The 122,196-nt window shown below is 55.4% G+C and overlaps 5 protein-coding genes across 11 annotated transcripts; 2 read left to right on the forward strand and 3 right to left on the reverse strand.

Moving 5' to 3' along the window:
• Nucleotides 1-26,176: 26,176 nt before the first annotated feature.
• LOC135178584 (glycerol-3-phosphate acyltransferase 3) lies at nt 26,177-52,153 on the reverse strand. Of its 2 annotated transcripts, XM_064149541.1 has the most exons (12): nt 51,937-52,146; nt 42,079-42,151; nt 37,518-37,788; nt 36,651-36,725; nt 35,564-35,653; nt 35,345-35,438; nt 33,614-33,729; nt 31,387-31,442; nt 30,427-30,512; nt 29,389-29,517; nt 28,472-28,551; nt 27,015-27,231 (listed from the first exon to the last, which is right to left on the reverse strand). In XM_064149541.1, the coding sequence occupies exons 1-12, from the start codon at nt 52,078-52,080 to the stop codon at nt 27,105-27,107; spliced, it is 1,341 nt and encodes a 446-aa protein (XP_064005611.1). In that variant the 5' UTR covers nt 52,081-52,146; the 3' UTR covers nt 27,015-27,104. The 2 variants fall into 2 exon arrangements, with proteins under 2 accessions (XP_064005610.1, XP_064005611.1); XM_064149540.1 differs by lacking the exon at nt 28,472-28,551 and having other exon boundaries at nt 26,177-27,231; nt 51,937-52,153.
• A 5,030-nt stretch (nt 52,154-57,183) lies between these two features.
• On the reverse strand, nt 57,184-76,918 carry LOC135178951 (glycerol-3-phosphate acyltransferase 3-like). 2 transcript variants are annotated; one of them, XM_064150373.1, is made up of 12 exons: nt 76,763-76,918; nt 69,732-69,804; nt 68,008-68,278; nt 66,339-66,413; nt 64,831-64,920; nt 63,849-63,942; nt 62,658-62,773; nt 61,536-61,591; nt 60,012-60,097; nt 58,940-59,068; nt 57,703-57,782; nt 57,184-57,406 (listed from the first exon to the last, which is right to left on the reverse strand). In XM_064150373.1, the coding sequence occupies exons 1-12, from the start codon at nt 76,916-76,918 to the stop codon at nt 57,292-57,294; spliced, it is 1,341 nt and encodes a 446-aa protein (XP_064006443.1). In that variant the 3' UTR covers nt 57,184-57,291. The 2 variants fall into 2 exon arrangements, with proteins under 2 accessions (XP_064006443.1, XP_064006444.1); XM_064150374.1 differs by having other exon boundaries at nt 68,008-68,295; nt 69,731-69,804.
• Nucleotides 76,919-83,012: 6,094 nt separating this feature from the next.
• On the forward strand, nt 83,013-92,236 carry ABRAXAS1 (abraxas 1, BRCA1 A complex subunit). 5 transcript variants are annotated; one of them, XM_064149542.1, is made up of 9 exons: nt 83,013-83,125; nt 84,454-84,544; nt 85,908-85,944; nt 86,333-86,399; nt 87,764-87,957; nt 88,657-88,776; nt 89,531-89,615; nt 90,526-90,634; nt 91,175-92,236. In XM_064149542.1, the coding sequence occupies exons 1-9, from the start codon at nt 83,039-83,041 to the stop codon at nt 91,600-91,602; spliced, it is 1,218 nt and encodes a 405-aa protein (XP_064005612.1). In that variant the 5' UTR covers nt 83,013-83,038; the 3' UTR covers nt 91,603-92,236. The 5 variants fall into 5 exon arrangements, with proteins under 5 accessions (XP_064005612.1, XP_064005614.1, XP_064005613.1 ...); XM_064149543.1 differs by having other exon boundaries at nt 83,105-83,125; nt 84,458-84,544; XM_064149544.1 differs by lacking the exons at nt 85,908-85,944; nt 86,333-86,399 and having other exon boundaries at nt 83,037-83,125.
• MRPS18C (mitochondrial ribosomal protein S18C) lies at nt 92,220-95,514 on the reverse strand. The gene is made up of 6 exons (XM_064149548.1): nt 95,431-95,514; nt 95,164-95,222; nt 94,193-94,276; nt 93,430-93,487; nt 92,438-92,497; nt 92,220-92,343 (listed from the first exon to the last, which is right to left on the reverse strand). The coding sequence occupies exons 1-6, from the start codon at nt 95,480-95,482 to the stop codon at nt 92,267-92,269; spliced, it is 390 nt and encodes a 129-aa protein (XP_064005618.1). The 5' UTR covers nt 95,483-95,514; the 3' UTR covers nt 92,220-92,266.
• A 194-nt stretch (nt 95,515-95,708) lies between these two features.
• HELQ (helicase, POLQ like) lies at nt 95,709-120,798 on the forward strand. The gene is made up of 18 exons (XM_064149549.1): nt 95,709-95,973; nt 98,070-98,796; nt 99,914-100,092; nt 101,644-101,844; nt 103,183-103,255; nt 104,155-104,252; nt 104,968-105,066; nt 106,166-106,311; nt 107,601-107,840; nt 108,868-109,009; nt 110,747-110,851; nt 113,014-113,236; nt 114,309-114,466; nt 115,057-115,155; nt 116,507-116,680; nt 118,596-118,709; nt 118,953-119,087; nt 120,602-120,798. Exons 1-18 carry the CDS (start codon nt 95,821-95,823, stop codon nt 120,704-120,706), a joined length of 3,171 nt encoding a protein of 1,056 aa, XP_064005619.1. The 5' UTR covers nt 95,709-95,820; the 3' UTR covers nt 120,707-120,798.
• Nucleotides 120,799-122,196: the final 1,398 nt, after the last annotated feature.

A 122,196-nucleotide genomic window follows, 5' to 3' on the forward strand; every position in this document is an offset into this window, starting at 1 on the left:
CTCTGCAAGGCTCACCCTAAACCATATCCCCAAGCACCACATCCAGTATGCCAAAAGAGGTTCTCCTCTCCCTTTACTCTGCCCTGCTGAGGCCACATCTGTAATACTGTGCCCAGTTCTGGGCCCCTCAGTTCCAGAAGGAGCTCAGGGAACTGTTTGAGAGTCCAACACAGAGCCACAAAGATGCTGCAGGCAGTGGAACATCTCCTGCCAGGCCAGGCTGAGGGAGCTGGTACTTGGAGCAGAGGAGCCTGAGAGCTGCCCTCATTGCTGCTGATAAAGATGTGCAGGGATGGAGCAAGGCTCTGCTCAGGGATGGCCAAGGGCAGAACAAGGGGCAGTGAGTGCCAGCTGGAGCAGAGGAGGTGCCATAGGAACAGATGGGAAAACTTCATCACTGGAGGCTGGAGGCCTGGAGCAGGCTGCCCAGAGAGGCTTTGGAGTCTCCTCTGGAGACTCTCCAGCCCCACCTGGATGTGTTCCTGTGTGCCCTGCCCTGGGTGACTCTGCTCTGGCAGTGGGGTTTGGACTGGATGATCTCCAGGGGTCCCTTCCAACTCCTACTGTTCTCTGATTCTGTCATATGGCTTAAAATAGAAGCAGTGCTGGTTGTGTTTGCCCAGGTGTTCACAAGGCTTAAGCTGGTAGGAAAAGATCCCATGGCAGATTCCTCATAGGGCTCAAAGATTACAGGGAAAGAGAATCAGAGAAAGCACAGAATTGGCACAGCTGGGGGAAAAAAACTAAGATCATTGAGCTGACACCACCATGCCCACTAAACAATGTCCCCAGGTGGAAGAAACTGAACTGAGATGAAACATGAGGGAGCAATTCTTCCTCATGAGGGTGGTGAGGCACTGGCACAGCCTGCCCAGGGAGGATGTGGCTGCCTCCTGCCTGGAGGTGTTGAAGACCAGGTTGGATGAGGCCTTGAGCAAGCTGAGCTGGTGGGAGGTGTCCCTGCCCATGGCAGGAGGCTGGAAATGGGTGATCTTGGAGGTCCTTTCCAACTCAATCCATTCTATGATGGTCTTGCCCAACCTCTCTGCTGTGAGCAGGAACATCTTCAACTAGAATAGGTTGCTCAGAGCCCCTTCCCTGGGGCACAACCCAGGAGTTACAAAGAGCAAACAATCAGGAGAACATCTGCAGCTTATCCATCAGTCCAACTTCAGTGGATTTCAAGCAGCAGAAAACCTGGCCCCAGACCCTCTAGAGAAGGTGTCTGAATAATTCCTCTTCTTAGTCATAGAATCAGTCAGGGTTGGAAGGTACAACAAGGATCATCCAGTTCCAAACCCCCTGCAGGGACACCTCACATTAAATCAGGCTGTCTAGAGCCTTAAACACCTCCAGGGATGAGGCTTCCACCACCTCCCTGGACAACCTGTTCCAGGGTCTCATCACCCTCATGGTGAAGAGCCTCTTCCTGACATCCAGTCTGAATCTCCCCATTTCTAGCTTTGTTCCATCCCCCCTAGTCCTATCACTACCTGACAGCCTAAAAAAGTCCCTCCCCAGCTTTCTTGTAGCCCCCTTAAGATACTGAAAGGCCAAAATAAGATCACCTCAGAGCCTTCACCTCTCCAGACTGAACGGCCCCAGGGGTTCTCTGGGGACCTTCGACCATCTTTGTACCTCTTTCAGCGTGCACAATGACAAATTCCTACCCTCAAAGAAGCCCCCAGGGCAGGGGAGGGGACACACACAAAAATCCTCCTGTCTGTGGCTTGGAGCAGCACTCGGATCTGCTGCTTTCTATCAAACAATAATGAATGTGGAGGGATCGCTGAGCTCTGAATCAATCACAGCCTTCTGATGTTATTATTAACTGCACAGACTCCATCCCCCTGCTTTATGGGCCCATCAGAACCCCCCTGGTGATTTATGCCCTGGTGGATCGAGTTGTCTCGATTCATTATCCAGGATTTAATTAATATATGCCTCAGAAGGAGTTGTCAAAAGATAAAAGTTAATTAGAGCAGGAGGGATTGGGGGGGGAAGGGAAGAAAAGGAACATTGAGTTGAGATCAGATGTCATATTTTACCTTAATGACAGCCCTCACAAAAGAGCAGTTGAGATGCTCCTGTGGTTTTCTTGCTGAATAAAGACCTGTCTCTGCTCTTTCCAAGCCACTTGGACCACCAAAGCCTTTCCTGCAGAGTTGAGACCAAACTGGGAGGCTTGGCTGAGACACATGAAGGCTGTGAGATCATTCAGAGAGACTTGAGTAGAGAGGAGAGCTGGGCAGAGAGGAACCTGATGAGGTTCAATCAGGATCAGTGCAGAGTTCTGCACCTGGGAAGGAAGAATGGACTGCAGCAGTAGAGGCTGGGAGGTGATGTGCTGGAGAGCAGCCCTGTGGAGAGGGACCTGGGGGTGCTGCATGGACAGCAATGTGCCCTGGTGGCCAAGAAAGGATCCTGGGCTGCATGCAGAAGAGTGTGGCCAGCAGATCCAGGGAGGTTCTCCTATCCCTCTACCCAGCCCTGGCCACACTTTCCTTGCTGCACCCCAGGATGCCCTTGGCTCTCCTGACCACAAGGGCACGTTGCTGGTCCATGCAGAACTTGCTGCCCACCAGCACTCCCAGGTCTTTATCCATGGAGCTGCTTTCCAGCAGGACAAGCTCCAGCCTGTGCTGCCAGCTGGTGTTACTACTCCCCAAGCTGCAGGACCCTGCGTGGTGCTTGTTGGAAAGGTGTTTCTAGAGCTAACAAACCTGATGTGACCCCATGGTGCTGACTCCTAGCCAAACACTGATGCCACAATTCAATGCACAACCAAGTGTAGCTGTGGCTGCAGTATCAAACACAAACATTTACACACCAAAGGAGAATTGCAAGTAACAAACCCTGAGTGGGCTCAGAGAGAGGAGGAAACAGGCAGACAGAAATGATCCAAGGAATAAAGGCAGCTCCAGGAGGGAACACAGAGGGACTGAGCTGCAGCTGTGTGGACAGCAGAGGGCAGCTGGTGTTCACTGGGCTGCTTTGTGGAGTGAGAAAGAGCACAGCCAAGGAGGCAGAGCCATCACAGAAGGGCTCAGGTGAGAAGGGACCTCAGAGTTCATCTCCTCCAACCTTCCTGCCATCAGCAGGGACACCTCTCAACTCGACTCAGCTGCTCAAGGGCTCAGCCAAGCTGGCCTTGAACAACCCCAGCAGGAGGCATCCACAGCCTCCCTGGGCAGCCTGTGCCACAGTCTCACCACTCTCCTACTGAAGAACTTCTTCCAGTCTGAGCCTGCACTGCCTCAGCTTCAAACCATTCCCCCTTGGCCTGTCTCTAGACACTCTCAGGAACAGTCTCTCTGCAGCCTTCCTGCAGGATCCCTTCATGTGCTGGAAAGCTGCTCTAAGGTTCCCCCCTGAAGCTTTCTCTTCTCCAGGCTGAACACCCTCAGCTCTCTCAGCCAAGATGTTGTGGTGCTGCTCATCTGAAGTGACACTCAGATAGTTGCTGGCACTGGGATACAGGAATAACATGTCCAGGATGAAGGAAGAAGGCAAACGCCTCTGGGCAGGGCAGGGTAGGGCAGAGGGCAGCAACATTAGGATTGGACACTGGGAAAAAGGTTTTTATGGAGAGAGTGGTCAGGGACTGGCATGAGCTGCCCAGGGAGGTGGTGGAGTCGCCCACCCTGGCTGTGTTTAAGGGTGGTTTGGCTGTGGTGCTTAGGGCTATGGTTTAAGGTGAATCTTGTAGAGCAGGGTTCTAGGTTGGACTTGGTGCTCCTGAGGAGCTTTGCCAACCTGCATGTTCCTGTGATTTTATGACCTTCCTCCATCACCACGAGGAGACCCAGAACACATTTCAGAAGGCTCCCCCAGGCCACCTGTGTGCATTGCTGCCACAAAGCCCCTCTGCCCTCTGTGAATTCCAGAGGAGCCTCCTAAGCAAACAGCTCTGCTGCAGCCAAACTGGGAGAGAATCATAAAATCACAGAGCCCCAGAATCAGGCAGGGTTGGAAGGGACCTCAAGGACCAGCCAGTTCCAACCCCCCTGCCATGGCCAGGGACACCTCACACTAGATCATGCTGCCCACAGCCTCATCCAGCCTGCTATTAAACACCTTCAGGGAAGAAGCAGCAAGGCTTTGAGTATCACAGTATCATCAGGGTTGGAAGAGACCTCACAGATCATCAAGTCCAACCCTTTACCACAGAGCTCAGGGCTAGACCATGGCACCAAGTGCCACGTCCAATCCTGCCTTGAACAGCCCCAGGGATGGCGACTCCACCACCTCCCCGGGCAGCCCATTCCAGTGTCCAATGACTCTCTCAGGGAAGAACTTTCTCCTCGCCTCCAGCCTAAATCTCCCCTGGTGCAGCCTGAGGCTGTGTCCTCTCATTCTGGTGCTGGCCACCTGAGAGAAGAGAGCAACCTCCTCCTGGCCACAATCACCCCTCAGGTAGTTGTAGACAAAGTACCTGCTGGGGAGTCCATCCAAGCTCCATCCCAGGCATCGTCCCACACCTGCAGCAGGGCAGCCCTTCTCTCTTGCCCATTTCCTCTCCATATCGACTGAAGGGCTGCCCAGCAAGGTCAAACTCCCCTTATTGATGAGGCATCGCTGGGGCTTTGTCTCATTAGGGCACTCAGAGCTCTGCATTTACTGCAATTTGCAGCACTTAATAGAGAAAGGTCAGAGCAGGTTACCTTCAATTTCCACTTGGCAGAGGGAGGGAAAATGGAAGCGATTCATTTGCACAAATTTGAATAATTCTTCTCAGTCTCCTTTCCCTTTCTCTCTGTGGGGATAACTCCTGCACCTCAGCCCTCTCACAGTACCCACCCACACACACACAGACCTGCCAGCAGCCAGCTCTCCATGCAAGGCTGTAATGGAGCTGACAGATTCTATGAATCCAGGTGTCAAAATAAAGCCATTCAGCTGCCCCCCCTCCTCGTCCCTTACACGCACTCCCTTCTCACAACAGGGAATAGGAGCTGCCTCTAGTGAGCTCTTAAACTTATCATAAACGTATCAAGATTGCTGTGGGCCATGAAACAGCTGTAGACAATTAATCTCCCCACAATGCCTCACCATCAGGATGCCAACATCTGCCACGTTGGGAGGGGGGGAAAGGATTATTCATGGGCAACGGGCGCCGCCAGAGTTTTTATGCAGAGAAGCCATCAGTGGCAATGAAGCAAAATTTATAGTTTTGCCTGCTTCAGTTGAAAAAAAAAGAGAGGGCAAAACATTTCAGCTGCATTAAAATGTCATCTATCAGCATTGTCCCAGAGCACAGAGCCCTCCCCAGCTCAGCCAGAGGAATTAGAAAGGCAGCTCGCAAGGCTTCGCAGGGATGTTGCTGCTTCTCCCTTTTTCTTCCCCCCCTAGCCCTCCTCCTCCTCCTCTTTTTATTGTAAGCAATATTGAGGAGGAGGGCTGAAAGAAAAGGTTAGGTGGTGCAGCAGAGCTGAGGATTAAATGTGCTGCTAGGCAGTAATGATATCCCAATTACTGGGCTGCTGCTTCTTATTTATTCATAAGCCCTGCGAAACGCTTAATCAAAAAATCCTTGAATCAAATGGAACAACCCAAGAAGGGGAAAGTTATTTCACACTGATAATGTCATCCTTCAACTTAAAAGAGAGAGAGAGAGAGAGAGAGGCAAGCAAGAGTGCCAAATGGATGTAAAGGCTGAAAGCTGTGGCTCTTGCCACAGTCTTTTAAAACACTGACTTCAAGGAGCGGAGGAATTGAAGGCGGAAACATAAAGGCTGTAATTCACAAGTGAGCTTCTGTCCTGACTCCCTGGGCAGCCTGTGCCAGAGTCTCACTCCCCTCACACTGAAGAGCTTCTTCCTCACTTCAGTCCAACCCTGATCTGTCAGTCTAACCCTGCTCTGTCTCAGCTTCAAACCATTTCCCCTTGGCCTGTCTCTAGACATCCTCAGCAAAAGCCCCTCTGCAGCCTTCCTGCAGGATCCATTCAGGTACTGGAAGACTGCTCAAAGGTCCCCTCCTGGAGGCCTCTCTTCTCCAAGCTGAACACCCTCAGCTGCCTCAGCCTGTCCTGATAGCAGAGATCACAGTATCACCAAGGTTGGAGAAGACCTCATAGATCATCAAGCCCAACCTGTTACCACAGAGCTCAAGGCTAGACCATGCTCCAGCCCTTGGCTCATCTTTGTGGCTGCTTTAAGGTTTCCCTGGAGCCTTCTCTTCTCCAAGCTGAACACCCTCAGCTGCCTCAGCCTGTCCTGATAGCAGAGATCACAGTATCACCAAGGTTGGAGAAGACCTCATAGATCATCAAGCCCAACCTGTTACCACAGAGCTCAAGGTTAGACCATGCTCCAGCCCTTGGCTCATCTTTGTGGCTGCTTTAAGGTTTCCCTGGAGCCTTCTCTTCTCCAGGCTGAACAGCCCCAACTCTCTCAGTCAAGATTTCCTGGGGTGAAGCTGTCAATGTGTGCTCTGGCAGCCTGCTCCAGGCAGAGGAGTGTGCAAAAACTTACTCTGTGAGTTTGAACTGCTCTGTGCTGTTTGTGTCTCACGGGTAGAATGGACTGCTCAGGTAGCAGCTTGCTTTGGCTCAAGCCAAGGAGCTGAGATGTTATTGCCAGACACAAAGAAAATCCTTTTCCCAGCTAAAAATAGTTCCTGTTCAGCTGCTGCTGCTGGCAGCTGAGTTCATAGAACCAGAGAATAAGGCATAGGCTTGGAAGAGCCTCTGTGGCTCAGGTTCTCCCACCAGTCACACATCTGCCATTCACCAGACAAGCTCCATCCTACCTCTAGGGAAGAGCTGGCAGGAGAAATGTCCTCATTATCCCACAGACTGATTCACAGGTTGCACTGGATTGAAAGGGACCCTCTGAGGTCATCTTGGCCAACCCCCTGCAGGCAGCAGGGATACCTCCAATTACAGCAGGCTGCTCAGGGACACATCAAGTCCGACCTTGAGTGTGTCCAGGGATGGAGCCTCAATCACATCCCAGGACAGCCTGTTCCAGTGTCTCACCATGCAGAACTCCCTCCTGATGTCCAACCTAATTCCGCTCTGCTCCAGTGTCAAACCATTGCCCATCAGAGTGTATGGAAGAGAACATCCTAACAGAGCTGGTGAGTGAGCCAGCGAGGGAGAGCTCTCTGCTGGACCTGCTGCCTGTAAGCAAAGAAGGACTGGCAGAAGATGTAAAGGCTGGTGGCTGTCTTGGGCAAAGTGCCCATCAGATGAAGGAAGTTTCAATCCTCAGTGAGGTCAGGAGGGGAGACAACAGAACCACAGCCTTGGACTTCCAGAGGGCAGTGTTTGACTTGTTCAGGAGGGTGGTGGATGGCATCCCACAGGAGGTGATCTCAGGTGATTGGAGAAGGATCAGGTTGGAGAGGAAGAAAAAAATCCTCACTGCAAGAGTGGTCAGGGATTGGCACAGGCTGCCAAGGGAGGTGGTGGAGTTCCCATCCCTGGAGGTGTTCCAGAAAGGTGTGGCCATGGCACTGGGGGCCATGGTGGGCTTGGGTTGCTGGTTGGGCTGGATGACCTTGGAAGACTTTTCCAGCCCAAATAATTCTGTTATTCTATGGCTGAGAGAAGCTGAGGGGCAGTGAATGACAACCAACTGTGTGATAAACTCTTACCTAAAACGTTTGCCTTTAGCTTCACTCTTCTGTCTCCTGTGCACTGGAGCACTGATTCATGACCCACATTAAGAATGGAGGAGGCTTGAGCTGATCTCTGCTGGATCCCACACTTTTAACTCCTCTGGAAAAGAAAGCAAAAGCCTGATGAGGCTGTGAAACCTCTCCCTGAGATGGGAACACCTGGGATCATTGTGACACTTTGCATAAAGCCTTCCAACCCCACTGCTGATTCATTGGAGAGGACAGGTTCAGCTCTTGGGTCCTGACTGACCTCACTTGAATTATGAGGGGCCTTGCCTGGAAGAAATATTACTGCTGGCAAGAGCAGGAAGGAGCAGCAGTGCCTGCCAGCCCCTCTTGAGCCGTCAGCGATCAGCTTAAGTGGCACAGTGAAGGACACCAGGCTCAAGAGCAAAGGAAATACCCAAGGAGAATTGCAAGTAACAAACCCTGAGTGGGCTCAGAGAGAGGAGGAAACAGGCAGACAGAAATGATCCAAGGAATAAAGGCAGCTCCAGGAGGGAACACAGAGGGATTGGGCTGTAGCTGTGTGGACAGCAGAGGGCAGCTGGTGTTCACTGGGCTGCTTTGTGGAGTGAGAAAGAGCACAGCCAAGGAGGCAGAACCATCACAGAAGGGCTCAGCTGAGAAGGGACCTCAGAGTTCATCTCCTCCAACCTTCCTGCCATCAGCAGGGACACCTCTCAACTCGACTCAGCTGCTCAAGGGCTCAGCCAAGCTGGCCTTGAACAACCCCAGCAGGAGGCATCCACAGCCTCCCTAGGCAGCCTGTGCCACAGTCTCACCACTCTCCTACTGAAGAACTTCCAGTCTGAGCCTGCTCTGCCTCAGCTTCAAACCATTCCCCCTTGGCCTGTCTCTAGACACTCTCAGGAACAGTCTCTGCAGCCTTCCTGCAGGATCCCTTCAGGTGCTGGAAGGCTGCTCTAAAGATCCCCTGGAGCCTTCTCTTCTCCAGGTTGAACACCCCCAGCTCTCTCAGCCTGTCCTCATAGCAGAGCTGCTCCAGCCTTTGGATCATCCTTGTGCCCTCCCCTCCTCACCTTGAGAAGAAGCTAGGGAATGAAAGCATAGAGAGAAGCTGTTGGAAATTTGGGAAAGGAAAAGCTGTGGGAAAGGAAGCAGAAAAAATTCAAATCCCAAACCAAGCAACAAACCCAAACTAAACCAAACCAACCTCCACAACAAGCCTCAAAAGAAACAAAACTGATGTGAAGAAGGAGAAAAAAAGTAGGAGAAGAAAGCAAAGAGTTGAGATGATGAATTTCCATCAGTTGAGTCCCCACCATGTGCAGCTTTCAGTTATCCTCTGGAACTCCACCTTGGGAACCTCCTCCTGCTCAGATCCCTCCTGCTGTCCACCAGCAACCTGAACTTTGCTGGCTTCAGCCTCTGCCCAGCAAGAGCAACCTTTGAGTGCTGCTGCAGCTGAGGCAGCAATGCAGAGAAAGCTCACCCTTGGCTTTTCTCACAGAGCTTTTGCTTCCACCTCACCTTGGGCTGCCCTCAAGAATCCTAAATTTAACTCTTTCATGCAGCTCTTCATGACCAAGAAACAAAAAACCCTCAACCTCAAACCAACAAACTCCAACAAGCCCAAAACCAACCAACAAGCCCCCAAAAACTCAACCAGCCCCCAACTAAAAAAATCAATCAATAAATGCCATCAACCCAAAAAACAGCCAACCCAAACAACCCAAAACCCATCCAACAAGATCCCAGCAACCCAAAACCCATCCAACAAGAGCCCAACAACTCAAAATCCAACCAACAACATCCCAAACCACCACCAAGACCCCAATAACTCAAACCCAACCACCACCAAGACTCCAACAACTGAAACCACCACCAAGACCCCAACAACTCAAACTCAAACTACCACCAAGACCCCAACAACTCAAACCACCACCAAGACCCCAATAACTCAAACCCAAACTACCACCAAGACCCCACAACCCAAACCATCACCAAGACTACAACCCAAAATCCAGCCAAAAAAACCCACAATAACACAAAAAGCAATCAACAAACCCCAACAACCCAAAACCCAACCAACAAGATCCCAGCAACTCAAAATCCTATCAACAAAACCTCAACCCAAAACTCACCCAACCAACAAGATCCAGGCAACCCAAAACCCTATCAATAAAACCTCAACCCAAAACTCACCCAACCAACATGATCCCAACAACTCAAACCAACCAACAAGATCCCAGCAACCCAAAACCCTATCAATAAAATCTAAACTCAAAACCCATCCAACCAACAAGACCCCAACAACCCAAAACCCATCCAACCCACAAGACCCCAACAACTCAAACCAACCAACAAGACAACCCCAAACTCTACCAATAAAACCTCAACTCAAAACTCATCCAACAAGACTCCAACAACTCAAACCAACAAGACAAATAACCCCAAACCCTACCAATAAAACCTCAATTCAAAACCCATCCAACCAACAAGACTCCAACAACCCAAACCCCAACCCACAAGATCCCAACAACCCAAAACCCATCCAACCTACAAGACCCCAACAACCCAAACCACCACCAAGACCCCAACAACCCAAACCCCAACCCACAAGATCCCAACAACCCAAAACCCATCCAACCCACAAGACCCCAACAACTCAAACCAACCAACAAGACAAATAACCCAAAACCCTACCAATAGAACCTCAACCCAAAACCCATCCAACCAACGAGACTCCAACAACCCAAACTCCATCCAACCCACGAGACCCCAACAACCCAAACCCCAACCCACAAGATCCCAACAACGCAAAACCCATCCAACCCACAAGACCCCAACAACCCAAACCCAAATCACCAACAAGACCCCAACAACCCAAACCTCAACCCACAAGATCCCAACAACCCAAAACCCATCCAACCCACAAGACCCCAACAACCCAAACCCAAATCACCAACAAGACCCCAACAACCCAAACCACTGTCAAGACCCCAACAACCCAATCCCCAACCAACAAGATCCCAGCAACCCAAAACCAAAGAACCAACAAGACCCCAACAACCCAAGACCAAATCAATCCACAAAACCCAACCAGCCAAGATGTTTCTCCTCACATTGAGCTGAAATCTCTGTTCCAGTTTGCATCCATTGCTCCTTGTCCTATTGCTTCTGGTCATCCAAAAGAGATTGGCCCCAGCCACTTGACACCCACCCCTCAGATATTTGTGTACTTTGATCAGATCTCCTCTCAACCTTCTCTTCTCCAGACTAAGCAGCCCCAGGACTCTCAGCCTCACCAGGTAGCTGTTGGACAGTGCCAACAGCCCAGGCAGAAGAGCACTGTATGAAGGGCTCACAGAGAGCCTTTCTTGGCTGCAAACCATCCCAAGCTGTGCAGCTCTTCCAGACTCCAGGGTATTTTGTCTCTCTAGGTCTCTTGAGCATTCAGAGGGGTGACAGAACTCCTTCACATGACCTCTTTGGGTCTCCAGAGGGAGAACTGGCTGAGGTCTTTTCTGGAAGCCAGCAACACAAGCAGGACTTGGCTTTCGGTTTCAAACTGTTTGGAGTCAGATGGTGAGCCACAAGGCTTTTAAAATTTGGCTCTCTTTTTTAAGCTGCACAATTACCTTTCCCAGGGAACATTAGCACAAGACAATTAACCAGGTTATTGATTGACTGAGAGAGAGCAATCTCAGGGTGACTTCATCAGGAAATCTGCTGATGCTGGGGCCATAACTGCACTCCTTGGCCAGGCCAAGCCATCTTTTCTAACTGGGAAGGTCTCTCTCACCTTGAAGCTGCCTGAGTGTTCCCCATGGCACAGGTGGGATGCTTGGAGGGATTCACAAGGAGCTCCTAGCAGCCATTTCTCGTGGGAGGCACAGAAACCCCAATGACAGCTGAAGCTCATAATGCACAGCACCATGCAACATCCCTGGGCTGCCTTCCTCTAACAGCAGCAAAAGGCAGGGCAGGGCACATCTCAGCAGCTCCATTATATCCCAACAGCCTGAGCATGTCCCAAGGGCCCCCAGGGGACGTGCATCAGGTTTGCAGATGAAAGTCCAGCCAGAGGAGCTACCTAGAGGCCAAAAAGCAGAGGAGAACCCTGTGAGGTAAGTCACTTGCTAGGTGAGGTGATGAGGAGACTGCAGATCACACAGTGTTAAGGGTTAGAAGGGACCTCTGGAGAGCATTCAGCCCAACCTCCCTGCCAGAGCAGGTTCACCCAGAACAGGTCACCCAGGAACACACCCAGGGATGTGTCTTGGAGGAGCGAGAGGTCTAGGCTGGATGCTAGGAGGAAGTTCTCAGCAGAGAGTGATTGGCATTGGAATGGGCTGCCCAGGGAGGTGGTGGAGTTGCTGTCTGTGCTAGTTTGAGGCTCAATGAATTACTTTAATTTGAAAAAAATAGATTACAAGCTGTGAAAAGAAAACAATGGTGCTGCCTACTTCACTCATGAGTTCACTGAGACATAGGGAAACAAGGACACAAGCACAGATAAGACAGTTCTATCTGTTAGGGTCGATATCTGTGTTTTTCTCCCTGGGCTTCTGCTCAATCTGTGTAACCCAACTAATCATTCTGCTTCTAACCCTCTTTGCCAATCCTCACAACCCACCTTACACATAAGGCAGACTCTGGGATAAGGTAGAGGGGTGGGAAGAAGGTGGAAGGGTGGTTGGGAGTCCCTCCTGGGCACTCTGATTTCTGAGAGGGCTGCTGTGTTTCTGTAGTATATTTAACCTGTATATTTCTGTAGAGAGCTGTAGATATCTGTAATATATTGTAAATACCTGCTTGTATATTGTGCAAGCTCTGAATAGAAAGCTTCATTTCTTAACTTCCAGATGACTGAGTCTAGTTTGGGTGATTTCATGGAGGGAGGCAGGTAACTCCCAAACTCCTATTCTCCAAGCTAAAGAGCACCAGATCCCTCAGGCTCACCTCCTAAGATGTTCCATTCCCTCTCTCTTTCCCTGTCCTGTTCAGTTTATCCTTTAATGAAGAGCCACACTCATACCTGGCCTCATTTGTGCCTTCATTTCACAGCACAGCAACATTTAATAAGAACTAAATCTCTCTCCACCTTCTGCACAGAGCCAAGGAGCCAGCAAGTGGCTGAAAGGAGGCTGCAGCCAGGTGGGGTTGGGCTCTTCTCCCAGGCACCCAGTGACAGAACAAGAGGACACAGCCTCAAGCTGTGCCAGGGCAGGTTCAGGCTGGATGTTAGGAAGAAGCTCTTCACAAAGAGAGTGATTGGCATTGGAATGGGCTGCCCAGGGAGGTGATGGAGTCCCCATCCCTGAAGGTGTTTAAAAGGAGGCTGGATGAGGCACTTAGTGCCATGGTTTGGTTAATTAGAAGGGTTAGGTGCTAGGTTGGACTGGATGAGCCCAGAGGTCTCTTCCAACCTGGCTAATTCTGTGATTCTATGAAACCTTTCCTCTTGTCTTCTCCCAGAGCCAAGCACCTTTTTCTTCCTGATATACACAAACATAGTTATTTACTACAACTTCACTTCATTAGTGCTAGAGCCATTATTTCATGCTCAATACAGCAAGGAGACAGTGGGCTGAGAGGGAGGGATAGAAGAGAGAGTGCTGCTTTATCCACCACATGACAGCCTGTTTCCATCTGGTTGGAAGGAATGGTGAAGCACAAATTACTTAGCACTCAATGTCTCTTCCCCTGCCCATAAAGTCAACAGTTATGGTGTTAAAGTTTAATCAAGCCCATAAAATGTTACTCAGAGAGTGACCCCTGGGTGCTGTGGCTGGAGTACAGCTCCTGCATTAAAAACCACTTTCGTGGAAGCCAGAGCAGGGGCAGGGAAAGAGAGCTGAGGTGTCTAGGTAGGGCTCAGGAAAGGAGGTGGAAGGGAAGGAGGGGGTTGGGAAAGGCAAGGAAAGAAGGAATCATGGATTCAGTCGGGGTTGGAAGGGACAACAAGGATCATTTACTTTCAACCCCCCTTGCCATGGGCAGGGACACCTCACACTAGATCAGGCTGGCCAGAGCCACATCCAGCCTGGCATTAAACACCTCCAGGGATAAGGTTTCCACCACCTGCCTGAGCAAACCATTCCAGGGTCTCACAATCCTCAAGCTGATGAACTTCTTCCTAACATCCAGTCTGTATCTCCCCATTTCGAGCTTTGCTCCATTCCCCCCAGTCCTATCACTACCTGATAGCCTAAAAAGTCCCTCCCCAGCTGTCTTGTAGCCCTCTTAAGATACTGAAAGGAAAGAGGGAACTCGGCTAGGGAGGAGCAGCTGAGAGATCTGGGGGTGTTTAGAGTGGAGGAAAGGGGGCTGAGGGGAGACCTCATTGCTCTCCACAGCTCCCTGAGAGGAGGCTGGCAGCAAGTGGAGGTGCTGTGGTATGGAGAGTCCAGGCATGGCAACAGTGACCACAGAACACTGCTCATTAATAACCATCATTGTTATGGGGGGGGGGAGGGGGGGCTGGGCTCTTCTGCCTAGGAACAGGTGAGAGAAGGAGAGGAAATGTCCTGAAACTGTGCCAAGGGAGGGTTAGGTTGGAGAGGAGGAAAAAGAGTGTTCAGGGATTGGCAGAGGCTGCCCAGGGAGGTGGTGGAGTCCCATCCCTGGAGGTGTTCCAGAAATGTGTGGCCATGGCACTTAGGGACATGTTTTGGTGGCCGTGGTGGTGGTGGTGGTGGGTTGATTTTATGACTTGCACTAAAACAAAGCTCTTCAATCCTCATCTTCACCAGGGACACACAGTCAATGTACACAGATCTCCTCTTCACTGGGAGGAAGGTCTCTATATAGCAGAGGTGCAATGAAGGATGGATAAATAAACACAGCTCTGCCTTCAGCAGAACATCTACAGACAATGAGAGAGCAACCATGGAATGTTTTAGGTTGGAAAAGCTCTCCAAGATCATCCAGTCCAACCTGCAGCTCAACACCACCATGGCCACTAAACCATGGCCCCAAGTGCCACAGCCACAGGCTTCCTAAACACCTCCCTGGGCAGCCTCTGCCAATCCCTGACTGCTCTGGCAACAGAGAAATTTTTGCTCATCTCCAACCTAACCCTCCCCTAGCACAATTCAGGTCATTTCCTCTCCTTCTCTCACCTGTGTTGTGGAGGCAGGTGAACCAAGGAATGCTGGTAAAAAGGTCTCCTAAACCCAGATGCTCATTCTGAGGGTGTCTGTGCCAAACTCTGCAGAGATGTTCACAGCAATCAGTTGATAATCTGCAAACCTAACCAAGGGCTGCTGTGGGAGTGCCTGCAGCTACTCGTTGGAGATCTGTGCTGAGCACTCTTGGGAAGACCCAGGCCTGCAGTGACTAAGGAGAGCAGGAGGAGGTAAAGGAGAAGCAGGGACATCCTGACATCAGCAACAAAGAAGGGCCTGCTTGAGCAGAGAGGAGAAAGACCCTGGGAGGAAGACTGTGTGGGATGTTTATGGCAGATGAACATCATCTGGAACATCATTCCAGACAGGCAGGGTTGGAGTTGGGGTGGAGAATGGGGAAATACCTATGTTAATGAGCTCCAGAGAAGTAATTGTAGTAGCCCTCCCTCCTACGATGAATTTGCCTGCTCTGGTGGCATCAACTGCGGCTTGTGCCAGCAGGGGGTGGGCAGGACTGATGGAGCCCTCCTGCCTGCACCCAGCGCTGTAACAAAACATAACCTGCTGCAGAGCTCTGCTCTGCCTGCAGAGCGTTGGGCTTCGTTGTGCAGGTCACAGGGAATTAATGTGGCCAAATCAGGAATATATATACATAAATAGAATTGTTTCTCCTTTCCTGAAGCCCTCCCCCCAAAACTACATACAGAAATTAATCTGGTTTAATTAGCAGACTCCCTTCACAGGCTCACAGGATGTCAGGGCTTGGAAGGGACCCAAGGACATCATCCAGTCCAACTCCCCCCCCCGCCAGAGCAGGACAATGCTACCTAACACAGAACACAGAGGAACACATCCAGACAGGTCTTGAAAGGCTCCATAGGAGGAGACCCCCACAACCTCTGTGGGGAGCCTGTTCCAGTGCTCTGGGACCCTCACAGTAAAGAAGTTCCCCCTGGTGCTCAGTTAACTGAGAGTATCTTTAGTGCTCTGGGACCCTCACAGTCAAGAAGTTCCCCCTGGTGTTGAGTTAACTGAGAGCCTCTTTAGTGCTCTTGGACCCTCACAGTCAAGAAGTTCCCCCTGGTGTCAACTGAGAGCATCTTTAGTGCTCTTGGACCCTCACAGTCAAGAAGTTCCTCCTGGTGTCAACTGAGAGCATCTTTAGTGCTCTTGGACCCTCACAGTCAAGAAGTTCCTCCTGGTGTTAACTGAGAGCATCTTTAGTGCTCTGGGACCCTCACAGTCAAGAAGTTCCTCCTGGTGTCAACTGAGAGCATCTTTAGTGCTCTTGGACCCTCACAGTCAAGAAGTTCCCCCTGGTGTTAACTGAGAGCATCTTTACAAAGGATGCCACAGATGAATTTGGCTATGTCAGAAGCTGGGAAATGGGACAGTCTAAGCTACAAGCAGAGCTTTGCAGCCTCGGTCAGGCTGAGCAGAGCACTTACTCACAGGTGAGCCAGGCCGGCTGCGGGGAAGGGCAGTCCAGACGCTCCTCAGCTCTCACAGCACATCCGAGGCTCCTTAGGCCGCAGCAAGCTTGCACGAAGGGCGCTTAGCGTGGGGAGCAGTCCTGCGCAGGGCCGGGCCGGTGCTGCAGGAGCTTGTGCTTCGCAGCGCCAGGGGGGCTCGCCGCAGGCCCTGCCCAGGCGGGGGAGCACCCCGCGGCCGGCAGCACCCCGCGGCCGGCAGCACCCCGCGGCCGGCAGCACCAGGGCGGGCAGCACCGGGGCCGGCAGCACCCCGCGGCCGGCAGCACCCCGCGGCGGGCAGCACCCCGCGGCCGGCAGCACCCCGCGGCGGGCAGCACCCCGCGGCCGGCAGCACCGGGGCGGGCAGCGCCCCGCGGCGCTCAGCCCCGCGCCAGCCCCAGCGCCGTTACCGCTCCCAGGCGCGAAGCCCGCGGCCGCCTGCCGCGTGAGGCCGCGCGGGCGCGCCGCGCGCCGGAAGGGCCCTTTGCCGCCCCCGCCCTTCCCGGCGGGACAGGAGGTCGCTGGCGCCTGGCCTCTGCCCTTCGAACCGCCGAGGGAGAGGCTCCCGGGGGGCTCCAGGGCAGCCTGAGGCTAGGGAGCAGAGCCCAGCCCCACCCCACGGCAGCCTCCTCTCGGGCAGCTGCAGAGGGCAGCGAGCTCTGCCCTCACACTCCTCCGCACTGCGCACCCCAGCTCCCTCAGCTGCTGCTCCCCAGAGCCTTCCACACCTCCCCAGTGCCCTTCTCCTGGCTGCAGCCTCCTCTCGGGCAGCTGCGGAGCGCAATGAGCTCTGCCCTCACACTCCTCCGCACTAAATACAGCTCCCTCAGCTGCTCCTCCCCAGAGCCTTCCACACCTCCCTTGCCCCTCTCTGCACCCGCTCCAGCCCCTCAGTGTCCTCCTTGCAGTGAGGAACTGAGCCCAGCACCCAAGCTGTGACCTCCCCAGTGCCCTTGCCCCTCTCTGCACTTGCTCCAGCCCTTCAGTGTCCTCCTTGCAGTGAGGAACTGAGCCCAGCACCCAAGCTGTGGCCTCCCCAGTGCCCTTGCCCCTCTCTGCACCTGCTCCAGCCCCTCAGTGTCCTCCTTGCAGTGAGGACCCCAAAACTGAGCCCAGCACTCAAGCTGTGGCCTCCCCAGAGCTGAGCTCAGGGGCACAATCCCTGCCCTGCTCCTGCTGCCCACACCACTGCTGATGCAGGCCAGGCTGCTGCTGCCCTTCCTGCCCACCTGGGCACCCCCTGGCTCACCTCCAGCTGCTGTCACCCAGCACCCCCAGGCCTTTCTCTGCTCCGAGCCTGGAGTGCTCCTGAGGTTGTTGTGACCCAATGCCTCATACAGCTGAGCTCAGCCCATGGCTGCAGCCTGGCCAGGTGCCTCTGCAGAGCCTCCCTGCCCTCCAGCAGCCCCACACTGCTGCCCAGTCCGTTGTTCCCCCTGGAGCTACACCATCGTGGGCACCTTGGAGTCTCCCCAGCACTGAGGCAGGGCTCTCCTCACCACTCCCTCTACACGAGGAGCTAACAAGGGCTTATTTTCTTTTGCCCATCTCAATACCTGATTAGTTAAAAGGCTGTGAATTAACTCAAATGAATGTTCAATTCATAGAGTAGAGTCACCATCATCATTATTACAGGAAGCTCTCATCATTATGCAGCCACTAAGATCAGCCCTGCTGCTGCCTTGCCTTTAATGAACATGACTCACAGCTCACTTTAACGATCCCTACACCCCTGGCTCCTCTCTGCCTTCCCCTGGGGGGAAGGGTGGCCTACATACCTCTCTAAATCCTCTCTCCTAAGGGGTCACTTCCAATACCTCTGTCTCATAGCAGCTCAAGCTTTAAAGCCTTGGAGCAGTCCAACCCTGGCTGCAGAGGTGGTTGAGAAGTGCAGTGAATGAGCCTCCAATCTCAGCACAAACCCACAGCACAGAGGTGGACTCCTCTCACCCTGCCCCACCATGGGAACACAGACTGAGAGCTGGGCACAGAGGAACCAGATGAGGTTCAGCAAGGACAGGTACAGAGTCCTGCATCAGGAGAGGAATAATAAACTGCAGCAGTACAGGCTGGGAGGTGACTGCTGGAGAGCAGCCCTGAGGAGAAGGACCTGGGGGTGCTGCTGGAGAACATCCATGGCACAGCAATGTGCCCTTGTGGCCAAGAGGACCAGTGAGACCTTGGGGTGCATTAGGAAGAGTGTGTCCAGCAGATCAAGGGAGGTTCTGCTCCCCCTCTACTCTGCCCTGTTGAAACCTTGAGTACTGTGTTCAGTTTTGGGCTCCCCAGATGAAGAGGGACAGGGATCTGCTGGAGAGGGTCCAGTGGAGGGCTGTGAGGATGATGAGGAGACTGGAGGGCATGGCTGATGAGGAGAGGCTGAGGGACCTGGGGCTGCTTAGTCTGGAGAAGAGAAGACTGAGAGGGGATCTAATAAATGTCTGTAACTGTCTGAGGGCTGAGTAGGAGAGGTGGGGACAGGCTCTGCTCACTGCTCCCTGGGACAGGACAAGGAGCAATGGATGGAAGCTGCAGCACAGGAGGTTCCAGCTCAATACAAGGAGGAACTTCTTGACTGTAAGGGTCACAGAGCCCTGGCACAGACTGCCCAGAGAGGTTGTGGAGTCTCCTTCCCTAGAGACTTCCAAGGCCTGTCTGGATGTGTTCCTGTGTGCCCTGAGCTAGCTTGTGTGGTCCTGCTCGGGCAGGGGGTTGGACTGGATAATCTGTTTGGGTCCCTTCCAACCCCTGACATGATCCTGTAAGCCTGTGAAACACAACCTGCTGGCTTCTGAGAGGCACCCAGTAATGCCAACTGCACCACAAGGGACCAACTCTCAGTCTTTCCCCAAGAGGACAATTCACAGAATGACAGAAATGCAGGCTGGCAAAGCCCCTCAGGAGCACCCAGCCCAACCTAGAACCCTGCTCTACAAGATTCACCTTAAACCATAGCCCCAAGCACCACAGCCAAACCACCCTTAAACACAGCCAGGGTGGGTGAGTGCACCACCTCCCTGGGCAGCTCATGCCAGTCCCTGACCAAAATGTGAAAAACATTTTCTTGCTGTCCAGTCTAAACCTCCCCAGCCTCAGCTTGAGGCCATTCCCCCTTGTTCTGGCTCCAAGGACCTGTGAGAAGAGCCCAGCAGCAGCCTCTCCACAATGTCCTATTCATTATGGTCTACAAAGAAAAAAGACCTGGGCAAGAAGGGCAGCAGCAGCAGCCTGGCCTGCAGCAGCAGCCTGGCCTGCAGCAGCAGTGGTGTGGGCAGCAGGAGCAGGGCAGGGATTGTGCCCCTGGGCTCAGCACTGGGGAGGCCACAGCTTGAGTGCTGGGCTCAGTTTTGGGGCCCTCACTGCAAAAAGGACATTGAGGGGCTGGAGCAGGTGCAGAGAAGGACAAAAGAGGAGGGGAAGGGTCTGGAGAAGAGGGCTGGGGAGGAGCAGCTGAAGGATCCTACTGCCCAGACACCTCTCTCCTAACTTTCTTCTCAGAGACAGCCAAGAGCCTGCACTGGGAGCACTTTGTCTAGTGCTGGAGCTCCTATTACAGGAGAGATCTGGAGGTGCTGGAAGATGTCCAGAGCAGGGCCAGGAGGATGCTCAGAGGGCTGCAGCTCCTCTGCTACAAGGACAGACAGAGAATTGGGGCTGCTCAGTCTGGAGAGAAGGCTCCAAGGTGATCTTTTTGTGGCCTTCCCGTATCTGAAGGGGGCTAGAAGAAAGCTGGGGAGGAACACAAACCCTATGAGGAGAGGCTGAGGGAGCTGGGGGTGTGCAGCCTGCAGCAGAGGAGGCTCAGGGCAGAGCTCATTGCTGTCTACAACTTCCTGAAGGGAGGCTGTAGCCAGGTGGGGTTGGGCTCTGCTGCCAGGCACCCAGCAACAGAACAAGGGGACAGAGTCTCAAGCCATGGCAGGGGAGGTCTAGGCTGGATGTCAGGAGGAAGTTGTTGTCAGAGAGAGTGATTGGCATTGGAATGGGCTGCCCAGGGAGGTGGTGGAGTGGCTGTGCCTGGAGGTGTTGAAGCCAAGCCTGGCTGGGGCACTTAGTGCCATGGTCTGGTTGCTTGGCCAGGGCTGGGTGCTAGGTTGGACTGGATGAGCTTGGAGGTCTCTTCCAATCTGCTTGATTCTGTGATTCTATGACTTGGTAAGGTGTCAGGAAGTGACAGGGCTGGGGGGTGGAAGGGATCCAAGCTAGAGAAGGGGAGACTTAGATTAGATGTTAGGAAGAAGTTCTTCACCATGATAGTGGTAAGACCCTGGCACAGCTTGCCCAGGGAGGTGGTGGAAGCCTCATCCCTGGGAGTTTTTAAGGCCAGGCTGGATGTGGCTGGGGGCAACCTGATCTAGTGTGAAGTGTCCCTGCCCACGGCAGGGGAGTTGGAACTGGCTGATCCTTGAGGTCCTTTCCAGCCCTGATAGTTCTGTGGCTCTGCGATCGCAGCTGCAGGGAGAGGTAGATGATGAACTGTGGAGGCTCCTGCAAGGCAAAGCTCAGGTGCCCTACCCTCAGCTGCCTGGCAGTGGGCAGGAGGAGCTGTGCCCGTGGTGGGGGCCAGGCTTGGGCTGCAGGAGGTGACATGCTCCATTTATCACTGGTTATGAAGTGCAAACGGATGAATACACATTCAATTTAGTTCAGCTGCTTTCTCCATTCATCACCCCCTTTCACCATCCATCATTCTCCCCCCTCCCCAACACCTCCCCCCCCACACTTTTGAGCTGAACAAATACCACACTTGCAGAAGTTTAATCTAATTAATCATAATTGGGAGGGAATGTGCCCTTAATGAAGCATGCAGGGGGGGTGGGGGAGAGAGAGGCTTCAGTTGGGGTCGGGGACACAGCTTTAATAAGCTCTGCTGCAGATAAAGATCTACACAAGGCTTTGCAAGGCAGCCCAAGCCCAGCCCTATCTCTCTGCCACTCCTTGCTGAGGTTGATGATGATGATGATGATGATGAGACTGAAATGCTACATCTATAACAGGACCAATAAATTGCCAAGTGTTCATCATCAAGGGAGACAAGAGAAGGAGCTCACAGAAGAGTTAATTGAAGGAGAAAACTCATTAGAACACCAGCCCCAGAGATTTTTCCACCCCTTATTGCCAGGAAGCAGGCAGCCCCTGGCTAGCTGCTGAGGGCAGCTCCCAGGCCAAAGCTGCTCCTCGGCAGCAGAAGCACTGCAAAGACCCACGGAACTTTGAGTCAGCTCTCCAGCTCAGACTGGAGATCAGGAGGTCTCCACCAGGAGGGTGCTGAAGCACTGGAGCAGGTTACCCAGAGAGGTTGTGGGCAGCTCCTAGCTGCAAAAGGACCTGGGGGTGCTGGGTGACAGCAGCTGGAGGTGAGCCAGGGGGTGCCCAGGTGGGCAGGAAGGGCAGCAGCAGCCTGGCCTGCATCAGCAGTGGTGTGGGCAGCAGGAGCAGGGCAGGGATTGTGCCCCTGGGCTCAGCTCTGGGGAGGCCACAGCTTGAGTGCTGGGTTCAGTTTTGGAGTCCTCACTGCAAGAAGGACATTGAGACTGGAAAACAGCTCTGAGATCGAGTCCAGTCACTGGCCCAACACCGACAGGTCCTTGTCTAAGCCACATCCCTCAGCACCACATCTCCATGACCCTAAAACACCTCCAGGGATGGGGACTCCAGCACCTCCCTGGGCAGCCTCTGCCAATGCCTGACAACCCTTTCAGGGAAGAAAGTCTTTCCATTATCCAACCTGAACCTCCCTTGGTGCAGCTTCAGGCCATTTCCTCTCATCCTCTCACTTATTAATTGGTTGAACAGCCCAACCCCACCTCACTGCAGCCTCCTCTCAGGTTGCTGCAGAAAGCAATGAGGTCTGCCCTCAGCCTCCTCTTCTGCACACCAAACACCCCCACAGCTGCTCCTTCCCAGCCCTCTTCTTCAGACTTCAGCAGCAGGTAATGGAATCCTGGAAGAGTTTTGGTTGGGAAGTACCTTTTAAGATCCACAGTCCAACCACTAACCCAGCACTGCCAACTCCTCTGCTGGACCCCGGCAGAAGGGAGCAGAGCCCAACCCCACCTCACTGCAGCCTCAGAGGGCAGTGAGCTTTGCTCTCAGCCTGCTCTTCTCCACACTAAACACCCCCAGCTCCCTCAGCTGCTCCTTCCCAGCCCTCTTCTCCAGACCCTTCCTCACCTTTCTTGCCCTTCTCTTCACCTGCTGCAACCCCTCAATGTCCTTCTTGAAGTGAGGGTCCCAAAGCTGACCCCAGCAGCTGAGATGCCCAACTACACAGGCCAGAGAGGTGACATTTTCTGTTCCTCAGCCCTTCCCTCTCTTGGGCTCAGGAAGAGTTTATCCTCTAAGGCTACACTGCTCCAGCAGCCAGCGTGGCCAAAACACTGCTACCAATTAAGTTAAGTACAAAGTATGAGCTCAATGAATCATTCATTATCTTCACACTGAAGCTCCAGCACAGCCAGGGCAATAATCCTTACAGCCCCCCAGGTGCTCATTTCCTCCTGAGCTGGGCATCCACTACCCAGGCCACAGCAAGATAACCAAATCCTTCATTTTGATGGGGATGAGCCCAGGAAACAAGCCAAGGCTTTGAGGTCCAGGCTCACCTTCAACAAGTCACCACCAAGGGGAGGCTGGTAGCAGAGATCATCTCTTAAACAGGTTGAAGATCTCAGCCTGCCATTAGGGAGAGCAACAGGGAAGCTCTTAGGGAGCACCTGGAGCCCAGGTTCATTTCACATCACCAAAACCAGGCAGCCCCCTGCAAATGCCCTGCCCTGAGTGCTGTACCAAGGCAGAGACACAGAAGAACCCAGCCCAAAAGCTGCAGCTACAGCAAAAAGCTGTCTGCAGTCAGCCCCACACAGGTGGGAAGTGCCTGCAGGCTGCTGGGTGCCAGGGTTAGGGTAGAGAGGAACAAAAGTACCCTTTGCTGACAGAGTGGGCAGGGACTGGCACAGGCTGCCCAGGGAGGTGGGGGAGTCCCCAGCCCTGGGGGTGTTCAGGAAACCTGGGGCCATGGCTGGACTGGATGCTCTTGGAGGGCTTCTCCAACCCACACTGGGTTGCTGCTTGGACTGGATGATCTTGGAGAGCTTCTCCAACCCAGATTGGGTTGCTGCTTGGACTGAACAATCTTGGAGAGCTTCTCCAACCCAGATTGGGTTGCTGCTTGGACTGAACAATCTTGGAGGGCTTCTCCAACCCACATTGGGTTGCTCGTTGGGCTGGATGATCTTGGAGGGCTTCCCCAGGACAAACAACTCTGTGATTCATCAGAACAGCTCAAGGAAGGGGAGAAGCAGCTGCCAGGCTCAGCAAGACCACCACTCACTCACAAACACCTCCACTTTTTCAAGCTTATGAGCCAAGCACCACAGCTCCTGTGCAGGTGGATTTGTTCTGCACCCAGGCCAGCAGAAGGAAGCAGAGCACACAACCCATGTTACCTCTGGCCACCAGCTTGGCATAGCAGGACAGAAACCTTCACAGCACAGCATCACAGAGTGGCCTGCTTGGAAAAAGCCTTAAGATCACTGAGCACAACCACAGGCTCACAGGATCATGTCAGGGGTTGGAAGGGACCCAAAGAGATCATCCAGTCCAACCCCCCTGCCAGAGAAGGGCCACACAATCTAGCTCAGGGCACACAGGAACACATCCAGACAGGCCTTGAAAGGCTCCAGAGAAGGAGGCTCCACAGCCTCTCTGGGCAGCCTGTGCCAGTGCTCTGGGACCCTTACAGTCAAGAAGTTTCCCCTTGTGCTGAGCTGGAACCTCCTGTGCTGCAGCTCCCATCCATTGCTCCTTGTCCTATCCCAGGGAGCAGTGAGCAGAGCCTGTCCCCCCCTCCTGACCCCCAGCCCTCAGACAGTTATAGACATTTATTAGATCCTCTTTCAGTCTTCTCTTCTCCAGACTAAGCAGCCCCAACCCCAACCAACCAACCACCTCCTGCACACACCTGTTAAAACACATCCCTGAGCTCCTCCTCCCAATGGCTTTTAATCACCTCCAGGGATGGGGACTCCACCACCTCCCTGGGGAGCCTGTGCCAGTGATGAGCATTTTGGAGAAGACATTTTCCATAATATCCAATCTAAACCTCCCCTAGGACAGCCTGAGGCCATTTCACCTCATTCTACGACTGGGTGAAGCATTTGGTCCTCACCCAGCTCCAGCCTCCTCTCTGGGAGCTGCAGAGAGCAATGAGCTCTGCCCTCAGCCTCCTCTTCTCCACACTAAACGCCCCCAGCCCCCTTCTCCAGACCCTTCCTCACCTTTCTTGCCCTTCTCTGCACCTGCTGCAGCTCCTCAATGTCCTTCCTGGAGTGAGGGCCCCAGAGCTGAAGCCAACACTCCAGGTGTGGCCTCCCCAGTGCTGCACATCACCATCGAAGTGTTCTTAAGCAAGCAATTATTATTTCTTCTCTCCTCTCCTCCACTTTTTTTGGTATAGACAGGGATTTTCTTGGAACTGCTGAGAAGAAAACTGCCAGAGCATGGAGCTGATCGATCCAGAGCAGGGGAGGGAAAAAAAGAAGGGCATGAATATGGATCAGCAGAGAGGAAGTGCAGGGAGAAAAAGCAGTGGGAACAAAAGGACAGAGAAGGGAACAAGTGGAGCCTTCCCTGGGAAGTGTCTGCTGTAGCCTGGCACCTTACCCAGCTTCTAGAGGGACACAGCCCAGGGAGCAAAGCCCTCAGTGCCTGCTTGAAGGGAGGAGTCCACCTGGAAGCTGACAATGGCTAAACAAGAAGATAATTATTTCTTCAGCTGCAGAGGCCTGAAGCCTACCACGAATCAATCATCTCTTTTTGCCTAAGAAGCTCTGACTCTATCTTAGCTCAATGAAAACAAAATCAATGCAGGCCAATTAAAGCCTATCTCGTTAGGGCATGCAGGGAGTACAGTGGAGCTGGAGCTGCTGCTGCCTGGGGCTCTGCAGAGGACTTCCCTGCTCAGGCCAGGCACAAACGTGAGCTGCTGCTGGCCTCTAGCTGCCTCTGCTGCAAAACAGCAGCTCCCTGCAGGTTTGGAGGGGCTGCAAAGGCAGCAGGGACCACAAAGGAGCCCCAGAGTTGGCCTTCAGCAGCTTCCAGCCCTGGTAGTGCAGGTGCAGAGCCCACAGTGAGGCTCAGAGAACAGCTGCAAGAAGTGATACAGGCAAAGCTGGCTCCAGCCTCCTGTCAGGCAGCTGCAGAGAAGCAGGAGGTCTCCCCTCAACCTTCTCTTCTCCAGGTTAAACAATACTTAGGTGCCTTTCATAGCGTAGTAGGGGTTGGAAGGGACCTCTGGGGAGTGAGCCCAAGCCTCCTGCCAGAGCAGGGGCACCCAGGGCAGGGCACACAGGAATGCACCCAGATAGAGGCTGAAAGTATTCAAAGGAGGAGGCTCTACAGCCTCTCTGGGCAGCCTGCTCCAGCCCTCCAGCAGCCTCACACCAAACAAGTTTCTCCTCATGCTGAGGTGGAACTTCCTGGCTTCCAGTTTGTGGCCATTGCTCCTTGTCCTGTCACAGGACAGCACTGAGCAGAGCCTGGCCCCTGCTTCTTGCCCCCTACCCTTCAGCTATTGATAGGCATTGCTCAGATCTCCTCTCAGCCTTCTCCTCTGCAGGCTAACCAGCCCCAGGGCTCTCAGCCCTTCCTCATCACACTGATATTCTGAGCCCTTCATCATCCTCATAGCCTCAATGGGACTCTCTCCCATCTATTCTTGCTCCTCTTGAGCTGTGGAGCCCAGAGCAAGGCACTCCTACTCCAGGAAAGATGAGCACAAAGCCCTAGAGATGCTCCTCAGACTGAGGAGGGGAAAGGGGGCGCTGGAAACCAGGCGAGAGCTCAAGTAAAATTGGTTCTCTAGGGCCACAGTGCTCGGAGCCCCCCTCTGGGGGCGCAGTGCTGGTTCCAGCAGGCTCCTGAAACCCTCAGGAAGCGCAGCTCTGGTTCACACACAGCACAAAAGCCACAGCAGCCCCCTTAGAAATATAGAATTTATTTCTCTGGCATTGCAGGCTGGGACCTGCCACACGTCCCAAGGGAGCCATGGGTCCTGTGCTGCTGGCTGTGAGAGCTGCTGCTAGCCCAGCCCAACGCAAGGTGCTCCTGGAGCAGCTCTCTTCAGAGCTCCAGCAGCAGCAGAAGGGCAGTCCTGAAACCTCCCACCTGGTAAACTCCTCTGTCACAGCCTACAGGATCCAGCTGCTGACTGCCCCTTACCTCTACAGCTCCAGCTCAAGAAAGGGAAATCTGAGAGCAGCAGTGGGCAGGGAGCTGAAGGGCTTCCCCCTTCTTCTTCCCTCAGGCCACCAATGGTACAAAGGCCACCAAAATCCCTCAGGGTCCATCAAGTGTCCTTTTGGCAGGGCAGTTTCTTGGCCATGCTTTTAGGGTCTGCAGCCCTTGCTTCCCCCTTCCTGCCTTGCAGATGTGCAGGCTCAGTCCTGACAGCAGCCTGCAACAGGTGAGACCATCCACAGCTGAGGTCTGTGAGCAGCAGGGGAGAGAGGAGGTTTGGTTACCTTCCAAAGAGCACGCAGGAGATGGCACCTCCACAGCCACCTGCTCAGCGGCCCTGCCCTTCGGCCTCACCGCTCCAGCAGTGCTGCTGCTTCTCTTCTGCCTCTTCACTCCTTCGGCTCCGCAGGACCAGGAGCTGCAGAGCATCACCTCACCAAGAGAGGGAGGGCAGGAGAGTGAGAGGAGTGAAGAGAGGGCAGAGCCACTGCCCTCGGCAGGCTCTGCAGCAGCCACACAACCTCCAGGGGATGCTCCACGGGGTTTGGGGTTTGGTTTTGCAAGTTTTATGTGGTGTGGGGTCATTTCCCCCCACACACTCTTAAATTCCAAGCCATTATCCCTGCTCGGGCTGGCTCTGTGCAAAAAGCAGTTTTCAAGGTGCACCCCTTCAGTCTGACTCTGCTCCTGCAGCTGGGCCTCCTACTGATCCTCTCTTCACCAGCATCTTGCTGTAGTTCTTCTGCTGCTCCTCTTTGAAGGTGTCCTTGACTTTGGCTCGTTTCAGCCCTCCATCCCTGCAAGAGAAAGGTAACTCTCTCATGGCTGTTACCACTGGCCTTAAGCACCTTAGTCAAGGCCTGGCTCTTCACCTAGAAGCTTATTAAGGCTTCTCTTCAGAACTTCTAGAACATTCCAGCTCAAGCTTCTCCATTACAGTAGATACACCTGAAGCCTCAGACAGCCCACATATGTTTAGCCCATGACAGTCTTCTCCTGCTGGGATCTCTCAGAAGGCTTTGCCAGTCTGGGATGGTGTTTCCCTGCACTGCAGAAACCACTGCCTGCTGCCCCACAAAGGGCCTCTCAGACCTGAAGCTGATTGTGTGTTCTCTTCAGCAGCAGCAGCAGCACAGAATGGCTCGGAAGAGACCTTAAAGATCATCCAGTGCCAACCCCCAGCCATGGGCAGAGACACCTCCCACTAGCTCAGCTTGCTCAAGGTCCCAACCTGACTTGCAACACTTCCAGGCTTGGAGCCTCCACAACTTCTCTGGGCAACTTGTGCTAGTGTCTCCCCACCCTCACTCTCAACAATATCTTCCTCACGTCTCATCTCAACCAGCTTCTTCCAGGCTGAAGCCATCACTCCTGATCCTGGCACTCCCAGCCTTTGGAGCCCCATCAGGTACTGGAAGGCTGCTCTAAGGTCTCCCTGGAGCCTTCTCCAGGTCAAGCAGCCCCAACTATCCCAGCCTGTCCCCAGCAGAGCTTCTCCAGCCCTTGGGTCATCTCTGTTGGCTCCTCTGGACCTGCTCCAACAGTTCCATGTCCTTCTTGTGCTGAGGGCTCCAGAGCTGGCCCCATCACTGCAGATGTGATCTCAGCAGAGCAGAGGGGCAGAATCCCCTCCCTGCCCCTGCTGCCCACACTGCTGTGGGCTCAGCCCAGCACAGGCTTGGTTTCTGGGCTGCCAGCTCATGTTGAACTTCTTGCTCTTCATTTATCCATGCAGCCCTACAAAAGCTGGGCACTGTGCTGCTACTGAGCCAGACAGCAGATGAGAAAGAGCAGAAAGCCTCAAGCTCTGTGTCTGTTTGCTTTTGTTGCTAAGGAGCTTCCTCTCTGCTTACTCTCAGGAAGAAACTCCAAGAGGAGGAGCAGCAGCTCTAAAGGGGACCTATCCCCCAGCATCAAGCCTGCAAGGGGGAATTCACTGCCACCACAGCTCCAGGGCTCCAAAGACTCCACAGCAGCCTGCTAAGGGAGGAAGCAGCTCCTCTAGGGGAGGTTTACAGCAGGCAAGGCAGCACTCACCAGGGCAGCTCAGTCAGGCCTCCCTGGCGAGCAATGGCTGACCTCACTCTGTTGGCAAACTGGACAGCATCTTCCCCTTCCTTCAAGGATCAGCAATGCAGCAGAACCAAACAGGAGAGAAGAAGTGAATTGAAACCCACAGAACACTTGGAATCTGCTGCCCCAGGAGCTTGGCTCACTCCTAAACCATCCCTCCCCTCCGAAACCATCCCCTCTTTCCCCATGCCAACACAATCTGAGGTTACAACAGGCATTTTATCTTGTTTCCATTAGAGGGTTGAAATCAGGGGAACATTTGTGCTCCCACAAGGAGAAACACCCCAAAAAAGCAGACTCTGATGATCTCAGGGGGACATTTGTGCTCCCACAAGGACAAACACCCCAAAAAAGCAGACCAGGATGATCTCAGGGGGACATTTGTGCTCCCACAAGGAGAAACACCCCCAAAAAAGCAGACTCTGATGATCTCACGGGGACATTTATGCTCCCACAAGGAGAAACACCCCAAAAAAGCAGACCTGGATGACCTCAGGGGGACATTTGTGTTCCCACAAGGAGAAACACCCCAAAAAAGCAGACTCTGATGATCTCAGGGGGACATTTGTGCTCCCACAAGGAGAAACACCCCAAAAAAGCAGACCTGGATGACCTCAGGGGGACATTTGTGCTCCCACAAGGAGAAACACCCCAAAAAAGCAGACTTTGATGAACTCAGGGGGACATTTGTGCTCCCACAAGGAGAAACATTAACAAAGTAGACCTGGATGATCTCCGAGGTGTGTGCCAGGCGCAGTAATTCCACGAGAGTGAAAATGAAGCAGAGCAGAGCTCAAAACTGTGGTTTGCAGAGCAGGTGGGCAGGGGTTTGGGGCATAAGAGGCACTCTGCAGACAGAGGCAGGCTCAGGAGCAGGTTACCTCTCTGACCATGGGTGGCATGTACCAGACGTTGCAGACGATGGCCCAGCTGGTCATGATGCGCAGCAGGTAGCTGACGATGTTGTATTTGCTGCTGTTCCAGAAGGCATCTCCAAACTGAGGGTCGTACTGCAAGGGGTCACCAAACACAGCAGCTTTTCAAACCCCTTCCCCAGAGGCCTTCCCAGCCTGGCTCAGCTCTCAGCTGCACGTTTGCAGCTGCAAGGCAGGGGAAGAACATCCACAGCTCACAGAATGCCAGTGTGCCAACCTGTCCCCTGCTCCAACCTATCCCCTGCTCCAACCTGTCTAGGTCACAGTGCAGGTGCCCAGCAGCCTGGCAAGCCGAGTGCCAAACTGTCCCATGGAGGGGACTTCTCTGCTTCCCTTGGGAGATGATTCCAGTGTCTGGCTGTGCTCATGGGCAAACCTTTTCTTCTGGAGCCCAGCAGGAACTTGTCCTCATCACCCCTTGTCTGTGCCATGGGGCTCCTTGCCCAAAGGGAGGCTCCATGCTGCTGGCAGCCACCCTTAATGTGCTGCTCCATGGACAGAAGGTCTGCCCTAAGCCTTCTCCCCCTCCCCAGGCTGATCAAACCCAGCTCTCTAAGCCCTTCCCCACGTGGCAGGGCTCTCACCATTCTCCACACAGGTTTGCTCAGATTGAGGCTTTAGAAAAAGGAGCCTGAGCTTATCAGTGCTGCTTGTGAGGACAGGAAAGGCCTAGGAGCAGATGTCACCCAAGTGCCCAAACAACCCCAAAGCTAAGCCTGCTGCATGCTTCTCTTCCCTTCAGCTCTGGGAAGGACTTGCTGCATCTCCTCTCCTCCCAGCTTTCCAGAAGCAGACCCCACCAGGTCCTACCTGGTTCCCCCCAGCTGTATGACTCTCTCCTTTCAGCCCCTCACACTCAGGAGCTACCCACAGCACACAGCCCACTGTGCCTGCAGCAGCAGCTCTGCTGAGACAGCCTCCTAGCAGCTGAGCAAAAGCAGAGCCCAGCAGCTGGGAAGCCAGCAGACAGCTCCCTCCACTCACTTTGATGGCCACAGGGTAGATTGTCCCCCCGATTTCAAAGCTCCCCTTCTTGAACATCATCACAGAGGTGTTGTTTATGCAGGTGCCTGCCCAGAGGAGAAAGTGAAGTCAACACTCACGCAACTAAGCACATCTCAGTGCCACCAGCCAGGTCTCACCCTGGCTGAGGAGCAAAGGCAGGCCCCTGAAGTTAAGCATCTGTGCCCTGCTTGCCTTCACTTTTGTCTTATGGTGTCTTCTGTCACCAGTGGTGCTCCCCAGGGGCAGTGCTGCAGCCAGTTCCCTCTAACAGCTTTAGCAATGATCTGTAGAGGTGATCGAGGGACTCTCACTAACTCTGCAGGTGACACTAAGCTGGGGGGCAGTGGTGATCTGCTGGAGGGCAGGAAGGCTCTGCAGAGGGACCTGGCCAGGCTGCAGGCATGGGCTGAGCTCAGCTGTATGAGGTTCAGCAGAACCAAGGGCTGGATCCTGCACTTGGCTCACAACAGCCCCAGGAATGCTGCAGGCTTGGGGCAGAGTGGCTGGAAAGTGCCCAGCAGAGAAAGGCCTGGGGGTGCTGGGTGACAGCAGCTGGAGGTGAGCCAGGGGGTGCCCAGGTGGGCAGGAAGGGCAGCAGCAGCCTGGCCTGCATCAGCAGTGGTGTGGGCAGCAGGAGCAGGGCAGGGATTGTGCCCCTGGACTCAGCACTGGGGAGGCCACAGCTTGAGTGCTGGGCTCAGTTTTGGGTTCCTCACTGCAAGGAGGACGTTGAGGGGCTGGAGCAGGTCCAGAGAAGGGCAAGGAAGGTGAGGAAGGATCTGGACAACAGGGCTAGGGAGGAGCAGCTGAGGGGTTGTTCAGTGCGGAGGAGACTGAGGGGAGACCTCACTGCTCTCTACCACTCCCTAAGAGGAGGAGCACCAGAAGGACAGGGCTGCTATCCACACGGGATGGAGACAGAGTGGTTCAGCTTCTTACCTTCAGGAAAAATCAAGATTGGCAGCTTGCTTTTATCAGCCACATGTTCCCTGAGCCTGGGGGGGCACAAAGCAAGCTTAGAAGACATCTGGGACCCTTACAGTAAGGAAAGTTTTCCTCATGTTGAGGTGCAACTTCCTGTGCTGCAGTTTCCATCCCTTGCCCTTGTCCTGTGCCAGGGCACAAGTGAGCAGAGGCTGTCCCTGTCCCTCCCTTCCTGACCCCCAGCCCTCAGACAATTACAGACACTGATCAGATCCCCTCTCAGCCTTCTCCTCTGCAGACTAAGCAGCCCCAGGGCTCTCAGCCTCTCCTCACCAGGCAGTGCTGCAGTCCCTCCAGAATCCTTGCAGCCCTCCCTTGGACTCTCTCCCTAACCCTGTCCCTCTTGAACTGGGCAGCCCAGAAGGGCAAGAGTCTGCTGTGTTGGGCTCCTTTAGAGAGGATTCCCAAGTGCCTACAGCTTGCACTACTTAGAATCAGAATCACCATGGAAGGGAAGGGATCTCAAAGATCACCCAGTTCCAAGCCCCTGCCATGGGCAAGGATATCCCAGTGTTAACAAGACAAGCTTCAACAAGGCCAAGTGCCAGGTCCTGCACTTGGGTCACAACAAGCCCAAGCAGTGCTGCAGGCTTGGGGCAGTGTGGCTGGAGAGCTGCTGGCAGGAAGGGACCTGGGGGTCTGATGGACAAGCAGCCCAATGTGAGCCAGCAGTGTGCCAGGGGGCCAAGGGAGCCAAAGGCATCCTGGCTGGGATCAGAAGTGCTGTGCCCAGGGGGAGCAGGGAGGTTACTGTCCCCTGGTACTCAGCTCTGCTGAGGCCACACCTCGAGTGCTGCCTTCAGTTTTGGGCACCTCAATACAAGAGAGATGTGGAGGTGCTGGAGCCAGTGCAGAGGAGGGCAGGGAAGCTGCTAAGGGCCTGGAGAGTGAATCTTGGGAGGAGCAACTGAAGGAGCTGGGGATGGTTGGTGTGAAACAGAGGAAGCTGAGGGCAGACCTCATGGCTCTCTGCAGCTACCTGAAAGGAGGCTGTGGAGAGGTTGGTGCTGGTCTCTTCTCACAAGTGATTGGTGATAGAATAAGAGGGAATGGCCTCAAGCTGCACCAGGGCAGGGTTAGGTTGGCTGTTAGGGAGAACTTCTTCCCAGCAAGAGTGGTCAGGCACTGGCACAGGCTGCCCAGGGAGCTGGTGGAGTCACCAAGCCTGGGTGTGTTTAAAGGTGGTTTGGATGTGGTGCTTTGGGATATGGTTTAGAGGTGAAGCTTGCAGAGCAGGATTGGACTCGATGATCCTGGTTCATTCTGTGACCCCAAAGGTCTTTTCCAGCCTGAACATTTCTGTCACTCTGTGACCTCCTGCCAGCCCAGCTTGGCTCATTCACAGCATGAACCAGGTTGGAAGAGACCTCTAGGATTACAGAGTCCAACTTATCACCTAACCTATCTAATCAATAACCCATGGCACTAAGTGCCTCATCCAGCCTCCTTTTAAACACCTCCAGGGAGGAGGACTCCTCCACCTCCCTGGGCAGCCCATTCCAATGCCAATCACTCTCTCTGGGAAGAATCTTTTTCCAATGTCCAGCCTAAACCTCTCCTGACACAGCTTCAGACTCTGTCCCCTCATTCTGTCACTGGGTGCTTGGGAGAAGAGCCCAACCCCACCTGGCCACAGCCTCCCTGCAGGCAGCTGCAGACAGCAATGAGCTCTGCCCTGAGCCTCCTCTGCTGCAGGCTGCACACCCCCAGCTCCCTCAGCCTCTCCTCACAGGGCTCTGCTCCAGGCCCCTCACCAGCTTTGGTGCCCTCCTGTGGACACCTTCCAGCACTGCAACATCTCTCTGCAATGGAGGAGCCCATAACTGGACACAGCACTCAAGGGGTGGCCTGAGCAGTGCTGAGCACAGGGGCACAAGAACCTCCCTTGTCCTGCTGCCCACACTGCTCCTGAGCCAGCCCAGGATGCCACTTGCCTTTGTGGCCACCTGGGCACACTGCTGCCTCATGTCCACGCACTGTCGACCAGCACCCCCAGCTCCCTCTGTGCCTGGCTGCTCTCAGCCACTCTGTCCCCAGCCTGTAGCGCTGCAGGGGGTTATACCAAGGCCCCATCCAGCCTGGCTTTCAACGCTGCCAGGCTTGGAGGCTCCCTAACCGCCGCGGGCACCGCGCTGCGGCGCCTCTGCTCCCGCCGGTGCGGAGCCCCAGGGCTGCAGCTCACCGCTTGGTCACCAGGTGGCGATCTTTCATCTCGGAGCGCTCGAACCAGACATGCGGGCAGGCCTTGACCGTGGCCCTCTGGATCACCCCCATGAGGCCGCCGTGAACCTGCCCCACCTGCAGGCGCCAGGAGGAACAGCAGCAGCTCAGACACAGCAGCAGCGCAGCTCCGGCCGCACCCCCCCCAGAAAACACCCACCCAACACACACACACCCTGCAGGGGGACACAGAAACAAAGCAGATCCATCCACTTAGAGCAGGGTGGGTTGGAAGAGACCTTAAAAGCCATAGGATCGAGCAGGTTGGAAGAGAGCTCCAAGCTCAGCCAGCCCAGCCTAGTACCCAGCCCTGCCCAACCAACCAGACCATGGCACTAAGTGCCCCAGCCAGGCTTGGCTTCAACACCTCCAGCCACAGCGACTCCACCACCTCCCTGGGCAGCCCATTCCAATGCCAATCACTCTCTCTGCCAACAACTTCCTAACAACATCCAGCCTAGACCTCCCCGACACAACTTGAGACTGTGTCCCCTTGCTCTGCTGCTGCTTGCCTGGCAGCAGAGCCCAACCCCACCTGGCTACAGCCTCCCTTCAGGGAGTTGCAGACAGCAATGAGCTCTGCCCTGAGCCTCTTCATGTCATCTAGTTCAAATCCCCTGGCACGGGCAGGGACACGCTAGCCCAGCTTGTTCCAAGTGCTTCCATTCAAGCATCTTCAGCCTGGAGAAGCAAAGGCTTTAAGGAGGCCTTAGAGTGGCCTTCCAGTATCTGAAGCACCCAACACAAGGGCATGGAACTGTTTGAGCCAGTCCAGAGGAGGCCACCAAGATGCTCAGAGGGTTGCAGCAGCTCTGCTGTGAGGACAGGCTACAAGAGTTGGGGCTGTGCAGCCTGGAGAGGAGAAGGCTTTGAGGAGAGTGGCCTTGAAGGAGGCTACAGGAGAGGTGGGGAGGAACTACTGACAAGGTCTTGTAGTGACAGGATGAGGAGGAATGGGTTTAAAGTGGCAGAGAGGAGATTCAAACTGGATGTTAGGAAGAAGCTCTTTGCAGTGAGGGTGGTGAGACAGTGGCACAGGTTGCCCAGAGAGGTTGTGGAGCACAGAATCACCCAATGTGATCAAAGATCATATTGGGTGATTCTGTGCTCCACAACCTCCCTGGAGGTGTTCAAGGCCAGGTTGGATGAGGCTTTGAGCAACCTGTTCTGGTGGGAGGTGTCCCTGCCTATGGCCCAGGAGGGTTGGAACTGGCTGAGCTTTGAGGTCCCTTCCAACCCAAAGCATTCATTGATTCCATGACCTACATGGTTTCACCAGCCTGGCATTGACACTGCCAAGACAACTTCAGCAGCACAAAACTTGTAAATCAACTTGAACAATTTCTGCTGGCACCCTACAATGAGTACTGAAACCAGAGCAGATCTGGACTGTGGATAAGGAAGGAATTCTTGAGGGTGGGGAGACACCCAGGGAGTTTGTGGATTTCCCCTGCCTGGAGGTGTTGAAGGCCAGGCTGGATGAAGCCTTGAGCAAGCTGGGCTGGTGGCAGGTGTCCCTGCCCATGCAATAAGGGGTTGGAGCTGGATGATCCTTAAGGCCCAGCTGAAGCCATTCTATGAAATCAGCATCTCCACTGTGGAAGTTCAACACTGGACTTCACAACCAACACTCCACAAGCTTTGTCTTGGCCTCTCTCCCCCTCTGCTGTGGTCAGCATGGATCTCCCCCTACCATTGCATAGCACCCATCGTTGGTCAGGATGATGGCGTCTATGGGCGAGGTGTGGTTGGCAACACAAATCCCTCCTTTCTGAGGTCTGTTCTCCCTGCAAGGACACCCAGTTTTGGTTAGACCGAGCAGACAGAGCTGTCAGGTCAGGCAGCAGCTGCCCTGACATCCAGCTGCAGGTCAGGAGCCAGCTGCCCCATCTCCAGCTGGGGGCACACTCACTTGTTGTGGTAATGGATGGTACCAGAGAGGGCTCTGACCAGGATGCGGGAGCAGGTCAGGTGGACCACTTCACTCAGGTAGTTTTTCACCCTGGAACAAAAATCACAGGCACCTGGAGCCCCCCTGGGCTGCACCCTGGACCCCTCCTGCCCCCCCAAGCCACACCTGGAGCCCCCCCGGGCAGCATTTTTCAGTCAACTCAAAAGGACCCAAAGCTCAACTTTTCCTGCTGCCCTAGAGCACAGAAGGGCATTCCCACCTCCATCACTTGCTACAGCAGCTCAGCCAAGCCCTAGCACAGCCCTGGTCTCACCTAAGTGGTCAGTAGGAGCAGGGAAGGGATCATGGCCCCTGCTGAGAGCACAGCCTGAGTGCTGTTGGGGTCCTCATAGCAAGGAAAACATTGAGGGGCTGGAGCAGGTCCAGAGAAGGGTAACAAAGCTGGGGAAGGATCTGGAGAAGAGGGCTGGGGAGGAGCAGCTGAGTTGGGGGTGTGCAAGTGTGGAGAAGAGGAGGCTGAGGGCAGAGCTCATTGCTCTCTGCAGCTCCCTGAGAGGAGGCTGCAGTCAGGTGGGGTTGGGCTCTTCTCCATAGTCTCAGGTGACAGGAGGAGATCAAATGGCTTGAAATTGTGCCAGGGGAGGATCAGGTTGGAGCTGAGGAAGAATTTCTTTGCTGCCAGAGTGGTCAGAGATTGGCACAGGCTGCCCAGGGAGGTGGTGGAGTTGCTATCCCTGGAGCTGTCCCAGTAAAGTGTAGCCATGGCACTTGGGGCCATGGTTTAGTGGCCGTGGTGGGGTTGAGTTGCTGGCTGGACGCCAGAGGTCTCCTCTAACCCAAACAGTTCTGTGATTCCAAGGCTGCCAGCACTCTTCTCTCCCCTAGCAGGCTCCTCTCAAGTCCTTCCCAGCAGCAAAAGCAGCCCACCAGAGCCAAGCTGGCAGGCAGCCACCCTCAGCCCAGGTTCAAAATGCCACACATTCACGTGGAGTGAGCAACCACCACTCCAAGCACATTTGCCCAGTCCTAACCTTGAGCTGCCTGCAGCCATGCCCCTTGGCAAGCTCACCCCACAGGCAGTACCCACCTGCTGCTTGGCAGCTGTCCTACCAGAGTTGTCCCCACGATCATTGAGGTGACCCCAATGAAAGCAAGGGTAAAGCTACAAGCAAAAACAAGAGAGCAGAATTAAACCCAAAGCTGTCATTTTGCTCCTTTTGATGCCACTTTGCCCTCTGGAATGGGAAGGGACCACGGGAGACACCTGCTGGCTCAGCTGGCTGGCACCCCATGCTCACCAACACACTGCCCCAAGTCTTGGTCTAGGTAAAGATTCAGACACCCCCAAATGTAAGCTGGGCCAAGTGCCTGGTACATCTGCCTGCTGGGGAGGCCACAATGATGGTCAGAGGTCTGGAGCACCTCTGCTGTGGGGAAAGGCTGGGAGAATTGGGGCTGTTCAGTCTGGAGAAAGCTCCAGAGAGACCTTAGTGCAGCATTCCAGTACCTGAAGGGGGCTATAGGAAAACTGGGCAAGGACTTTTGGGAAGGGCTGGGGGTGAGAGGACGAGGGACAATGGCTCTGAGCTGGGAGAGGAGGAAGAAATTGTTGAGAGTGAGGAGAAACTGGCACAGACTGCCCAGGGAGGTTGTGGCTGCTCCCTCCCCAGAGGTGTTGTAAGGCCAGGCTGGATGAAAGGCCTTGATCAAGCTGATGGGAGGTATCCCTGCCCATGGCAGAGGGGTTGGCACTGCCTGAGCCCAGTCCATGCCAAGATGCCCATCAACCTACATCTGCTCCCCACAGCGAAGGACAAGGTCAAAGTGTGCTGAACAGCTTCTTGACCATCCCACTGGAGGAGAGTTTAACCATGCTCAGCTGCTGGTGTAGCTGTGGGGAGCTGAGGCCCTGAAGCCCCCACCCTGAGGGGCAGAGGCTGGCAGCAGCACTCACCGCAGGGGCAGCAGGAGGCAGTAGCGCACCAGCACCCCCAGCCCCCACAGCACGCTCAGCCGCAGGCTGACGTAGTGGAAGTTGACGTTGGTCCTGGTGAGGAGGTTCCAGGAGACCAGCTCTTCAGAGGAGAACCTCTGGGTGACCTCATCCTCCACGATGGCCTCGAAGCCCTTTCTGCAGAAGTAGAAGATGTCAGAGAACTCGAAGTCCGTCTGCCGCAGCCGCGCGATCTCCTGCTCCATCGGCGTCTGGTCCCGCTCGATGATGCCTGCCGAAGCAGAGGGGGAGCAGGCTCAGCAAGGCCTCCTGCACAGGAGCTCACCCTCCCAGCCACCCCTCTGGGCATGGCCTGCTGCCTGGAGAACTGTGTGGGTTGCAATCATAGAATCATGCAGGTTGGAAGAGAGCTCCAAGCTCAGCCAGGCCAACCTAGCACCCAGCCCTGGCCAACCAACCAGACCATGGCACTAAGTGCCCCAGCCAGGCTTGGCTTCAACACCTCCAGGTACAGCAACTCCATCACCTCCCTGGGCAGCCCATTCCAATGCCAATCACTCTCTCTGCCAACAACTTCCTCCTAACATCCAGCCTAGACCTCCCCTGGCACAACTTGAGACTCTGTCCCCTTGTTCTGTTGCTGCTTGCCTGGCAGCAGAGCCCAACCCCACCTGGCTACAGCCTCCCTGCAGGGAGTTGTAGAAGAGCCTTCTGAGAGCCTCCAGTCCAACCTCCAACCCAGCACCACTAAGGCCACTAAACCATGGCCATAACTTTCTGAAACAGCTCCTGGCATGGGGACTCCACCACCTCCCTGGGCAGCCTCTGCCAATCCCTGTCCACTCTGGCAGCAAAGCAATGTTTGCTCATCTCCAATCTAACTCTCCCCTGGCACAATTTCCTCTCTTTCTATCACCTGAGACTAGGGAGCAGAGCCCAACCTCCACCTGACTGCAGCCTCCTCTCAGGGAGCTGCAGAGAACAATGAGCTCTGCCCTCAGCCTCCTCTTCTCCACACTGCACACCCCCAGCTGCTCCTCCCCAGGCTTCCACACTGGAGTGGGCAGCACAAAGGTGCTGTCTCCTGAGCCTCTCATCTTTCAGACACTGGACATTAAGGTCTTTGGGGACCAATTTTGCTCTGCCTAGGAAGAGAGACTTTTTGCCTTGCCATGTTTCTGCCATGCTCCCTCCCAGCCTAACCCAGCTGTGGGGTGCTCAGGGAAGGTGGCAGAGGTGCTGCACATTCCTGCAGGCCTCCACAGACAGTGACCTTTACCCTGCTGGCATCACCTGCTCTGTGCTTCCTTATCAGTGGCAACTTCTCCTCCCTCAGCAAACATTGTGTCATGCAGCTGGGCCTCTGCCAGCTCCTGCTCTGTCACCTCAGGGGATGCCAACTCATCCTGCACTGTTACACCTGCACTTGCCCTGCTCCTCCACAACTTCCACCTCCATGCCAAGTCCCAGTCCTCTGCTGAAGATGCTTCCAGGAACAACAGAGCACAGCTTGGCACAGCAGCCCCCACAGCTCCTTCAGTAAAGGACATTTTGGACCTCTCACTGCACTGAGAGCCTCCTGCAGCAGGGAAAGGATTGTACTGGAACTTAAAACATAACAACAGAGGTTACAGAAGTGGGCTTCAGGCCAACACTGCTTGTGTCCCCTCCCATCCCAGCAGTGAAACACAGCCTGCAAAGTCCTGAACAGTGGTTTGGCTTGGATGGGACCTTAGAATCACAGAATCAAGCAGGTTGGAAGAGACCTCCAAGCTCATCCAGCCCAGCCTAGCACCCAGCCCTGCCCAACCAACCAGACCATGGCACTAAGTGCCCCAGCCAGGCTTGGCTTCAACACCTCCAGCCACAGCCACTCCACCACCTCCCTGGGCAGCCCATTCCAATGCCAATCACTCTCTCTGCCAGGAACTTCCTCCTAACATCCAGCCTAGACCTCCCCTGACACAGCTTCAGAATGTGTCCTCTCGTTCTGTTGCTGCTTGCCTGGCAGCAGAGCCCAACCCCACCTGGCTACAGCCTCCCTTCAGGTAGCTGCAGACAGCAATGAGCTCTGCCCTGAGCCTCCTCTGCTGCAGGCTGCACACCCCCAGCTCCCTCAGCCTCTCCTCACAGGGCTCTGCTCCAGGCCCCTCACCAGCTTTGGCGCCCTCCTGTGGACACCTTCCAGCACTGCAACATCTCTCTTGAATTGAGGAGCCCAGAACTAGGCACAGCACTCAAGGGGTGGCCTGAGCAGTGCTGAGCACAGGGGCACAAGAACCTCCCTTGTCCTGCTGCCCACACTGCTCCCGAGCCAAGCCAGGATGCCATTGGCTCTGCTGCCCACCTGGGCACACTGCTGGCTTCAAGATGATCCAGTCCAAACTTCTCTGTAGTGGGCAGGGACACTTCCTACTCAGACCAGGTAGGTCACTTCCTTGGGCAACTTGGTTCAGTGCCTCACCACCCTCATGGGCAAACATTTCTTCCTTGTGTCTCATCAAACATTTCTTCCTTGTGTCTCATCTCAATGCAGCTTTTTCCCATCTGAGACCATCACCCTCATCCTGGCACTCCCAGCTCTTATCCAAGGTCCCTCCCCAGCTCTCCTGGAGCCCCTTTAGGCACTAGAAGGCTGCTCTGAGGTCCTGAACCTACAGCCCTCAGTCACACAAGGGGGGACAGGTACAAGAAGCTCACAGAACATGAGCTGCCAGCCAGATCCTCTCTTTACCTTTCTTTTCTAGAGAAGAAACAACATGCCCATGAGTTCAGCTGTCTGGACAGATGAGCTCCTACTGCACAGCTACAGCAGCCCAGCTCAGAGTCTTGTCCTCTCACTGTGCCCTGGTGGGACAGCATCACCTTCACAAGCAGAAAGAGGATCTCTTGCTGCATCATCACTGATAAGCTTGGGAAATAGAGCTAGCAGGGCACTGCCATCTGCAGGACTGGCTCACCTTGCCTTCCCCCACCCCAAAAAACCCACCCCACGCCTTCCAGGACGCTGCTGAGTGACACAGGAAGGGCTTTTGCTCAGCCACTTCAATCAGCAAAGCAAATCTCAGCCCATTCTAAGAGCTCCAGTTGAGTGTGTCAGGAGCTGGCAGCTGGATCTGCTACCAGCAGAGCATCTTTCATGCATGGTCCAGAGAAGGGCAATGAAGGTGCTGAAGGGCCTGGAGAACAGGGCTGGGGAGGAGCAGCTTAGAGAAATGGAGAAGAGGCTGAGTGGAGACCTCATTGCCCTCTACAACCTCCTGAAAGGAGGCTGGAGCCAGGTGGGGGTTGGTCTCCTCTCTCAAGTAACATGTGGCAAGATGAGAGGAAATGGCCTCAGGTTGCCCCAGGGAATGTTTAGGTTGGACATGAGCTGAAACTTCTTCCCTGAAAGGGCTCTCAAAGGCTGGCACAGGCTGCCCAGGGAGGTGGCTGAATGCCCATCCCCAGAGGTTTCCAAGAGGCAAAGCTGTGGTGCTGAGGGCCATGGCTTAGCCCCAGCCTTGGCAGAGCTGGAGAATGCTTGGAGTGGATGAGCTTCGAGAGCTTTGCCACCCAAACCCACTCTGTGATTCCCTCACACACCACCAGTGCTTAGGCTGTGGCTAAGGATGCTCCTCTGGAGATGAAACACAACCAGCTCAGCCCCCAGCACCTTCCCAGGAGCCAACTGCTGCAGTCAGCTCACAGCTGCCTTGTCTGCTTGCTTGGCAGCTGCTCCTCTTTCCAGCTGTGCTGCCTGCTGAGGGAGCACACAAAATGCTGGCACTGCTCTCAGAGCCCAGCCAACTGCAACAGACCAGCCCTGAGCCATCAGCAGCCCCAGCCCAGCCTTCTCCTCTCTCCTGGGCACACTCTCAGGCTGCTTCCAAGCCTCAGAGCCAACTCTGACCTAGAGGAGGCCTCCAGGGTACACACAGGACAAGTTAAGAGACAGTATCAGATTTCATTTCCAAACTGGGCAAAAAGGAAGAAGGATGAAGCAACTCTGCAAGTGCCTTCTGCAGACATGGGGCAAGAAGTTCACCTGGCAAGCAGCCAGCCCATGCCAGGGGGGCAAAGGGTGACTGGCAGCAGAGCCAGCAAAGGGAGGGAGGAGGACACCACACACTTGCACCCAGAGTCCTCCAGGTGGAGACGGAGAAGGGGAAATGCTCACTGAACACTCAGGTCCCCTCAGAGACCACCAGGTGGACTCCGATGCTGTCAGGACAGAAGCAGTTGGGCAGCAGCCCTGTGAGCAGTGACCTAAAGGTCAAGGCCAAAAAAATCAAGCTCCTCCTGTGACTTCACCTCCCTCCACCTCCATCCCCACCTCGTGGCTGCCATCCCAGCCCCCTCAGCCTCCATCCCCACCTCTGTGGCTGCCATCCCAGCCCCCCCAAATCCCCTGAGCTTCCAGCCAGCTGCAGCAGCAGTGCACAGTGGCTGATGCAAGAGTGAGCTGCCAAGCACCACACCTCTGCTGCAGCTCTCTCACACATGGCCACAAGCCCTCAGTTCTGCTTTACAACATTGGGGTTTAGCAACCTGACTTCCCCTCCCCATCCCAGGCTCTTACCATTAGGAGCAGGACTCTTTGGCTTCTGTGGGGGTGGCCTTTGGTTCCCTTTCTCTATCCTGATGGTGGCCCACTGGTGGGAGAGAAAGGAAAGGTGAGCTCCAGGAGGTGGGACCCAGCTGCAGAGTCACCTGCAGCAGCACTCCTGCACAGACAGCTTGGGGAGGCTGCACAGGGGCCCTCCACCCTCCCTTCTCACATCAGGGAAGCAAACAGAATGGGACCTCAGAGCTCATCTACTCTGCCTGCTCCCCCTCTCCCCCCCCACATGCAGGGACACCTCTCAACTAGACTCATCCAACCTGCCCTCGAACACCTCCAAACAGGAGGCAGCCACAGCCTCCCTGGGCAACCTGTGCCAGGGTCTCCTCATCTCAACAATTTCTTCCTCATCTCCACTCTCAGTCTCCCCTCTCCCAGCTCAAAGCCACTGTCCCTCATCCTGGCACTCCCAGCCCTTGTCAGAAGTTCTTCCCCAGCTCTCCTGGAGCCCTTTCAGGCACTGGCAGGCTGCTCTGAGGTCTCCCTGCAGCCTTCTCTTCTCCAGGCTGCGCAGCCTCAACTCTCCCAGCCTGTCCCCACAGCAGAGGTTCTCCAGCCCTATGACCACCTTCATTGCCTCCTCTGGACCCTCTCCAGGTCCTTCTTGAGCTGGGGACCCCAGAACTGGAGGCAGTGCTGCAGGTGTGGTGCACACCCCAGGCAGGATGCCCCCAGCTGTCACAGGCAATGCCACAAGGCAGGGGAGGATGCTGGATGTGTGCAAGCACTCTGCTGGGACACACAGAGCAGATCAGAGGCCAAGAACTTCCCCCTCCTCACGGTGGTGGTGAGGCTGAGCCCAGACTGAGCTCCAGGGTGTGTGGTTTAGGGCTGGAGGCTGAAGACCCTGAGCAGCCCCAACCCTCCCAGCCTGGCCCCACTGCAGAGGTGCTCCAGCCCAGGTTGCTGACTCCAGTGCCCAGCTGCAGAGAAGCCCTTGCCCTGCCCATGGGGAATGCCAGCAGCTCCCTGGGGTTTCCCTGCTCTTCACTGCTGAGCAGGCAGGGAGGAGGAGACTCAAACACCTGCTGAATGCAGCTCTGCTCTCCAGCCAGCCACAGAGCTTCCCTTCAGAGCCCCAGTGGCAGCAGGAGACTTCCCTTCCTTTCCAGTTTAACCTGTTCTCAAGCCCCAAAGGCTTCTTTGACCTTCAGCTCAGTTCCCCACAGCCCTGCTGCTATCTCCTGCCCCAGGCCTCTTGTTCACTGGGTTAATGATTACTCCACTCCACAGCCTGCCTCAGGACACAGCAGCCCTTCTGGCCTGGAGCTTCCCTTCCCCTACAGGGCAGCTTTGCCAAGAGACAGAAAGCTGAGTCCCAGAGGGCTGGTTTTGGAGGTCCCCATGATGCACATGAGCTGCTCCCCAGCAGACCCAGAGCTGGTTGTGGGCATGGTGCTACAATGGGCACCTGAAGGCACAGGAGAGCTGGCAGCAATGAGCTGCTGGCAGCAGAGCAGGGCATCCTGCTGTTCAAACCTCAACAACTTAGGCAGTCATGGAATTGTTTGGGTAGGGAAAGCCCTCCAAGATCCTCCAGTCCAAGCAGCACCCCAGCACCACCGTGGCCACCCAACCATGCCCCCAAGGGCCATGGCCACACCTTGCTGGAACAGCTCCAGGGATAGCAACTCCACCACCTCCTTGGGCAGCCTGTGACAATGCCTGACCACTCTGCCAGCAAAGACATATTCCCTCCTCTCCAAACTAACCCTCCCCTGGCACATTTCAGGACATTTCCTCTCCTTCTACCACCTGAGACTAGGCAGAAGAGACCAACCCTCAACTGGCTCCAACCTGCTCTCAGGGAGCTGCAGAGAGCAATGAGCTCTGCCCTCAGTCTCCTCTTCTCCACACTAAACACCCTCAGCTGCCTCAGCTGCTCCTCCCCAGCTCTCTTTTCCAGACCCTTCCCCACCTTTCTTGCCCTTCTCTGCATCTGCTCCAACCCCTCAATGTCCTCCTTAGAGTCCTGAACCCAACACTCAAGCTGTGGCCTCCTCAGTGCTGAGACCATGGGGACAATCCCTGCTCTGCTGCTGCTGCACAACTCCTGCAGTTAGCAGCTGATGCCAGGCAGTGGTAAAAAGGCTGAGCCCCAGCAGAAGCCATGAGGACAAAGCTCTTGAGTAATGCCTCTGTACAGGCCAACAGCTTGCAACATCTCTGTGGCACTGCAGGGCCTTTTGCCACTTCACTACGCAGCGGAGGCTGTGGGCAAACTGCAGGGTGATGGAACCCAAGGAAGTCTCTACTGCTCAGTCAGAGTCAAGTAGGTTGGAAGAGACCCCCGAGATCATCCAATCTAACCTAGCACCCAGCCCTGGCCAAGCAACCAGACCACTGCACTAAGTGCCCCAGCCAGGCTTGGCTTCAACACCTCCAGGCACAGCGACTCCACCACCTCCCTGGGCAGCCCATTCCAATGCCAATCACTCTCTCTGACAACAACTTACTCCTAACAGCCAGCCTGGACCTCCCCTGCCACAACTTCACACTGTGTCCCCTTCTTCTGTTGCTGCTTGCCTGGCAGCAGAGCCCAACCCCACCTGGCTACAGCCTCCCTTCAGGGAGCTGCAGGCAGCAATGAGCTCTGCCCTGAGCCTCCTCTGCTGCAGGCTGCACACCCCCAGCTCCCTCAGCCTCTCCTCATCTTCTTGCCCTCTCTGGAAGAGGACAATTCCTGCTTCCAAAATAGGCTGACCTCTGCCCCCAGCTTCAACTGACTCCAGATAGCTGCAGCACCTCCCAGCCAGGGATGAGGGGCAAAGAGGAAGGCTGGAAAGGACTCATAGAATAGTTTAGGTTGAAAGAGACCTTGAAGGTCACCTAGTTCACAGCATCACAGGCTGTCAGGGGATGGAAGGGACCCAAAGAGATCATCCAGTCCAACCCCCCTGCCAGAGCAGGAGCAGACAATCTAGCTCAGGGCACACAGGAACACATCCAGACAGGGCTGGAAAGGCTCCAGGGAAGGAGATTCCACAGCCTCTCTGGGACCCTTACAGTCAAGAAGTTTCCCCTTGTGTTGAGGTGGAACCTCCTGTGCTGCAGCTTCCATCCATTGCTCCTTGTCCCATCACAGCTGCAACTCTTCACCTCCTACTCTGCCTCCCCAGGCCATGGCAGCACTGCCACAGCCTTGCCACCCATGTGGCATCTTGCTCAAAGGTTGAGCTCCAGGGCACAGCTGATTGCTATTCCACAGGTCAAGAGCTGAGGCAGTTTTCCCACTGGTGCCAGTTGTCCCAGGGGAATCTGAGCATGCTCCACAAAAACAGCAAGTGTGAGCCTCTCATGCTCCCTTCTTGGCCTCTGGGCACTCACAGCAGCACACTGCAACCAGATGCTACTGCAAACCAGCCTCGAGGCTTCTGCCAGGCTTCTTCCCTTGACCCATCAGATTCCCAAAATGCATCCATGTTCCAGCAGAGAACAGAAGAGCAGCTGAGGGAGCTGGGGGTGTGCAGTGTGGAGGAGGCTGAGGGCAGAGCTCATTGCTCTCTGCAGCTCCCTGAGAGGAGGCTGCAGTCAGGTGGGGGTTGGACTCTTCTCCCCAGTCCCAGGTGACAGAAGGAGAGGAAATGGCCTGACATTGTGCCAGGGGAGGACTAGGTTGGAGAGGAGGAAAAATGTCTTTGCTGACAGATCGGTCAGGGATTGGAAGAGGCTGCCCAGGGAGGTGGTGGAGTCCTCATCCCTGGAGGTGTTCCAGAAAGGAGGAGGCTGAGGGCAGACCTCATTGCTCTCTACAGCTCCCTGGAAGGAGGTTGGAGCTAGGGAGGTGGGGGTTGGGCTCTTCTCCCTTGGAACAAGTGACAGGGGAGGAAATGGCCTCAGGTTGCCCCAGGGGAGGTTTAGGTTGGACACTAGAAGAAACTTCTTCCCTGAAAGGGCTCTTAAAGCCTGGCACAGGCTGCCCAAGTAATGGAATGCCCACCCCTGGGGGTGTTTCCAAGAGGCAGAGATGAGGTGCTGAGGGCCATGGCTTAGCCTTGGCAGAGTTAGAGACTGGTTGGACTTCTTCGAGGGCTTTTCCACCCACAGCCACTCTGTTTCTGCTCCTTGCCTTGCTGCCCTGGCAGACAGAGCTTTGCCTCTCCCCTGCTGCCTCACCTTTCCCTCACCTCTGCTGGGCAGCAGTGCCAGATGACTCAGAGGGAGCTCTGCTGACACCGCAGAACCCGCAGCCGCCCTGCTCCAGGGCACTGCCAGCTCATGCTTCCAGCTCGGGGCTCAGCACTTCTCCTTGGAGGCTCTCCAAAGCACCAAAGATCTCACAGCCCCTCCCATGCAGTGCCACAGCAAAGCTTTCAGAGGTTGGGCTGAGCTGTGGCAGGAGGAGAGGCAAACACCTTCACAGGGGCAAAAGGACCCTGCCACCTTCCCCTCCCTCTGCTGGGACATGCTTGGCACTGCCTGCCAGCAGCTTGCCAAATTGTTCAGCACAGGAGTTGTCCAGCAAGTCCTGCCTGGTGGACAGGTAGCCAAAGGACACCAGAGGCCAGCCCCACAGGACAGCACCAAGGAGCTGAGCTGCTCCCTCACACCCAGGGAAGCTCTGAGTGCCACTGTCCTGTTATGAACAATATTTGCTGCCCAGCAGCAGTAGCAGAATTGGCAGCACTGGCAGCACTTTGAGATCAGAGTTGGTGACCAGAAAGATGTCACTAGCCAGATAGAAGGTAACCCCCAGCTCTGCTGAGCCTGCTTTGGAGAAGCACAGAACCCATCAGGACAGAAGAGATCCTCCAAGGCCATTCCCTGGACTGAGTAGGGACATCTCCAACTGGAGCACAGTAGAGAACCTGTGTGGAACATGCAAAATGGCCTTCAGAGGCCTGGGCTCTGGCTTCAGCCAGCCCAGGGATTTACTTCACCCTTCACAGAACCACAGAACAGGTTGGGTTGGAAGGGACCTCAAAGAGCATCCAGTTCAAACCACCCTGCCATGGGCAGGGACACCTCCCACCAGCCCAGCTTGCTTCAGGATTCATCCAACCTGGCCTTGAACACCTCCAGGCAAGGGGCAGCCACAGCCTCTCTGGGCAACCTGTGCCAGTGTCTCACCACCCTCACAGTCAATAATTTCTTCCTCATCTCCACTCTCAATCTCCCCTCACCCAGCTCAAAGCCACTGTCCCTCATCCTGGCACTCCCAGCTCTTGTCCAATGTCCCTCCTCAGCTCTCCTGTAGCCTCCTTCAGGCACTGGCAGGCTGCTCTAAGGTCTCCCTGCAGCCTTCTCTTCTCCAGGCTGCACAGCCCCAACTCTCTCAGCCTGTTCCCATAGCAGAGCTGCTCCAGCTCCTGAATCATCCTCTTGGCCTTTTAATAGACCCTTAACGAGCCAGCAGTGCTAATGACCATACCTCAAGCCTGCCTGCTGCGTGGCATTCCTCTGGCACCAGGCACAGCTGCTGCTCTGCTCTGTCTGCCCTCACCACACAGAAGCAAAGACTCCACTGCTGCTTGCTCACCTGCAGCACATCAGCTCAGGGTCTAATGCAGCCACAACCCAACAAAGGAACATCCTCAGCACTGCTGCCTGCACTCAGAAACATGTGCCTGAGGCAGACCAGCAGACAAAAAGCTCTTGTGCACCAACTGATGTCCCTTGGCAGCATTCTCAGATGGTCCAAGCACAAGCACACTTTGTTCCTCAAAGGAGCTCTTCCCCCCTCCCTTTTCCTGAGGCAGGCTTGCAGCACTGGGAACAACCTCCTGTCCTGCTGAAACAAGGAGATGGATTTATTGGCAGGGAAAAAAAAATCCAGGCACACATCCAGCATCATCCTCAGCTTGCTCCATGCTTGCTTATAGATGTGGCCAAGAAGGGCAGCAGCAGCCTGGTCTGCAGCAGCAATGCTGTGGGCACAGCAGCAGGGCAGAGATTGTCCCCCTGGACTCAGCAGCGAGGCCACAGCTTGAGTGCTGGGTGCAGGTTTGGGACCCTCACTGCAAGGAGGACATTGAGGGGCTGGGAGGAGGTGTAGAGAAGGGCAACAAAGGTGGGGAAGGGTCTGGAGAAGAGGGCTGGGGAGGAGCAGCTGAGGGAGCTGGGGGTGTTTGGTGTGAAGAGGAAGCTGAAGGCAGAGCTCATTGCTCTCTGCAGCTCCCTGAGAAGAGGCTGCAGTGAGGTGAGGTTGGGCTCTGCTCCCTAGGGACAGGTGAGAGGAGGAGCAAAGTGGCCTCAAGCTGCCCCAGGGGAGATTTAGGTTGGACATGAGAAGAAACTCCTTCCCTGCAAGGGCTCTCAAAGCCTGGCACAGACTGCTCAGGGAGGCAGCTGAATGCCCATCCCTGGAGGTGTTTTCCAAGAGGCAGAGCTGTGGTGCTGAGGGCTGTGGCTTAGCCCCAGCCTGGACAAAGCTAGAGGATGGAGTGGATGAGCTTAAAAGGCTTTGCCAACCAAAACCATCCTATGACTGCAGAGGACAACTAAACACCACAGACCCAGGTGCCTCTTTTTCACCTGACATGGCACTGTACCAGCAGACAGACCACAGCAAACTCTCCATCTACTCAGTCCCTGCCCTCCAGTGCTCAAGTTGCCAGACTCTGACTGTCACCAGGCATCTGAGAGTCCTCCCACTCTGCCAACACACTGGCAATGGCAGAGGACAGCCTGGCATTCAGCTGGGCTGCACAAATGGCTACCCTATTCCATGGAATCACAGAATGGTTTAGGTTGGAAGGGACCTCAAAGCTCAGCCAGTTCCAACCCTCCTGGGCCATAGGCAGGGACACCTCTCACTAGAACAGGTTGCTCAAGGCCTCATCCAACCTGGCCTTGAACACCTCCAGGGAGGTTGTGGAGCACAGAAGCACCCAATGTGATCAAAGATCACATTGGGTGCTTCTGTGCTCCACAACCTCCCTGGGCAACCTGTGCCACTGTCTCACCACCCTCACTGCAAACAACTTCTTCCTAACATGCAGTTTATATCTCCCCCCTGCCAGTTTAAAGCCATGACTTTGGTTGGGAGGGACCTCAGAGATCATCTATAGGTGTAAGCTGCAGCACAGGAGGTTCCATCTCAACACAAAGGGGGAACTTCTTTACTGTAAGGGTCCCAGAGCACTGGCACAGGCTGCCCAGAGAGGTTGTGGAGTCTCCTTCTCTGGAGCCTTTCAGGGCCTGCCTGGATGTGTTCCTGTGTGCCCTGAGCTGGATTGTGTGGTCCTGCTCTGGCAGGGAGGGGTTGGACTCTTTGGGTGCCTGTGATCTGCTCAAATCCCCCTGCCACAGGCAGGGGCACCTTCTCCTCCACCAGATCTCTCAAAGCCCTACCCAAGCTGGCCTTGAGCACCTCCTTTTCAGAACAAGCACAAGGATGACTGAAAGCAGCTCCTCAGAGGAGCCCTTTCAAGTCCCCACCAGCAACTTCTCAGGACCTTTTGAGTCACCTCTTGTCACAAGGTTTGATTCCTGTAAGAAGCAGTGATTAATGGTGCAGGAATAGGCCCTGGAAATTGGGGTTAATCACAGGTGAAGGCAAAGCATCCAAACAAGGTTATCTCACTAGGCCATCTGGATGGCTCCTCCAGGGCAGTGTGACCCTCACCTCCTCAGCTTCTGCTCTCTAGTAAGTACAGCAGCCTCTCTCCTGAACAGTCAGAGCAACCCAGGATACACTTCCAGCAGCCTCGTCCTCACCAAGAGCCTTAGAGCATTTTCACTCAAGATACATCTGACAGATGCTGAGTTTATGAGATGGTTTGATAAGATTTTCTTGCCCAGGGAGGTGGTGGAGCTCCCATGCCTGGAGGTGTTCAAGAAAGCTGTGGATATGGCCCCTGGGGATGTGGTTTAGTGGCCATGGTGGTGCTGGGATGCTGGTTGGAATGGATGATCTCAGAGGGCTTTTCCAACCCCAAAAAATTCAGTGGTTGTATTTCTGCAGGCAAACACCAAGAATCATGAAGGTAGTGATGTACCTGAGCAAGGTTCAGACTGAGAACCTCCTAGAACAAAGTGGAATTAGACAAAACCAACTCTCCCTAGCCACACACTGATGGATCTGGCACTGCCCCACACTGTGCCTTCTGGCAAGTTACTTCTCCCTCCAAGTCTTCTGCTGCTTTGGGATCCATTTCTACTGGGAAAGAGCCCAGTGGGCCTGGAGCACAGCCCTGTGAGGAGAGGCTGAGGGAGCTGGGGGTGTGCAGCCTGCAGCAGAGGAGGCTCAGGGCAGACCTGCAACTCCCTGAAGGGAGGCTGTAGCCAGGTGGGGTTGGGCTCTCCTACCAGGCAAGCAGCAACAGAAGAAGGGGACAAGCCTCAGGGGAGGTCCAGGCTGGATGTTAGGAGGAAGTTGTTGTCAGAGAGAGTGATTGGCATTGGAATGGGCTGCCCAGGGAGGTGGTGGAGTTGCTGTGCCTGGAGGTGTTGAAGCCAAGCCTGGCTGGGGCACTTAGTGCCATGGTCTGGTTGCTTGGCCAGGGCTGGGTGCTAGGTTGGACTGGTTGATTCTGTGATGATTTAACCCAGCTCATCTCTACCAGCCATTGTAAACTCTCCCTCATCACCACTGGGAGCTTCATTTTCAGTCACAAGTGAGCTATGCCCCACACACAAAGCAGCTTCTTTGCATGGCATCTGCTTTCTTGCAGCACTCTGGGGGTAAGACAGGCTGAGGCAGCTGAGGTTGATCAGCCTGGAGAAGAGAAGGCTTCAGGCAGAGCTCAGAGCAGCCTGCCAGTACCTGAAGGGGCTACAAGAAGGCTGCAGAGGGACTGTTCCCAAAGGCCTGCAGGGACAGGATCAGAGGCAATGGTTTGAAACGAGAGCAGAGCAGATTGAGATTGGATGTGAGGAACAAGTTGTGCAGCAGGAGGGTGCTGGAACACTGCTACAGGTTGCCCAGGGAGGTGGTTGTGGTTCCATCCCTGGAGATCCTCAAGGCGAGGCTGGACAGGGCTGTGGGCAACCTGATCTAGTGGAGGGTGTCCCTGCTGAGTGCAGGGTGGGGTTGGGCTGGCTGAGCTTTGGAGGTCCCTTCCAGCCCAGCCCATTCTGTGATTCTATGAAGAGTGAGGTGCGGGACAGGCTCAGCTGAGCCGCAGCTGCACGCCTGAGCACCTGCACTCCTGACACTGCCGTCGCAGGCACAGGCAGGCTGCCAGACGCCGATGCCCTCGGGAAGCTGTCCCAGCACCACTCCTGTCAGGAGGGGCAAGAGCTGACACCGAGCCAGCCGCTCGGTGCCCGGCACAGCCCTGGGGGACAGCTTTCACCTCGCACTCCCGCGGGTTCTCCAGGAGCAGCCCCGAGCCTGCACCGCCCCTGAACCCCCACTGCTTCAGGCTGCTGCCCGACGGCTCCGGCCCCGATGCTACAGCCGCGCACCGCTGAACCCTGCCGTGGCCTCGATGACCTCCAGAGCTGCCTTCCAACCACGCCGTGCTGCGGTCCTGCGACAGCGCTGGCAGACAGGACAGCGCCTACCCCCTCTCCTACGCAGTCCCTGCTCCCGAATTGGGCAGGAGGAGAGAGGCTTCTCCAGCCTGCCTGGCCGAAAGAGCCGCCGCAGCCCCACACACCTGCCGGCTCCGGGAGCCCGTCCCGCCCGCGGCGCAGCAGGAGGCGGCGGAGCGGTCCCGCTTCTCCCGGCCGGAGGCGCTCGGCCAGCGGAGCCGCTGTGGCGAGGGGCACCGCCGGAGAGCAGCGGCCAGGGCCGGGGGAAGCCGAGCCAGGCCCCGTCCCCGCGGGGCACCCCCGGCTCACCCCGAGAGCGCCGCTTCGGAGCCCCCACGCCGCGGCGCGGCGGGACAGCCCCAGCGGGGCACGGAGGGGCCAGCGGCTGCCGCTTACCTCCAGCGCCTTCACCAGCGCCCACATGTAGGCCTCGGAGATGCCCAGCGAGATGCCCAGCGCCGAGGGCAGCACGATGAGGGCGAAGACCAGCGCCAGCCAGGCGGCGCCCAGCCGCAGCACCGCCGACCACAAGTCCTCCATGGCGGGCGGCGGCCAACGACACCGCCGCGGCTGCGGGCGCCGAGAGGGCAGCCGGGGCTGCTCGCCGCCCTAAAGCCCCGCGGCCGCCACCGACCCGCCCCGGGGCCGGGCCAGGGCGGGGGCCGGGGTGCCAGCACCGCCCCACGGCCGTTAAAGGCACAGAGGCGGCTGCCTGCCACCGGTGCCTGCCCAGCCGCGGTCCTCCCGTGACCTTCCGAGACCATCGAGCCCGACCGCGACCTGGCCCCACCACAGCCGCATCCTTGCCCGACACATCCTTTTGGAGGCAGGGGCGAGGATGGTGAGGCTTTGCCTCGGGAGGTGATGCTTGGAGAAAGGAGAGCAGCTCAAAAATGAGTATCTAAAGAGTGGAGGTGATGAGGATGGGGCTGGGGGCGTTTCGGCGGTGCCCAGTGACAGCAAAAAGGACAACAGGCACAAACTGCAGCTCAGGAGGCTTGACATGGACATGAGGAACAACTTCCTTCTTCTGAAGGTGCTGGAGCCCTGCAGCAGGCTGTCATAGAATCATAGAATCAAGCAGGTTGGAAGAGACCTCCAAGCTCAGCCAGTCCAACCTAGCACCCAGCCCGGGCCAATCAACCAGACCATGGCACTAAGTGCCCCAGCCAGGCTTTGCTTCAACACCTCCAGGCACAGCAATTCCACCACCTCCCTGGGCAGCCCATTCCAATGCCAATCACTCTCTCTGACAACAACTTCCTCCTAACATCCAGCCTAGACCTCCTCTGGCACAGCTTGAGACTGTGTCCCCTTCTTCTATTGCTGCTTGCCTGGCAGCAGAGCCCAACCCCACCTGGCTACAGCCTCCCTTCAGGGAGTTATACACAGCAACTACCAGAGAGGCTGTGCAGTGCTCTTCTCTAGAGACCTCCAAACCTGCCTGGGCATTGTGATCTTGGGTAGCCTGAGCTAAGTGAAGCCTGCTTTAGCAGAGGGGTTGGGTGAGATGTTCTCCAGAGGTCCCTTTCACCCCCACCATGCTGGGATTCCATGAAAAACAGGCCATGCCCACACTAAAAGCTCCTCGCCTAGGAAGGCAGAGCTGGTCGGGAGGGCAGCAGAGCTGCCACGGGCTCAGGTTGTGCCTTATGGCAGCTGCATGGGCAGAAGAGACACAGAATCATAGAACCACCCCAGCTGGAAAAGCTCTCTAAGATCATCCAACCCAACCCTCTACCCAACGCCTCCATGACCACCAGACCACATCCCAAAGTGCCACATCTAATTCTCCTTTGAACACCTTGCAGCTGTGGCTCCACCACCTCCCCTGGGCAGCCTCTGCCAATCCCTGACCACTCTTGCAGCAAAGACATTTTTCCTCCTCTCCAACCTAACCCTCCCCTGGCACAGTTTCAGGACATTTCTTCTCCTGTCATCTGGGACTAGGGAGCAGAGCCCAACCCCACCTCACTGCAGCCTCCTCTCAGGGAGCTGTAGAGAGCAATGAGCTCTGCCCTCAGCCTCCTCTTCTCCACACTGCACAACCCCAGCTCCCTCAGCTGCTCCTTCCCAGCCCTCCTCTCCAGACCCTTTCCCAGCTTTGCTGTCCTTCTCTGAACCTGCTCAATGTCCTTGCAGTGAGGGGCCCAAAACTGAACCCAGTGCTCAAGTTGTAGCCCCCCCTCCAGGAGGACAATCCCTGCCCTCCTGCTGCCCACACCATTGCTGATCCAGACCAGGCTGCTGGTGCCCTTCTTGCCCTAGTGCCTGAGAGGTGCCAGTGAGTGTGAGGTGCCAGGGCTGGGAGGCAGCAGCGAGACAGAGGCAGTTTGTCATCACAAGCCATAGAGCAAACAAACAAAAGGTAAGGCTGGAAACAATCTGAACCATCTTTATCACCAGAGCTCTGCACCAGCTCTATCTTCTCAGATGACAAAGGCCACCTGGCATAGCCACGAGCTGTGGGGTTCTGTAAGTCAACAGTTTCGGCCGATAAGAGCCAGCTGGGCTTTGCTGGCAGTGCAAGGTAACTGCAAGGGATGAACCTCGGCACTTTCCTGAAGGGACTCTGTCAGCAGCTCTGTCACCAGCAGGAGGCTGGCAGGGCAGAAGGCACCTTTACCCCTGCTGAGGCAAGCAGTTGGAGGCCTTCCAGCAGCACAAATAAGAGCTGATGTTTTCTTCCACTTCAACGTCAAAAGCTTTGTGCATCAGTGCTGCAAGGGTGGAGGTGAGACCTGCAGGCTCTGCCCACCTGTGACTGTTCTCTTGCTGTTCAGCTCCTTCTGCCCCAACCTGGCTATTGCCAAAGTCCCTTCTCACCAGTTCTTTCCACTGATAGGTGGTGACAGGCAGAGCTCTAGGTGTGGGGCAGAGTGAATGCAAACTGTGCAGCAGAGAAAGCCCTGGGGATGCTGGGTGAAAGCAGATGGAGATGAGCCAGGCTGTGCCCAGGTGGGCAAGAAGGACACCAGCAGCCTGGCCTGCATCAGAAGTGGTGTGGGCAGCAGGGAGAGGGCAGGGATTGTGCCCCTGGACTCAGCAGTGAAGCCACACCTTGAGTGCTGGATCCAGTTTTGGGACTCTCACTGCAAGAAGGACATTGAGAGGCTGGACTAGGTCCAGAGAAAGGCAAGAAAGGTGGGGAAGGACCTGGAGAAGAGGGATGGGGAGGAGCAGCTGAGGGAGCTGGGGGGTGTTTGGTGTGGAGAAAAGAAGGCTGAGGGCAGAGCTCATTGCTCTCTACAGCTTGAGAGGAGGCTGCAGTAAGGTGGGAGTTGGACTCTGCTCTCAAGTCTCAGGTGATAGAAAGAGAGGAAATTGTGCCAGGAGAGAGTTAGATTGGAGATGAGCAAACACTGCTTTGCTGCCAGAGTGGACAGGGATTGGCACAGGCTGCCCAGGGAGGTGGTGGAGTCCCCATGCCAGGAGCTGTTTCAGAAAGTTATGGCCATGGTTTGGTGGCCTTAGTGGTGCTGGGTTGGAGGTTGGACTGGAGGATCTCAAAAGGCTCTTCTACAACTCCCTGCAGGGAGGCTGTAGCCAGGTGGGGTTGGGCTCTTCTGCCAGGCAAGCAGCAACAGAACAAGGGGACAGAGTCTCAAGTTGTGCCAGGGGAGGTCTAGGCTGGATGTCAGGAGGAAGTTGTTGTCAGAGAGAGTGATTGGCATTGGAATGGGCTGCCCAGGGAGGTGGTGGAGTTGCTGTGGCTGGAGGTGTTGAAGCCAAGCCTGGCTGGGGCACTTAGTGCCATGGTCTGGTTGATTGGCCAGGGCTGGGTGCTAGGTTGGCCTGGCTGAGCTTGGAGCTCTCTCCCAACCTGCTTGATTCTGTTCTATTCTAAGAAACTGTTTCAGGGGAGGGTTAGGTTGGAGAGGAGGAAAAATGTCTTTGCTGCAAGAGTGGTCAGGGATTGGCAGAGGCTGCCCAGGGGAGGTGGTGGAGTCACAGCTGCAAGGTGTTCAAAGGAGAATTAGATGTGGCACTTTGGGATGTGGTCTGGTGGTCATGGAGGCGCTGGGTAGAGGGTTGGGTTGGATGATCTTAGAGAGCTTTTCCAGCTGGGGTGGTTCTATGATTCTGTGTCTCTTCTGCCCATGCAGCTGCCATAAGGCACAACCTGAGCCCGTGGCAGCTCTGCTGCCCTCCCGACCAGCTCTGCCTTCCTAGGCGAGGAGCTTTTAGTGTGGGCATGGCCTGTTTTTCATGGAATCCCAGCATGGTGGGGGGGTGAAAGGGATCTCCGAAGGTTCGTTCTGCGATGGGAAGCACCGAGGACGTGCAAGGAGAGTTCACCTAGCGGCAGAAGCCGCTAGATGGCAAGCCCGGCCCGTGGGTCTGCCGCGCTACAGAGCTCCGGAGCCACCAGCTGGAGCGCAAGGGAGTTGGCACCGCACATGGCACAGCAGCTCAGCTACCGCCGGGCCAGAGCAGCATTTCAAACCCGTCCAGCGTGACACAGAGCTGGAGAGAAGCAGCTGAGGGAGCTGGGGGTGTGCAGTGTGGAGAAGAGGAGGCTGAGGGCAGAGCTCATTGCTCTCTGCAGCTCCCTGAGAGGAGGCTGCAGTCAGGTGGGGGTTGGACTCTTCTCCCCAGTCCCAGGTGACAGAAGGAGAGGAAATGTCCTGACATTGTGCCAGGGGAGGACTAGGTTGGAGAGGAGGAAAAATGTCTTTGCTGACAGAGTGGTCAGGGATTGGAAGAGGCTGCCCAGGGAGGTGGTGGAGTCCTCATCCCTGGAGGTGTTCCAGAAAGGAGGAGGCTGAGGGCAGACCTCATTGCTCTCTACAGCTCCCTGGAAGGAGGTTGGAGCTAGGGAGGTGGGGGTTGGGCTCTTCTCCCTTGGAACAAGTGACAGGGGAGGAAATGGCCTCAGGTTGCCCCAGGGGAGGTTTAGGTTGGACACTAGAAGAAACTTCTTCCCTGAAAGGGCTCTTAAAGCCTGGCACAGGCTGCCCAGGTAATGGAATGCCCACCCCTGGGGGTGTTTCCAGGAGGCAGAGATGAGGTGCTGAGGGCCATGGCTTAGCCCTAGCTTGGCAGATACTGCTTGGGCTGGATGATCTCAAAGGCCCTTCTCAACTCAAACCATTCTATGGTGTACTCTCCCTGGCAGTGCCTCCTTTATCCCAGCATCACACCCCAGGCACCAGGGTTGCAGCCCCAGACACACTGTTCTGCTGCTTGTCTCACCCTAGAGAGCTTCCTACCTCCCATCCCTGGTGTTGTGACACAGAGGGGAAAATCAGCAGCTGCCTCTTCCCCTCTGACATCCAGCACAGCCTCACCAACTTGCAGTTCAGAACAGATGGTCTGGGCTTGCTTTTGCTATCTCCTGACAGCAAGAGCTGTGTCCTTACAGCGCTCCCTGGCTGTGGCTACCAGGAAAACCTGCTGGCCCCAGTCACTGACGGAAGTGGGAGCACAGAGGTGGCTTAGCAGAAGTCAAAAAGGCCCCAGCTGAATCTCCAGCTCTTTTCCAAGGGTGTTTTAGTGAACCTCAGTAATTTTAATGCAGATTCTGCTCATTCCACATCTGGGAGGTCTCTCCCAGTGCCTTGCACAAGCTTCTCTTTGGAAAGCCATGTCCCCATTCCATCTAAAGTCCATCTCCCCAGGGCTGTGCTGTGTCACAGGCAAATTATCTTCCAGGGGCAGAAGAAAACCTGTCAGTCTTAGCAGAAAACAACAAGAGCCCTCTCTGTGGTGGAGCCAGGTCCTGGAACAACCAGATAAAAGAAGTAACACTTAACAGACACTTCCCTTGCCCACAGATCCATCCTCCAGCACTATCTGGCAATACTTTCTCTGTTGCTCTTCCTTGAAAGACTCTTTGACCTTCTTCCTTTTCAGTCCCCCGTCCCTGCAAGAGACAAAGGAAGCAGCTGGGGGCTCACTCAGGGCAAGGCAGGGAAGTGCTGCAGCATTTACACTGCAGGCAGAGCAGGTTCCAGCCTAACCCCCTTGGCTTTGTGCAATGCAGGACAGATCAGCTCCACCAGTTGGGGCTGGAGGAGGCACTGCCTGGACTGAAAGTCTCCTGTCAGCAGTGGTGTTCCCAAGGGCTCAGGGCTGTTCTCTTGAATGCCTTGATCAATGATCTGGACACAGAACACCCAAAGAAGCTTTGAAAGGCACCTGGGAGGTGCTGCTCCTTACCAAGGCAGCACAGCCATTCCCCCCCGAGCAGCGATCGCAGCCTTCACCCTGTTGGCAAAGCGCACAGCATCTTCTTCCTCCTGCAGAGAAAAGCAGCAGGGAGTGACCTGCTTGGCAACCTGGACATTTCCTCCACATCTCCCTCTTCAGCAGGCTGAGAAACAGAGAGGGCTGGGCAAAGCTGTGCAGGTGGAGGAAGGACACAGAAAGCAGAAGCAGCCCACTATAGAGGGGGGAGAAAGCCTGAACCTGTGAATCAGACTCACAGAATGGGCTTGGTTGGAAGTGGCCTCTAAAGCTCCTCCAGTCCAACCCTCCTGCAATCAGCAGGGACATCCTCAACTAACTCAGGTTGCCCAGAGCAACCCTGCAGCCTGTCTGGAGTTAAGAGGGGAGGCCTGGGACAGGACCCCTGCAGCATCCAACCATGTTTGAACATCTCTTGTAGTCTGTGGCAGAGGGAAGTCAGGCAGCTGCAGCCAAGCTAAGAAGCTGTTTGGGAGCAACAGTGCCTGGATCCCTGCAAGCAGCACTCTGACTCCAAGGTCACTCACTCACACCCCAAGAAACACACTCAGCATGAAGCCCACAGTGTCCCTCCCTGGCCTCTGTCCATGGAGGTGTCAGTAAAGGCTCCCAGCCGCCAGCCCAGCCCAGCCTACGGTGCCCAGCAGTGCTGGTGTCCTCCAGCCCATGCTGCCCAGCAGTGCTGGTGCCCCCCAGCCTACAGTGCCCAGCAGTGCTGGCTGCCCTCCAGCCCATGCTGCCCAGCAGTGCTGGTGCCCCCCAGCCTACAGTGCCCAGCAGTGCTGGCTGCCCTCCAGCCCACGCTGCCCAGCAGTGCTGGTGCCACTCAGCCTACAGTGCCCAGCAGTGCTGGCTGCCCTCCAGCCTACTCTGCCCAGCAGTGCTGGTGCCCTCCAGCCTACAGTGCCCAGCAGTGCTGGCTGCCCTCCAGCCCACGCTGCCCAGCAGTGCTGGTGCCCCCCAGCCTACAGTGTCCAGCAGTGCTGGCTGCCCTCCAGCCCACGCTGCCCAGCAGTGCTGGTGCCCCCCAGCCTACAGTGCCCAGCAGTGCTGGCTGCCCTCCAGCCCACACTGCCCAGCAGTGCTGGTGCCCTCCAGCCCACAATACCCAGCAGTGCTGGCTGCCCTCCAGCCCACGCTGCCCAGCAGTGCTGGTGCCCTCCAGACCACCTCTCCTGAGCATTCACAAAAGAGGCAGGAGCAGCAGAACCTCTTTGACCATGGGTGGCAGGTACCAGACGTTGCAAACCACGGCCCAGCTGGTCAGCATGTTAAACATATAGGAGATCATGGAGTGCTTGGTGCTGTCCCAGAAGGGGTCTGCAAAGCGGGGGTCATACTGCAAGGCAAAGACAACAAGAGAGACAGCATGGTTATGGAATTATGGGATGGCTTGACCTGGAAGGGAACTTAAAGATCATCTAGCTCAAATCCCCCTGCCACAGGCAGGGACACCTCCCATTAAGCTATGTTGCTCAAGGCCTCATCCAGCCTGAACTTGAATACTTCCAGGTTTGGAGCTTCCACAGTTTCTCTAGGCAACCTGTGCCAGTGCTTCATGGGCAAGAATTTCTTCCTCATGTCTCATCTCAATCCAGCTTCTCCTAGTCAGAAGTCATGCCCTCTCATCCTGTCACTCCCAGTCCTTGCCAGAAGTCCCTCCCCAGCTCTCCTGCAGCCCCATTCAAATCTAGGAAGGCTAAGGTACCTCCTCAGCTTTCTCTTCTCCATGCTGAACAACTCCCACACTCTCAGTGTGTTCTTTAGAGGAGAGGTTCCCCAGCCCTTGGATCATCTTCATGGTTTCCTCTGGACCTGCTCTAAAAGTTTCATGTGCTTCTTGTGTTGGGGACTCCAGAGCTGGCCCCAGCACTGCAGGGGGAGTCTCTGCAGAGCAGAGGGGCAGAATCCCCTCCCTGCCTACACTGCTGGGGATCAGTCCAGCACAGGGCTGGGGCTGGGCTGGCAGTGCTTGGTGCCAGCTCCTGATCTCCCACCTTAGTTTACATCCCATTAACTGCTTCTTTTGTGCCCATGAAATCTTGCTTCAACTGCTTAAGTGCAGATCTAATCACCCTTCCCAAGAGCAGCAGCCAATCCAGAGCAAAGCTCCACATGTCAGCATTCAGCACAGCACTCCAGGAGTTAACCTGGAGCAGCAGGGTAGGAGCCTTACTCCCACCTAACAATCTCTATTTAAGGATTAGACAGGAGCAGCTTCTCTGCCATGAGGAGGGTCTGCAAAGAGCCCTTCCACGTGTGGAAAGATGCAGGTACATTACCTTGATGGCTACTGGGTGGATGGTGCCTCCTACCTCAAAGCTTCCCTTCTTGAACATCATGACTGAGGTGTTGTTGACGCAGGTACCTGGCCAGAGGGAGAATAGGGGAAGAGTTTAACCCACTCAAGATCAAAGGAGGGTCTCCCACCCAAGATCAAGGAAGGTTCTCCTCTGCTTCTACTCTGCCCTGCTGAGACCTCATCTTGAGTACTGTGCTCAGTTTTGAGCTCCCCAGTTGAAGAGGGACAGGGATCTGCTGGAGAGGGCCCAGCAGAGGGCTAGGAGGATGATGAGGGGACTGGAGGGCATGGCTGATGAGGAGAGGCTGAGGGACCTGGGGCTGCTTAGTCTGGAGAGGAGAAGACTGAGAGGGGATCCAATAAATGTCTATAACTACCTGAGGGCTGGGGGTCAGGAGGGTGGGGGGACAGGCTCTGCTCACTGCTACCTAGGATAGGGCAAGGAGCAATGGATGGAAGCTGCAGCACAGAGGTTCCAGCTCAACACAAAAGGAGACTTCTTGACTGTAAGGGTCCCAGGGCACTGGCACAGGCTGCTCAGAGAGGTTGTGGAGTCTCCTTGTCTGGAGCCTTTCCAGCCAGGTCTGGATGTGTTCCTGTATGACCTGAGCTAGATTGTCTGGTCCTGCTCTGGCAGGGGGTTGGACTGGATGATCTCTTCAGGTCCCTTCCAACCCCTGACATCCTGTGAGCCTGTGATTCACTCTAAGAAGAGCAGCAAACTGTCCTCAGGAGACCCAAGTTTGTAAAAGAAAAAGGCAGGTTGAGTTAGAAGACAATCCCAGAGGTTGCTCTTGCTTCCATTTTCATGGAATCATGGAATGGTTTGGGTAGGAAAGGACCTTAGACACCATGGAGTTCCAGCCCCTGCCATAGGCAGGGACAGCTCCTACCAGACCAGGCTGCTCAAGGTCCTATCTAACCTAGCCTTCAACACTTCCAGGCTTGGAGCTTCCACCACCTCTCTGGGCAACCTGTGCCAGTGCCTCACCACCCTGATGGACAAGAATTGCTTCCTCAGGCCTCATCTGAATCCAGCTCCTTGCAGTTTGAAGCCACTACTCCTTGTCCTGTCACTCTATGCCTTTGTCAAAAGTCCCTCTTCACCAGGCCTGTTCTTCCTGCAGCCTTCTCTTCTCCAGACTGCACAGCCCAACTCTCTCAGCCTGGCCAGATAGCAGAGGTTCTCCAGCTCTCTGATCATCTTGGTGGCCTCCTCTGGATCTGCTCTAACAGACCCCTGCCTCTCCTGTGCTGAGAGCTCCAGAGATGGCCCCAGCACTGCAGGTGTGGTCTCAGCAGAGCAGAGCAGAGCAGAGGGGCAGAATCCCCTCCCTGCCCTGCTGCCCACACTGCTGGGGTTCAGTCCAGCACAGGGCTGGTTTCTGGGAATTTATTCTACAGCCTAATAACCAAACACCTCCCTGCTGCAGCCTGGATCCAACAAACTGCACTCAGTGAGGAGGAATGGGAGGAGCAATAAGCTTGATGGACTCATTCCTACCTTCTGGGAAGATGAGGATGGGCAGCTTGGCCTTGTCTGCAATGTGCTCCTTAATTCTGTGGAGAGAAAAGAACATTGCAGTCTGCACTTCATTGGCACAGAAGGCTCAGGGGTGTGCTTGGGCAGGAAACTGAAAATCACAGAGTCACTGTGGTTGGAGAAGGCCTCTAAGCTCACCCAGCCCAACCATTCTCTAGTTCTGCCAAGGCTGGGGCTAAGCCATGGCCCTCAGCACCACAGCTCTGCCTCTTGGAAACACCTCCATGGGTGGGCACTCAACCACCTAACTGGGCAGCCTGTGCCAGGCTTTCAAGGAAGAAGTTTCTTCTAATGTCCAACCTAACCTTCCCCTGGGGCAACCTGAAGCCATTTCCTTTCCTTCTGTCACCTGAGACTATGCAGAAGAGCCCAACCCCAGCTGACTGCAGCTTCCTCTCAGGGAATGAGCTCTGCCTTCAGCCTCCTCTTCCCACCACTGCACACCCCCAGCTGCCTCAGCTGCTCCTCCTGTGCCCTCTTCTCCAGATCCTTCCCAGCTTTGTTGCCCTTTTCTGGACCTGTTCTAGCCCCTAAATGTCCTTCTTGCAATGAGGACCCCAAAACTGAACCTTGCACTCAAGCTGTGGCCCCCCTCCAGGGGGACAATCCCTGCCCTGCTCCTGCTGGCCACACCATTGCTGATCCAGGCCTGGCTGCGGGTGCCCTTCTTGGCCATGGACACTGATCAGTGTAGTCCACATCTCAGGTTTTCATGCCCTCACTCTCAGGAATTTCTTCCTCATCTCCACTCTCAATCTCCCCTCTCCCAGCTCAAAGCCTTTGTCTCTCATCCTGGCACTCCCAGCCCTTATAAGAAGTCCCTCCCCAGCTCTCCTGGATCCCCTTCAGGCACTGGCAGGCTGCTCTAAGGTCTCCCTGCAGCCTTCTCTTCTCCAGGCTGAACAGGGACACACTGCACTGGTGGGAGAGTTGCAGACCTCCCAGTGATGCCAACCTCCAGCTGCCTACCCAGCAGAATGCAGATGTCTCTGTGCATGAGGGCAGCTCTCTTTGCAGCAGGGGAGGCCACGCCTGGAGCCTCCCCAAGCGGCAGAGCCGCTCAGCGAGCCCTCAGCACCTTACTTTTTCCTCACCAGGTGGCGGTCTCTGATCTCGGAGCGCTCGAACAGGACGTGCTGGCTGGTCTGCAGGCAGGACTTCTGGATCAGTCCCAGGAACCCACCGTGCACCTGCCCCACCTGCAACCCAAAGCACCTGCTGAGCACAGCACCCTGCACTCACACCCACCCAACGCTGGGCGCTGGAGAGGGACCTCAACTGGCATCCAGTTCCAAACCCCCTGCCGTGGGCAGGGACATCTCACACTAGATCAGGTTGTTCTAAGCTCATCCCCCAGTGTGTGGGGTGATGAAAAGCTTAACAGCAGCCTGCAGTGCGAGTGCAGCCCAGAAAGCAACCCTGTGCTGGGCTGCAGCAAGAACAGCAGGGCAAGGGAGGGGATTCTGTCTCTTTGCTGTGCTCTCCTCAGACCCCACCTGGAGCCCTGGGTGCAGTTCTGGAGCCTCCAACTCGAGGACATGGAATTGTTTGAGCCAGTCCAGAGGAGGCCACCAGAGGGCTGCAGCAGCTCTGCTATGAGGACAGGCTGAGAGAGTTTGGGCTCTGCAGCCTGGAGAAGGCTTGGAGGAGACCTTGGAGTGGCCTTGCAGTATCTGAAGGGGGCTGCAGAAGGGCTGGGGAGGGACTATTGACAAGGTCTTGTAATGACAGGATGAGAAGGAATGGGTTTGAACTGGCAGAGGGGAGATTGAAACTGGATGTTAGGAAGAAGTTGTTTGCAGTGAGGGTGGTGAGACACTGGCACAGGTTGCCCAGGGAGGTTGTGGAACACAGAAGCACCCAATGTGATCTTTGATCACATTGGGTGCTTCTGTGTTCCACAACCTCCCTGGAGGTGTTCCAGGCCAGGTTGGACGAGGCCTTGAGCCACCTGTTCTAGTGAGAGGTGTCCCTGCCTATGGCCCAGGAGGGTTGGAACTGGCTGAGCTTTGAGGTCCCTTCCAACCTAAACCATTCTGTGCTTACTGTATCTGGCTGTAAACATATCTGCATGGACTGTATATAGATGTGCCTGGAAACTGTGGCAAGCTATAAACACAGCTTCATTTCTTAACTCCCAGCTGGCTGAGTCTAGTCTGGGTGAATTCATTGTGTGTGTGTGTGGGGAGCAGGTGACATCCAGAATCACTACACCCCTCCAGGCTCACCCAGCTTTACAGCACAGCTGACATGTGCCAGCTCTCTTGTTCATACCAGGGAGTAGCATCCATCACTGGCCAGGATCAGGACATCTAATGGAGATGTGTGGTTGGCTACACAGATGCCTCCTTCCTGTGGTCTGTTTTCCCTGCAGGGACACCCAGAAAAGTCATCACTTCATGCTGGATCCTGGCTGAAGGCCCCATTAGATCATCCAACCATCAGCACACATCCAGGACAGAGACCCTCAGTGACAAAAGCATTTCAGGGCTGTGGCTCAGCTGCAAAGCCATGGGAATGAGAACACCACAAAAGGTTTCAAGATGCTAATGGTGGTGTGGTCCTGTCCCACTCTGAGTCAGAGCTGTTTTTGCTCAATGCTGGCACTGCCCATCTCAGGCTCTGCTCACTGAGGCATTTCCTGCAGCTCAGGGCAGGTTGGCACAGCTCCAGCTCTCCTGGTGCCCCTTCAGGTACTGGAAGGCTGCTCTAAGGCCTCCCTGGAGCCTTCTCTTCTCCAGGCTGAACAGCTCCAACTCTCAGGCTATCTTCATACCAGAGGTGCTTCAGCCCTTGGGTCATCTCTTCATCTGGACCTGCTCTAACAGCTCCATGTACTTGTTGGGAGAAATCATGCCAGCAAAATCAGCCAGGAGAGCAGCTGAACAGTTCACAATGATGTTCTGGCAGGAGATCACAGAATCATAGAATCAACCAGTTTGGAAGAGACTTCCAAGATCATCCAGTCCAACCTAGCACTCAGCCCTGCCCAATCAGCTAGAGAGCAAACATGTCCAAGCCCATATTTCAGGTAGGACACAGAACTGCTCCACCTCCACATCCCCTGCCAATGCAGGACAGAAAACACAGCAGGACCTGCAAACATTCTGACAGAGTCTGGCTTGTCCAAACTTCTTCCTGGATCATCTTGCACCCTCATGGTGTCCACAGAGCAACAGGGAGAGCATCCTGCTCTAATGGCTGAGCCACTGAGCACTGCCAGAAACCACCACCAGAGCAAGGTGGCACCACTCACCTGTTGTGGAAATGAATCAGACCAGCCAGGCACCGGATGCCTAAGGTGGCACAGATCATCTGAACCTGGTTGCTGAGCCAGCCCTTCACTCTGAAAGACAGGAAGCCATGCAGACAGCTGCAGTGCTGAGCATGGAATCATCATAGAAGCAGCCAGGTTGGAAGAGACCTCCAAGCTCAGCCAGTCCAACCTAGCACCCAGCCCTGGCCAAGCAACCAGACCATGGCACTAAGTGCCCCAGCCAGGCTTGGCTTCAACACCTCCAGGGACAGCAACTCCATCACCTCCCTGGGCAGCCCATTCCAATGCCAATCACTCTCTCTGACAACAACTTCCTCCTAACATCCAGCCTAGACCTCCCCTGCCACAGCTTGAGACTGTGTCCCCTTTGTTCTGTTGCTGCTTGCCTGGCAGCAGAGCCCAACCCCACCTGGCTACAGCCTCAGGGCAGTCACCCCCAGGGCAGTGCAGTGACAACTCCCAGCAGCTCTTTTCACAAGGACCACGCTAACCAAATGCAGTTTTGCTGACAGTCCTCAAGGCAGAACCATTTTGGTGCTCTCTGCCAGCTCCTCCTGTGCCTGCTGAAGTTTAATCACAAAACCACAGAACCATTTTGGTTGGCAAAGCCCTTTAAGAATCTGGAGTCCAACCACTCTCTAACTCTGCCACAGCTGGGGCTAAACCACTGCCCTCAGCTCCACATCTCTGCCTCTGTGAAACACCTCCAGGGATGGGCATTCAACCACCTCCCTGGGCAGCCTGGGCCAGGCTTTGAGAGCCCTTTCAGTTTAAAAGTTTCTTCTAATGTTCAACCTAAACCTCCCCTGGGGCAGCTTGAGGCCATTTCCTCTCACTCAGGGTCAGGAAGGAGGAACCCATCAGGCTCTTGGTCCATCTCTTCCAACCCCAGGAGATCCCAAGCAGGGAAGGTACTGGCCAGAGTTACTGTAAAGGCAGCAGCTGGTGGCTCCTTCACTAACACTCCTCACAGGGCTGAGGGGGTTTGGCACTGACAGGACACCACTGGCAGCACTTCCCCTCCTGTGACTCAAGCAGAGCTTTCTCTTTCTTTTCTCACTCCAAGACAGGCTTCAGCATCTGCCTGGCTTGCACTGCATGTTCTCTTTCAGCTCACAGGATGCCAGCATGCCAGGCTGGAAGGGACCTCAAGGATCCTCTGCTCTAACCAGTCTAGGTCACAGTGCAGCTACAATGAGCTGGCCCAGCAGCCTGGCAACGTGAGTCCCCATCTGGCCCATGGAGGGGACTTCTCTCATTCCCTTGGGAGATGATTCCAATGTTTGGCTGTGCTCATGGGGAAAATGCCATGGCCAAGCTCTCTCTCCTCGTGCTCAGGGAGTTTGTGGGAAAGAAACAAAGCCAAAATCACCCCCAAGAGCTCACTCTGATCCTGCAGGCTCAGGCAGGTTTAGATTCCAGCACACTCACTCCAGGCCTTGCAGCAAGCAGAACAGACATGAGCAGAGGCCTCAGCAGACACCTACCTGCCGTTTGGGAACTGTCCTACCACTGTGGTGGCCAACACCAGCTGGAGGATGATGAAAACAGTCAAGCAGATACTGCAAGGGAAAAGAGTCAGAATTAAAGGCCAAAAAGCCAAAGGCACAGGGAGAGTAAGAGCAGCCAAGGCCCCCAGGACACCAGGAGCATGCTGGCACTTGGTCCTTCATGGAGCACAAAGCCTTGTGCTGTCTGCAGCTCACCTTGCTCTGAAGCTTGCTGGAGAAGCCCTCACACTCAGAGGACAGTGACCTTCAGTGTAGGTGACACTTCTCAGAGCCAAAATGCAGCCAGCATCTCACGTTGGAAACCTCCCCAGAGATCCCAGAATGTGTTCCCACCCCAAGCACAGCTGCTGAGCAAGCTGAGGCTGAGGCCATTTCTGCACAGAGGTTTCCTTCTCCAGCTGCACAGCTGAGCTTGCAGACAGGCACATGAAGACATGGAATGGGTTTGCTTGGAGAAAAGCTTAGAGCTTGTCCAGCCCAAGCAGTCTCTAACCCTGCCAAGGCTGGGGCTAAGCCATGGCCCTCAGCACCGCAGCTCTGCCTCTTGGAAACACCTCCAGGGATGGGCATTCAACCACCTCCCTGGGCAGCCTGTGCCAGCCTTTGAGAACCAGCACGAGGGTGGTGAGGCACTGGAACAGGCTGTCCTGAGAAGCTGTGGAGGCTCCAGCCCTGGAGGCATTGAAAGGCAGGTTGGATGAGGCCTTGAGCAACCTGATCTTGTGGGAGGTGTCCCTGCCCATGGCATCAGGGCTAGAACTGAATATCTTTCAGGTCCCTTCTGACCCAACCCATTCTGTCACTCTGTGAACTCTTTTCAGCCAAAAAGTTTCTTCTAATGTCCAACCTAAGCTTCCCCTGGGCCAGCTTGAGACCATTCCCTTTCCTCCTGTCACTTGTTCCTAACAGAAGAGCCCAACCTCACTTCACTCCAGCCTCCTTCCAGGGAGCTGTAGAGAGGGAGAAGGTCTCCCCTCAGTCTCCTTGCCTGCAGAAGATCACTGCTGTGTGACTGCCTGCTGTGAAATCCCTCTGTGCACCACAGCTGTTCTGAGCCTGCTGCCCTCCCATCTGAGAAGGAGACATTTCACAAGCTCCTGCTCTGCACAAGCCCTCAGGACCTCTTGGTAACTCGCTGAGTCACTTTGGCTTCAAAAGGAATCACAAAGTCTGACAGCTGGATGCATTCCAAGTGGATATCTCCTTTGGCCACCCAGCCCTGTGCTCCCAGAACCACAGAATCCTAGAATGTCTTGGAAGGGACCTCCCAAGGTCATCCAGTCCAACCTCTTTGTGGTCAGCAGGGCCATCCTTCCCTAGATCAGGTTGCCCAGAGCCCTGCCCAGCCTCACACAGAACTTTGGCTCTGGCTTCAAATACCCAGTGGTCAGCACAGAGCCTTCCTGTCTCTTACTCTGACAGACAGAGCCTGATGCCTTCAGCTGGAGCAGCTGATGCTTGGCACAACACAAAAACATCTCCAGACCACATCAGAACGTGGCTACACCTCCAGCAGCTTCGCCTTTTATGCTCTTGGGGGCATCTTAGAAAGCACAGTGGTGGCAGAGTGTCCTTCCTGCACCAGTCAGCAGCAGTCACTCTCCCCCCAGCCCTGCAGCCAAGCAGCAGCTGGCAGCTGGCTCACCGGAAAGGCAGCAGCAGGCAATAGCGAAGGAGGATGCCCAGGAGCCAGGCGGCGCTCAGTTGCCAGCTGACGTGGTGCAGGTTGGCGTTGGTCCTGCTGAGGAGATTCCAGGACACCAGCTCCTCAGAAGAGAAGCTCCGGGTGACTTCGTCCTCTGCCACTGCCTCGCAGCCCTTCTTGGAGAAGTACATCACATCGGCCAGGCTGAACTGTCCGCGGTGCTGCCCGGCCAGCTCCTCTTCCATGGAGGTTTTCTCTCTCTCGATGATCCCTGCAGGAGGAAATGAGTCCTTCCAACACAGAGGAGTGGACAACATGGAGCCAAAAAGACAGCCAAGTCCACCTGCCTTCTAGAAAGAGCTCTACCCCTGCTCCCAGCACCACTCTGCTTTCTTACACCTCGGTTACCTACTGGCACCTAGCTCACAGACTCACAGAACAGAGGGGTTGGGAGAGACCTCTGGAGATCACTGAGTTCAACCACCCCTGCCAGAGCAGGGTCACAGAATGGAGGGGTTGGAAGAGACCTCTGGAGATCACTGAGTCCAACCACCCCTGCCAGAGCAGGGTCACAGAATGGAGGGGTTGGAAGAGACCTCTGGAGATCACTGAGTCCAACCTCCCCTGCCAGAGCAGGGTCACAGAATGGAGGGGTTGGAAGAGACCTCTGGAGATCACTGAGTCCAACCACCCCTGCCAGAGCAGGGTCACAGAATGGAGGGGTTGGAAGAGACCTCTGGAGATCATCCACTCCAACCTCCCCTGCCAGAGCAGGGTCACAGAATGGAGGGGTTGGAAGAGACCTCTGGAGATCATCCACTCCAACCTCCCCTGCCAGAGCAGGGTCACAGAATGGAGGGGTTGGAAGAGACCTCTGGAGATCATCCACTCCAACCTCCCCTGCCAGAGCAGGGTCACAGAATGGAGGGGTTGGAAGTGACCTCTGGAGATCACTGAGTCCAATCACCCCCTGCCAGAGCAGGGTCACAGAATGGAGTGATTAGAAAGCATCTCTGGAATCATCCATTCCAAAGCCCCTGCTAAAGCAGGGCACCCACAGCAGCTTGCTGAGGATCACATTGGCCAGGGGGAACTGGAATCTTTCCAGAGGAGGAGACTCTACATCCTCTCTGGGCAGCCTGCTCTATGGTACCAGCATGTTCATGCTCCAGCAAAACCTCTTGGGTCCCAGTTTGTGCCCATTGGCCCTTGGCTGGTCCCTGGGCACCACTGACAAGAGCCTGGCCTCATCCTCTTGCCCCCTACCCTTTAGCTCTTGCTGAGCATTGCTCAGATGCCCTCAGGGGCTGCTTTCTCCAGGCTCTCAGCCTCAGGGCTTTCAGCTTTTGCTCCTCACAGAGCTGCTCCAGACCCTTCAGCAGCTTTGTAGGCTCCACTGGACCCTCTCCAGTAGTTCCCTGTCCCTCTTGGACTGGTTACAATCCTCCAGATGTGGTCTCACCATGGCAGAGCTGAGTGGGAGGAAAACCTCCCTCAGCCTGCTGGCCACACTCCTTCATGCACCCCAGCAGACCACGAGGGCATCTCGCTGGCTGCTGGGCAACTTATCCAGCAGCACTGCCAGGTTCCCTCTCTGCAGAACTGCTGTTCTGGCTGCTCTATTTCTCTCCCTCAGCACCAGCTGTGCCTCCAGACAAGATGTGCAAGCAGCTGCCCATGTGCCAGAGGAGCTGTGCTGTGCCAGCTGCAGCCAGGGCTCTTACCAGTGGAGATTAAATGCTCAGGTGCCAGCGTCTTCTGCCTTCGGACTCCCTCCTGGACCTGCAGGGTGGCCCACTGCCCCCAAAACAAGAACAGCAGAGGGTGATGGTTGGCATTTTGGCATTTCCAGGCACTCCTTCATCACCCATCTGAGCCTCTTTTTCTGAAGCTAGTTCTTAGGTGTCCATTTCCCAAACTCAGCCTGAAGGCCAGACACAGAAACGTCACCCAACCACAGAATGGCTCAGGTTGGATACTCCAACCCCCTGCCATGGGCAGGGGCACCTCTCAACTGCCAGGCTATCACCTGGTGCCTGCCAGGCTGTCACCTGGTGCCTCACAGCACAGAGAAATGGGAGGACAACCTGCAATTAACTACTTGGCCACAGCTACAAAGGCAGAGCACAACACCAAACAGGCTGCCCAGGGAGGTGGCTGAATGCCCATCCCTGGAGGTGCTTCCAAGAGGCAGAGCTGTGGTGCTGAGGGCCATGGCTTAGCCCCAGCCTTGGCAGGGTTAGGGAATGGTTAGACTGGGTGATCTTGAGGGGAGGATTCAATGGCTCCATGAGATGGCAAGTGAGGAAGAGGTCTCAGTAGATGAATGGTTACACAGGGCTCTTGAGCTTGGAAAGGAGCTGGTTGGGTTGGTGCATGGCAGAGGTCTGCAAAGTCTGGACTGGCACAGAGAAGTGTGTTAAGGAACCTGGGATCTCAAGGGACTTCTGACTTCACCTGTGCTCTTTTCCACCTATACACAGAATACATTTCGTTGGAAGAGCTCTTCCAAGCTCATCCAGTCTAACCCTTGACCCAGCACTGCAGGGTCATCACAAAACCATGTCTCTAAGTACCAGCTCTACAGGCTGCTGGAACACTCCCAGGGATGGTGACTCCAGCACTGCCCTGGGCAGCCTGTTCCAATGTCTGAGAACCCTTCCAGGGCAGAAATACTTCCTGAGGTCCAGCCTGAACTGTTCTCCAGGTTCTAACACAAGAACTGGAGAACATCATCTGAAAATGTTGGGCTGGGTGTGTAAGCAAGACAAGAGCAACAGATCTCCTCCAGACAGTGAAGCTGTGGAGTTCATTGTCCAGGACATATGGCCAGAGATCAGCTGAAGGCAGGTCAGAGACAGGCACAGGCTGCCCAGGGAGAGTGGTGGAGTCCTCATCCCTGGAGGCATTCAAGAAACCTGTGGGTACAGTACTTGGGGACATGGTTTAGTTGCCACGGTGGTGTTGGGTTGCTGGTTGGCCTGAGTGATCTCAGAGGGCTCTTCCAACCCAAACAACTCTCTGAAATAGGGGCAGTTACATAAAAAACAGATGAAGATCACCACTGGGACCCAAGACTCTGCCCAGATCAGCAGGGGAGGCTGAACCTGGAAGGGCATGGATGGGAACAGTGCCATGCAATCACCAAGCTCTGGGGCTCCTCACCAAGCAGTTGAAATGTCCACAGCCTCCTTGGGCAACCTGGGCCAGTGTCTCCCCAGCCTCACTCTCAGCAATTTCCTCCTCATCTCCACTCTCAATCCTCCCTCTCCCAGCTCAAAGCCATTGTCCTTCATCCTGACGCTCCCAGCCCTTGTCCAAAGTCTCTCTCCAGCCCCTTCAGGTACTGGAAGGTTGTTCTAAGGTTTCCCTTAGGGACTTCAAAGCTCATCCATTTCCAGCCCACTGCCATGGGCAGGGACACCTCCCACCAGCACAGCTTGCTCAAGGCCTCATCCAGCCTGGCCTTCAGGCCCCCAGGCAGGGGGCAGCCACAGCCTCCCTGGGCAACTTGTGCCAGTGTCTCCCCACCCTCACTCTCAGAAATTTCTTCCTCATCTCCACTCTCAATCTCCCCTCTCCCAGGCTAGAGGGTTGAGCCAGTGCCCACCCAAGCCAGGCTGCATATGTGGGTCACCCTCTGGGCTAACCTAGCAGAGTAGATTCTATATTCCACAGGTGGTGGCATCTGCATCTTTGATTTGTTTTGAAAGCAGAAAAGGAGGCTCTGTGGCTGTCTGTGCAGTGCAGAGGGTTGAGCCAGAGCTGTCAGGCTGCTGCTGGTTGCACAACAGTAATGAGAGGAGGTAGCAGAGCCCTGACAACAACAGCCATGGCGCAACAGCCGCGGGAGACGGCTGGGAAATGGGGCAGCTCTGGGCCCTCTCCTGCTCTGCCTTCCTCCCTCCCACTCCTAAAGTCAGGAGGACACAAGCAGCTGAGCCCAGCTGGGAAAGCCAAGGCTTGACCACCTAAATTCTGACAGCCCACCCGTGTCAGGCTGCCCCACAAAGGCACTCAGAACAAAGCCAGGAGGCTCCTGCTGCTGTCTGCTCCTGTTCACACACTGAAAAGCTCTGTAGTGTGGAATAGCCACGGGAGAAATCCTCCCTTCTTCTGGGCTTCCCTCCCTTCTTCTTCTTAAACACCCAGAAGGTGGTTGAATGCCCAGGGAGGTGGCTGAATGCCCACCCCTGGAGGTGTTTCCAAGAGGCAGAGATGTGGTGCTGATGGCCAGAGTTTATCCCCAGCCTTGGGGAATGGTTGGACTGGGTGAGCTTCAAGGACATCTCCAGTCTGAACAATTCTGACTCTTAGTCTAAGTTTGGGATGTTGCTTAGTGCTCCATTCTCCACACTTTTTGCCTCTTTTCCTCCATGCCTCTTCTCCCAGGTCATGGAATCACAAACTGGTAGGGGTTAGAAGGGACCTGCAGAGATCAGCAAAGTGAACTGGCAGCAAGAAACCAACCCTGTGCTGGGCTGAGCCCCAGCAGTGTGGGCAGCAGGGGCAGGGAGGGGATTCTGCCCCTCTGCTCTGCTGAGACAACACCTGCAGTGCTGGGGACAGCTCTGGAGCCCCCAGCACAAGAAGGACATGGAGCTGCTGGAGCAGGTCCAGAGGAGCCAACAGAGATGATCAGAGGGATGGAGAAGGTCTGCTCTGGGGACAGTCTGGGAGAGTTGGGGCTGTGCAGCCTGGAGAAGAGAAGGCTGCAGAGAGACCTTAGAGCAACCTGCCGGTACCTGAAGGAGCTCCAGGAGAGCTGGAGAGGGACTTTGGACAAGGGCTGGGAGTGCCAGGATGAGGGAGCTTTGAGCTGGGTGAGGGGAGATTGAGAGTGGAGGTGAGGAAGAAATTCTTGAGCATGAGGCTGGGGAGACACTGGTACAGGTTGCCCAGGGAGGCTGTGGATGTCCCCTGCCTGGAGATGCTCAAAGCCAGCTTGGGTGAGGATCTCTGCAGGTCACTACCAAGCCCTAACACTCTGTGATTCTGAGATTCTGTGACTCAGAGCACTGCAATGCTTGGGTTGGAAGGAACATCAAGAATCAACCAGTTCCAACCCACTGTCGTGGGCAGGGACACCTCCCACCAGCCCAGCTTGCTCAAGGCCTCATCCAGCCTGGTCCTGAACGCCTCCAGGCAGGGAACATGCACAACCTCCCTGGACAACCTGTGCCAGTGTCTCCCATCCTCACTCTCAACAATTTCTTCCTCATCTCCACTCTCAATCTCCCCTCTCCCAGCTCAAAGCCACTGTCTCTTGTCCTGGCACTCCCAGCCCTTGTCCAGTGTCCCTCTCCAGCTCTCCTGGAGCCCCTCCAGGTACTGGAAGGCTGCTCTAGGGTTTCCCTGCAGCTTTCTCTTCTCCAGCCTGAAAAGCCCCAACTGTCCCCATAATCTGACCCCACAGGGTTGTTCTTCAGCCCTCTGATCATATTGGTGACCGCTTCTGGACCCTCTCCAGCAGCTCCAGGTCCTTCTTGTGCTGGGGACACCAGAAGTGGAGGCAGTGCTGCGTGTGGAATAGCCCTTAGCTTCTCTCTGGGCAGCAGAAGCAGCCTTTGAAGAACTCCTGAAGGAAAAGAGCTGAGCTTGATTGTGAGATGAAAACAGAGAGATCTCCTTTCCATCCCACAGGACAGTTAGAGAACAGTTTCCAGCTGAAGAACAAACCAAACCAGCTTGGAGCTCCTCTCTTCTTGTTCTTAACAGCTGTGGTAATGGGAAGCTATCTGATTATGTAACATTTAGCTTAATCACTTCTTACTCAATGAATCAACTCTGAGAGCACCAAATTATCAGGCTCGAGGTCTGTGGAAATAAAACAATGGAAGAGACTTTTTCCAAAGGGAAATGCTCACCCCCTGAGGGGGAAAGTGTCCTTCAGAGCTGAGAACTGCACAGGGTGGGGTTTTGATAGAGAATTGATTAATCTGTTTATATCTTAGCAATAAATTATGTCTCCCATGGATAATTGCATTTGACAGTGAAGAGAATCACAGAATCATAGAATCAGGCAGGTTGGAAGAGAGCTCCAAGCTCAGCCACTCCAACCTAGCACCCAGCCCTGGCCAAGCAACCAGACCAGGGCAATAAGTGCCCCAGCAAGGCTTGGCTTCAACACCTCCAGGCACAGCAACTCCACCACCTCCCTGGGCAGCCCATTCCAATGCCAATCACTCTCTCTGACAACAACTTCCTCCTAACATCCAGCCTAGACCTGCCCTGGCACAACTTCAGACTCTGTCCCCTTCTTCTGTTGCTGCTTGCCTGGCAGCAGAGCCCAACCCCACCTGGCTACAGCCTCCCTGCAGGCAGCTGCAGACAGCAATGAGCTCTGCCCTGAGCCTCCTCTTCTGCAGGCTGCACACCCCCAGCTCCCTCAGCCTCTCCTCACAGGGCTCTGCTCCAGGCCCCTCACCAGCTTTGGCGCCCTCCTGTGGACACCTTCCAGCACCTCAACATCTCTCTTGAATGGAGGAGCCCAGAACTGGACACAGCACTCCAGGTGTGGCCTGACCAGTGCTGAGTACAATACCTGCCAACTGCACCACCAAAGCTCTCCAGACACCTCCTCAGGTTTGTTTTTGGTATCAGAGAGCCTGAGGGAATCATTTCTGCTGCAAGAGTTGGGGCTGTTCAGCCTGGAGAAGAGAAGGTTCCAAGGAGATCTTAGAGTTGATCCAGTATCTCTTAGAGACAGAGGAAAGGATGACTGATAAGCCAGCAAGGTGAGCTGGCAGCCCAAAAAGTGAAACCTGTGCTGGGCTAAAGCAAGGTACATGTCAGCAGGTCAGGGTAGGTTGTTCTGCCTCTCTGCTCTGCTCTGCTCAGACCAGTCCTGCAGCACTGCCTCCACTTTTGGGGCCCCCAGCACAAGAAGGACCTGGAGCTGCTGGAGAGGATCCAGAGGAGGCCATGAAGATGGTCAGAGGGCTGGAGAACCTCCCCTATGAGAGCAGGCTGGGAAAGCTGGAACTGTTCAGGCTGGAGAAGAGCAGGCTGCAGAGAAACCTTAGAGCAGCCTGCCAGTACCTGAAGGGACTCCAGGAGAAAGACAGAGGGACTTTGGACAAGGTCTGGGAGTGCCAGGATGAAGGACAATGGCTGTGAGCTGGGAGGGGGGAGACTGAGAGTGGAGATGAGGAAGACATACCTGAGAGTGAGGGTGGGGAGAGACTGGCACAGATTGCCCAGGGAGGCTGTGGCTGTTTCCTGCCTGGAGGTGTTGAAGGCCAGGTTGGATGAGGCCTTGAGCAAGCTGGGCTGGTGGGAGGTGTCCCTGCCCATGGCAGGGGGTTGGAACTGGATGCTCTTGAAGGCTCCTTTCAACATAACTCATGCTGTGGTTCTATGAACTTATGATTTCCATGAGGCTCTTGCTTAGGGGTAGCAACAAGAGTTAAAGGAAATCAGATAAAAGGGGAAAAGGGAAAAGGAGGAAAGGGAGAAAAGGGGGAAAGGAGGAAAGGGAGAAAAGGGGAAAAGGAGGAAAGGGAGAAAAGGGGGAAAGGAGGAAAGGGAGAAAAGGGGAAAGGGGGAAAGGGGGAAAAGGGAAAAAGAGGAAAGGAGGAAAGAGACAGTAACAGACAGAGAGGACACTGCAGGCAGTCATCTCTAACTGACATCAGCATCTAATAATATTCAGCAAGCCCTAAAATTTGCAGTCATGCCTGATGCTAAATGCTATTTATGCAGCTGCAGACAGTGCCTGCCCAAAGGCTCTTCACCAGCACTTAAGAAAATCCAAACTCAAGAGAGGCAGAAGAATTGGCAGACAGGAATAAGCCAGGCTTGGGGCAGGGCAAGGTGCTTGTGATATGAACTGCATCCCATTGCTCCAGGCACGTTCTGCTGAACAAAAAGGGATCCAAGAGCTTAAGAACAGAGAAAGGGAAAAGAGCAGAAAGAAATTCCCTGCCACAAGCAGAAAGGATGGCCATGCAAAGCAGGCTGACACCAGAAAGGCTCCCAGGTGATCTCCTGGCAAACAGAAAGGCTTCACTGGTTACTAGGATGGATTCCAAGTACTGCCTTTTGGCCTCTGATGGAGATGAAAGCTCAGCCTTGGACAGTCAGATGCGATCCTGACTTCTTCAAGGCCCCAGAAAACACTTACTGCTCTCAGCAGCATCAGAATCTTAGCCATGAGCTGGTCAGCTCCAGAAGGACCTCACATTTGGAGAAGTTTGCACAGATTCCTCGGGTCTCACCCAGCAGAGCTTGTGGCTGCTGCAGCCTCCAGGCTTCTGACTGGCAGAGGTAAACACAGGCAGAGGCAGCTCACTCACCTCAGCACTCCTGAATGGCAGCTGATTAACATAAGCCAGGCACTGAGCCTTGGGTACAGCTCCAGAGCAGCTCCTTGGTGCCTCCAAACCCTCAGCAGCTGCTGCAGCTTTGTGTCTGCATTTGATTTGGCACAACCACAGCAGCGAGGACTCTGCCCAGCTTCAGCCAACTTCTTGAAGGTCCCTTCCAACCCAAACCATCCTAGGATTCTATCAAGCTCTGTCTTTAACCCCAGAAAACCTTCACCTGCTAGCAGATGACAAGCCAGCAGATAACCAGACACCACTAAAGGCACAGTGACAGAAGTCAGAGCTGCAAACACCACATCCAAGTGGAAGAAAGGAGGTTTTGTTCCTGGTTGCTGCTTGTCTCTCCCCTTGTGCAGCCTTTTCCTGCTGGATCAAACACCCTCAGTGAACAACACAGACACCCCTCTGCAAGCCCATTCCCAACTTACCTCAAACATTCTCACTAGCACTTTCACATAGCAATGAGAGATCCCCAGGGACACCCTAAACACCGAAGGCAACAAAATCAACCCCACAAACAGAAGGCTCCAGACCGCCAAGATCCTGCCCTCCAGCAGGCCACGAGCCTCTCCATTGTCTTCCATGCTTGCTCCTTCAAAATGCCAGCCTGCTGCCTGCCTGAGGATGTAAGCCCATCTGTAGTGGAGGATCCAGCAAGCTTCCAGAGGCAAAGCCCAGTGACACATTCTAAGAGGCCAGGCTGCTGCCCTCCGAAGCCTGACAGCAAGGAGCTGACAATGCCAGTGGAATTTTGAACCCCTTGGCCCGCCCTAACTCCACCCCTTTCCTTTCCATTGATAACGATTTACTCACCAGACGATAGAACAGGAGGGAGAAGGAAGAAAAACCCTGTGGGAAGTCATAACAGGTCTTAGGTAATGAGGTGCTGCCAATGCAGCACCTCGGCAGTGCCTCCAGAAGCTGTCCCCCCCCAGAGTGTTACAACAGGGGCAGGCAGCTGTGGTTTGCAGACTGCATAAATCTTCTCTTCTAAAGCACTCTGAACAGACACGAGGAGGAGCTTCTTTTGCTAAGGGTGATGGAGCACTCCAGCAGGAGACACAGTGAGGTGGTGGAGTCTCCAGCTCTGGACACGTCCAAAATTTGCCTGGATATGTTCCTGTGTGACCTGAGGAAGTGTGCTGGGACCTGGGGCTGGTTAGCCTGGAGAGAAGGCTGAGAGGGGATCTGAGCAATATCTCTCAATAGGTGAAGGGTGGGGGGCAAGAAGCAGGGGCCAGGCTCTGCTCAGTGCTGTCCTGTGACAGGACAAGGAGCAATGGACACGAACTGGAAGCCAGGAGGTTCCACCTGAACAGGAGGAGAAACTTCTTTGGTGTGAAGCTGCTGGAGGGCTGGAGCAGGCTGCCCAGAGGGGCCGTGTAGTCTCCTTCTCTGGAGGCTTTCCAGACTCCCCTGGATGTGTTCCTGTGTGCCCTGCCCTGGGTGCCCCTGCTCTGGCAGGGGATGGGCAGGATGATCTCTGCAGGTCACTACTGAGCCCTAAGATTCTGTGATTCTGAGATTCTGTGACTCAGAGCACTGCAACGCTTGGGTTGGAAGGAACATCAAGAATCAACTAGTTCCAACCTACTGCTGTGGGCAGGGACACCTCCCACCAGCCCAGCTTGCTCAAGGCCTCATCCAACCTGGCCTTCAACACCTCCAGGCAGGAAGCAGCCACAACCTCCCTGGGCAATCTGTGCCAGTGTCTCCCCACCCTCACTCTCAGGTATGTCTTCCTCATCTCCACTCTCAGTCTCCCCCCTCCCAGCTCAAAGCCATTGTCCCTAATCCTGGCACTCCCAGCCCTTGTCCAAAGTCCCTCTCTCTTTCTCCTGGAGCCCCTTCAGGTACTGGCAGGCTGCTCTAAGGTCTCCCTGCAACCTTCTCTTCTCCAGGCTGAACAGTCCCAACTCTCCCAGCCTGTCCCCAGAGCAGACCTTCTCCATCCCTCTGATCTTCTCTGTGGCCTTTTCTGGACCTGCTCCAACAGTTCCATGTCCTTTTTGTGCTGGGGGCTCCAGAGCTGTGGTCTCAGCAGAGCAGAGGGGCAGAATCCCCTCCCTGCCCCTGCTGCCCACACTGCTGGGGCTCAACCCAGCACAGGGCTGGTTTCTGGGCTGCCAGCTCACCTCACCTTGCTGCCTCCTGTCGAGCTGCTCCTTCCCCAGCAGCCCCAACTCCTTCTCCTCAGCTCTGCTCTCTGCCCATTCTCCACCCAGCCTGGGTCTGTGCTTGGGATTGCCCCTACCCAGGTGCAATGATAACAGCTGCTGAGTTGGTTTCAACTGACTACAAACCCTTCTGTATGAGGAAGTTCTCCACATGTCAGGAGAAGCCACAGGCAATGCAACACTCCCTGTTCATCTGGAGGAATGAAATCCAGCTGAGAAGACAGGGATGCTGGTGACACAGGAGGAACTCAAGAGCAAAGCAGCCTTTAATTTAACAACCTACAAGCATCAGAAATTCACTTAAACCCACGGAGATATTCCTGACCTGCCAGGGAAATGAGGAGCTGGAGTGGGTGTCAGCTGCCTGCTCCTGGCTCTCCATCCCTGAGGTCCTTCTGCTAAGTTCTAATTACGAGGTGAGGTTGTGTAACAGTCTGAGGGAGCTGCATTCATGACCTATTTATCTTTCTCCCTGCGAGGAGAAGCAAACACAGACCTGAGCTCTGTCTGGAGCCCCTTTCTGGAAGAGTTAGGTGGGTTCTGCACAGGCTTTCCCTGCAGAAGCTCTACAGCAGTCATCTTCCAGGCAGGGGGCAGGGGCACATACTGAGCAGAGCCAGACTGCCCTCAGCCTCCTCTTCTCCAGACTAAACCCCCCCCCCAGCTCCCTTAGCTGCTTCTCCCCAGCCCTCTTCTCCAGACCCTCCCCCAGCTTTGTTGCCCTTCTCTGGACCTGCAGCTTTTGCCCCTGCTTGTGCCTTCCCTCTGATGCTCCTCATTTCCTGGTGGCATGGACTAGGAAGAACACTGAGGGTGGCCTCTAAAGAAAAAGAACTGCACAGCCAGGGGCTTTTGGGAACAACTCTTTCCAGGTAATGCCTCCTTCCTACCCAATCCTAACAATTCCTCTGCCTCCAAAGATGCTTGGAGGAGAGTTTGCAGCCCTTCTTGTAATGTCTTTTTTACCAGACTGCCAGGACACCAGATGCTAGAAAATCACAGAATGGGTTGGGTTGGAAGGGAACTTTAAAGGTCATCCAGTTCCAACCCCTCCCCATGCCATGGCCAGGGAAACCTCCACCAGCCCAGGCTGCTCAAGGCCTCATCCAACCTGGCCTTGAACACTTCCAGGGAGGGAGCAGCCACAGCCTCCCTGGGTGACCTGTTCCTGTATCTCCACAGCCTCACCCTCAAGCATTTCTTCCTAACATCCAACCTATCCAATGTGTGATTTCATCCTTTCCAGGACCACAAGGAAGCATTCTCTTAGCCTCAGACATGACTTTCCTGACTCTTAAGCCAAGCACTTAGTGCCATGGTCCAGTTGACTGGCTAGGGCTGGGTAATAGGTTGGACTTGGATCTTGGAGGTCTCTTCCAAGAGATTGATTCTATGATTCTGTGCTCCTTCACATAGTGTTCCATGGGCTCCTCCCCAACCCTGCTCTCCAGACCCTTCCCCACCTTTCTTGCCCTTCTCTGGACCTGCTCCAGCCCCTCAATGTCCTCATAAGTGCATTTTTAGGTTAACCTAAGCATTTTTTCCCCTCCCTTCAACTTGTTGGAAGGCTTTGAAGGACAATGAAGCCTTCTGCCATATTTGCCCTTCCATTAAATACTTTAATTACAGGTGAATGGTGCCAGGATTTGGAAAAGGAGAATTGCTGTGATTCTTGCAGTGGAGACAAGGAGCAGGTGAGGCTTTTATTGCTCAATACCCTCAGAAACGATCCAGATCTCTGGGTGAGGGGGTGGTGAGTCTCCAGATGACAGAAGGATTGACAAGGCTAATGGAGAGCTGGCAGGGACCTCTTGCAATGCAAGGAGGTAATCACAACCCACCTGCAGGGATGCATTGCAACAAGAGACTCCACTGTGGACCACATGGCTGTGGCAGAGGCACCAAGGACAGAAGGATATGGGCAGCAAGTGGAGAAAGTGATGGGAGAGGACAGGAAGACTGACAACAACCAGAGCTGGCCCCACAAGCCCTTCTGTTGTGATGGCAACCATTCCTGAGGCAGAGCCAGGAGAAAATGGGAGGCACTGGATCACTGCAACAGGTCCCAGAATCACAGAACCACACAACTGGTTGGGCTGGAGGAGACCTTGGAGGGCATCCAGCCCAACCAGCCTCTAACTCTGCCAAGGCTGGAGCCCAGCCATGGCCCTCAGCACCACAGCTCTGCCTCTCTGAAACACCTCCAGGGATGGGCATTCAACCACCTCCCTGGGCAGCCTGGGCCAGGATTTGAGAGCCCTTTCAGGGAAGAAGTTTCTTCTAATGTCCAACCTAAACATCCCCTGCAGGGAGCTGGGGTTGTTCAGCCTGGAGAGGAGGAGGAGGCTGAGGGGAGACCTTCTGGCTCTCTACAACTCCCTGAAAGGGAAGGTTGGAGGCAGGTGGGGGTCAAGGTCTTTTCTCAAGTGATGAGAAATGGCCCCAAGGTGCCTGAGGGGTGGTTTAGCATGGACATGGGGAACATTTTCTTCCTCAAATGGCTGTCCAGGCCTGGCCCAGGCTGCCCAGAGCACACTGCCCTTTGAAAGCAGGCTGTGACCTAAACTGATTCATAGAATCAAGCAGGTTGGAAGAGACCTCCAAAATCATCCAGCCCAACCTAGCACCCAGCCCTGGCCAAGCAACCAGACCATGGCACTAAGTGCCCCAGCCAGGCTTGGCTTCAACACCTCCAGCCACAGCAACTCCACCACCTCCCTGGGCAGCCCATTCCAATGCCAATCACTCTCTCTGCCAGGAACTTCCTCCTAACATCCAGCCTAGACCTCCCCTGTTTCAATCTGAGACTGTGTCCCTTTGTTCTGGTGCTGCTTGCCTGGGATGGATGGAACACGGAGCTGCTCCTACCTGGGATGAAAGAGTAGCTCCTGGCTGGGACCATGACTCTGCTTCTGGCTGGGCTCATGCAGCTGCTCCTGGCTGGGCCCATGGAGCTGCTCCTGGCTGGGCCCACACAGATGCTCCTGTCATGATCCATGCAGCTGCTCCTGGCTGGGCCCATGGAGGTGCTCTTGTCAGGACCCATGGAGTGCTCCTGGCTGGGCCCACAGAGATGCTCCTGTCATGATCCATGGAGCTGCTCCTGGCTGGGCCCACAGAGATGCTCCTGTCAGAATCCATGGAGCTGCTCCTGGCTGGGCCCACAGAGATCCTCCTGTCATGATCCATGGAGCTGCTCCTGGCTGGGCCCACAGAGATCCTCCTGTCATGATCCATGGAGCTGCTCCTGGCTGGGCCCACAGAGATCCTCCTGTCATGATCCATGGAGCTGCTCCTGGCTGGGCCCACACAGATGCTCCTGTCATGATCCATGGAGCTGCATGTGGCTGGGCCCATGGAGCTGCTCCTGTCATGATCCATGGAGCTGCTCCTGGCTGGGCCCACACAGATGCTCCTGTCATGATCCATGGAGCTGCTCCTGGCTGGGCCCACACAGATGCTCCTGTCATGATCCATGGAGCTGCTCCTGGCTGCACTTGTTGTGATCCATGGAGCTGCTCCTGGCTGGGCCCATGGAGCTGCTCCTGTCATGATCCATGGAGCTGCTCCTGGCTGGGCTCATGGAGCTGCTCCTGTCAGGACCCATGGAGCTGCTCCTGGCTGGGCCCACAGAGATGCTCCTGTCATGATCCATGGAGCTGCTCCTGGCTGCACTTGTTGTGATCCATGGAGCTGCATGTGGCTGGGCCCATGGAGCTGCTCCTGTCATGATCCATGGAGCTGCTCCTGGCTGGGCTCATGGAGCTGCTCCTGTCAGGACCCATGGAGCTGCTCCTGTCAGGACCCATGGAGCTGCTCCTGGCTGGGCCCATGGAGCTGCTCCTGTCATGATCCATGGAGCTGCTCCTGGCTGGGCTCATGGAGCTGCTCCTGTCAGGACCCATGGAGCTGCTCCTGGCTGGGCCCACACAGATGCTCCTGTCAGGACCCATGGAGCTGCTCCTGGCTGGGCCCACAGAGATGCTCCTGTCAGGACCCATGGAGCTGCTCCTGGCTGGGCCCACAGAGGTGGCAATTCCCCGACCTTTAACAAGACGCTTAGCAAGGGACTGTGCGGCCTTCTTGTCTGGGAGCCTGGCGGGGTCCGGCTGCAGCACCGCTCCGTGTGAGGCAAAGCAAAGGCGGCTCCGCAGCGAGTCTCGCCGCGCCGCAGGCCAGAAGCGGCGGGACGGTGCGGACTCAGGCGGCGCAGGCGGCGGCGGGAAGCCCGGAGGCCGGGCCAAGGCCAGGCCGGTGCCGGTGCCCATACTCCTCCGCCGCTGCCCCCTGACGGGCCGGGATGTGCTCGCCAAGGCCAGTCCGTGCCGTGCCGCCGGCAGCCACCGGGGGGCGCCCGCCAAGGCCAGTCCGTGCCGTGCCGCCGGCAGCCACCGGGGGGCGCCCGCCAAGGCCAGTCCGTGCCGTGCCGCAGGCAGCCACCGGGGGGCGCCCGCCAAGGCCAGTCCGTGCCGTGCCGCAGGCAGCCACCGGGGGGCGCCCGCCGGCGCGTCCCGCCATTGTCGGGGCATGGAGGGCGAGAGCACGTCCGCGCTGCTCTCGGGCTTCGTCTTCGGCGCTCTCTCCTTCCAGCACCTCAGCACCGACTCGGACACGGTGGGAGCCGCGGGCGGCGCCGCCGCCGGGAGGGACCGAACCGGGGCAGCCACGGCGGGGCGGGGCGGGGCGCGGCAGGGAGGAGCAGCGGGCGGGCGGGCAGGCGCTGCCGCCGCCATGGCGGCCCCGGGCGCGCAGCCTGCCGCCGCCGGCGGCGGCACCGCGCAGCCGGGAAGGGCCCCGGGGGCATCCAGGGGCCTCCCCGCCACGGCTCCGCACCGTGTCCCTTCCTGGCCTCGGAGCGGGTTGACTGTCGTGCGGGGCCATTGCGGGGGTCTGCCGTCTGAAACGGAGAGGTGTGGCCGCGCCGGTGCGCCCAGCGGGGCTGGGCAGTGTGGGGAAGAGGAGGCTGAGGGCAGAGCTCACTGCCCGCCGCAGCTCCCTGCGAGGAGGCTGCGGTCAGGTGGGGCTTGGGCTCTGCTCCTTGGTCTCAGGTGATAGGAGGAGAGGACAGAGTCTCATGAGTCGATGGTTGCACTCTCAATGATGCTGAAGGTCTTTTCCAGCCCAGACGGTTCTGTGGTTCTAGGACACAGTGCTCGCTTGTGAGTGAAAACGTGAGGAGTGGAAACCGGAGCGTAGAACCACGGAATAGTTTAGGTTGCAAGACACCTTCACCGTGATCCCAGCCTTCAACTCATCCCCACCATGGCCACCAAACCACCTCCCCAAGTGCCATGGCCACGCCTTGCTGGAACACCTCCAGGCATGGGCACTCCACCACCTCCCTGGGCAGCCTCTGCCGATCCCTGACCACTCTGGCAGCAAAGACATTTTTCCTCCTCTCCAACCTAACCCTCCCCTGGCACAATTTCAGGCGAGTTCCTCTCCTTCTGTCACCTGTTCCTAGAGATAAGACCAACCTCTCCTCATTGCAACCTCCTCTCAGAGAGCAATGAGCTCTGCCCTCAGCCTCCTCTTCTCCACACTGCACTCTCCCAGCTCCTCCCCAGCCTTTTTCTCCAGACCCTTCCCCCCCTTTCCTGCCCTTCTCAGGACCTGCTCCAGCCCCTCATTGTTCTTGCATTGAGGGCCCCAAGACTGACCCCAGCACTCAAGCTCTGGCCTCCCCAGTGCTAAGCAGAGAGGCACAGTCACTTCCCTGCTCCTGCTGCCCCAGTACATGTTCCACCTCCTTGCTTTTCTTAAACAGGGAGAGATGTTGACAAATGAGAATCTACTCTGGTTAAAAAACCCAACAGGTCCCCTTTGACAGCTTTTCCCCTCTCCTGAAGACTCTGTTTGCACTTCAGGCCAGGCAGAGAGTAAAATCCTGATCAGTGCTGCTGCTAATGTGACCCTTTTTTTCCCCTTTCCCTGCTGTAAAGGAAGGTTTTCTGCTTGGAGATGTGAAAGGTGAAGCCAAGAACAGCATTACAGACTCCCAGATGGATGATGTGGAAGTTGTCTACACCATTGGTTAGTCTGTAAACCTTTTTCAGGCCATGCTTGCCTTTAGGCTTAGAGCTGTCAGTAAGGGCAGACAACACCTTGCAGCAGGAGCAAAGCTGCTAGGGCCTGGGGTCGTTGGTACAGGGACCTTTGACAAGGGCTGGGAGTGACAGGATGAGAAGCAATGTCTTTAAGCTGAGACTGGAGATGAGAAGGAAATTCTTGGAAGCAAGGGTGGGGAGACACTGGCACAGGCTGCCCAGGGAAGTTGTGGATCTCTCCTCCCTAGAGGTGTTGAAGGCCAGGTTGGATGAAGCCTTGAGCAAGCTGGGCTGGTGAGAGGTGTCCCTGCCCATGGCAGCAGGAGCTGGAACTGGATGAGCTTTGGAGTCCCTTCTAACCCAACCCATTCTGTGATTCTATGAACTGGGGAAAAGAACAGGATTTGGGATGCCAGCAGATCACCTACTGGGGTGGATTTTTTGTCTAGCAGTCAGTTTTCCAGTTCCCATCATCTACCTTGTGAGCTTCTGTTCTCCACCCTTGTCTTTCTTTCTAGCAGCATCCATGCCTTGCTGCAAAGCAACTCAAAAGCAATCAGGTAGTGATAGGACTGGGTGGAATGGAACAAAGCTAGAAATGCCAGCCTCCTCTCAGGGAGCTGTGGAGAGCAATGAGGTCTCTCCTCCATGCTAAACACCCTCAGCACTCTCAGCTGCTCCTGTCCAGCCCTGTTCTCTCTTTCAGTATCTTAAGGGGTCTACAAGAAAGCTGGGGAGGGACTTTTTAGGCTGTCAGGTAGTGATAGGACTGGGGGAATGGAACAAAGCTAGAAATGGGAGAGATTCAGAGTGGGTGTTAGGAAGAAGTTCTTCACCATGAGGGTAGTGAGACTCTGGAACAGGTTGCCCAGGGAGCCTTATCCCTGGAGGTGTTTAAGGCCAGGCTGGATGAAACTAAAGAGCCTGATCTAGTGTGAGGTGTCCCTGCCTATATCAGAGGTGTTTGAACTGGATGAATCTTGTGGTCCCTTCCAACCCTGACTGATTCTATGATTCAATCTTTCTCACTTTATGCTACTCCTGAACTCAGCAGGGAAGGGGGAAGGAGAAGTGCCTGACTTGAGCTTTTAACTGGCAAAACAGGAAAATGTATTGGACAAATTCTGGTTTCTAGAAGGGTCTCCCTTTGCCTTTGAAACCAGAATGTTATTCCCAACATATTTCCATCCAGCATATTAATTCCAAGTGACCACATCTGGGGATTAAGAAGTTTCATTCTGTGGAGTTTACTTCTTGCTGCTTCTGCTAGTTGAGTTCTGATGGTGGCATACAGAGGGATTTACACCTGGAACTGGTGAAGCCAGAGTAATGTTTCCTTCTCTTTCCAGATATTCAGAAGCATGTCCCTTGCTACCAGTTGTTCAGGTAAGTATCTTAAGCAAAGACATCAGCAAAAGTTAAAGTTAACCCTACCTTAGGATCCTAGAATGGTCTGGGTTGGAAGGTACCTCCAAAGCTCATCCAGTCAAACATCCCTGTCATAGGCAGGGACACCTCCCACTAGCCCAGGTTGTTCAAGACCCTCTCCAGCCTGGATTTCAACACTTCCAGGCTTGGAACCTCCACAGCTTCTCTAGGCAAACTGTGCCAGACTGGACAGGGCTGTAGGCAACCTGATCTAATCGAGGATGTCTCTGCTGACTGTGGAGGGGTTGGGCTGGATGAGCTTCGGAGGTCCCTTCCAACCCAGCCCATTCTGTGGTTTCTGCAGCTGTCTTTGTGTTTTGGTCTAATTGTCCTCCTCCTCTTCTAGCTTTTACAACTCTGCAGGGGAGCTGAATGAACCTGCTCTGAAGAGAATCCTCTCAGGCTGTAAGAAGGTATTTTAAGTCTCAAATCTCTAAACTACACCAAGGAACTCACTCAGGTTTTGGTGCCTGAGCAAGGAACTCACTCAGGTTTTGGTTTTCTTACAGCCCTGCTCATGTTTAGTTTTTAAGTCTCAAACCTCTAAACCATACCAAGGAACTCAGGTTTTGGTGCCTGAGCAAGGAATTCAGGTTTTGGTTTTCTTAGAGCCCTGTTCATGTTTAGTTTTTAAGTCTCAAACCTCTCAACCATACCAAGGAACTCAGGTTTTGGTTTTCTTAGAGCCCTGTTCATGTTTAGTTTTTAAGTCTCAAACCTCTCAACCATACCAAGGAACTCACTCAGGTTTTGGTTTTCTTAGAGCCCTGTTCATGTTTAGTTTTTATGTCTCAAACCTCTCAACCATACCAAGGAACTCAGGTTTTGGTTTTCTTAGAGCCCTGCTCATGTTTGGTTTATTTATGACTGAAAAAATACAGTTTAGGGATTTTTTTTTTGTCTCTATTAGTGTTTGCCTATAGCTGTAGCCTGACTTAATTTTTTCTTGCTCTTCTCTCAAGTAATCAGGACAAATACTCCAAAGGAATTCTTCTGATTCATAGAATGGGTTGGGTTGGAAGGGAACCTTAAAGATCATTCAGTTCCACCCCCCTGCTATGGACAGGGACACCTTCCACTAGTCCAGCTTGCTGAAGGCCTCATTTAGCCTGGCCTTGAACACCTCCCAGGGAAGGGGCAACCTGTGCCGGTGTTTAAGATCACTTGAGGTCAACTCACTCAAGTGGCTCAGCACCACACAAGCAGAGAGAACTCAGTCTACAGAAGGAAGAGAATTTGGAGTCTACAGATCTAGTATGAGGTGTCCCCACCTGTGTCAGGGGGGTTGGAACTGGGTGATCTTTGAGGTCCCCTCCAGCCTTGACAGTTTTGTGGTTCTGTGAAGGAAGAGACTTCAGAATTTACAGCAGAGAGATGCACAAGGGGAAAGAAGAATCTGGAAATCAGCAAGGTGGCAGAAGTAAGTTAGTAGAGGTGGAGGTTGAGCTCAGCAAGCAGCCCAGTTCAGCACAAGGTTGCAGAGAGAAGAGAGGAGAGGTCAGGCTGGGATCAGGTTTAGATCACAGAATTGTCAGGGTTGGATGGGACCTCAGGGATCATCCAATTCTAACCCCACTGCCATGGGCAGGGACACCTCACACTAGATCAGGTTGCTTAGAGCCACATCCAGCCTGGCCTTAGGAAAACAGAGAGCTTCAGGGTGAAGAACTGCACCTGAAAAGAATCCAGGTTCAGGACTCTGTCTCTAATCTCCTTCAGTGTCCCAGCCAGGGCTGGGATGTCCCAGCAGTGACAAGGCCTTTCCTTCTGCCTGCAGAGCGTGATAGGCTGGTATAGGTTCAGGAGGAACACAGACCAGGCCATGACCTTCAGGGAGAGGCTTCTGCACAAGAACCTGCAATCACACCTTGCCAACCAGGGCCTTGTCTTCCTCTTGCTGACCTCCAGTGTGATGACAGAGAGCTGCTCTACCTACAGACTGGAGCATGCCTTGCACCGGCCCCAGGAAGGGTAATGGCATTGTCCTGGCATTGCAGCAGGAGCACAGCATTGCTTGTGGCACCTGAACGAGGGAGGTTGGTTGTTTTCCCCTTGAGACAGACAATTCATAGCTTCATACAAGCATTGAAGCATTTGGGTGGGAAGGGACCCCAAAGATCATCCAGTTCCAACCTCCCTGCCATGGGCTGGGATACCTCCTATGAGCTCGGGCTGCTCAAGGCCTCACCCAGCCAGGCCACAGCCTCCCTGGGCAACCTGTGCCAGTCTTTCCCCACCCTCACTGCCAAGAATTTCTTCCTTATCTCCACTCTCAATCTCCCCTGTCCCAGCTCAAAGCCATTGTCCCTCATCCTGTCACTTCCAGCCCTTGTCAAAAGTCCCTCCCCAGCTCTCCTGGAGCCCCTTCAAGTCCTGGAAAGTTGCTCTAAGGTCTCCTTGCAGCCTTCTCCAGGCTGAACAGTCCCAACTTTCTCAGCCTGTCCCCATAGCAGAGGTTCTCCAGCCCTCTCTGATCATCTCCATGGCCTCCTCTGGATCCTCTCCAACAATTCCATGTCCTTGTGTTGGGGGACTCCTGAATTTCTCCAGTCTCAATCTCACCCACACTTAACTGCACTGCACACCTCCTTCTGGTTGAGAGCCATTGAGTCTCAAAGAGAGGTCTCTGGATGTTGATAAGTCATGTTCTCATATTTCTGCTTTTCACAGCCTCTTCCAGAAAGTTCCTTTGGTGGTGACCAACTTGGGCATGGCAGAGCAGCAGGGATACAGAACAGTGTCGGGGTCCTGCGTGTCCTCTGGATTCATGAGAGCAGTGAGGCAGCACAGGTACAGTGCATGCATGCCCTGCTTGCTGAGAGCTGAGGCTGAGGCCAGCTCTTTTACTAGCCAAGTGCTTTTGCAGCTGCTGCAGCCACACTTTGCTCACCCAGGGACCTGCCTCCTGCCCTTATTTACCTGTCCAAAGTACCCAGAAAGGAGTTAGGGCTGTAAAGTGCTGCGAGTCATACAGCCATAGAAGGGTTTGTGTTGGGAGGGACCTCAAAAGTCACTTAATTCCAACACCCCTGCCATGGGCAGCGACACCTTCCACTAGCCCAGCTTGCTCAAGGCCACCTGGCTTTGCATTGCCTTCAGGCTTGCAGCTTCCACAGCTCCTCTGGGCTACCTGTGCCAGTGCCTCACCACCTTCATTGCAAGAATTGCTTCCTCATGTCTCATCTCAGTCCAGCTTCTTCCACTCTGAAGCCATCACCTCTCGTCCTGTCACTCCCAGCCTTTGTCAGGAGTCCCTCTCCAGCTCTCCTGGAGCCTCTTCAAATCCTGGCAGGCTGCTCTGAGGTCTCCCCTGGAGCCTTTCCCAGGCTGAACATCCCCAACTCTCCCACCCTGTCCTCATAGCAGAGCCATGAATCATCTTTGTGGCCTTCTCTGAACCTGCTCTAAGAGATCCATGTCCTTGAGACACCATCTCTGAGAGCAGCTGTCTCAGCCTCAACATGAGTCTGATGTTGAAGCTCAGAGTGTCACAGCCCCCAGGGAAGCACTGGGGTCACTTACGCTTAACATCTTTGATCCACAGGTCAGAATTCTTCTGTGAAGATGGATCCTTACAAGAGGTTCACAAGATCAACCAGATGTATGGCACCCTGCAGGAGGAGCTGAAAGTAAGTCAGGCAGAAAACCAAGGCAAGCAAAGGGAAGAGCAACCTGCACTGCGTGAGGAACACACCTGGGTCTTGTGGGGTCACCCTTTGAGTGCTGGGTGGAGTTTTGGGGCCCTCACTGTAAGAAGGAGGCTGAAGCAGGTGCAGAGAAGGGCAAGGAGGCTGGGGAAGGGTCTGGAAAAGAGGGCTGGGGAGGAGCAGCTGAGGGAGTTTGGTGTGGAGGAGGCTGAGGGCAGACCTCATTGCTCTCTGCAGTTCCCCGAGAGGAGGCTGCAGTCAGCTGGGGGTTGGGCTCTGCTCCCTACAAACAAGTGATAGGAGGAGAGGAAATGGCCTAGAATTGCACCAGGGCAGGTAGAAGAAACTCCTTGACTGAAAAGAGCTCTCAAAGCTTGGCACAGGCTGCCCAGGGAGGTGCCTGAATGCCCATCCTTGGTGTTTCCAAGTGGTGCTGAGGGCCATGGCTTAGCCCCAGCCTTGGTTGGACCTTTCAAGGTTTTCCCAGCCAAAACCATGCTGTGGTTCTGCTGGAGTCTTCCATGTGCTGTTAGCAGCTGTACAGTAAGTTGTCAAAGCTGTTGAGTTCCCACTTGCTCAACAGCACACTGCAAACTGCCAGTCTGTAGATAAGCACTCACAGGAACACTACCTGGAGCACTATCTGTGGGTGTCAGAGCTCCACTACTTAGGTAGGAACCACCTGAAAGGCCTTTTCTAGCCACAGCAGTTCTGAACCTTGCATTGAAGGAGGTGCAAGATCACAGCTTTCCACCTCTAGCTCACTACTCAGGGGTTTTAGTACTTTGTGGTCACCTCTGGAGGTCATGAGTCCCATTGAGGGTGTTGCAGCAATGTTGAAGGCAGCTGCTGTGGGCCCTGGCCCTGTCAGCAGCCACTCTTCTCCTTGCAGAAATTGTGCTCAACAGTAGAAGCCAGTGAGAGGGCTGTAGAGAGTCTCCTGGCAGAGGTGAGCCACTTGAAAGAAGAAATAAAGAAGAGAAAGCAGCAGAAGTGTCCAGGTAAGAGCAATACATGCAGTAGCAGGCCTGGGGGCAGGGGGAGGGGGGCTTCCAGAGGGCATTCCATTGGCATTAGCACTTCCAAAGTTCAGCAGCCAATGCAGTGGTGGTAGAAGAGGTGGAACTATGAGGCTGCTTAGTCTGGAGAAGAGAAGGCTGCAGGGAGGCCTTCGAGCAGCCTTCCAGGGCCTGAAGGGGCTACAGGAAAGCTGGGGAGGGACTTTGGACAAGGGCTGGGAGTGCCAGGATGAAGGATAAGGGCTTTGAGCTGGGAGAGGGAGGATTGAGAGTACAGATGAGGAAGAAGTTGAGAGTGAGGATGGGGAGACACTGGCACAGGTTGCCTAGGGAGGCTCTGGATGTCCCCTGCCTGGAGGTGTTGAAGGCCAGGCTGGATGAGGCCTTCAGCAAGTTGAGATGGTGGGAGGTGTCCCTGCCCATGGCAGGGGACTGGCACTGGATGATCTTGTAAGGTCCCTTCCAACCCAAGTTATGAACTGTGCAAGAGAGACTGCAGCTGCAGCTTGTTTTTCCCCCCAGGAGAAGACAGAGAGTACCCAGGAGAGCCAGTGGAGAACATTCTCCTTTGTCAGGCCCTGCAAACGTTCTTCCCCAACTCTGGACTTCAGACCTGCCTGGTGTCCTTCAAAGGCCAACAGCTAGCCAAGAACTGCTGCACCACTGACCATAACATCGATGTCAGGGACCAGCTGACCCTCATGGTGGAGCAAAGAGGCTGCCCTGAGGCCGAGCCAAGGCAACTCCCCAAGCGCAAAGGCAGAGGGAGCACAGCAGCAGCCAAGGCCGTCAAGAAATCCAGGTCCTTGCAGCTCCAGCACAGGCTGCTTCCAGAGCAGGAGGACAGCAGCCAGGAGAGGAGACTCATCCTGAGCAGCACTGAAACAGATGAGGAAGTGCTGGACAGAGGGATGCACACAAATGAACACTCACAGTCTCCTACCTTCTGACCTGGGCACGATGCATCCGATGACCTCACACCAAAAGCTCAGTTAGAGCAGCAGCTCCACCTGGCACAGCCTTGGGCTGCACTAAACTCACACATCAGGGCAGGCTGGGGCCTGTTCCTTCTTCCAGGGTGTGATTCCTGGTTGGAATAGCCCAGCCCAGGTGACATTCCCTCCTTTGGCCTTCCAGAGCTCGATCTCTTCACTCTCAGGGTTCAGCCTCTGCTAAGCAGGATGGCAGCACAGCACCTCAGGCTGCCCCAGGGTCACACAGCTGCCAGAGGAGTGCAGGGAACTGCCAAGCTCCAGAAAATGCCACAACTTGAAGTCTTTTTTCTGGTTATTCCTCTCCCTTTCCAATCCATCAAGGGGAGATACTTGGTAGGAGGGGAAGGGATGGATTGGGATTTGTTCCAGCACAACCTGTAAGCAGAAGATGTGGCCCCATCCAGATGGGGATTTCTGCTTCAAAACAAAAGGGAGGGGAAGGAGGAAAAAACTGGGGAGAAGTGGGATGAGGAATAGCATCTTTCATGCTTCCTCCAGAGAATCTGAGTGTGGACACTTCATAAACCAGCAGCTGACAGGCACTCCTCAGCCAGTGAGGCATTAAAACACAGTTCCAGTCACCATCAAAGAGGTTTATTGTTCCTTTCTTGGTTGTGTGCTACTCAGGGTATTTGACATCACAGATCTTGGGGTCTGTGAGAAATGAGGGGTGCTTGTACATCACTGGCATAAACCCTGCCAAAAACAAACCCAAGAGGATGTGGAGAGTTGAGTTTTTCTAAGAGGAAAGGAGGCTTGAGTAGCAAACCCCCAAAGCAGAAATGCTTACCAAGCATGTGAGCTCTTTTAATGGCCTTTGAGATTTCCTTCTGCTTCTTGTTGCACAAGCCTGGAGGGGGAAACAGCATTTTCAGTCTCAGATCACCAACAAAACGTCACAGGGGGGGCTCTGATAATCCCCTCTGGCTCTGAGGCTCCCTGGAAAAGCCCACCTGCTTCTGTTGTGTTGCATGAGGGGCACCAAGGCCAAGTGCTGGGTTCTGAACTTGGATCACCACCACCCCAGGAATGCTGCAGGCTTGGGGCAGAGTGGAGGTGGAAAGTGCCCAGCAGAGAAAGGCCTGGGGGTGCTGGGTGACAGCAGCTGGAGGTGAGCCAGGGGGTGCCCAGGTGGCTAAGGAGGGCAGCAGCAGCCTGGCCTGCATCAGCAGTGGTGTGGGCAGCAGGAGCAGGGCAGGGATTGTGCCCCTGGGCTCAGCACTGGGGAGGCCACAGCTTGAGTGCTGGGCTCAGGACTCCAAGGAGGACATTGAGGGGCTGGAGGAGGTGCAAAGAAGGGCAAGGAAGGTGGGGAAGGGTCTGGGGAAGAGCAGCTGGGGCAGGTTAGTGTGGAGGAGGCTGAGGGCAGAGATTGCTCTCAACAGCTCCCTGAGAGAGGCTGCAGTGAGGTGGGGGTTGGGCTTTGCTCCCTAGTCCCAGGTGACAGAAGGAGAGGAAATGGCCTGAAACTGTGGCAGGGGAGGGTCAGGTTGGAGAGGAGGAAAAATTTCTTTGCTGCAAGCAATCAACCTTTGGCCATGACAGTGGGGGACAGGGTTTAATGGCCATGGTGTGTTTGGGTTGATGGACACAATGCTCATAGAGCTCTTTCCCAACCCAAGCAATTCCATGCCATCCATGGTAACTTCACCAAGGATTGAATGCATCCAAAAGGAATACAAGGACCTGCACTTCTGGCAAGAGCTGCTAAAGAGCTGCTGAGGTTGCCAGGAGCAGGAGTAGGAGTATCAGGCAGTAAAGGATGTAAAACACTTCCCATACCTGTGATGTGCCTGCCAAAAATGCGGCCGGTCTGAGGAGACACAAACTGGGAAAGCAGCTGTGGGGAAGTGAACAAACAAAGGCAGCTCAGCAACTGCTCTCCTGACAGACCTGCACTTTGTTTTACTGCTTCATCCTGGAGAAAAGGAGCCTGAGGGAAGAGCTACTCATTCTCTGCAACTCCTTGAAGAAGGTTGGAGTGAGGTGGGGGTTGGGCTCTTCTCCCTGGGAACAAGAGGACATGGCTTTAAGGTGCCCCAGGGGAGGGTTAGGTTGGGCATTAGAAGAAACTTCTTCCCTGAAAGGGCTCTCAAAGCCTGGCACAGGCTGCCCAGAGAGGTGGCTGAATGCCCATCCCTGGAAGTGTTTCCAAGAGACAGAGATGCAGTACTGAGGGCCATGGCTTAGCCCCAGCCTTGGCAAAGCTTGAAGGGCTTCTCCAACCCAAACCATTTTGGGGTTCAGATTCTATTTCTCATTCTGATTTCCAACTCTAGGTCTAACTGGGGCCAAAGAAAAGAGCAGTTTGGAGCCAGCACATAGGAGGTTATGGGGCTGGAGTTAGTCATGCTGCAGACAGCACCAGAAGAAGGAACACTGAACACAGCTCAATGACCTGACCCTTACCTCCTCCACCCATCTTTCAGATCTCCCATCAGAGAAGCAGCTTTGAGTTTTCACTCCTGTGGGCTTCCTACACACAAACCCAAGTCAGAGAATAACCTACTTACTGTCACCTGAGGACAGGAATTCTCAGCCTCACCTGCACATTCTTGTAGTCCACATCTATGCCACACAAGACACATCTCTTAGGAGGCTCTTTATAGGGGTTCTCCATCTGGATGGGCTGAAATTAGAATGGACAGCAGCTGTCAGCTTCACAAGGAAGGGACTGGGGGTGATCTGGGGCAATGCTGGGCAGTGCCTGGCTTGAGAGCAGCTCTGAAGATAAGGACTTAGGGGTGCTGGTGGTTGAGAAGCTCAGTGTGAGCCAGCAGTGTGCACCTGCAGCCCTGAGAGCCCAGCAGAGTCTGGGCTGCAGCAAGAAAAGTGTGGGCAGCAGGGTGAGGGAAGGGATTCTGCCCCTCTGCTCCACTCTGGTGAGACCTCACCTGGAGCACTGCCCAGTTTTGCAGCCCCTGGGACAGGAAGGAGCTGGACCATGTCCAGACAAGGGCCATGAGGATGATCAGAGGGCTGCAGCTCCTCTGCTATGGGGACAGGCTGAGAGAGTTGGGGTTGTTCACCCTGGGGGTCTCCAGGGAGACCTTAGAGCAGCCTTCCAGTGCCTGAATGGGACTAGAGAAGACCTGGGGAGGGACTTTTTATCAGGGAATGTAGTGATAAGAGCAACAGTTCTAAACTGAAAGTGGGAAGCTCTAGAAACGAGGAATGAAACTGCTGAGGGTGGTGAGGCACTGGCACAGAGCTGGGCACAATCCAGGCCTGGCAGTGTTGAAAGCTGGACAGGGCCTGAGCACAGTGCTCTAGCAGGAGGTGTCCTCATCCGTGGCAAGAGGCTGGAACTGGATCATCTTTAAGGTCCCTTCCAGCCCATTCTATGGCTCTCTGACCAGTGCCACCCTCACTTCACCTGGTAACCTCCCTCAGCCCTAGGCCCCTGCTGCATCCAGACCCAATCAAAGCGTTGGGAGCCTGAGAGAAGTCCCTGCCGGTAAGGACGGCAGCGGCCCGGGCCGGCGGAGAACGCGGGGCTCGCAAGCGGACCCTCACCTGATCGGAGCTCTCGGTCCGCTGGTGCTGGAGGCGGCGGGGCCGCTCCCACGCAGCCGCTGCAAGGGAAGGAGCGGAGGCTTAGCGGCGCCGGGCCGGGGGAGAGCTGCGACGCCAGCACCGCTGTGACGCCAGCACCCCTCCTCCGCCTCTACCGCTCCGCCACCGCCCGCAGAAAACGAGAGGAACCCCGGAGAGAAAGCAGGGAGGACAACGCGCCCGGGGAGGCGGCATGATAAGGGGGCAGGGAAGGGGAGCGGCGCGCACCGGGGAGCAGGCGCCGCCAGGACCTCGCCGCCGCCGCGGCCCGCACCGCCATGCTGCCGGACGCACTGGCGCCCTCCCACGCGTCACTTCCGGCCGCCGCGCCACAGGCCCGCCCCCCGCCAGCACAAATGGCCCTGGCTGGCCAATGGGGTGGCGGCCTGGCCTATTTCAAGCAGGCGATTGGTCGCCGCGCGGTGACGGCGCTTCATTCTTGCAGCTGATTGGCGGAGGGGATGCTGAGGGCGGGCGGGCTGCGGGCGGCCGGCGTTGGGCGCCAGCTCTGCCGGGGGCAGGGATGTGGCCGTGCGCGGCGCCGCTCCGCTCCCCCGCTGGCCCCGGCTGCGGCTCCCGGGCGCCCGCAGCTGCCCTCGGCTGTGCGGGGCAGCGGTGATGGCAGAGGAGCGCCTGGCCGTGCGGAGGAAGAGCCGCCTCGGCGCTGCCCGCAAGCGGAGCCGCGCTATGGTGCCGCCTGATGCTGGCTGCTCGCCTATGGCTCGCAAGAGACCGAGCACCGGTGGCGAGGAGCCCCCGGCGGAGCTCCCGGTACGGGAATGGCTTCAAGGTCTGGGTATCGAATAGGGGGGACTGCGTCCGGGAGGGTGGCTCGGCCCTGCCCGTTCTGCGGGAGCCTCGTTAGAGGGAGGGGGGCTGGGGTTGGGCTTCGGCTGACACAAACTCGCCTCTGCTGCCTACCCTTGGAGGCACCTGCGAGCCTCGGGGCTGCTGCTCAGCGCTCAAGTCACTTACGAGCCGAGTCCAACAGCCTCAGAAACCCTCTCCGCTCTTTTGTGACGCTGAGGCGGATTTAAGTCACCCGCAGCTGCTGGGGGTGCTGGCGGCTCTGCCCCTGCTCTGCTGCTCCCTGCCCACCCTTAGCGTTTTACAGTGCTGGGGGTGCTGGCAGCTCTGCCCCTGCTCTGCTGCTCCCTGCCCACCCTCACCCTTAGCGTTTTACAGTGCTGGGGGTGCTGGCAGCTCTGCCCCTGCACTGCTGCTCCCTGCCCACCCTTAGCGTTTTACAGTGCTGGGGGTGCTGGCAGCTCTGCCCCTGCTCTGCTGCTCCCTGCCCACCCTTAGCGTTTTACAGTGCTGGGGGTGCTGCCCGGGGTCTGCCCCTGCTCTGCTGCTCCCTGCCCACCCTTAACGTTTTACAGTGCTGTGGATGCTGCCCGGGGTCTGCCCCTGCACTGCTGCTCCCTGCCCACCCTTAGCGTTTTACAGTGCTGGGGGTGCTGGCAGCTCTGCCCCTGCTCTGCTGCTCCCTGCCCACCCTTAGCGTTTTACAGTGCTGGGGGTGCTGGCAGCTCTGCCCCTGCTCTGCTGCTCCCTGCCCACCCTTAGCGTTTTACAGTGCTGGGGGTGCTGGCAGCTCTGCCCCTGCTCTGCTGCTCCCTGCCCACCCTTAGCGTTTTACAGTGCTGGGGGTGCTGGCAGCTCTGCCCCTGCACTGCTGCTCCCTGCCCACCCTTAGCGTTTTACAGTGCTGGGGGTGCTGGCAGCTCTGCCCCTGCTCTGCTGCTCCCTGCCCACCCTTAGCGTTTTACAGTGCTGGGGGTGCTGGCAGCTCTGCCCCTGCTCTGCTGCTCCCTGCCCACCCTTAGCGTTTTACAGTGCTGGGGGTGCTGGCAGCTCTGCCCCTGCTCTGCTGCTCCCTGCCCACCCTTAGCGTTTTACAGTGCTGGGGGTGCTGGCAGCTCTGCCCCTGCACTGCTGCTCCCTGCCCACCCTTAGCGTTTTACAGTGCTGGGGGTGCTGGCAGCTCTGCCCCTGCTCTGCTGCTCCCTGCCCACCCTTAGCGTTTTACAGTGCTGTGGATGCTGCCCGGGGTCTGCCCCTGCTCTGCTGCTCCCTGCCCACCCTTAGCGTTTTACAGTGCTGTGGATGCTGCCCGGGGTCTGCCCCTGCTCTGCTGCTCCCTGCCCACCCTTAGCGTTTTACAGTGCTGGGGGTGCTGGCGGCTCTGCCCCTGCTCTGCTGCTCCCTGCTCACCCTCACCCTTAGCGTTTTACAGTGCTGGGGGTGCTGCCCGGGGTCTGCTCCTGTTCTGCTGTTCCTTGGCACCTCTCACCCTTTCTGCTACCATTTCACAGTGCTGTGGATGCTGCCCAGGTTCTGTTGTTCCCTGGCACCTGTCACATTCGCTGTTACTGTTTCACAGTGCTGTGGATGCTGCCCAGGTTCTGTTGTTCCCTGGCACCTGTCACATTCGCTGTTACTGTTTCACAGTGCTGTGGGTGCTGCCCAGGTTCTGTTGTTCCCTGGCACCTGTCACATTCGCTGTTACTGTTTCACAGTGCTGTGGGTGCTGCCCAGGTTCTGTTGTTCCCTGGCACCTGTCACATTCGCTGTTACTGTTTCACAGTGCTGTGGATGCTGCCCAGGTTCTGCTGTTCCCTGGCACCTCTCACATTTGCTGTTACTGTTTCTCAGTGCTGTGGGTGTTGTCCAGGTTCTGCTGTTCCCTGGCACCTCTCGCCCTCTCTGTTACCATTTCACACTGCTGTGAGTGTCGTCCAGGTTCTACCCCATTGTGTTGTTCTCTGGCACCTCTAACCCTCTGTTACCACTTCACAGTGCTGTGGGTGTTGCCCAGGTTCTGCCCTGTTCTGCTGTTCACCCTCCCTGTTACCATTTCACAGTGCAGCAACGACAGCGAAGAGGATATGTTTGGTGACTACGATGGCTTGTGTGGAGACAGCTCTTTGCTAGCTCAGGTGGATGATCTAGAGCACAAGTGCCTGCAGGATAAGAACATGGGGTTTAAAACAGCTGGAGAAATCCTCCTTCAGTCAGCCACTCAGCAGAAAGATCATTCCTGGACTCCAGAAAATGTGGCTGTGCTTAAAGCTGGCAAAGAGGATGCTCTGCAGATGGCTGAGGATCCCCTGCTGGCTGGGGGTCAGGAGGCCACTGAAGCTGGCTTAGATGAGTTGCCATCATCACAGCTTTTATACTTTGAGAAGATCAGAGAGCTTCCTTCTGCCTCTAGAACACCTCCATGCTCAGAAAGCAGGAATGAATGTGGGAGTTCTTCCTTGGACAAAATCAGGACTTCATCATCATCTTCTCGTCAGGATGCTGAAGACAGGAGCAAACCTCCTGACTTTTCCTCAGCCCCCAAGTGTGGTCCAGTTAAAACTGAGAGCCTTAAAGCCCACCTGAAGAGTGCCATGACTGGAAATGCCAAAGCCCAGATACTGCAGGTCTCCAAGACCAAGCAGCTTCAAGAAGCTGTTTTGTCTGAAGAGATTTGTGTGGCTAGGAAAGCCATGGACTCTTCCTCTGTTGACAGAGGACCTTTTTATGGCTTACCCAGCAGAGTTAAAGAGCTCTTCAGCCAGCTTCGAGGGATCCAAACACTTTATGGTAATGTTGCTGTGCTCAGCACTGGTCAGGCTATGCCTTGAGTGCTGTGTCCAGTTCTGGGCTCCTCCATTGCAGAGAGATGTTGCAGTACTAGGTGTCCACAGGAGGGCGCCAAAGCTGGTGAGGGGCCTGGAGCAGAGCCCTGTGAGGAGAGGCTGAGGGAGCTGGGGGTGTGCAGCCTGCAGCAGAGGAGGCTCAGGGCAGAGCTCATTGCTGTCTGCAGCTGCCTGAAGGGAGGCTGTAGCCAGGTGGGGTTGGGCTCTGCTGCCAGGCAAGCAGCAACAGAGGAAGGGGACAGAGCCTCAAGCTGTGCCAGAGGAGGTCTAGGCTGGATGTTAGGAGGCAGAGAGTGATTGGCATTGGAATGGGCTGCCCAGGGAGGTGGTGGAGTTGCCATCCCTGGAGGTGTTGAAGCCAAGCCTGGCTGGGGCACTTAGTGTCATGGTCTGGTTGCTTGCCTAGGGCTGGGTGCTAGGTTGGCCTGGCTGAGCTTGGAAGCCTCTTCCAACCTGCTTGATTCTATGCTCAGGGCTGGTTAGCAGCCTGCTGGTGAGGTGTGGCACGGAAGGCACAGCCTGATGGCCTTAGAAGTCTCTGCCAACCTGACTGGTTCTGTCAATCTGTTTGACTCGTTCCACTGCAAAAGTCTTTAAGTTACTCTAAGAGGTAACAGAAAGCAGGGTGGAAAGGGGTTAGAGGCTTGGTTTATAATCAAAGAGGTTTGGTTTCTGAAGGGGATGGGGTTTGGCCTATGAAGGGGAGGTGTGGCCAGGGAAAGGTGATTTGGTGCGTGGAGGGGCCCTGGGAGCTGGGTGTGTGGAGGGGCCAGGGAGCTGGGTGTGTGGAGGGGCCCTGGGAGCTGGGTGTGTGGAGGGGCCCTGGGAGCTGGGTGTGTGGAGGGGCCAGGGAGCTGGGTGTGTGGAGGGGCCAGGGAGCTGGGCTTGTGTCCAGATTGGTGGGGAAGCTTTATGTGGCTCCCGGGGTGCCTGAAAACTTGTAGGGGTTTATTGAAGATAAACTCTCAAAGCTAAGGCTAAGACTACCCCCCAGACAAGAGCCATTTTGCAGTTGATTAAGACCTCATTGCTCACTGTGGCCTTTCTCCTTCCTCATGCAGCCTGGCAGCATGACTGCTTGACCTTAGAATCCCTGCAGCAAAGAAAGAATCTCATCTACTCACTGCCAACCAGCGGTGGGAAGACGCTGGTAGCTGAGCTCCTCCTTCTCCAGGAGTTACTCTGCAGGCAGAAGGATGTGCTGATGATCCTGCCCTATGTTGCCATCGTGCAAGAAAAGGTCAGCAAGTGGTGCTGCTTTCCCTCCTTAGAGCTGCCTTGCTCATTGTCTGCTTTAAACACTCCTTTCAGCCAGCCTGGTGGTTTTCAGGAGTGTCTGGTGGGAAGTGAGTGACTTCTCTCCTGCCTGCTGCTCTGAGGGGCAATGATTTCATGGCAGAGCAGACTTCAGTTGAGAGGTGAAGATGCTGAGCTCTGTGAAGTGTGCTGCATTTTGAAGGGGTAGCTTTGTGCTCTGTGCTGCTCTGCAGGCCTGCAGCTGCTCAGCTGCTGAAGAAACAGCCCTCAAGTGGCAGGACTGTTCTTGACACAAAGGGAAGGTTACTTACAGAGAGTAGGTGTAAGCCAAGCTTGATAATGGTGGGGTTAGAAGTGACCTCTGGAGATCACTGAGTGCAACCCTCCTGCCAAGGCAGGGTCACCTAGAGAAGGTCACACAGGAACACACCCAAACAGGTTTGGGATGTCTCCAGAGAAGGAGACTCCACCACCTCTCTGGGCAGCCTGCTCCAGGGCTCCAACACCCTTAATTTACAGAAGTCCCTCTTCATGTTTAGATGGAACTTCTGATGTTGAGATACTGGAATGTGTCCAGAGAAGGGTGACAAAGCTGGGGAGGGGCCTGGAGCACAGCCCTGTGAGGAGAGGCTGAGGGAGCTGGGGGTGTGCAGCCTGCAGCAGAGGAGGCTCAGGGCAGAGCTCGTTGCTGTCTACAACTCCCTGCAGGGAGGCTGTAGCCAGGTGGGGTTGGGCTCTGCTGCCAGGCAAGCAGCAACAGAAGAGGACACAGTCTCAAATTGTGCCAGGGGAGGTCTGGGCTGGATGTGAGGAGGAAGTTGTTGTCAGAGAGAGTGATTGGCATTGGAATGGGCTGCCCAGGGAGGTGGTGGAGTTGCTGTGCCTGGAGGTGTTGAAGCCAAACCTGGCTGGGGCACTTAGTGCCATGGTCTGGTTGCTTGGCCAGGGCTGGGTGCTAGGTTGGGCTGGATGAGCTTGGAGCTCTCTTCCAACCTGCTTGATTCTGTGTTCAACTTTGTGCCCATTGCCCCTTGTCCTGTCACAGGGCACCACTGAACACAGCCTGGCCCCATCCTCCTGGCACCCACCCATGAAGTATTGATCAGCACTGATGAGATCCCTCTCAGGCTGCTCTTTCCCAGGCTAACAGCCCCAACTCTCTCAGCCTCTCCTCACATTGCTGTTCCAGTGCCCTCAACACCTTTGTAGCCCTTTGCTGTACCCTCTCCAGCAAGTCTCTGTCCTTCTACCCCAGAAGTGGACACAGTGCTCCAGATATGGCCTCCCCAGGGCAGAGTAGAGGGGGAGGAGAACCTCCCGTGGCCTTCTGGCCACACTTTTCGATGCATAAACAGGTTTGCAGTTGGAAGAGGGGATTTGGAGCTGCTATTTTACCTCATTCCATCCTGAACTGAAGTGCAGCTTGGTGTTACCACGTTGAGTTCTTGAGGCAGCTCTGAAATCCATCATAAGCATGAGTTTGCTCTCCAGCTAGTTGATTGATTGGTTTGTTTTTTTTCCCCCCACCCTACAGGTTAGGGGTTTGTCAAGTTTTGGGCTAGAACTGGATTTCCTGGTTGAAGAATATGCAGGAAGCAAAGGAAGATTCCCACCCCTGAAGAGGAGAAGGAGAAGATCTCTTTATATAGCTACAATAGAGAAAGGCCACGCTTTGGTCAACTCCTTGATTGAAACAGAGAGAATGGATGAGCTGGGGCTGGTGGTGGTGGATGAGGTAGGCTACAGGAGGGACTCAGGCTGGAGAAGCCAATGTTTACCTTTCTAATCCCCAGCTGATAGCAAAGAGCAGCTCCAGCTGGCTTTGCTTCCTCATGGAGTTCTTGCTAATCTAAGGGGGCTTGGCTGGGAGCACAGAATTGTTCCTGCAGACTCAAGTCAGCTTTTTGGGAGCTGAAGTGGTGGTGGTGAGATCAGGACCATAGGTTCTGTATTGGGAGATGTCTTTAAGCTTTGCCAAGAGGGAAAATTGAGACTGGAGATGAGGGAGAAATTCTTGCTAGTGAGGGTGGGGAGAGTCTGGCACAGGTTGCCCAGGGAGGCTGTGGATGCCCTCTGCCTGGAGGTGTTGAAGGCCAGGTTGGATGAGGCCTTGGTCAAGCTGGGCTGGTGGGAGGTGTCCCTGCCTGTGGCAGGGGGTTGGCACTGGATGCTCTTTGAGGTCTCTTCCAACCCATTCTATGAATCTCTGCATGTCCCTTGGTCAGCACTGGGACATGGGCAGTGGGATAGGGTGTGCCAATGACACTGAGCTGTGCTCAGTATGCTGGAGGGAAGAGACCCATCCAGAGGGACCTGGACAGGCTGCAAAGCTGGGTCCAATGCAGCCTCATGAAGGTCAATAAGGCCAAGTGCAAAGTCCTGTGCCTGGGTCAGAACATGGGGATTGGAAGAGACCCTCTGAGGTCATCTTGTCCAAGCCCCTGGTGGGCGAGCAGGGACACCTCCAACTAGAGCAGGCTGCACAGGGCCATGTGGGGTCTGCTCTTTGCACTGCCTGTTTGCTGTCAGAAGTGCTGTGTGCCTGTCACCCATCATATCACAGGCTCACAGGATGTCAGGGGTTGGAAGGGGCCCAAAGATCATCAAGTCAAACCCCCCTGCCAGAGCAGGACCAGACAATCTAACACAGGTCACACAGGAGCACATCCAGACAGGCCTTGAAAGGCTCCAGAGAAGGAGACTCCAAACCTCTCTGGGCAGCCTGTGACAGGGCTCTGGGACCCTTCCAGTAAAGAAGTTCCCCCTTGTGTTGAGGTGGAACCTCCTGTGCTGCAAGAGGTCTGTGAAACTCTTTCTTTCTTACTCTCTTTTAGTCTCTTTGGTGGAAAGCAAACCTTGATCTCTGCATCTGCTCCTCGCTCTTATTCTGTGCCTCTTAAAATGTTGCTTCAGAGAAGCTCTGCTGCTGCAAGCAGCTTAGCAGTCAAAATCTCCCAGAGGGACAGCAGGAGGAAGCCTACCAGGGCCATTCCTGCATCCTTTGGTTGGGTTTTTGGTTGCAGAACCAGCCCAAAGTCAGTCACATTGCTGCATTTCTGTTTTCTGTGCACAGCTGCACATGCTGGGGGAAGGCAGCCGTGGAGCGACGCTGGAAATGGCTCTGGCCAAGATTCTCTACACCAGCAGTAAGTCATGGCAAGGCTTTACACTTTGAGTAAGCCTTTAGGAGTAACTCAAGTAAATGGGCACCACAAATCTAGGCTGGGTGGAGCAGCCTGGAGGAGAACAACTTGGAGGGTGTCAGCGCCAAGCTGCCCAGGCACTGGGCAAGCAGCAGGCAGCTGTGTGCTGGCTGCAGCCAGAGCAGGGAGAGCAGCAGCACAGGGAGGGGATTCTGCCCCTCTGCTCAGGCCACACCTGCAGCACTGCCTCCAGTTCTGGGGCCCTCAGCACAAGAAGCTGCTGGAGAGGGTGCAGAGGAAGCCACTAAGATGGTCAGAGGGCTGGAGAACCTCTGCTATGGGGACAGGCTGGGAGAGCTGGGGCTCTTCAGCCTGGAGAAGAGAAGGCTGCAGGGAGACCTTAGAACAGCCTGCCAGTACCTGAAGGGGCTCCAGGAGAGCTGGGGAGGGACTTTTGACGAGAGCTGGGAGTGCCAGGATGAAGGACAATGGCTTTGTGCTGGGAGAGGGGACATTAAGAGTGGAGATGAGGAAGGAATTGTTGAGAGTGAGGGTGAGGAGACACTGACACAGGTTGCCCAGGGAGGCTGTGGATACTCCCTGCTTGGAGGTGTTGAAGGCCAGGCTGGGTGAGGTCTCAGGCAACCAGGTCTGAGAGTTGTCCCTGCCCATGGCAGGAGGTTGGAGTAGATGATCTCTAAGATCCCTCCCAACCTGAGCTGTTCTGTGAGTCCTTTTCAGTGCTCAGATCTCAGACTCTCTCTCTCTCAGCTCTATCCCACACCAAGCCTCCAGTTTTGGTACCTGAAGAATGAAGAAGAGGCAGGCTTGGGATTTAGATACTAAGAGATGTGAGGTGTAGTGAGGCTGGCAATGAGTTCCCCTGCCCTTCTGTTTTCCAGAGGACACCCAAATCATTGGCATGAGTGCAACCCTGAACAACGTTGGAGACCTGCAGAGGTTCCTGCGGGCAGACTGCTACAGCAGCGACTTCAGACCGGTCTGTAGGAGCCAGCACACAAAGCACTGCAGCAGAGACTGGGCTTTAACACCAGAGCAAATCTCTTCCAGTCACAGCTTTTGTGCTTCAGCTCATGGTGTGATTTCAATGAGGGCCCTGGATGTATTATAGAGCTGGGCCAAACCAACCCCATGAAGGTCAACAAGGCCAAGCGCAAGGTCCTGCAGCTGGGTCAGGGCAATCCCAAGCACAGACCCAGGCTGGGTGGAGAATGGGCAGAGAGCAGAGCTGAGGAGAAGGAGCTGGGGGTGCTGGGGGAGGAGCAGCTCAACAGGAGGCAGCAAAGTGAGCTGGCAGCCCAGAAACCAGCCCTGTGCTGGGCTGAGCCCCAGCAGTGTGGGCAGCAGGCTCAGTGCTCTGCTGAGACAACACCTGCAATGCTGGGGCCAGCTCTGGAGCCCCCAACACAAGAAGGACATGGATCTGTTAGAGCAGGTCCAGAGGAGGTCACAGAGATGATCAGAGAGCTGGAGAAGGCTGAGAGAACAATTAAGTCTGACCAAATAATGAACTGCCAACAAAGAGCTTTTAGGGTTGCCTGTGAAGAGGGAAGTGCTGGTGGGCAAGGGCATGCAAGTGTGGCTGTGGGAAGTGCTGCTTGGCCAAACCCAAGCTGTGCAGCAGCAAGAGCTTCACCTCTGAGAGAGCCTCGGTGATTGAACTGAACTCTCTGTTGATGGCTTGGATCTCCTAGGTGGAGTTAAAAGAATACGTGAAGGTTCGAGACGCCATCTACAGGGTGGACAGCAAGGCAGAAGGAGGCTTCACTTTTGCACGGCTCCTCAGCTTCAAGGTAAGGCTGAAGTGCTTGGAATCAAGAGGACAGAATGGTGAGCTTGGAATGGACCTCTAGAAATTGAGTCCAACTCCCCCTGCCAGAGCAGGGTCACCCAGGGCAGGTCACACAGGAACACACCCAAATGGGTCTGGGAAGCCTCCAGAGAAGGAGACTGCACAACCTCTCTGGGCATCCTGCTCACACCAAAGAAGGTTCTCCTTATGCTGAAGTGGAACTTCCTGGCTTCCAGTTTGTGTCCATTGCTCCTTGTCCTGTCACAGGGCACCACTGAGCAGAGCCTGGCCCCTGCTTCTTGCCCCCCACCCCTCAGATGTTAATGAACATTCCTAAGGTTTCTCTGCAGCAGTGATGCAATGGAGAAAGTTACTTTCACCAGTGACATGGCTGCAGCATGGCATCACAGGGTGCTCTGGGTTGGGACTTTAACCATCTCTTTCCAACCCCCTGCCATGGGCAGGGACACCTCTCAACTAGCCCAGCTTGCTCAAGGCCTCATCCAACCTGGCCTTGGACACACACAGGAAGGAGGCAGCCACAGCCTCCCTGGGCAGCCTGTGCCAGAGGCTCACCATCCTCACACTGAAGAGCTTCTTGCTCAGCTCCAGTCTGACCTTGCTCTGCCTCAGCTTCAAACCACTCCCCCTTGGCCTGTCTCTAGGCACCCTCAGCAAAAGTCTCTCTGCAGCCTTCCTGCAGGATCCCTTCAGGTACTGGCAGGCAGCTCTAAGGTCCCCATGGAGTCTTCTCCAGGCTGCACACCCCCAGCTCCCTCAGCCTGTCCTCACAGCACAGCTGCTCCAGCCCTTGCATCCTCTTTGTGGCCTCCTCTGGCCTCACTCCAGCAGCTCTGTGTCCTCCTCCTGCTGGGGACACTGGAAGTGGAGGCAGGATTGGAGGTGAGGTCTTGGCAGAGTGAAAGAGTTCAACTCCCTCTAGTGAGGACTGTCAGAAAAGCTCTTTCTGCAGCTTCCAATCCTGTCACATCCAAGCCAGTGAGAGTCTGCAGGAAGGGCTGAGAAGGTTTCTGGGCTGCTTAGCTGCTGAGTGCATGTGGCAGGGGCAGTGTCTGTCAGTCTGTCTGTCTCTGTGCTAGTATTCCAGTAGCCTGGAGAAAGCAGATCCTGACCACATCCTTGCACTGGTGACTGAAGTGATTCCCAAATATTCCTGCCTCATCTTCTGCCCCACTAAAAAGAACTGTGAGAACGTGGCTGTGATGGTCAGCAAGTACCTCAAGAAGTAAGTTTAGCCTGGCTTTGACAGCTGGGTGGAAGGGTTGGGCAGAGCTGAGCTTCCCTGGCACTGCTTTGCAGGGCACTTTCTCTTTCCATCAGCAGAGTTTGGGGTCTGGAGCTAGAGTCATGGAATTGTTTGGGTTGGAAAAGCCCTCTGGGATCATCCAGTCCAGCTGTCAACCCAGAACCACCATGGCCACACCTTTCTGGAACACCTCCAGGGATGGGGACTCCACCACCCCCCTGGGCAGCCTCTGCCAATCCCTGACCACTTCTGCCTAACAGGCATTGGCCCAGCACTGACAGGTCCTTGTCTAAACCACATCTCTCAGCACCACATCTGGAACACCTCCTGGAATGGGGACTGCACCACCTCCCTGGGCAGCCTGTGCCAATCCCTGACCACTTCTGCCCAACAGGCATTGGCCCAGCACTGTCAGGTCCTTGTCTAAACCACATCTCTCAGCACCACATCTGGAACACCTCCTGGAATGGGGACTCCACCACCCCCCTGGGCAACCTCTGCCAATCCCTGACCACTTCTGCCCAACAGGCATTGGCCCAGCACTGACAGGTCCTTGTCTAAACCACATCTCTCAGCACCACATCTGCAGCACCTCCTGGAATGGGGACTCCACCACCCCCCTGGGCAACCTCTGCCAATCCCTGACCACTTCTGCCCAACAGGCATTGGCCCAGCACTGACAGGTCCTTGTCTAAACCACATCTCTCAGCACCACATCTGCAGCACCTCCTGGAATGGGGACTCCACCACCCCCCTGGGCAACCTCTGCCAATCCCTGACCACTTCTGCCCAACAGGCATTGGCCCAGCACTGACAGGTCCTTGTCTAAACCACATCTCTCAGCACCACATCTGCAGCACCTCCTGGAATGGGGACTGCACCACCTCCCTGGGCAGCCTGTGCCAATCCCTGACCACTTTTGTCTAACAGTCCTTGGCCCAACACTGACAAGTCCTTGCCTAAGCTACATCTCTCAGCACCACATCTACATGACTCTGGAACACCTCCTGGAATGGGGACTCCACCACCCCCCTGGGCAGCCTCTGCCAATGCCTGACCACTCCTGCAGCCAAGACATTTTTCCTCATCTCCAACCTAACCCTCCCCTGGCACAAGTTCAGGCCATGTCCTCTCCTTTCTGTCTAGGGACCAACCCCCACATCACTGCAGCCTGCCTTCAGGAAGCTGTAGGGAGAGCAATGAGGTCTCCCCTCAGCCTCCTCTTCTCCCAAGTTGATCAAACACTTAAACCCTTTTCCTCCTGCAAGAGAATTTAGAGCTCACAGGGAGAAGGAGAAGCAGGAGCTGCTGCAGAGCCTGAAGGCCATTGGCAGTGGGAGTGTGTGCCCTGTGCTGAAGCAAACCATCCCCCTTGGCATTGCCTACCACCACAGTGGGCTGACAAACGATGAGAGGAAGAGCATCGAGGAGGCCTACTCTGCAGGGGTCCTCTGCCTGCTTGCTTGCACAGCCACTTTAGCTGCTGGAGTCAACCTGCCAGCAAGAAGGTGAGTGGCTGGCACCTGTTGTGTTGTGGTGTTGGATTTAGCTGGATGCAAGGAGAACTGTGGGAGGAGTGGAATAAAGAACAGTGCTGGGAGCAGCAAATGGGGGAGCCAAGAAGGACACAGAGCTGCTGGAGGGAGGCCACAAAGATGGAGAGCCCACAAGGGCTGGAGCAGCTCTGCTGTGAGCACAGGCTGGGGGTGTTCAGCCTGAGACCTGTGAGCTGCCTGCCAGTACCTGAAGGGTTCCTGCAGGAAGGCTGCAGAGAGACTTTTGCTGAGGGTGCCTGGAGACAGGCCAAGGGGGAAGGGTTTGAAGCTGAGGCAGAGCAAGGTCAGACTGGAGCTGAGCAAGAAGTTCTTCAGTAGGAGAGTGGTGAGACTCAAGGATCACAGTCACAGATTGCATTGGCTTGGAAGGGACCCTCCAAGGGCATCTTGGCCAAACCACCTGCAGGCAGCAGGGACACCTCCAACGAGAGCAGGCTGCACAGGGCCACATCAAGCCTGACCTTGAATGTTTCCAGGCATGAGGCCTCCACCACTTCTCTGGGCAGCCTGTGCCAGTCTCTACCCACCCTCACTGTGCAGAACTTCCTCCTGCTGTCCAACCTAACTGCCCTGCTCCAGCTCCAAACCATTGCCCTCATCCTATCCACACAGGCCCTTCTGAGCAGTCCCTCCCCAGCCTGCCTGGAGGTGCCCTGCAGATCTCAAAATGCAGCTCTGAGGTCTGCCTGCAGCCTTCTGCTTCTCAGCAGGGTTTGCTCTGCACCTCAGTGGTTTTCACCCTTAAACTCCATGTAGGTGCAGAGATTAGTTCTGAGGGCTCTGCAAAACAGAAGCAGCAGAGCTGAGCACTCAGTGAACCTGAAACTGCTGTGGTTTCCTGCTTGCTTCACCCAGCTGCCCCAGCAGCTGACTTCTAACAGCTGCTAGCAAGGCCCAAGTATGAAGGATGCCTTTAAGAGGTTCTTGCTGATTCAGGAAGTCTCCTGTGCAGCATAACTTACTCAAGCCTTCCTCCCAGGGTTATCCTCAGAGCTCCCTATGTTGGGAATGACTTCCTGAAGAAGACTCAGTACAAACAGATGATTGGCAGAGCAGGTCGGGCTGGCATTGACAGTGCTGGAGAAAGCATCCTCATCGTGCAAGAGAAGGACAAGCACCTGGTAAGCTGCACACAGCTGCTGGGGGGGGGCTGGAGGGCTTGGGTTCAGTTGCTGGGGGAGGCACAAGAGGAGCTGTTCTCTAGTCCTTATCCTGTGTAAGCATTTTCACCTGTTGTTAGGCTGTGTCTCTAGCAGTGCTGTTATTGCTCTGCACCCAGTGCTGTTTGCCTTTCTCTATAATAAACCTGGCACACTGAACAGTTTAGAGTGAGTTAGTGAGCCAGTTGGAGCCTTTTGCTGAGAGGAGTTAGATTACAGGCTGTGAAAGTGTGCAATGCCAAGCACACATCCAGGCTGAGCAGTGAGTGGCTGGAGAGCAGCCCTGAGGAGAGGGACTTGGGGGTGCTGCTGGAGGAGAAGCTCCACAGGAGCCAGCAGTGTGCACTTGCAGCCCAGAAAGCCAAGCAGAGCCTGGGCTGCAGCAGCAGAAGTGTGGCCAGCAGGGCCAGGGAGGGGATTCTGCCCCTCTGCTCTGCTCTGCTGAGACCCCACTTGGAGCACTGCATCCAGTTCTGGAGCCCCTGGGACAAGAGGGATGTGGAGATGCTGGAGAGTGTCCAGAGCAGGGCCAGGAGGATGCTCAGAGGCTGCAGCAGCTCTGCTGTGAGCACAGACTGAAAGAGTTGGGGCCGTGCAGGCTGGAGCAGAGGAGGCTCCCAGGTGACCTTTGTTTGCCCCCTTAACCTGGCAAATACTGAGGGTAGAGATAGCATCTGGAAGGATCTTGCCAGGCTTGAGAAGTGAGCCAGTGCTAGCTGCAGGGAGTTCAGTGAGTCACAGTGCAAGGGCTTGCAGCAGAGTTGGGCCATCCCCAAGCACAAACCCAGGCTGGATGCAGAGTGAGCTGAAGGAGCCCTGCAGCTGGGTTGGGCCATCCCCAGGCACAAGCCCAGGCTGGGTGCAGAGAGCAGCCCTGGGGGTGTTGGTTGCTGAGCAGCTCCCCAGGAGCCAGCTGTGCCCTCATGTGCCCAGCAGGCAGCTGTGTGCTGGGCTGCAGCCAGAGCAAGGAGAGCAGCAGGGCAAGAGAAGGGATTCTGCCCCTTGGCTCTGTTCTGCCAAGACCCTGCCTCCCCTTCCAGTGTCCCCAGCAGGAGGAGGACACAGAGCTGCTGGAGTGAGGCCAGAGGAGGCCACAAAGAGGATGCAAGGGCTGGAGCAGCTGTGCTGTGAGGACAGGCTGAGGGAGCTGGGGGTGTGCAGCCTGGAGAAGACTCCATGGGGACCTTAGAGCTGCCTGCCAGTACCTGAAGGGATCCTGCAGGAAGGCTGCAGAGAGACTTTTGCTGAGGGTGCCTAGAGACAGGCCAAGGGGGAGTGGTTTGAAGCTGAGGCAGAGCAAGGTCAGACTGGAGCTGAGCAAGAAGCTCTTCAGTGTGAGGATGGTGAGCCTCTGGCACAGGCTGCCCAGGGAGGCTGTGGCTGCCTCCTTCCTGTGTGTGTCCAAGGCCAGGTTGGATGAGGCCTTGAGCAAGCTGGGCTAGTTGAGAGGTGTCCCTGCCCATGGCAGGGGGTTGGAGTAGATGAAGTCCTCTGAGGTCCCTTCCAACCTGAGCCATTCTATGCATCTAAGTACAGCTCTGAACTACCTTTGCCTGCTTTGCCCTCGGGTGGGGCTGCAGGCTTTAGCTGTCCACACTTAGCTTCTGCCAAAGCTGAATCCTGCCTGCCAGTACTTTCCAAGGCACAGTAAAAGCAGAGATGTTTGCCCTGCACTAACACATTTCCTGCTCTTTCTAGGTGCAAGATTTAGTTTCCAGTCCTTTGGAGAACTGCTACAGCAATCTTCTGCTGGAGCTGACCAAGGGGATGCAGAGCCTGTTGTTGTCTTTGGTGGGACTGAAGGTATCAATTAGCTTCTCTCTGAGAGTGCTTGAGAGGGCAAAGAGAATCTTGGCTGTTGGGTCCAGAGCAAAGCAGGGTTCTTAAACAGGCTGGCTGGGAGGTTAGTAAGGTGGTGTGAGAGGTGAGGGGCAATGACTTTGAGCTGGGAGAGGGAAGATTGAGGCTGGAGATGAGGAAGAAGCTGTTGCCAGTGAGGATGAGGAGACACTGGCACAGGTTGCCCAGGGAGGTTGTGGCTGTCCTCTCCAATTGCATCCTGAGGTGCATTCAGAAGAGTGTGGGCAGCAGATCCAGGGAGGTTCTCCTCCCCCTCTGCTTTGCCCTGTTGAGGCCCCACCTGGAATACTGCATCCAGTTCTGGGCTGCCCAGTTCAAGAGGGACAGGGATCTGCTGGAGAGAGCCCAAGGGAGGGCTGCAAGGATGCTAGAGGGACTGCAGCACTGCCTGGTGAGGAGAGGCTGAGAGCCCTGGGGCTACTTAGTCTGCAGGGTAGAAGGCTGAGAGGGGATCTGAGCAATGTCTGTAACTGTCTGAGGGCTGGGGGTCAGGAAGGGAGGGACAGGGACAGCCTCTGCTCACTTGTGCCCTGGCACAGGACAAGGGCAAGGGATGGAAACTGCAGCACAGCAACTTCCACCTCAACATGAGGAAGAACTTCTTGACTGTAAGGGTCCCAGAGCCCTGGCACAGGCTGCCCAGAGAGGTTGCAGAGTCTCCTTCTCTGGAGCCTTTCCAGCCCTGTCTGGATGTGTTCCTGTGTGACCTGTGCTGGATTCTCTGGTCCTGCTCTGGCAGTGGGATTGGACCTGAAGATCCCCAGAGGTCCCTTCCAACCCCTAACCTCCTGTGAGCCTGTGAACTATCTCACAGAACTCCTCCTGATCTAGAAGATTCTGATTTAAAGGGTGATGTGCTTTTGTTACTGCTAAACCACAGTCTCTTGATATCTCCTGTCTGTTCTTTATGCTTCCTGCTGCTCTGAGGGGGACTTGCTGGGCAGCTGCAGTCCCCACTCCATTCCTGAAGACTCAGCAGCTTAATGTTGCTTGTCCTCCTCTTTGTCCTTCATTTGGCAAGCCCAGCAGAGCTCCCACAGCTTTATCTTCTTCTTTGGCCAATGAAATGCCTGCAGCTTTTATCTTATGCCTGCTTTGGGAGTCCTCCTGTCTCTGAAGGCTTAATGCCAAACCTCTGACTTGTTAGCTTAACAGACCCCTGTGGCCTAAACATCACTGTCAGCTCAACAGAATTGCAGCTGCTGCTGCTCTTGTGATGTCCCCAAGTGACACAGACACCAAGGCCAAACAATATTCCAGTTAGCTGCAGGAAAAAATTGCATTAGGCTCTTCATGAATAGAATCTTAGAAAGCAAACTCATGTCTTCACTCAGTATCTCTGATACTTGCACCAAGAGATGGTGAGTGGGGCCCTGCCAGCTCCTCCTGGCTGGGCAGAGGGCTGTAGTGGTGCTTTGCCTGAATCCAGGGGCATGAGGAGGCCTCTAGGCAGGGTTTAAGGATGTTCTGCTGCAAGTCAGTAGGTAAGGATGGACAAAGCAGAGAGTTGCAGAATGGTGCAGGCTGGAGATGATCCAGCCCAAGCAGGGCACATAGCAACACATCCAGGTGCAGGCTGGAGATGATCCAGCCCAAGCAGGGCACATAGCAACACATCCAGGTGCAGGCTGGAGATGATCCAGCCCAAGCAAGGCACACAGCAACACATCCAGGTGGGGCTGGAAAGTCTCCAGAGGAGACTCCACAGCCTCTCTGGGCAGCCTGCTCCAGGCCTCCAGCAGCCTCCTCCTGTTCAGGTGGAACCTTCTGGCTTCCAGTCTGTGTCCATTGCTCCTTGTCCTGTCACAGGACAGCACTGAACAGAGCCTGGCCCCTGCTTCTTGCCCCCCTCTCTTCAGCTATGGATAGGCATTGCTCAGATCCCCTCTCAGCCTTCTCCTCTGTAGGCTAACCAGCCCCAGGGCTCTCAGCCTTTGCTGCTCACACAGCTGTTCCAGGCCCTTCAGCATCCTCCTGGCCTGCCCTGGACTCTGTCCAGCACACCAGAGATGCCAAAGTGCCTCTCTGGGCAGCTGGCTTTTCTCATACAGCTCCTGAAAGGTTTCCTGTGACCTGACCCCTTTGAACCTGCTGCTCACCTACAGATAGCAGTGACCCAGGAGGAAATCAACCACTTCATGTGTGGGACGTTGCTGGGTGTGCAGCAGCAGCAGCTGCTGCCTAAGGAGAAGAGCCTTGAAGAGGTAACCAAAGATGGGCTGGCAAATCTGATAGAGAAAGGACTCCTGCAGGAAAGAAGAGCTGAGAAGGATCACAAGTGTCAGGGCACCCTCAGCATCACACTGCTGGGCAGAGCTGCATTCAAAGGTGAGGCTCCTTCTGCTGGCTGTGGAACACCTCTGGGGATAGTGGCAGTGGGGTGCAGGCACTCTCAGCAAGGTCACTGACACCCTGGAGAGAAGGGATTTATCCAGAGGCATCTGGACAGGCTGCAGAGGTGACCCCAAGCCAACCCCATGAACATCAACAAGGCCAAGGGCAAGGTCGTGCAGTTGGGTCAGGGCAATCCCAAGCACAGACCCAGGCTGGGTGGGGAATGGGCAGAGAGCAGAGCTGAGGAGAAGGAGCTGGGGGTGCTGGGGGAGGAGCAGCTCAACAGGAGGCAGCAAGGTGAGCTGGCAGCCCAGAAACCAGCCCTGTGCTGGGCTGAGCCCCAGCAGTGTGGGCAGCAGGGGCAAGGAGGGGATTCTGCCCCTCTGCTCTGCTGAGAGTCCTGTGCCCAGCTCTGGAGCCCCCAACACAAGGAGGAGTTGGAGCTGTTAGAACAGGGCCAGAAAAGGTCATGCAGATGGTCCAAGGGCTGGAGCAGGTTGGGCTCTGCTCCATAGTAACAAGGGACAAAGGGAGGAATGACCTCAAGCTGCCCCAGGGGGGTTTTAGGTTGGACATCAGAAGAAACTTCTCCCCTGAAAGGACTCTCGAAGGCTGCCCCAGAGTGCCCAGGGAGGTGGCTGAATGCCCATCCCTGGAGGTGTTTCAGAGAGGCAGAGCTGTGGTGCTGAGGGCCATGGCTTAGCCCCAGCCTTGGCAGAATTCCATCATGGATGGACTGGATGAGCTTAAAAGGCTTTTCCCAGGCAAACCATTTTGTGATTCCATGAAGAAAACCTTGCCTGTGCCCAGCCTCTTCCCCCTGCCCTGCTTAAAACTGCCCTGTGCCACTGAGAGGAGGAAGTTGTTGGCAGAGAGTGATTGGCATTGGAATGGGCTGCCCAGGGAGGTGGTGGAGTTGCTGTGCCTGGAGGTGTTGAAGCCAAGCCTGGCTGGGGCACTTAGTGCCATGGTCTGGTTGCTTGGCCAGGGCTGGGTGCTAGGTTGGACTGGCTGAGCTTAGAGGTCTCTCCCAACCTGGTTGATTCTATGATTGTGCTTGTTGTAGGCTCCATAGACCTGGCATACTGCAGTCAGCTGTACAGAGAGCTGAGGAGAGGCTTGGAGGGGCTGCTGCTGGAGAGCAGCCTCCATCTCCTCTACCTGGCAACTCCTTATGATATGGTATCCAGCTGCAGCCCCAACTGGATGATCTACTTGAGACAGGTGAGAATCTGGGGGCAAACTTGCTTTGGGGCACACAGGGATCCTGCCTGGGATGTTGTCATTCACTTGAGAGCTGCAGGGAATCTCACTCAGAGAGTGATTGGCATTGGAATGGGCTGCCCAGGGAGGTGGTGGAGTTGCTGTGGCTGGAGGTGTTGAAGCCAAGCCTGGCTGGGGCACTTAGTGCCATGGTCTGGTTGATTGGCCAGGGCTGGGTGCTAGGTTGGACTGGATGAGCTTGGAGCTCTCTTCCAACCTGCTTGATTGATTGATTCTAACAGTGGAGAAATGATCTGGGGGGGGAGGAGGCTGCTTGGTGTGATCTGTAGGGCAGCAGAGCTTGCCTGTGTCACATCAACACTGAGCTTCTCTGTAGATTGCACAGTGGCTTGGCTTGGAAGAGACCCTAAAGCTCATCCAGTTCCAAGCTGCTGCCACGGGCAGGGACACCTCCCACTAGCCCAGCTTGATCCAGGCCTCCTCCAACCTGGCCTTCAGGGAGGGGGCATCCACAACCTCCACTGCCCTGGGGCCCCAGGCTGGTGTTTTCTCTCCTGTGTCTGAAAAGCCTTTCTGCAATCCTCTTGCAGTTCAGCCAGTTAAGTGCAGCAGAGCAGAAGCTGCTGGACACCCTGGGACTGCCTGAAAGCTTTATTATCAAAAAGGCCTCTGGTCAAGCCATCAGAAAGGTAGGGCTGGAGAGCTCTCCTCCTGCAGCTGGTTCACTCACTGCCTTTGGGGGCCTTCTTGAAGTCCAGATGATCATTCTTCTCCTACTTTTCCTCATTACTGTTCCACTCATTAAGCTTCCTTTAACCTCATTGATTGGTGTTCACACAATGGGTTGGGTTGGAGGAATTCCAGTTCCAACTTCTCTGCCATGGGCAGGGACACCTCCCACCAGCCCAGCTTGCTCAAGGCCTCATCCAGCCTGGCCTTCCACACCTCCAGGCAGGAAGCAGCCACAACCTCCCTGGGCAGCCTGTGCCAGTCTCTCCCCACCTTCACTGGCAAGAATTTCCTCCTCAATCTCCCCTCTCCCAGCTCAAAGCCATTGTCCCTCATCCTGGCACTCCCAGCCCTCATCAAAAGTCCCTCCCCAGCTCTCCTGGAGCCCCTTCAGGCACTGGCAGCCTGCTCTAAGGTCTCCCTGCAGCCTTCTCTTCTCCAGGCTGAACAGCCCCAACTCTCCCAGCCTGTCCCCACAGCAGACCTTCTCCATCCCTCTGATCTTCTCTGTGGCCTCCTCTGGACCTGCTCTAACAGTTCTATGTTGTTTTTATACTGGGGGCTCCAGAGCTGTCCCCAGCACTGCAGGTTGGGGGTCTCAGCAGAACAGAGAGGCAGAATCCCCTCCCTGCCCCTGCTGCCCACACTGCTGGGGCTCAGCCCAGCACAGGGTTGGTTTCTGGGCTACCAGCTCACTTTGCTGCCTCCTGTTGAGCAGCTCCTTCCCCCAGCACCCCCAGCTCCTTCTCAGCTCTGCTCTCTGCCCATTCCCCACCCAGCCTGGATCTGTGCTTGGGATTGCCCTGACCCAACTGCACGACCTTGGCCTTGCCCTTGTTGATGTTCACAGGGTTGGCTTGGGGTCACCTCTGCAGCCTGTCCAAGTCCCTCTGGATGAATCCCTTCCCTCCAGGGTGTCACCACACAGCTTGGTGTCACTTGCATGCTGTTGAGGGTGCCTCAGTGCCACTGCCCTTGTCACTGCCAGATGTTTAACAGCTCTGGTCCCAGTACCCACCTCCAAGGGACATCACTGGACTCCATTTGGCCACTGAGCTGTTGAGCCCAGCTCTGAGTGCAGCCATCCAGACAAGCCCACCCCTCATGTCCATGCTTTCCAGTTTGCTGGCCACGGTGTCCTGGGTGACAGTGGCAAATGCTTTGCACAAGCCCAGGTTTAATGCCTTTGGGTGTAACAAAGCCATGGTTTGGAGATGTGCAGGAGTAGAGCTGAGGAGAAGCTCCTTGCAGCACTAAGAGAACACCTTCAGTGTGATCCTGGCCCTGAATTCTCCCTTGCTTCATTCCTAGAGCGTGGACACTGCTGTGGTGAACAGACTCTACCTGACCTTTGTCCTTTACAGCCTGCTGAAGGACACCAACGTCTGGAGCGTGGCAGAGAAGTTCAGCATGTCCCGAGGCCATGTGCAGAACCTGCTCAGCTCTGCTGCCTCCTTTGCCTCTTGTGTCCTGCATTTCTGTGAGGTGCTCTGCTTAATGAACTCCAGTTAACTCCCAGCAATGCCTTGGGCTGGCTTGGGCAAGCCTGGGTGGTTGTTGCCTGACCTCACCACGGGAGTGGTGCTGCACTCTTCCTGTGCCAGCCTGGTTTGTCACCTTCCCTGTTGCCCAGCCTGTCAAAGGCAGGCCTGGCCTGTGTGTTTCTGTGGCTAAAGATCAGCTCTGTGCCCTGGCACTGTGGCAACATCCAGGCTGTGCAGGGCATTCAGCACTGAAACAGTCCCTGCCCATGGCAGGGGGCTGGAGCAGAAGATCTCTGAGGTCCCTTCCAACCTGAGCCCTTCTGTGATTCCATGGATTTAACCTTTCCCTTAGAAAGCTGCTGCCAGATGCCTGTGGAATGTCCTGGCAGGAGGACAGCTGCCTGGGCTGACTGAAATCATCACAGAAAGATTTGGGTTGGAGAAGCTCTTTAAGATCCTGAAGTCCAACCATTCTCTGAGTCTGCCAAGGCTGGGGCTAAGCCATGGCCCTCAGCACATCTTTGCCTCTTGGAAACACCTCCAGGGATGGGCCTTCAGCCACCTCCCTGGGCACCCTGTGCCAGGCTTCCAGAGCCCTTTCAGGGAAGAAGTTTCTTCTAATATCCAACCTAAACCTCCCCTGGGGCACCTCAAGGCCATTTCCTCCTCTCCTATCATCCGAGGAGACCATCTCCCACCTGACTGCAGCCTCCTCTCAGGGAGCTGTAGAGAGCAATGAGCTCTGCCCCCTCAGCTGCTCCTCCCCAGGGCTTTTTCTGCTGGGTGTTTTCCAGCCACTCTTCCCTAAGCCTGGAACATTCCTGGGGTTGTTGTGACCCAAGGGCAGGACCTGGCAGTTGGTTTTGTTAAGCCTCATACAGCTGAGCTCAGCCCATGCCTCCAGCCTGGCAAGGTGCCTCTGCAGAGCCTTCCTGCCCTCCAGCACATCAGCAGAGCCAATGGCATCCTGGGCTGGCTCAGGAGCAGTGTGGGCAGCAGGACAAGGGAGGTTCTTCTGCCCCTGTGCTCAGCACTGCTCAGGCCACACCTGGAGTGCTGTGTCCAGTTCTGGGCTCCTCCATTCAAGAGAGATGTTGCAGTGCTGGAAGGTGTCCACAGGAGGGCGCCAAAGCTGGTGAGGGGCCTGGAGCAGAGCCCTGTGAGGAGAGGCTGAGGGAGCTGGGGGTGTGCAGCCTGCAGCAGAGGAGGCTCAGGGCAGAGCTCATTGCTGTCTGCAGCTACCTGAAGGGAGGCTGTAGCCAGGTGGGGTTGGGCTCTGCTGCCAGGCAAGCAGCAACAGAACAAGGGGACAGAGTCTGGAGTTGTGCCAGGGCAGGTCTGGGCTGGATGTTAGGAGGAAGTTGTTGGCAGAGAGAGTGATTGGCATTGGAATGGGCTGCCCAGGGAGGTGGTGGAGTTGCTGTGCCTGGAGGTGTTGAAGCCAAGCCTGGCTGGGGCACTTAGTGCCATGGTCTGGTTGGTTGGCCAGGGCTGGGTGCCAGGTTGGCCTGGCTGAGCTTGGAGGTCTCTTCCAAGCTGCCTGATTCTATGAACACTGCCCCCCAGCTTAGTGTCACCTGCAAGCTCCCTGAGGGTGCCTGGATCCTCTCCTCCAGGCCTCTGATAAAGATTTCAATGAGAACTGGCCCCAGCCCTGGGGAACACCACTGGTGTGCAGCTGCTAACTGGGTGTCAGATCCATTCCCCCCCTGCCTCTGGGCCTGGCCACCCTCTGCATTGTTTGTCCTTGAGGAGTGCCCCAGCTTTGGGATGCTCAGCTGAAAGGGTGCTGGCTGCAGCTCTACAAGCAGCTGAAGGGCTGGCTGCAAACAGCAGTGGTGCCTCTCTTCAGCTGGAAGTTGCTGAGCCCACAGCAGGCTGAGGAGCTGATTTTTCAGTGCTCTTTGTCTCTGCAGGAGCTGGATGAATTCTGGGTGTACAAAGCTCTGCTGGCAGAGCTCACCAAGCAGCTGACCTACTGCGTGCAGGCAGAGCTCATCCCCCTAATGGAGGTGGCAGGGGTTCAGGAGGTCAGTAACCCTGCCTGAGGGAGACTCTGCAATGGCAGCTTGGCTGCTGAATGTCACTTAGGCCTTCTGAGGGCATCTGGGTGCCCAGGTCAGTTTTGTGTGCTCAGCATCACGCAGGGGAGGGGGCAAAGATGGATGCTTGGAGGTAAAGCGGGTGAAGGGTTTGGGGCTGGGGCAGAGGTTGGCACTTGCTGGGCATCTTTTGTGCCTGTTCTGACAGTCTGACACGACTTTGGCTTGCAGGCACGAGCAAAGCAGCTCTATAAAGCAGGGTACAAGAGCCTGGCACACTTGGCTAACGCAGAGCCAGAAGCCCTGGTGAGGACGATTGGGCACCTGTCGCGACGGCAGGCCAGGCAGATGGTCTCCTCTGCAAAGGTGAGGCAGAAACACAGCCTAAACACCTGCTGCAGGACCTGGGCAGCAAGAGTGCTGATGGAATGCATCCAAAGCAGCTTGGGCAGCAGGTGGAGAGAGGAGATTCTGCTCCTCTGCTGCTGCTGAGACCTCGCCTGCAGTGCTGGGGTCATGCAGGAGAGACGTGGACCTGATGGAGCAGGTCCAGAGGAGGCCACCAAGATGATCAGAGAGCTGGAGAAGCTCTGCTGTGGGGACAGGTTGAGGGAGCTGTGTGGGAACACTCCAGGGAGACTTTAGAGCTGCATTTCAATATCTGTAGGGGGCCTGTAGGCTGGCTGAGGAGGGACTGTTCAGAAGAGCCTGTGGGGATAGGGCAATGGTTTGGAACTGGAGCAGGGCAGAGTTAGAGGAAGTTCTGTGCAGTGAGAGAGGGGAGGCACTGGCACAGGCTGCCCAGGGTTGAGGGCCCCCATGTAATGACAGGACAAGGGGTAATGGGTTTAAACTGGCAGAGGGGAGACTCAAACTAGATGTTAGGGAAGGGTTCTTTGCAGTGAGGGTGGTGAGACGCTGGCACAGGTTGTCCAGGGAGGTTGTGGAGCACAGAATCACCCAATGTGATCTTTGATCACATTGGGTGATTCTGTGCTCCACAACCTCCCTGCAGGTGTTCAAGGCCAGGTTGGATGAGGCCTTGAGCAACCTGTTCTAGTGGGAGGTGTCCCTGCCTATGGAACTGGGATAATCCTTGAGGTCTCTTCCAACCTAAACCATTCTTTGATCCCTGGAGACATTCAAGATCAGACCTGATGTGTCCCTGTGCAGCCTGCTCTAGTTGGAGTTGTCCCTGCTGCCTGCAGGGGGAGGTTTGCCGAGATGACCTTGCAGGGTTCACTCCAAGCCAGTGCAGTCTGTGAGAGGCACTAAAAGTGAAGGATGCAGTCTGCTAGGAGAGCCATCAGTGGGTGTTTGTGATCCAGGCCCTGGGCTGCACTAAGAACAGGCTGGGAGGTTTTCAGGGTGATATCATTTCTCTAAGGTCCCAGAATCCCAGCACACTTGGGGCTGGCAGGGACCTCCAGAGAGATCATCCAGTCCAACCCCCTGCTAAAGCAGGGCACCCACAGCAGCTTGCCTAAGATCACAATGCCCAGATGGGTTTGGAAGCTCTCCTGAGGAGGAGACTCCACAGCCTCTCTGAGCAGCCTGCTGCAGGCCTCCAGCACACTCACACCAAAGAACTTTCTCCTCCTGCTCAGATGGAACCTCCTGGCTTCCAGTTTGTGCCCACTGCTCCTTGCTCTGTCACTGGGCACCACTGAAAAGAGCCTTCTTGGCTCTGAGGGCACATTGCTGGCTCCTGCTGAGTAGTTACTGGTTTAGTGTGGGGACTGGAGCAGCTGCTGACCTTCCTGCCCCTGAGGGACAGGCAAAGTTGAAGTCTTCTTGCAACTGTGGAGAGTAGGGAAGCTGTGCCAGGGGTGGGTTCATTTTCTGATGGAGTTGTGGTGTTTTTTTTCCCCCCATTACAGATGCTGCTGAGTGAAAAAGCTGAGGCTTTACAGGAAGAAGTTGAGGAACTCCTGAAGGTACCTACAGATATCCCAGGGAGCTGTCAGGCTGAAGAAAACTCCTGAACCCAGACCTGGGGATGTGTTTTAGATGTGTAGCTTTGCTGTGTGGAGCTGCTGTGCTTGGAATAAACATTTCTTGTCTTTTGTATGCCTCAGGGTTGAGTTCAGAGCCTTTCTTGACCAGTTTTGAGCTTCTGGCTCCCAACAGCATCCTGAAAGGAGGCTGCAGTGAGATGGGAGTTGGGCTCTTCTCCCTAGGAACAAGTGATAGGAGGAGATGAAATGGCCTCCAGTTGCCCCAGGGAAGGTTTAGGTTGGAGGTTAGAAGAAAATTCTTGACAGGGCAATCCCAAGCACAAATCCAGGGTGGGTGGAGAATGGGCAGAGAGCAGAGCTGAGCAGAAGGAGCTGGGTGAGAAGGACCACGAGTGCCAGGGCACTCCCAGCATCACACTGCTGGGCAGAGCTGCATACAAAGGTGAGGCTCCTGTCTCATAGAACCAAGCAAGTTGGAAGTGACCTCCAAGCTCACCCAGTCCAACCTAGCACCCAGCCCTATCCAGTCAACCAGACCATGGCACTAAGTGCCTCATCCAGGCTTTGCTTGTCCTGCTGGCTGTGGAATACCTCTGGGGATAGTGGCAGTGGGGTGCAGGCACTCTCAGCAAGGTCACTGACACCCTGGAGAGAAGGGATTCATCCAGAGGGACTTGGACAGGCTGCAGAGGTGACCCCAAGCTAACCCCATGAACATCAACAAGGGCAAGGTCGTGCAGTTGGGTCAGGGCAATCCCAAGCACAGACCCAGGCTGGGTGGGGAATGGGCAGAGAGCAGAGCTGAGGAGAAGGTGCTGGGGGAAGGAGCAGCTCAACAGGAGGCAGCAAAGTGAGCTGGCAGCCCAGAAACCAGCCCTGTGCTGGGCTGAGCCCCAGCAGTGTGGGCAGCAGGGGCAGGGAGGGGATTCTGCCCCTCTGCTCTGCTGAGAGTCCTGTGCCCAGCTCTGGAGCCCCCAACACAAGGAGGAGTTGGAGCTGTTAGAGCAGGGCCAGAAAAGGTGATGCAGATGGTCCAAGGGCTGGAGCAGGTTGGGCTCTGCTCCATAGTAACAAGGGACAGAGGGAGGAATGACCTCAAGCTGCCCCAGGGGTGTTTTAGGTTGGACATCAGAAGAAACTTCTCCCCTGAAAGGACTCTTGAAGGCTGCCCCAGGCTGCCCAGGGAGGTGGCTGAATGCCCATCCCTGGAGGTGTTTCAGAGAGCTCTCAGAAACCCTTGCCCATGACTTCCCTGAGCACACTCTGGAAGGGCTGCTGGAACTGCCAGGTCTGGATGAGGGTTTAGCTGCTGATTGTCACTGTGTGAGCAGGACCTGTTGTGTTTCTGTGTTCTGGAAAGCTGCTTCTGCTGAGCTGGGGCTGCCTGGGCAGCTAGCACTTTGTCCTGCCTTTGAAAGCTTCATTTCATCTCTCTCAGCATGATGGTGCCTGGCCAGGCCACCAAAGGAGTGCCACAGGCTCCCCAGGAAACACTCTGCTTCCCAAAGGGAGGAAGA

Source organism: Pogoniulus pusillus, chromosome 10, assembly GCF_015220805.1.
Source record: "Pogoniulus pusillus isolate bPogPus1 chromosome 10, bPogPus1.pri, whole genome shotgun sequence".
Lineage (NCBI taxonomy): Eukaryota > Metazoa > Chordata > Aves > Piciformes > Lybiidae > Pogoniulus > Pogoniulus pusillus.

Coding starts and splice junctions, on each gene's coding strand:
- LOC135178584 (XM_064149540.1), bottom strand. CDS start 52,080: ATGGAGGACTTGTGGTCGGCGGTGCTGCGGCTGGGCGCCGCCTGGCTG. Junction 36,726..37,517: donor TGCCTCCTGCTGCCCCTGCG/GTGAGTGCTGCT, acceptor TTTTGCTTGTAG/CTTTACCCTTGCTTTCATTG. Junction 35,654..36,650: donor GGACAGCTGCCAAGCAGCAG/GTGGGTACTGCC, acceptor TTTTTGTTCCAG/GGTGAAAAACTACCTGAGTG.
- LOC135178951 (XM_064150374.1), bottom strand. CDS start 76,918: ATGGAAGACAATGGAGAGGCTCGTGGCCTGCTGGAGGGCAGGATCTTG. Junction 69,805..76,762: donor TGCTAGTGAGAATGTTTGAG/GTAAGTTGGGAA, acceptor TTTTGGGGGCAG/TGGGCCACCCTGCAGGTCCA. Junction 59,069..60,011: donor TCCACCCAGTAGCCATCAAG/GTAATGTACCTG, acceptor TTTGCCTTGCAG/TATGACCCCCGCTTTGCAGA.
- ABRAXAS1 (XM_064149542.1), top strand. CDS start 83,039: ATGGAGGGCGAGAGCACGTCCGCGCTGCTCTCGGGCTTCGTCTTCGGC. Junction 86,400..87,763: donor TCCTCTCAGGCTGTAAGAAG/GTATTTTAAGTC, acceptor TTCTGCCTGCAG/AGCGTGATAGGCTGGTATAG. Junction 87,958..88,656: donor TTGCACCGGCCCCAGGAAGG/GTAATGGCATTG, acceptor TGCTTTTCACAG/CCTCTTCCAGAAAGTTCCTT.
- MRPS18C (XM_064149548.1), bottom strand. CDS start 95,482: ATGGCGGTGCGGGCCGCGGCGGCGGCGAGGTCCTGGCGGCGCCTGCTC. Junction 94,277..95,163: donor GGACCGAGAGCTCCGATCAG/GTGAGGGTCCGC, acceptor TTCTAATTTCAG/CCCATCCAGATGGAGAACCC. Junction 92,344..92,437: donor TAAAAGAGCTCACATGCTTG/GTAAGCATTTCT, acceptor TGTTTTTGGCAG/GGTTTATGCCAGTGATGTAC.
- HELQ (XM_064149549.1), top strand. CDS start 95,821: ATGGCAGAGGAGCGCCTGGCCGTGCGGAGGAAGAGCCGCCTCGGCGCT. Junction 98,797..99,913: donor AGGGATCCAAACACTTTATG/GTAATGTTGCTG, acceptor TTCCTCATGCAG/CCTGGCAGCATGACTGCTTG. Junction 118,710..118,952: donor AGGTGGCAGGGGTTCAGGAG/GTCAGTAACCCT, acceptor TTTGGCTTGCAG/GCACGAGCAAAGCAGCTCTA.